Below are 125,199 nucleotides of genomic sequence, written 5' to 3' on the forward strand. Positions count from 1 at the left end.
GTCTTGATCTCATGGTTCCTGAGATGGAATCCCACGTCAGGTTCTGTGCTGACAGGGCAAAGCCTGCTTGAGATTCTCTCTCTCTCTCTCTCTCTCTCTCTCTCTCTCCCTGTCTGCCCCTCCCCCTCTTGCACTCACATGCTGTCTCTCACTCTCTCAAAATAAATAATAAATAAACATTGAAAAAAATAATAAAATAGAAATTTCATCAAAGAAAATACACAAATGGCTAACATGCATCTGAAATTATACCCAACATAGTAAGTTATCAATGAAAATGATATGAAAAACGCATATGAAAAAATGCAATCATAGCAAAATTTTATTTTATTTCTTTCTTTATTTTTAAGTAGGCTCCCTGCCCGGTGGGGAGCCCAACACAGGGCTTGAACTCACAACCCTGAGATCAAGACCTGAGCTGAGATCAAGAGTCAGATGCTTCACCGACTGAGCCACCCAGGTGCCCCTCATAGTGAAATTTTAAAAGGCTGATAATTACAACAGTTGGCAAGGATGTGAAACAAACAAAGGGTCATTCAAAGATGACAGGAGAGTAAAATGGAATAACCCCCTTTGAAAACCAGATTGTGACTTTCCTATAAAATTTATAATCGCATCTCTCCTAGGTCAGCCAATTCTATTTCTACGTAAAAGAAACATGTCCACAAAATGACTTTCGTATAAACGCCCATTGTAGCTTTATTCATATTAGGGCCGAACTGGAAGCGATCAAACGTCCATCACTGGGCGAACAGATAGATGAACACACTGAGGTGTACCTACACGAGGAGACACTGCTGCACAACAGAAAACAATGAACCGTGGATACAGTCACATGGATGAGCCTCACAAGTCCACGGGGTGAAAGAAGCCAGACAAGAGAACAAACATACTACGTATTCCTTTTGTACCAAGTTCTCAAGTAGGCCAAGCAGATAGTTGGTGACAGGAATCGGATTGTGGGTAGCTGGGGTGAGCAGTGACTGAAAAGGGGCTTCGGCTTCCACAGGGGATTCCCGACTCCAAATGGAAAGAGTCCTGAACAGAAGCCTTCAGGCCGAGTGACAGGCAAGCTATCTCCCTGAGAGGCAACGGGGAAAGCGAAATCTGGGTGGCACCCCCCCAGGGGGATTATTTCCATTTTTAAGAACGTTCCTTTCCTCTCCTCCCTCCCTCCCATCCTTTCTTCCTCCTCGATCTCTCCTTTTCCGTTCTTGTCCAATTGAAACCTGTGGGAAAGGCTGGTATCCTCCTGAGCCGAAACCTTTTAAAAATTTTTTTATCTGATTTCAGAGAGGCATCTGCTGATCCCTCCATTGTCTGTGATGGAGCAAAATCTCAGACCCGTAATTATCTCTTCTCCTGCCAGGCCTTAAGATGAAACAGACAGGAAGACCTGAACGGATTCTTCCCAGATGCCACCTCTTAGCACCGGGCTTTGTGAGCCTGTTATTTGGGGCACTGCAGAAGGCAAGGCCCGATCCCGCCAAGGATCAATGCGAAAATAAGCGGTTGCTCGTGCAGAGACTGCGGTCTCCTGCAGTTGTCAGGCCTCCTGGGTAATGGCTATTTATCCCCACTTAATTGCTACCTGGGCTCCCCGTCATTCTGTGCTGGCTGGCACTTCCCAACGCTGCCACCCCGGGCAAACTCGGGGCAGCCTGCAGAGGGGCGGCGTGCGAGCCGGGCACCCCCTTCGCGGAGGCCGGGCGCTGCCCACGGTGACCTTGGCTAAGGTGATGGCCGTACCACCTTCACGGACTCTCTCCCGGGGGGTGTCGCCTGATTTCCAGGGCCGGGAGACAGCTGCGCCAGCAGCACTGGCCATGCTAAGCGTCCAGGCGTTTCGTGGGGAGGCCAGACGAGTAGGGTGGGCCGTTCTCTTGGACGACGAACCAGCCGGAAAAGCAAGTCTGCATTCTCAGGGAGCGGAAGAGCCCGGAGGACCTCAGAGGCAGGGAACCCCAAGCCCTCCTGCATCTGGACTTCTTGCTGGGTGGGAGGAGAAACGGATGCCCTTCTGCCAAAAGGAGAAGAAACACGTTAGCACATACGCAAAAATCCCACCCCAAATATTATAATCCAAACCAGGTTATTATATCATAAGCACATTATATCAGGAACAAATTTGCCCAACGTAAACCAGTGTGAACTTGGAAAATCAAGTACTGTGATTCACAATTTAACCCCATTAAAATAAAAAGCTTAAGATTTAAAAAAAAAAAAAAAAAAAAAGCCTTTGTTCTCTTGCTGGGCTCTCTCAGAGAGTTACATAGTCATTTAACTCGCCTTACTAACTGTGGGGTTCACTTGGCCTCCACGGGGTTGGGCAAACAAGTTTCGGTTTTGTTCCCATCCAGACTGAGTGCCTGGTGGGCCTGGAGACCAGTGTTGGGGACGATTGTAAGATCCTCTGCGGGCTTGGCAGGAAAGAGGGCCCAGTCGAAGCAGCGAGCTCTGCTGGGGCGCCAGGGTGGCAGGTAAAGGGCCCAGACCCAGTGTCATGCTGGTCAGATCGCCTGCGTTAGAAAGTATACAACACTTGCCCAAAGTCTGCTTGGGAAAGAATCACCTTGTTAGCCCAATTCTGCACACCAGAAAGCGGAGACCAAAACAACAAACTGTAAACGCTCACTGGTTAAGCTGTTTTCTGCTATTTCTGCATTAATTTAGTCCCCTCCGGGAGTAAATGGAGAACTCTATTGCACAGCCATATACTCAAGCTTCTGAAAAAAGTTTTACCTCTTTGGGCAAGTCATCTGTAAAAGCTTTACCTCTTAGGTAAAAAAGAAAAAAAAAAAAGAGCTTCAATTACTCTGAATCCCACTTTTATAATTCAACAAACATTTTGCCTACTTACCAGGTAAAAGGAGAAACAATGCTAGGTACTATAAGGAATGAAAATTTTAAAGTCTAAGGCATTGTGCCAAGACATTTGATGGGAAAAGAATAGTTTTTTCGATTAATGATGCTGGAAAAACTGGTTATCCCCATGGAAATAAATGAATTTGGACCTCTGTCCACACCACATACAAAAATTTACTCGAAATAGATCAAAGACTGAAATTGAAGAGTTAATATCATAAAACTCTTAGGAGAAAGCACACCCATAAATGTTCCCGACCTGGAATTAGGCAAGGATTTCTTTGATATGACACCAAAAGCACAAGCCACAAAAGAAAAGAATAGATAAGTTGGACTTTATCAAATTAAAAATGTTTGTTCTTCAAAGGACACCGTTAAGACAACTCACAGAACAGGAGAAAATATTTGCACATTATATACTTGCTAATAGTCTAGTATCCAGAATATGTAAAGAGCAATTATAGCTCAACAATAAAAAGACAAATAATCTGATTTTTAAAAGTTTGAAGAAACATTTCTCCAAAGGAAATCTACAAATGGCCCATAAGCAGGTGATAGGGTGCTCAGTACTATTGGCCATTAGAGAAATGCAAGTGGAAAAGCCACGATGAGATACCACTGCACATCTACCAGAACGTCTGTAATCAAACAGATGGACAAAATTAGCAAGTATGGACAGGATGTGGAACACCTGGAACCCTCATACATTGCTGTCGACAACGTAAAATAGTGCAGTCATTTTGAAACTGCCTGGCAGTGTCTCAAAGAGTTAAAGATAGAATTACTATGTAACTCAAGACTTGAACTCCTTGACACATATGGGAGAGAATTGAAAATGCATGTGCACACACACCTGGGCATGAATATCCACAGCCGCATTACTGACAATCACCAAAAAGCAGAACCAACCCAGATGTCCGTTAACCAATGAATGGATAAAGAAGTCATAGGCAGACAGTGGAATAGTATGCGGCCATCAAAAAGAACTTGGTGCTGATACATGCTACAGCATGGATGGACTTTAAAAACATGGTAAGTGAAAGAAGCCGGACACAAAAGACCACATATCGTACGATGCCATTTACATGAAGTGCCCAGAAAAGGCAAATCCATACAAGCAGAAAGTAGGTCTGTGGGCTCTGGGACTGGAATGAGTGGACAATGGCGAGTGACTAACGATGGGCAAAGCCTTCTTTCTGGGGTGCTGAAGATGTTCTGGAACCAGAGAGTGGTGATAGTTGCACAACTTTGCGAATATACTAAAAGGCACTGAGTTGCACACCTTAAATTTTATCATCTGTGAATTATGTATCAATTTTCTCTATCACTCATTTTAAGTCTAAGGCCTAGTCCTCAGTCGCAGACAGCTGACAATCTCCAGTGCTCAAATATTCCTGTTCAGCACTACCTAATTATCAACACCGTATTCTTTTATTTTCTGGGGTGGTCGCAAATCACATTGTTCTTGGTGCATTAATCAACTCGTGACATAAAAATTAAAAATATAAGTCAGTCTACAAATACATTGCATCAGTTTTTCAAGTCTTAATTAGAAAGAATGGCACATTTTATAATAAACGTTTTCCTAACCCACAAGGAAAATACTAGTCGTATCAGTGGACCTGAAGACATCTTCATTTGACAGTGTTGGAAGTGATTCCGACTCAAGTGTAGCAGAAAAGGCTCTCATGTTTTTATTTGTTCACTCATTCCTCAAAACCTTATTAGGTATTATTATCTCCTGGGCCTCGGGGAGAGACTGTGAGTTCCTTCAAGGAGTTTCCCCAGGGAGCTCAGTGTCTAAGGTAAGAGGAAAGCTTGTGTACAAATCTCTGTAAGACTACACTAGGAGAGGGGCGCCTGGATGGCACAGTCAGGTGAGCGTCTGACTCTTGATCTTGGCTCGGGTCATGATCTCACGGTTCACAAGTTCGAACCCATCATGGGACTCTGCACTGACTGTGCAGAGCCTGCTTGGGATTCTCTCTCTCTCCTTCTCATTCTGCCCGAATCCTGCTGTCTCTCAAAATAAATAAACTTAAAAAAAAAGTTAGGAAAAAAGGCAACTGAAGTCTGCCTCGTCTTCCTCATCTGTACAAGGCCCCTGCTGGCGTTTTACTGTCTCTAAAAGAAGCCTTAAGCAAAGGGCACAGCCTGGTGGCCAATGGCCAGACTTGGCCCACAAATGTGTTTTCGTTTGGCCCGAAGAATGTTCCCCAATAAGAGTTCAACGTCATAGTTGGGAATCACCTGCCAATTCTCCCCAGTCCTCACCTCCCACCACGTTGTTATTATTATCTGGCCCAGTAAGGGTTTATGTTCCTTACTTTGTCCCTCTAAGTATCTGAATTTTAAAATCTAAGACAAGAGGGATGGTGGTTTTACTCAGTATTTATGCTGGCAGGTAGACTGGCATCACTGATCTTCAAGAGTCTTGAAATCCTGTCTGTCCATCGAGCCTTCCTGTTGGGAAAGATAGTCACACTTTCCATTTAGTGGCTTTTGTGAGCGCCTTCCTAGTTGGGGAGTTGAAAACAGCTCTTTATCTTTCCTAAATTTTTTATCAAACGATTTATTCTGTGTGATGTCCAGCATCATCATTAACACCATCGCCATCTCCGACGATGCCTGATTGTTATTAAATGTTCAATAGAAGCAGGTAACTCATGCTGCGACCAAATATAGTTGATACTCAAGGAAATGCAGGAAGTACAAGATTACTTTGAAAAATTCACAGCCTTTCTGGCAGAGGAAGAAATGCAACCCAAAAGAGGTTTAAGGCATTCTTATAGCTCTATTAAGTTGATTACAAAAATTTTTAAAGGTAACATTCTGTGATTACGGGGAGACAGATACACTTACGAATTGTTCAGTAGCCGCGAATTGGTTGGAAAAGTAACTTTCAAATGTTACAAGAGCTGCGGTCAGATCATTCCACTTGGAAAATAATCTCCCAAGGAAATAACCAAAAATGAAAGGCACAAAGATAGTCCCACTAGGTGCCATTTATAAGACAGAGGAAAAGGTGAGCAAACCCCATGACAAAAACAAATAATAAACTGAGAAGACTCTGGTTTATTAACAAGGTGGCAAACTATAAATTCTTCAAATGACGGTTATGTAGATTATGGGCAATATATAATGAGCCTGGGAGAAAGAAGGGTAAATGGCTAAAATAAAATGAAACCGAGAATAAGTACACACTGATTTCATATGAATAAAAAAGTAAGTGTGATCGTTGACAAAGGTCAGGAGACAGTATGCAGAGGCTCCAAGGGCTTTGCTTTGAAGTTCATATATGGCACAGACCACTATTTTATTTTATTTTATTTTATTTTATTTTTTATTTTATTTTTTTAAATATGAAATTTATTGTCAAATTGGTTTCCATACAACACCCAGTGCTCATCCCAACAGGTGCCCTCCTCAATGCCCCTCACCCACCCTCCCCACCCTCCCACCCCCCATCAACCCTCGGTTTGTTCTCGGTTTTCAAGAGGCTCTTAGGCTTTCACAGACCACTATTTTAAAGGGGAAGTTAGAATCGGGTTTGCTGGATGAAAAGGATGTAACGTGGTGACAGCATTTTCATCGTGTCGATGAGGGGACAGAAGCAGAATATGTGTGGGGAAAAGCAGCCCATGAACACAGAGGTGTGCGGAAGAATTTGCAGAAACACAGCTATTACCGAAACATCCAGAAGCTAACCGTCACTGTTATTTATACAAACTGGGCATGGGCTTCGCTTGTGGACTGAATTTCTTAAGGTGTGAGGTAGTGGTTAACCATTTCCCTCTCCTGTTTTTCATAAATGTGGTAGCAGGTCTCTATAACAGGTGCCGATGGTACAGGTGTGAGGCGACAGTGAATTCAGTCACCGGCAGGAGAATGCCAAAGAGGGGTCTCGGGAAACCGCAGAGAAGAGGTGACATTTGAAGTGGGTCCGGAAGGAAAAGCTGCAATGTGTCAGAAAGACCAGAGGAAAGGGTGATTTAAGGAGAGGGAGGAGCCTGGGCAAAGGCATGGGAATCTAGCGTTTGGGAAGTGGTAACAGGCAGAAACTGAGCAGGTTGGGAACAACAAGGTTTTGTCACAGAAAAACTTGCTGCACATCCACAATCTCTCCCTGTAGTCCACGACTACTTGTACCCCATAAAGCCATCCAAGGATAAAAATAATGTAAATAAATACACCAAAGCTTGAACCATAGCACCCCCTGGCACGTAAAACAGCTACAAACTCTCTCTCGTTGTTCTTTCATTGTTTCTATGAATATGTCTTGTCAGCCCAACCCAATTGTAAACACGTTTCTTGGAAAGAGTATATGGAGCCCAATAGTTTGTGCAGTCCGTAACCTATACAACTGTTCCTGCCCATCCTGATTATGGTTAGTATTAAATGTGGAGGTTAAAAAGTTCTCTGGCTCTGAGATGCTTTTGCTGGAGAGTCTGATTGACTTCTCTGATCCATCTGCTCCTAAGAGATACAAGGAAACATCTCACCTCTCAGGATTACCTGAAGCTATCCCACCACCTTTTAATTAGATTGCTTTTGATGATTTAATTTATTAAATAATTTATTTAATAAGCATTATCTGAGTAACAACTATGGGCCAGGCTCTGTGCCCAAGCAATGGAAAGAATCAAACTGATGACAATGAGAAAGTAAGACATGAACTTATCCTCATGGGACTTAGAAAATTAAAGTGAAAAGAGATCAAATATCTCTGTCCTTTATTTTCTGTTTGAAATAATACACAAACTTCCCATAGCCTTTTTAGACTTCTCGCTTCGATCAGTACCTATTCACTCTTCTTTCTTTATCTGCAAGATGAAGGTAGAGATGTGAATAATCTCTATTTCATCAGCAACAAGCCATTTAACCAAAAAACAACAAAGCAGAGGATAGGGGCAGTTCATGATCCAATAAACTTGGAAAACGAATCAAGTCATACTCTATCTTAGAGATTTACCTTCATGTTCACTAATTAAAGAATCTGTAAAAGAACTTTTCACCTTTGGCTAATCCGGGATTTCCAAAACTTATCTGACCCTAGAACTATTTTTTTTTTCATAGATTTTCTAACTCTAAACTTAGGGAATAGTTCTCAGAGTGTGAACAAGCCATAGACATTCTACATGGGAATCACCTGAGGGTGCATTATCAAAATCCTGCAGAGAGGCTTTCAAGGGTATAAGTTAACATTTTAAGATCATTACTGCTTTATAGGCAATAGCGAGTTCACGACTGGCAGGACTGATAACCAGTAACGGAAATGAGCAGGATTGAATGTGGGCAGTGTCCTTGGGAAACTCTGGGCTGGGAACAATAGGACAGAACTAGGAGTCAAACACCTAAGTTCTGATCCTGGTGTCCCTTTGAGTTGACTCAGTGTGATCTAGGGGAAAGTCACTTCCCTCCAACAACCATCTGTAAAGTTCCGGGTTCGAGATTACACTGGGTAGACTGCCCCATAGAGCATTGTGGAAATGTTTGACGACAGTATTTTTGTCACTGCCTGGGGCTCACCACTGACCCCTACACAGGGGCTATGAGTGCCAGAGGTCTGTGTGGTGCGGGATATTTCCTCACTTTGCATTACCTTGCCTGCTGCATGATTTTCTGATGTTCCTCTAGATAGTCACGTAAGAGATGAAAAACCTACTAGCAGTTATCTGAGCCCAGAAGTGCACATAAATGGTTTAACATGCACTGAAATTTCCAGAAGTGCAACGACAATGTGAATGAAGAGAAGATTACACCTTATACAGTCAGAACTTTACCACAATTTTGGATCATCACAGTACCGATGGTAAAATCACAGGTTTTAATTAAATTGCTAATGTTACGTGCCTTGCAGCTCTCACGTTTGTGTTGATTCTATGGTGCAAGCATCTGATGAGTTCTCTATGTCATCTAGAGCAGTGCTCCTTGACATGCCAGTGCACTACTTGATAAGGAACTTGCACCAGAATGTACATCAATATCTCGCTTCCTTCATTAAGAAAGTCTTGCTATGAAAAAAAAAAAAAAAAAGTCAAACTAAATAGTATGCTTAGTCATGCAGTCAATTTTCATTTCTGGTATAAGCTCTTTATGTCATGGAAGGTCAGTAACAGTTTATTTCATGTTTGTGGCACACGGATGTTTTTATAGCCATATATATAAATGAACCTTATTATCGATGTATTTTATTTCGGGAAAGGAAAGGGGACATAACAAATATTGGTTCTTAAAAAAAGAAAAGTGGGTCCAACATATCTGATGATCGGTGGGTCAAATGATTGCCAAGGGCAGCGTTCGGGGATGGGCTTCATCAGCTGCCTCCCTCAGTCGTCTGAGAAGACAATAGACGATTTCTCAATCTTGCATAAAGTGGGTGATGGCCAGCTGCCACTTTGGGACACCCCTTTCAACCAGAACATAAGTCCCACTTTCTGTAGAAAGCCTGGAGCACTTGCTAATGATGTCTACGGTCTTTTTCACACTTAAAAAAAAACAAACAACTTATTCTTGTATCTTTCAAATTTTGCAACTCTAACTTCACATCTGAACGGCTGCCCAAGTCACAGAAAGAACCCGTGCTACTGTATCCACAGAGCAATTCAATGCCTTCTCTTCTGCAGAACAAGGACAGTCACCTGCTCCGCGGCTCCATCCCCTAAACGTGTACTAGAGGGTTGATGAGAGTAAAATGTCTTTGCTCCACAGTCAACGCAGTTCAGCCCAGCAGGGGTTAAAGCTGGCTTCTGGTCTCTGCTGGGGAGCCAAGCGGGATGGGGCTCCTCCTGTAATGGGCGCAGATGCCGCCATGCTTTGTTGATTACAGTCTCCCACACCAAGGAAGCTTTGACTAGGTTTGACATAATCAGCTCACAGCCTCTGCCTGCACTCTTTCACAAACAGGCCATTTTCACATCTTTTTCATGGAATCCGACAAGCGGAAAAATAATTAATGTTACCTCAGCCCAACAATGACCCTGGCTCTGATTCAAAAAGAAGGCATGTTGCATAAACTGCCCTTTAATTGAGGGTTGGGGGCAGACCCCACATACTCCTGTATCGGTTCTGCCTCCCTGGCCAAGGCTGATTAAGGCTTTCCTAAGACTGAGGATCCATGGTCACTGAGTACTACTCAGTTTCAGGTTCAAAGAGTTTCTGTGAAAGAATTCTGTTCATGGTATTTAGCAAGCACAGACCTGTTGTGCCTGCCAGAGAATTCCAGATGGTACTGTGGGTTCTTCCCATTTTATTGATAAAGAGGAAGTGACTTGCTTTTTTGCAGAAGGTACGCAATTAGAACCCGCAACGATATTTCAATATGTTTCCTTTCCTTTCTTTTGGAAAAGAAAATACAAACTTATTTTATTATAGAAATCTACATGGTCAATTACACAGTTGTGAATGGTGTGGGTCCTTCAAATAGCAAAATGGTGCAGCCACTTTGGTAAATAATCCGGCAGATCCTCTAAGGTTGAACACAGGGTTACCTTTTGACTCAGCAACTCCACTGCTAGAATTCTTCCAAGAGAATTGAAAACATGTCCGCCCAAATTCTTGAACATGAACGTCCAAAGCGACAATGATTCTTAGTAGCCCCAAGGTGGAAACAACCCAAATGTCTCCCAACTGACGAAGGTGGTATATCCACACAATAGAATATTATTTGTTAATAAAAAGAAATGAAATATATGATAGAATATGAACAGACCTTGAAAACATTATGCTAAGAAATCAGTCACGCACAAACACCACTTATTCCATGACTCCATTTATGTGAAATGTCCAGAATGGGCAAACAGAGAGAGAGAGAAAGTAAGTTAGTGATTGGTTAGGGCAGGGGAGAATGGGGGACTGGGGAGTTAGATAGCTAAGGGGTGCTGAGTTTCTTTCTGAGGTGACGAAAATACATCCTAAAATGGGTTGTGACGTCAGTTGCACAACTCATAAATATACTAAAAATCACTGAATCGTACACTTTTTAAAAAAGTGTGGAATTTGCTAATTTTACTCCAGAAGAATGATTGTCAAATTGTGAGCCGAGGAACCTGCTGATTCTCAAGATCTTTTGGGGATGTCTGTGAATCCTTACCTTTCTAACTATATACCCACATGAGGCTGGATTTTTCTTTCCTCCTCCTCCTCCTCCTCCTCCTCCTCCTCCTCCTCCTCCTCTGTGTCTTGCACAGTTTTTTAAAGTTTATTTATTTATTCTGAGAGAGCAAGAGAAAGTATGTGCCAGCAGGGGAGGGGCAGAGACAGAGGGAGAGAGAGAATCCCAAACAGGCACAGGGCCCAATGTGGGGCTTGATCCCACAACCCTGGGATCATGACCTGAGCTGAAATCAAGAGTTGGACATTCAGTGTATCTGGGTGGCTCAGTCAGTTAAGTGGCCAACTCTTGATTTCTGCTCAGGTCATGATCTCACAGGTGGGTGAGTTCAAGCCCCACGTTGGGCTCTGTGCTGACCCTGCAGAGCCTGCCTGGGATAGGCTCGCTCGCTCTCTCCCTCTCTCTCTCTCTCTCTCTCTGCCCCTCCCTTGCTTGCACTCACTCTGTCTCTCTCAAAATAAATAAATAAACTTAAAAGAAGGATGGGGGTTGGCACTCAACTGACTGAGCCACCCAGGAACCCCTGGCTTGTATAATTTTAATAACATAAGGAAATGTCGTATAAATAGTAATGCACAATTGCACATTAGACATCAATGAAGTGTAGCAATCTTCAATTATGTGTAAATTATAAACAAACAAAAAAGCATATGAGCCAAAAGAAATATTTGTGGCCATTATTCGCAAACATTACATTTTAACATCTTAAGTAAGCTGAGTGTTTACAGAATGTTGTTTGCTTTTAGACCCCTTCTCAACTGTTGTACACAGATTTTCTTCCTGGCAATGTTAAACAGTCATCAAGTCCTAAAACAACCAATAATAATTTTTTTTTTTAATTTTAATGTTTATTTGTTTTTGAGAGGGAGAGAGAGACAGAGAGACAGAGAGTGAGCGGGGGAGGGGCAGAGAGCAAGGGAGACACAGAATCCCAAGCAGGCTCCAGGCTCTGAGCTGTCAGCACAGAGCCTAATGTGGGGCTCGAACTCATGAACCACAAGATCATGACCTGAGGCGAACTCTGACACTTAACTGACTGAGCCACCCAGGTGCCCCAACCAACAATAATTTTTCAGACAGTCTTATTTTCTCTCATATTCAAATGGCCAGTTTGTGAAAGGGTTTTTTTGGATGGATCTTGCATATAAATACCATATAGTTTCTCCCACTTTTATGAACATAGTTTCTTTTTCTATTGACATTGAAGTTATTCACTGTTCTTTTTTTTTTCCTTCCATCTTTTTCAGTCATATTCTTACTCCTTTTATTAAAGAACTTGAATCATATTCCCCTAGGACAGAGTCAAAGGCTATTTGAGGTATATCATATAGTGTTATTCTCTAAAGATCCTCCCTGCCAGCAATGAACATTTCCTCCAGGAAAATGCCCAGGGTGGATATTTCTTTATATATTCAGCAACACAATATATATAGTGCAACAAATTGAATGCAGAGACAGATGTGAGAATGTAGCTTTTTTTGATCAAACCATACAAAAGACTTTCAAATATGTGGGAAGAAAGAAAAACCTCTACACAGTCACTGTGGAAAATCTGGAAAAGAAAAGTAGAAGACAGTAAGTATCTTTCGTGATCTGACCAACCGCAGATGACCACTGCCAGCATTTTGACACATTTCCATTTGGTCTTTTTTTCTGACTCCTTGAGTTCTGAGTCTGGTAAAGTAGTGAAGCTCTGGAAAGAGACTCCCTCTGTTGAGCAAGCCCCTTCCCTCTGTTTGTTCTTGGTTCTCCTCAAAGTGAAGTATCTAATAACCTCCTTGCTGAGGGTTGGTTGGGGGTAGAGGAAATCCTGATTATACTACCTCAAGGCCATGTTTACTTCCTGATTACAAAAGTAACAGGTCGTGGGGCGCCTGGGTGGCTCAGTCAGTTGAGCATCTGACTTCAGCTCAGGTCATGATCTTGCAATCCGTGAGTTGGAGCCCCACATCGGGGTCTGTGCTGACAGCTCAGAACCTGGAGCCTGCTTGGGACTCTGTGTCTCCCTCTGTCTCTGCCCCTCCCCCGCTTACACTCTATTTCTCTCTCTCTCACACTCTCAACAATAAAATAAACATTAAAAAAAAATTTTTTAAGTAGCAGGTGGTTATTGTAAAAAAATATTGTGCGCATGTGCACATACCTGTGTATCGTGAATATATAAAGCAGAAAACAGAACACACATCTTAAACTCTCCAACCCCAAATCCCTTAAAATGACAGAAAAGTGACTTAGAGAATAAGCTTATTGTAGCAAATGAGAACGGATGTCATGAGCAGACCAGAAATCCTGAAGAATTCCCAGAAGACGGAATGAAGAAAGGGAACAGATGAATAAGAACAAATAAACGACAGGAGAAATTCCAAACACACTCAAACAAAGCTGCAAGTGAGGAAAAACAAATTCACAGACACACCAAGCTCCAAGTCAGATAATGAAGATTCATAATCCCATTTCTGCAATTCCTAAATCCAAAATCTCTCAAAACAAAGTGGTTTTTTTTTTTCTTCCTAAGTTTGGCACAAACTCATTTGCAGCAAAACCTGACTAGAAATGATATGAAGCTATTTCTAGACTTTATCTATCTCACTTCATGTGAATATTCATTTATTTCTTTGCAAGAAAAATTGTTGTATCCGATTTCAGGGTACTGCACCACATCCTGCTAGCAATGTTATGAAATATTCAGTAAGTACAATGAACTACCTTTTTAAAATCCAAACAATTCAGAGTTCGAAAACAGGACTGGCCCCAGGGATCTGGATAAAGAGTGTGAATTTGTCCCTGTATCAGGAGAGGTCCTTGGGAGAAAGTAAGAATTGCTTTCCTATCAACAAGAGAATAAATAAGTTGGAGTATAGTCTAGTGAAAGTAAAGACATACTGATTGGAAAGGAAGAAATAAACTGTTCCTATTTGCAGAGAACATGATTGTCTAGAAAACTCCAAGGACTCTACCAAAAAACAAAATAAAACAAAACAAAACACCACCACCAAAATTGCCTAGAACTAGTGAGTTTAGGGGCGCCTGGGTGACTTAGTTGGTTAGTATCCAACTCTTGATTTTGACTCATGTCACGATACCAAGGTTCGTGAGTTCGAGCCCCATATAAGGCTCTGCACTGACAGTGTGGAACCAGCTTGGGATACTCTCTCTGCCCCACCCCTGCTCGTGCTCACTCTCACTCTCTCAAAATAAATAAATAAAAACTTAAAAAAAAAAAAAAGGAACTAGCGAGCTTAGCAGATTTTCAGGATTCAAAGTCAACACACAAAAGCAATCATACTAACAATCAATGCTATCAATGAGTAATCGGAAACAGAAATTAAAGCACAATAATATACCTGATCTATATACTAAAAACTACAAAATGCTGATGGAAAAACTGAAAAAAAAAAACACCCCCTCAAAACAAACAAACAAACAAAAAAAACCCCTTGAATAAATGGAGAGACATACTACGTTCACTAGTTGAAAGACCCAACATAGTAAAAATGGCAGTTATCCCTAAATTAATCTATCAAAATCCCAGCAGGAGTCTTTGTAGATATAGACAAACTGATCCTGAAATTTGTATGGAAAGACAAAGAAACTAGAATAGCCAAAACAATTTTGAAAAAGAATAAAGTAGGGGCGCCTGGGTGGCTCAGTCGGTTGAGCGCCGACTTCGGCTCAGGTCACGATATCGCGGTCCGTGAGTTCGAGCTCCACATCGGGCCCCTGTGCTGACAGCTCAGAGCCCGGAGCCTGTTTCAGATTCTGTGTCTCCCTCTCTCTGACCCTCCCCCATTCATGCTCTGTCTCTCTCTGTCTCAAAAATAAAATAAATGTTAAAAAAAAAATTAAAAAAAAATAAATTAATTAATTAAAAAAAAAAAAGAAAAAGAATAAAGTAGGTGAATCACACTACCTGCTTTTTGAGACTTCTTTCTACAGCTAGGATGATTAAGACAGTGCAGTGTTAACAGAGGAATAGACACTCAGGTCATAGAACAGAAGGAAGTCCAGAAATAGATACGCACAAAGTTTTGCCAGCTGATTTTTGACCAAGGTGCAAAAGCAATTCAATGAAGCAAATATAATCTTTACAACAAATGGTGTTGAAAATATTGGAAATTCGTAGAACCTTGGCCTGAATCTCATAACTTCTACAAAAATTAGTTCCAAATAGATCATAGATCTAAATGCCAAACTTAAAACTTGACAACTTTTAGAAGGAAACAGGAGAACATCTTCCTTTCCTGGGGTCAGGGGAAGAGTTTTTAGACATGACAATACATGATATTCTTCAAGTGACAGAACGGCAGTGAAGGAAATCAGATCAAGAGTTGTAGTAATATCCTGGCTGTGTTGATGGTTACTGTAATCTACACAGAATAGAATTTCATATAACTGTTTACACACATACAGAAGAGTGCATGTAAAACTGGTGAGGTCCAAAAAAGGTCTGTACCTGAGTTTATTTGATTACACTAACCTTGGTTCTCTGGCTTTGATGATGTATACTGCTTATGTAAAATATTATCATTGGGGGAAGCCCAGTAAATAGTACACTGGGGCTCTCTCTATTTTTTTCACCCCTTCTTCAGAGGCTGAAGCTATTTTAAAATTTAATAAAATGTTATTAAAAGGAAAACAATGGAGAGGCGCCTGAGCGGCTCAGCCGGTTAAGTGTCTGACTTCAGCTCAGGTCATGATCTCACGGTTTGTGGGTTCGAGCCCCACGTCAGACTCTGTGCTGACAGCTCAGAGCCTGGGACCTGCTTCGGATTTTGTGTCTCCCTTTCTTTCTGCCCCTTTCTTACTCGCACTCTGTCTCTCTCTCTCAGAAATAAACATAAAAAAAAAAGAAAAACAATGGAATGATCATTGCAAAACTTCAGAAAGTGGTTACCCAAGGAGAGATGCAAGAGGAGAGAATAAATAAAAATCTACAATTAGATGGGTGGCAGGGGGGTGGTGGGGGTGGGTGCCTGGATGGTTCAGTCAGTTAGGCAACCGGCTCTTGATTTCAGCTCAGGTCATGACCTCACGGTTCTGTGGGATAGAGCCCCATGCCCAGCCCTGTGTCGACAGTGTGGAACCTGCCTGGGATTCTCTCTCCCTCTCATATGCACTCTCTCTCTCTCTCAAAATAAATAAATAAACCTTAAAAAAAATCGATGCAAGTTACTAGTTATGCTGTGGTTCTGGGTTCACTGGTGTATTTGTGGCAATTCATTGTCTTGCAATGCTTTCTATAGATATAGAGGTGGGTACAGATGTTGATAGAGATATAGATGGAGATGTGGAAATAGGGAGAGACAGAGATCTCATACCTAAACTTCCCTGCCCATCAAGACGATATTCTAAGAGTTAATGAAGAAAAAGAATGTAAATAGAGAGTTCTAAAAGTTTATGTAATAAACTTTTCATTCAGATTTAAAGAAGAAAAACCTCTGTTTCTATATTCACATATACGTGTTTAAATGCGCAGGAAAAAGCAGAGAATATAGATCCAAAGACTAACAGTCAAAGACTCTGGTGACAGAAACGGAGTGGTGCATAAACAGGGTAAGGGAAAAATAAGGAAGGAGAGTAAATTGAGATTTTTCCCCCTTTTATTCTCTATATTTTGTGTTTATAATTTTTTAAAAAATATTTTTTAATTTATTTACTTTGAGAGAGAGAGAGAGAGAGCATAAGTGGGGGAGGAACAGAGAGAGAGGCAGAAAATCCCAAGCAGGCTCTGCACTGTCAGCACAGAGCCCAGTTTGGGGCTTGAACCCTTGAGCCGTGAGATCGTGACCTGAGCTGAAATCAAGAGTTGGATGCTTAAGCACCCAGGCGCCCCTACAATGTTTTTTCCCAAGAGAATTAGGTTTCACGGCACCACTGCCGTCATGTTTTTTTCTGGAATAGACCCTTATTCTTCACATGGATGTGCCGTCCTGTCCACGTGCTTCTGCTAACACCCTCGCCTGTTGGGGCGCCTGGGTGGCTCAGGTCATGATCTTGCAGTCTGTGGGTTCGAGCCCTGCATCAGCCTCTGTGCTGACAGCTCGGAGCCTGGAGCCTGCTTCGGATTCTGCGTCTCCCTCTCTCTCTCTCTCTGCCCCTCCCCCATTTGTGCTGTCTGTCTCTGTCTCTCTTTCTCTCTCAAAGATAAACATTAAAAAAAAAAAATTAAAAAGAACAAAAGAAAACCATTGCCCGTGGAGTTACAGAGTGCTTGGTTCACCTGTATTCACACAGCACTGCTTCTGACCGAGGGATTCTTCGTCTTCTAGCAAATGAGGATAGCGATGGGCTTGTGAACACAGAATTCACTTGCCTTATCATGCTCCCTGTCATTCAAAAGCAGAGGCTTCACAGAACAATTGATGGCCTTTGAAGACCCAGTTGTGTCATCGACTGGGTGACATTCCTGGCGGAGTGAGGGCAATGTGTGCTCCAAGTCAGTGACCCCTGTGCTGCTGTTGCTTCCACGGTCAGGATCCACAAGCCCCGGGATCAAGGAGTGGAAATGGCAGTGGCTCCTCTCACTGTCATCCCTTGTGACCCACAGACAGCGTGCTGCTGCCCACTTTCACGACTCTGGGCCCTGCTGGTGGAGAGCGCTTAGTCCCCAAACAGGAGTTCCACAGGGGACACAGGAGGGGGTCCACAAAAGTGGAAGTTGGGACTGCCATCTGGCCATGATGGCTCCTCACTCCAGCGATCAACAAGCAAAGGGGTCGCTGTACTGTTTGGGGTGATTGATCCTGACTCTCAAGAGAAAATCGGGCTGCTTCGACACAATGGAGGTCAGGAGGAATATGTCTGGAATGCGGGGGCTTCCTTGGGGCTGTGATTCAATTCAATGGAAAACTTCAGCAGCCCGATTCAGACAGGACTGCTATTGGCCCAGACCCTTCAGGAAGAAAGGATTGGGTCACCCAGCCAGGCAAGGAAGCTGGGGCAGCCATGGACAGGCCAAGATGTTCTTCGAGGGCAGAAGGAATATGGAATGAGTGGTGGATAAACTGGCAAAGGATTAAGAAAAGCTGAACTAGCTGCTGGCTCCCATGTCGCCAAGTTTTTCTGCACAAACAAAACAATAAAATCCACTAGGATGGTGGTTCTCAAATTCTGGTGTGCGTCTGAATCACTGGGGGAAGCTTTTTAAAAATGTTGGGTCTAGGGGAACCTGGGTGGCTCAGTTGGTTAAGCGTCCGACTCGGTTTTGGCTCAGGTCATGCATGATCTCACAGTTCGTGAGTTCAAGCCCTGCATCAGGCTCTGTGCTGATATGCAGACCCTGCTTGGGATTCTCTCTCTCTCTCCCTCTGTCTCTCTCTCTCTCTCTCTCTGCCCCTCCCCTGCTTGTGCTCTTTCTTTCTTTCTCTCAAAATAAATAAACTTAAAAAAAATTTTTTTTTAAATGTTGAGTCTAGAAGCCTCTGCTAGGCTTCCTGCTCCGAACTTTCCAGGTGCGGTCAGGACAGCTCGTATTTAGTTTTCAAGATGATTCTAACATACAACTGTAGCCAAGACCATTGTACTGGGAGGTGGGTACTTGGGGAACATTCATGCCTGGCCGCTTTGTTCCCTGGCTGCCCAATATAATTGTTCATTTGATATTACAAATGAGTATAGCTAGAGCATAGCTCCATAACATGAGAAGATGTACAATGCTCCAAATTTTTGGAACTCAAAATCTCCCCAAGTCAGTCCTCATGTATATTGCTTCAATGAGTAAAATAAAAAATTAGAAAAGAAAAGAAAAGAAAAGAAAAGAAAAGAAAAGAAAACAGTATACACTAGTAAAGGTATTCTTTTATCTTGCTTATGATATTCAAACTAAAGCACCCATAGGATTGAAATTCCCTGGGGCCTGACTTCACCATCCAAGGTGACTGGCTGCTTGGCTGATAGTTCAACCCCATGTATGTGGTTGTAGGTGGTAAATCAATAGCAACAATAATAATGTACAAAGCACAATGCTTCCTACGACGTTAGCACTAATCCTCACGGCACCCCCATGACATGGGTTGAATAGTCTCAGTTTCATTTTATTTTTATTTTTTTATGTTTATTTTTTTGAGAGGGGGAGGGGCAAGAGAGAGAAAGAGAGAGAGAATCTCAAGTAGGCTCCACACTGTCAGCACAGAGCCCGATTCCGGGCTTGAACTCACAAACCGTGAGATCCAGACCTGGGCTGAAATCAAGAGTCAGCCGCTTAACCGACTGAACTACCCAGGCGCCCCCAAACTGTCTCCATTTTAAAGATGCGAAAAGTGAAACTGAGAGCCCACAACATTCAAAAGCCAAAAAGAGACAGTTAAAATCAAGGACTGCCTTCTCCCTAGTCTGAGTGTCCCTGGTAAGATGCTTATCTCTTGCTGCAAATTCCCCCCATCACCACCACCGCCATATGCTTTATATTAGGTATCTCTAGGAAATGCAATCTTTTCTGTTTTATTTTGTTCACTAAAGTCCCTACTTCATTCAGATTTTTGTTTTAGTTTTTACCTAATGTCGTTTTAAGGAAAATACAATCTTAAGTCGTTGTTTCCCAAATTCAGCTAATGATAAGAATTTATCTGTAGACCCTACTAAAAATATGGCCTCTGAAATCTAGCCCAGACCACTAAATTTGAATCTTTAGCACAGAGGCCAGGGAAGCTGCATTTTTAATGGGGCATCCCCATTTGTGAACGATCGTCATGATCAGAGGGATTTTTACAGCCTGAGAGCCGGATGAAGTAAATCACTGGTGGGGAGAAGGGTGCTTAAGGAGCTCGAAAACCCCACCAGATACAATCCTCCAGGGAACACTCTGGAAGTAAAGGTGGGGGAGGAGGAAACGAGAGCAAAGGTGCAGGTTCCCCACCCTGAAGCTTGATCTTGGCTAACGTCCCACAGATGACCAAATAATGATCTTTTTTTTTGACTAAGAATTGTAGGGTCATGCTCCTGGAGTTTACATCCTGGCTCCTCAACTTCTAAACTTTGTGACCTTGGATGGGTTACCTGACATCTCTGTGTCCCAGCTTTCTCATCTATAAAATGGCGGTAATATTCAGAACCAGCACCTAAAGATGTCAGAATGAAATAACACGATACTTAAAATAGTGTTCAGTACGTAGTAAGTATTCAACAAATATTGTTTGTTACTACGGTGTTAGATAATAATATCAAATGGTAAAAAATAATACTACTAAAGCTCAGGTTCATATAATGCTCATAGCACAAAAGAACTTTCACCTCTTCATTGTTTTTTTTAACCTCCCACATATAAACTTCTAAAGTATGTCTGGCATTGTGTCAAGTGCTTTACACATAATTTAAATTTTTTTATTTTGAAGTAATTTAGATTCACAAAAAGTTGCAAAAATAGTACAGACTGGCCTGCGTATGCTCTCTGCAGCTTCCCCCAGTAACATCTTATATATACAGACATAAATTTTTTAAAATGTCTATTTATATTTATTTTAAGAGACAGAGAGAGAGAGAGTGTATGGGCGAATGGGGGAGGGGCAGAGAGAGAGAGAGAGAGAGAGAGAGAGAGATTGGGAGAGCATCCCAAGCAGGCTCTGCACTGTCAGCAGAGAGCATGACCTGAGCAGAAATCAGGAGTCAGACGCTTAATCAACTGAGCCACCCAGGGGCCCACATACAATTTTTTTTTTTTTTAAGATGAAAGTTTCCAGATGAAGAAACTGAAGTGAGGTGAAGCAACTTGCCTAAGACCAGACAAATTCAAGGTCTCCAACTAAAGAAAAATACTGCCCTTAATTTGGGGGTGGGCATGAGGGGAGTAGGCAACAGAGAACAGATGATCAGAAAATAGGGAATTCTCCTTTGGAAGAGGCCTGAGCACTCTCACTGACAAAAGCTTTCACCTTTTTGGACATGGCCACATATCTTATCTCATTTAATTCCTGAAAACAGCCCTATGAGGTGGCAGGGCAGATAATGTACTATTCTAGCTTCACATATGAGGAAAGTGATGTTTAAGCAGTTTGTCCCGGGGCGCCTGGGTGGCTCAGTCGGTTGAGCATCCGACTTCAGCTCAGATCATGATCTCGAGGTTCGTGAGTTCGAGCAGTTGCCTTAAAAAACGTGCAGAAAAATAGTTACCTAAACAGGTACTGGGTCTGTGGTTTCATTCTTGTCGTCTATAAATGCTTGTGAGAAGAGCAGAAGCATCAGTGTGCTGAGTAAGTGGAGACCCTTCCCCATTTCCTCCTAAACTCCTCTCAAATGATGGCAAGCACACTTGTAATGAGACACAGACACGTGAGCTCATGCTTTCAGCCTGGAAGGCACAGCACAGGGACCACAGGAAAGAGAAACCACGCCGGCCTTTTAGCTGCCCAAAACACCTCCGAAGAAGCCTTTATGCTGGAAAGCATAAAAGTGAATTTGGCTCCCTCTTAAAAACCCACGGACCAAATTGGATTTACTCTTTGAGTGCAGGAAACTTTACCAAGATTATGGAAACAGAAAAGAATTCGAGATTAACACATACTGTACATTTCAGTACAGGTGGCAGGACAATTAGAAATCGAGTTAAGCTACGGAAAATCTCCATAAATCTGGGAAGGATTTAGGTCTGGGTGTGCCCTGGTGTAACCCATCATCAGATGCATGTTGTACTCGGTCTCCGTGCATCCAGACTCCCCAGGTGCGGGGAAGATGATGTAAAGGGGAAGAATAAAGAAGCGATTTTTCTCTGATCCACCTTTTGTGTGGGGCAAGCAATTAGGTGGCACTGGTGCCTACGAGGGGACCCGAGGGAGTCCCTGAACGCTGCCTTGTGTCTCTGTTTTACAAGTTTCACATTTTCCTTGTAGAAATAACTAAGAGGAGGGGCGCCTGAGTGGCTCAGTCGTCTGAGCGCCCGGTTTCAGCTCAGGTCGTGATCTCGCAGTTCGCGGGTTTGAGCCCTGTGTCAAGGCTCTGCACTGACAGTTCGGAGCCTGGAGCCTGCTCTGTGTCTTCCCTCTCTCTCTGCCCCTCCTCCGCACTCTCTCTCTCTCTTTCTCAAAAATAAATAAATGTTAAAAAATTAAAAAAAAAAAAAGAACTAAGAGTAGTCCCACAGAATTAAAAAACAGCTAAGAGGAAAGAAAAATGTTCAAAAGCAAGGACTACCCTGGATATAACTCCTCTGGCCACCTTATTGGCATATTCACCAAAATAAAATAATAATAACAACACATAATTTTGATTGACCAGGAATTGAACGAAGGTCTACTTACGTGTGAAAGCTATTTTGCTTCAACAATGCCAAATCAAGGGCTCTATTTTATCTATGATCTCAACCAATAGTCAGCACGCTTTTCCTGTAAAGTGCCAGAGAGTAAATATTTCAAGCTTGAAGGATCACATGGGCCACATGGTCTGTGTCCACTGCTCAGCCTTGCAGCGGGAGCCCCTCGGGGGTTTGGAATAATATGTGAATGCATGGGAGAAGCAGCATTCCAATAAAACTTTACTTATGCTGACATTTAGATTTCATGTAATTTTCATGTGTCACGAAAGCGTATTCTGATTTTTCCCCACATTTAAAAGTGTAAACCCGTTCTTAGTTCTCAGGCCGTACAAAAACAGGCCTCATGGGGAATTTGGTCGAAGGGCCATCGTTTGCTAACACTTTGTCTAGACCTGATCCACCTCTTAAATCTAATGAAGCGATCCATGTGGGGTTGAGGTAGATAGAGGCGACTCAGGTCTGTGTATGGGTCTGTTTCCCAGTTTGCTGGGGTCCAAATCGTTTCTTCCATATATTCTGACCTCCTGTGATGCCCATCAGACTTGACCTCTCTTGATAGGATTCCCCTTCCACTCAATGATTACTGTTCCCAAGCATGGGTAAAACATAACCATCGCACATTGATGGGTATCTTAGAAAGCAGCTTTAACCTCTGGATATTGAAATGTCTTCCCAACATTCTGGAGTCTCTCAAGAAGTTATAGTCACTCCACACTGGGCCCGTCCAACGGCGTTTCACACAGGGTGAGGATGTTTGTCCAGAAAGCAGGCTCAGAGAGGCTAGGTCAGGCTGAGAGAGGTGCTTTCTCTGACCAAGAGAACTGAGGACAGAAAGCCCCCTGCCCTTTTATCAAGGATTTCTGTTGGGTGGGATGAAAGACTGCCTTAGGGTACTTTGGGAATTAGATTTTTATCTGCTTGAGTCAGTTCCCAAATGAGAAGCCAGAAAACATACCTTGAATGTCAGAGAATGGAGTTTCCTGCAGGGAGAGTTTTGCAAGTCTTTCAAAATTCCAACCAAGCCCTGGAGGTTCAGCCCTGTGCCTTAGACGAGAAATAGTCCCAAACTTGGGGAGTCTGGGCTAGCAGCAGCCTTCCCTGTACCCCCAAGTTCAAACCTAGGAAAGGAAGAGAGAGTTTTGCCTTGTCTGGGAATGGGACCACCATTGAGAGGGAGACCCTGGATAAGGAGCCAAATGAAAAAAAATAAAAAACTTCCAAGAGACTGCCAGTCCAGAGAAGGGCAAATAACAAAGGCAGGACCCAGAAAGCACTGATGATAGGGCCTCCTGTGACCAGTGAAGCCACAAATGTACCAGGAGTTGCTTCCAGAGTAACAAGTCCAAATTCCTGTGTGTTAGGGTGGAGCTCAGGGCCACATTCCCTCTCCATCTGCTGGCTAGGACACTTGTGCCTCTGGTCTAGACAGAAAGAGGGTGGAGCAGGGAAAAAGGAAGGTCAAGGTAGGGTGAACAGAAGATAGGGGTTGGGGGGGGTGGGGAGGAGGGTGCGGGAGTAGAGGAGACTTCTAACAAAGCAGTTCTATCCAGGCTCTGGTATTGGCCTGACCAGCCCTGAGCCTTTCTCTGTAGGATTTTGCCAGAAGTTAGAGGATTTTGTTTAGTTGGTTGACTGGGCGCTGTCTAGTTTTCCCACTAGTAGAAAACATTTAAAGCCTCAAAAGCAAGCCAAACTGCACAGCCCTCTTTCCATGCAAAGCTCTGGCATGCAATCAGCAGTAGGAGTTCATTGTTCTGACAGGAACCAATTACCAACGGTTAGCAGAGGGCAGACAGAAGCCCAGAGGGAAAAGGGTCCCCTGTCCCTTGAAGACTGAAGAAATTGAACTCAGAAACTGAATTCGAGGAAGATTGTAGCCCAGTAAGGGTTTCTAAAGAATTGTCAGCAAAGATGAGGCCCCGGGAGACAGTAAGTAAATATTATGATTTTTGTTCTGTGGAAGATGAACCGGGGGACCCCGAATTGAAGCAGCAGGCTTGAAGTCGGATCAATAAACAGAGGAAGAGAAAGAAAAGAAGACATTACGGTCCTTGCGGTACGATGTAAAAATGAGACAGAACAAAACAGCAGAGCAGAAAAATAATTAAATAAGATGACAGAAGTTAGATCGAACCCTTGTGAAAACAAATGTGGGTGTGAAAAGCTCACCCATGAGAGAGCAAGGTTTTCAGAAGGCCCCGGATACGAAATTCCACAATATGCTGTGTGAAAGAATCATCACTTCAATAAAAACGGATGTCCAAAGGTTGTACTATGGAAGGCAGGTGAACTGACGCCATGAAATGCTGAGACAAGAGCAAGGTTATACATGGATAACAGATGATATTTGTGCGTATCTTTTTTTTTTTTTTTTTAATATTTATTTCTGAGAGACAGAGCAGGGCAGGGGCAGAGAGAGAGGGAGACACAGAATCTGAAGCAGGGTCCAGGCTCTGAGCTGTCAGCACCGAGCCCGACCCAAGGCTCAAACTCACAAACTGCGAGATCATGACCTGAGCCAAAGTCAGATGCTTAACTGACTGAGCCACCCAGGCACCCCAAATAAGTGTGCTTTAAATTTTGATATGGATACTGCCCTCGGAATTGCTAAGCAGTAGGACCAATTTATGTTGGCACCAATAAGATATCAGAATACACATCACCCATGTTGAAAATTATCCATCTTTTTCGATTTGTTCAGATGAGTAAAAAAACCCACTGTTATTTGTTTTCATTTGCATGTCCCTGACTGCTAATGAGTCTGAGTATCTTTATGTATATAGTGGCATCTTGTATTTCTTCTGTGAATTGCCTGCTCTATATTTGTTGTTTACGGGTCTGTTGCTGAAATATATGGAAAGTATTTACCTTTCATATGCAGATATTTCCAAGATTATAAAAATATCCCCTTATATCTTCTTGTGATAATTTTATACTTTTGTATTTGTTTTTATGATATTTCTCTTTAATTCATCTGGATGCTATTTTTGTGTATGGTACAAATTTATGTTTTCTTTATGGAATCCAATTGCTCTAACTCTCTGAGTGTTTTTCCTTTTCTCACTGGTTTGAAATGGCCCTCTGATAATATTTTAAATTCCAATGTGTACATGTGTCCCTTTGTGGAATCTCCAAACTGTTTCCTTGATCCATTTTTATTTTCCTACACCCATACATGTTATTTTGGAGTTTGTAAGTGTTATGTCTTAATAGCTGGTGAGGGGTCGAGGAAAATACATGTATCTTCTTTTTCCAAAATTGTCTCACATATTTCCTAGTCCAGATAAGCATTGGAATTCATTGCTTCCATTAAAAAATTCTTTTGGTACTTCCATTGCCATTACATTAAATCTATTAATTGTTTGGGGTGGGGGGGACAGTGACATCTTTACATAGTGAGTTTTCCTATTCAGGAATGTGGCATTTTTTTAAATGGCATTCAGTAATATTTTGTGGGTTTTACTAAAACTATTTACATATACTGTGGAGCCTGCCTTTTCCTTGTCAGATTATTCCCAGGAGTTTTATAGATTTTATTGGTATTGAGAATGGGACTCTTCATATCCATTTTCTAATTGATTATTGACTCTATTTAAAAGCCATGACTTTGTCATATATAAACTTTGTATCTGATCATGATCATATTACTTAACTATCCCATTAGTTTTAATAGTTTTTTAGGTGACTCTCTTGAATTGTTTACAGAGTAGTGTTGCCCGCCTACTAGTAAAATGGCAAATCTTTTTCTTCTTTTTCAACATTTATTCCTCTTGTTTATTATTCTTATTGGCTAGTTAACTCCAGTTCATTGTTGAATAGTATAGGTAACAGTGTAAAAATTTTCCGTGTTCCCGTCTTTAACAGGAATGCTGAACAGTACTGTTGTTAGTTCCTGGTAAAAACATTTTCTTAAACTAAGGAATGTTTCTTTTATTCTTAGCTCAGTAAGAAATAGTTTATTGGGGCACTTGGGTGGCTCAGTTGGTTAAGCATCCAACTTTGGCTCAGGTCGTGATCTCACAATTTGTGAGTTCAAGCCCCACATCAGGCTCTTTGCTAGCAACACAGCCTGCTTCACATCCTCTCTCTCTCTCTCTCTCTCTCTCTCTCTCTCTGCCCCTCCCGTACTCACGCTCTCTCTTTCTCTCTCAAAACTAAAAATTTTAAAAATACTTTTGTTGATGTTCACTGTTTTACTTAGCTTTAATAAGAGATAAGTGATAAACGTTAACACATGATTTTTTAGCACATGATTTATTTTATTGCTCTTTTTTAAAGATATTTTTTAATGTTCATTTTTGAAAGAGAGAGACAGAGTGCAAGTGGGGGAGGGGCAGAGAAAGAGCGAGACACAGAATCTGAAGCAGGCTCCAGGCTCTGAGTTGTTAGCACAGAGCTGGACACAGGGCTCGAACTCGTGAACTACAAGATCATGACCTGGGCCGATGTTGGATGCTTAACTGGCTGAGCCACCTAGGTGCCCCTGTTGTTCTTTTAATAGTCACTTATGTTAATAGATATTTCGGCGATGATTAGTTTGATTAACTAGAATAAATCCTATTGTGCCACGATACTTGATCTTTTAACACATTGCTGAATTCAGCCTGCTGATAGCTTACTTAAGACCTTATTGAGAATTGTAAAAGGTCTGAGATTTTTTTCCTTGCTTGCAAGCTAACAAGATAGCTTGCCATAGCATCATACAAGTTGACAGAATACTCGAGACTCCGGGACACAGACTGATGCCATACACACAGCCAGCCTGCTTCACAGGCAAGAAACTCTGGGCTTCAGGAACTGGAATCTTTTATAAAGGGAAGTAAGCAAAATTACTGGAGGGCGACATTGTTTTCATCATACTTACCAGTAAGCAAAACTGCTTTCTCTTCCAGATGGAGGTTCTATCACTATCTCCAAGGCTGTTCACCATACAAACATCTTTGAAAATATAGTTTGGAACAAAGCGTAGTTAGTACCTCTGTTTGCAAGCCATGTAGAAACACAACAGTCCCACAGAGTCTGTCTCTCAGCAGGCTTTTGTATTGGCATAGATTTGGAAGTGAAATTGGGCACAGTTTTCTTTTGAAGCTATCCAGTTTAGTAGGTATCAGGATTTTGCTGGCTTCCTAGAACAAATGAATAAGTTTTTGCATTTGTACATGTTTAAAAGTGACATGGGGATAATACGGTCTTTGAAACATTGGTAGAGCTTACTCATAAATCTGTCTTGGCCTAGTGCCTTTTATAGGTGCAGATTTTTGACTACTATTCACATTTCTCTAGATCTGGTTATTGATCTATTCAGGGCTTCTACCCCTTTTGTGTCAATTTTATTAATTGATCTATTCCTAGAAATTTTTCCATTTCGTCTAGATTTAAGTATTCGCTCTAATACAGCATTCAATATGCAGGAACTTACTTTTTTATGTTATTTTTTTAATGGAGAACATTGTAGAACTTCATTTTCTGGGCAGAACACGACTTTAAATCTGGCTTAATTTACTGATAGGGATATAGTTATCAGAGAATTTTCATTCAGCATGTTAGCTTGGGTAGCTGATGGAGGCTATAATAGTTTACTCGATACACTCACGTAAACCTGGATCAATTCTACCCCACACTAAATAATATTGAAATATCAGAAAACTTTGGCACAAGAAAGATGCAAGATTGATTATACTTTTCATATTCACATTTAGTTTTCCAGTTAGGCAAGTATAAAAAGTAAAGGGCTTAGCTTATAGCAATATATTATTATGCACTTAATGTGATAATAACTCTAATAACAGTTACCATTCAAGATATCTCTCTCCTAGAGAAAATCAATATAGCTTCGTTATCTGATATGGAAGTCTTTAGTGGACAATACTTTATTTTTCTTCATTCAATAAACAGAAAATGACAGGTGGTTTACTTTTAGCTGGCAGGAGTAACTCCAGACCTCAACAATTCTGCCTAGGGTATATGCTAATTCTCTAAGCGCACACTACAGGTTTTATGGGCTGGTAATTTACCATTTTATTGTCTCCCAGGACATCGTGCTAGTACTCCCCATTAGTGACATAACAATAATGAAAAGCAAGAAGTGACTAATCATACCTGTTTTTACAAGATACATATTTGGGAGGAAACAAACAAAAAAAATCTTTAAAAACATATAGGGCCACGACTAATGAAGTTTCTGTAGGACATAATCTGCAGCATGACAAATATCCACCCAAAGTGAAAAACAAATTTGAGCAATCTGTACCCTCTATAATAAAAAAAAAGAAGCCCTTACTTGATGGCTCAACATACCTGCTCCGAGGGTGAACCTACAATCTGACATCTTTGAGTGAAGCCCAGAGAAAGAGAAAGCTCTCTAGTTCCCTCCCAAGTGGAGTAGCTCCTTCCCTGTCTCGATATATACATGTTGCTTGATGTGTCCAACGCAGATTGGAACGGAGAATGGAGCCTATGGCAAGTTGTTACTGGAGGATGATTGAAGCTATTAAAAATTGTTTAAAGTTTCTTGATTTATTATGAGAGAGACAGAGGCAGTGTGAGTAGAGGAGCGGCAGAGAGAGAGAGGGAGACAGAAAATTCCAGGCAAGCTCTGTGCCACCAGCGCAGAGCCCAAAGTGGGGCTTGAACTCACAAAGCTATGAGATCATGACCTGAGCCGAAACTGAGTCTGACCCTTAACCCACTGAGTCACCCAGGTGCCCTGAATCTTTGTCCTTAAATAGCACTTTTATTATTTTATAAGGACCACATTTGTTTAGATTTTACCCAAATGTTCATCACTTTCTTTGCTCACCATCTTTTCTTACATTTCTTCACAGATGTTTTCTTTTATTTTTTTTTAATGTTTATTTATTTATTTTGGGAGAGAGAGAGAAAGAGAGCGAGCACACGTGCACACAAGCGGGGAAGGGGCACACAGAGAGGGAGGGAGAGAATCCCGAGCAGGCTCTAGGCTATCAGCAGAAAGCCCCACTTGGGGCCAGACGTCATGAACCGTGAGATCATGACCTGAGCTGAAATCAAGAATTGGATGCCACCCAGGTGTCCCAGGTGTTTTCTTTTTTGCTGAAGTAAATCATAGGGATGTTCTCTCAGTGAAGTTCTGGTCATACGCTTCCTCAGTCTTTATTTATACAGAAATGCTTCATTTTGCCCTTGTACTTGAAAGATAGTATGTTTTCAGGACACAGATACCGAGGTTGACATTTGTGTCTCTCAACTCTTTAAGGATGTTATTCCATATCATTTGGCCTGGGGAGGATCTCTGTTTAAATCATCTTCCCAGGGAGGCCTTCCCTGACCATCCTATACGAAGTGGAAATTTCTCCACACGCACTAGCCCCTTCTTCGGCTTTTCTTGTCTCCACAGCCGGCACCAAGAGTGCAGACAGGTCCAGGGCACCTATTCTCACAGAAACCAACCACTGCTCCTCCCGGAGCACAACTACAGGGCTCTAGGCTGTGCCCTATGGAGACCTATCCATGGTACCTACCATTCTCTATACCTACAGGGCACACTTACCCACAGATCTGCAACCCTTCTCAAAATTTTGGAGGCCAATTGTGTTTCATAATACTGAATTTTTCAAATTTTGGAAAGGAACAGGATACCTGTACCAGATTTTATAGACCACCGTGGTTCCAGGGACAGCATCTCCAATCACATCCGTTAACATTTCCACTCTCAGATAGGAGACTATTCTTGCCATTGTGTGTCCAGCCCAGGGCACGGGGCCTAACAAAAAGTAGCTGCTAAGAAATATTTACTAAGTGGCTAAATTAAATCTTTCACCCACATTCTGACACCTCCCAGATTTATGTGGCCAGCCTGGCCCCACCTCCTGATCTCAGCCTAAGAGCTTCAGCTCCTGCTGGAAAGGTCCTCCAGGGTGACCCACAGACAGTCGCTCCTCTTCTGAAATGTCCTGATCTGGTAAACACCTCACCCTATTGCTTCAGGCAGAACCCCAACAGTCATCTTGGAGTCTTCCTTCTCCCTCAACCACCACTCTCAGGAAATCACAAAGCCTCCCCTTCCTACTTTCTAAATGTGTCTGAGACCTCCCACTGTGTTCCTTCCCTGTAGTCCCTACCTTACTGCACACTCCCATCACCTCTTGCTTGTTTTTCTACAGTAGCATCCAGAGGGGTCTGTCTTAGGAGATCTTGCCCTTTCAGAGGATTCTCCACAAAGAACTCTATTTGAAGTACAAATTTCATTTTTTTTAAGTTTATATATTTTTGAGAGAGAGAGAGAGAGAGAGAGAGAGAGAAAGCAGGGGAGGGACAGAGAGAGAGGGAGAGAAAGAATCTCAAGCAGGCTCCACACTGTCAGCGCAGAGCCCAACTTGGGCCTCGAACTCACGAACGGTGAGATCACCACCTGAGCTGAAACCAAGAGTTGGATGCCTGACTGACTGAGCCACCCAGATGCCCCCAAATTTCGTACTTAAAGTGAAATTTGATCCATGCCTATCTGTTCTGTTCTGCCCAGTTCTATTCTCTGGACGGCTTATTAGACTAATAGATTCACCTCGCGTGTCCCCCACTGCCCTTCCTCACCTGAAACTGCAGAGTGCCACCTGCCTCCAAATACAGCTTCTCTCAGTTCCCCGTGGGAACCGTGGCCTCTCATTTCCAGCCCCCGACTCTGCTTCCGCCCCCACCCAACACCTGCTGCCTCCCTCTCTTCCCTGTTCACCTCAGCAACTCCTACTCCGGTCAGGGTTTTGACGTCTCCCATGAGATTCCCATGGCACCCCACACTTCTCTGATCAAGGCACTCGTCGCCCTGCTGTTCTCCCCTCTTTGCTTCTCCTCCGCTAGAATGTAAGCGCCATGCTTACAGGGACCTTGATTTTAGCCGTGCCTCCTAGGAGGTATAGGAAGTGGTCAGTAAAAATCGCTGAACGGAGGAAGGGACGCTAGATTTGGAAGCATCAGAATGAGCCGTGATGCCGCCCTTTCGAGGAACTGAGCACATAAGATGCTGGAAAGGAGGATTATTTACCACATGAGTGCCAGCAGTGCTATGACTTCGTCAATGCTAATAATCCTGTAAAGGTAAGACGTGTATGTTCTCAGTAGTTCCTGAGCTAGGAAACGTAGATGTAACAGGACGTCGGAACACATCCCGAGCAGGCGGTGGACGTTGCTAGGGTTCCGTGGCCGACATTGCTTTTGTAAGTGGCAGTCATTGTTGTTAATCCCATGGAAGGAAGGTTTTCTAAAGCCTTTGCTGAAGTAGCAATTCTTTGGCTTTTACCACCAGTAGGCAAGGAGGTGTGCAGGGTAACAGCGGCTATGGGTGTTTTTCCCTTCCCCGAACCTGCTGAAGGGGAGAACTTGAAAGTCTTCTGGATGAAATGAGAGCAGGGGGCAGCTGTTGCCTACTGATCAAAGACTGCAGGTGTTTGGCTGAGACTCGTTGCCAGGAGAATGCAGGGGAGGTAGGAACGCGGAAAGGGGGGAAGTGATGTGTGGGGGGACGGTTGGGCTCTAAATCCAGGCTGAACATAGCAAAAATTCTTGGGGTTTTGCCCATCTAAAACCAAAGGACAAAGACAACTTTTTCCATTTTATGTGCTGAGGGATGCCACAGTCAGCAAGTGAGGTACATCATAAATGAGTATTGGGAAAATGGATGCCCCATGCCTTGGTTTCCCCAAACAGGAAGGAGGAACAATGTGCTTTTTTTATAAGATCAATTAGACAATCATTTCTCTAGGACATAGGCTTTCTTCGTATTATTTATTTTTAGGGGCGGCTGGGTGGCTCGGTCGGTTAAGGAGCTGACTTCGGTTCAGGTCATGATCTTCCGGTTCACAAACTCGAGCCCCGTGTTGGGCTCCGTGCTGACAGTTCAGAGCCTGGAGCCTGCTTCAGATTCTGTCTCCCTCTCACTGCCCCTTACTTGCTCGCACTCTGTCTCTCTCTCCCCCAAAAAATAAACATTAAAAAAAATTAAAATTTATTTATTTTTAAAGATTTTTTAACTGTTTTTTTATTTATTTTGAGGGGGGCAGTGCAGAGAGAGGGAGAGAGAGAGAATCCCAAGCAGTTTCTGCACTGTCAGTGCAGAGCCTGATGCGGGGCTCAAACTCACAAACCATGAGATCGTGACCTGGGCCGAAATCAACAGCTGGACACTCGGTCGACTGAGCCACCCAGGTGCCCTTAGGCTTTCTTTTTAAATATGGAGGAGACAGACCTGAGGGTGCCCATGCTGGCTCCTGTTCCTCTGCTCACCTCTCACCCCCCAGAAATGATCTCATTGAAATAATGCTTTTGTTTTATTTTTAAGGCACAGATTTAGTTACAATGGGAAGAAAACTGTACAAAAGGCAGCTTGAAGGGAGTTGGTGGAAGAGGGGAGGGTTAGAAGCTCAGGGACAACTGCTCCAAAGGCCCGCCTTTGAGCAGAAGCTTGACAAGATCCGGGGCATTAAGCTTGTGCAGCAGAAGGCATAACTGCGAAGACCCTAAAACAGAAGAGTCTGGAATGTTTGAGGGGCTCCAAGCAGTGAATGGCTGGAGCCCAGTAGAAGGGGGATGTGGGAGAGGGGCAGGACCTAGTTCATGCAGGGCCACAGACGAGCTTTGGAGTTTGCTAGTAATAGAGGTTACAGAAAGGTTCTAGGCGGGAAAGCAATATAATCGTTATCTGTTGTTTGAAAGATTACTCTGGCTTCTGAGTAAAGGATGAGCTCAGAACAGCAGGGGTGAGGGCAACGTGAATAGCAGGGAACTAGGGGTTGAGGCCGGGAGCCAGGTAGGAGGCTGCTGCGACCTCTGGGCACAGACCTGGTGACACAGGTGAACAGGGCTGAAGTCATGGGCTGGAGACCAATTTTGAACATGAGAGCCAACAGTTCTTTTCCCGGGCTTGGATGTGGGGTTCGAGGCAAACAGAGGAAGCAACATAAGAGCTGGTCAGTGTTCGATACACTTAGGGACAGACCAGTGAGTGAGCTGGAGTCCACGAATATGTGACTGTCCCTTTCCTGTGAGATTTCCTCAGCTTCCGGCAGCCGGCTGTTTGCCAACCTTAGTCTGTTTTTGCCTTTCTGTAATATGAGGCTAATAATACTCACCCTTCAAGGCTACCGGGCAAAGGCTCCTCCTTTCTGAGGAGAGACAGGAGGAAGCTCTGGGAGTGGATGCTAAGGCCCTTCTCAAGGGTACTGTGGGGCAAGCACACAGATTCAATACAAAATAGATATGTTAACCCTCTCGACAGCGCTGTGAGGCGGAGATTGATTGCTTTTGTCCATTTTGCTGAGGGGAAGACTGAGGCCCTGAGAGTTTGCATGTCTGGCCTCAGTCGCGGTGCCTGTGGGCCGGCCCAGACATGGAGTTGGAAGTGGGCAGCTAAGGAACAGGGTCAGTTGGCATCGTCCTTGGAGAAGAGGAGGGAAAGAGATCCTCTTGCTTGTGAATGCCCCAACCCCCACCCCGTTCCGATCCCAGATCCCAGCGAGGAGCAGGAAGATCCTGGGGCTGTGCTTTGCTTAACGCACATCAGGAAGGTAAACTGGGAAGGAGAAAACCCCAACACGGCAGGTAACCTTCTGTGAAGTGCGGAGCAAAGAAGCCAGGCTCCGCTCCCACCTCAGGTTGGGGCTGAAAGCTGGCGACCAGGAGAGCTGATGCACAGACACCAGGACGGAGCTCACACAGGCCAGGCCCCAGGGCCTTGAAGACAGTCCACCTGACTACGGTTGCTTCTGTCGCTTCTGTCAGCCCAGAAGCATCCCTGCTTTGGGTAACCCCTGGTCCTGGTCTCCCGGCACAGGCTGCAGGTCGGGGAAGGAGTGTAGGCAGGACTCTGGGGAACCTCCTGCCGCTCTTCCAGAAGGTGAAACCGCTCATCTCCCTCACTGGACGCTGGCAGCCAGTCGGGAGAGCACAGGCCGACCCTGTGGATCCTCTGTACCCTGCACACATCTGCTCTGGCCCTCAGATGTGCTCGCTGAGTGTCCAGGTGGGTCTCAGTCATCTTACTGTCCCCAATGCCCAGCACCGGGACTCTTGCCCAAAGGGATTTGCTGAGTCAGTGCGTACATTTCCTGAGTCCAAGGTTCCAAACCAGCGTCTCCAATGTCTGGCTTCCCTTGGCAACTTCAGAGCCCAAGATGTGGGCCATTGACTTAGCTGCTGGCTGATCCTGCAAGGGAGGACATGTCAAGGAAAAACAACTTCCCTTCCCACTGCTTACCTTCCTGTAGCCACGAAAAGGGAGCCCCAGATGCAAAAACCAACCTCAAGGAAATGCCTGCAGGGAATGTCACTGAGTGGGTGGGGGTGGGTGGCAGGGCAGGAGCCTGGGTTCTGAGCCCCCAAACCTGCAACCAATAAGCTGTGTGGCCTTGGGCAAGTCATTTAACCTCCCTGTGCCTCTCCTTTCTCGTCTTCAAAAGGGAGAGACAGGGGCACCTGGATGGTTCAGTTGGTTAAGCATCCGACTTCGGCTCAGGTCAGGATCTCGCGCTCTGTGAGTTCGAGCCCCGCGCCGGGCTCTGTACTGACAGCTCAGAGCCTGGAGCCTGTTTCGGATTCTGTGTCTCCCTCTTTCTGACCCTCCCCCGTTCATGCTCTGTCTCTCTCTGTCTCAAAAATAAATAAACGTTAAAAAATAAAAATAAAAAGAGAGAGACAGAATAGTTTAAGGGCAGGTAAGTCCTGACATCACATAACCTGACTTTGAATCTCTGGCTTCACCACTTACCTGCAGCAGCTACTTAAAGAGTTTTGACCATGGCCCTGTTATTAAACAAACTCTGTGGTCCTCAGCATTCTCATTGGTCAAATGAATATTAACAGTGTTTCCTCGGGGTGCCTGGCTGGCTCAGTCGTAGAGCATGCGACTTTTGATCTCAGGGTTGTGAATTCAAGCTCCGTGTTGGGGGTAGCGTTTATTTAAAAATAAAACAAAACCCTATGTCTACTTGATAGAGTTGTTGCGAGTTTAAGATAGCTGTTGATTACATTCAATATATTTATCTTTCTATATTTTAGGACAATGCCCAGCACCTAGTAACTGAGTTATTATTATTGTAATTTTTGCCTTTTTTAAAATAATAAAGGACTGCTCTCCAGGCCTCCTGGGTTTTTGGTGAGGATCCCCAGACATCATGAATAAAAAAGCAGAGAGGAATTCAGTAGGTAGCTGGTCTTTTTGACCTTTTTTTTGTTTTCAAATCTGACAGGAAATTCCTTCCTTCTCCAGCCCTGCCCGCCACCCAGCCACGCACCCCAGCTGACCACTTTCCATGACAAAAGGCCAGGTCACGTGGGCAGCCGGTTCTCGGCCCCAGAACCCGCAAATCCCTGCCTCAGGTAAACCACTGGGAGTTTCTTCTTTAAAAGCCTCTAGGTTTTTAGCTACTAGAGCAGCTAAAGAAAACCAGTTAGACCCTGTGGACTTAGCCTCTTTCCAAATTCTGGGCAGTCACAGGGAGGAAGAGAACAGCTTTAGTGATGTTCCTCATGGCCAGAGCTTGGCCCACTTTGCTCTGGGAGGGGCTTGTCAGGGCCCTGGGGAGCTGGAGAAGTTGGGGTGCAGTTCCTGAAGCCTCTTGGCCCCCCTTTCCTAATAAGTTTGAGAACAAGATTAAGGTTCTCAAAGTGTCCAGAAGGAAATGTGAATCCGGTTTAGTAGTTTTTAAAATTCTCCTTTGGCCCTGTCTTATTCTGGAAGGTACACTACATCCCAAAAGGCTGGAAGGCGCTGCCTTCACTTACTTATACATGTGCCCAAATGGCCTCAACCTGGGCTGCAACTCGACGTCAGTCCCCTGGTCCCTGGCCACCCCCAGAGAACGAAGGTCACTCATCTATAGGCCAAGGGAGCACATCTTTCCCTCTGCACTGTCCCAAACAACAGAACGTGAAATCTAGCTCAGATCCAGAATGTCTGACCTGGTTCTCAGGCAGACAACGTCACAGATGCAGGAAACTGGTGCCAGCTGTAGGGCTGGTACAGACTTTGACCTGGAAATCTCACAGGCACGGGCAGCTTCGTCGGGTAGCCTTGGGTCCCATGCCCAGCAGGAGGCAGTTCCCTGATAGAGACTTGCCCACCTTACAGCTTCTTCAGTCCTGGGAGTGGAGACTGAGCGGCCCTGCCACCCTCCGCGGCTGTTCAGCAGGAGAATGACGCGGATTCTGCTCTTCGCCTTTGTCCTCATAAATGCCATCATCCTGGCATTTCATGCCAACCACTCAGATCTAGATACTTCCAAATGCGGGTTACTCATGTGCTTTTTGCATGCCTTTCTTTCCAAGAAATCCTTATGTCTCTCTCCATTACCACAGCCCCCCCAACCTCCGACCATGCCAAAAAACAAACAAAAACAAAAACCAAAACCCAAAACTCGGGTAGCTTATTGTTGGTCGAAATTATTCCGGCCTAGGTCTCTATTAATAGAAATAATTAGATGTCAAGAAGGAAGCTGCCATAAACAATCTATAGTCAGCAACTAAAATATTGAAGGAATCTACCTTCAATGTGACAGGGCAAACTAGTGGATCTCAGTTCTGAGAGCAGCTGATTTTCTTTAGAAGAAAAGGCATCTCACAGGACAGAAACCGTCCTACACCAAAAACCCAGTGGCCTCCTTCATCCAGGGCTCAACAACTAGCCCACAATTTTCCAATTCTGGGTGTTAGTCTAGATCAGTGGTTCTCAAGCAGGGTTAATTTTGTCTCCCCGCAACTGGCCAGGAACATTTGGCAATGTCTGGAGACAGGTCGTCACCATGTGGCCAGGGCCAGGTGGAAAGGAGGCACTTCTAGAGTCTAACGGGTAGAGACCAGGGAGGCTGCTAAATACCCTGTGATGCACAAGGCAACCTCTACAATGAATTACCCAACCTTAAATAGCGGTAGTGCTGAGGCCGAGAAACCCTAGTCTAGAAACCTCGTTTTCCTGGTTTCTTCTAGATGGGGGCCCAGTCTCAATAGTTTCCTATTTCCTTGGCAGTGTGCAGTGATGGGCTGCCTGTGGCCCCATTGAGGGCCACCACACCCAGGGCTGCGGAGGCCACCTGAGGACTACTGCCAGCTGGTGAGACCTCACAGCACCATTTCATTCTGGAACAGAAGTTGTCTGGTACACTTAGGTTGGTTGATCTAAGACAGAACTGTTACTCTGTTAAAATCAATAAAATGCTCACATGCCTATAGACCATCCCCAAGAGTAACTGTTTTGTTCCAGCCTTTCAGACGTGGGCAGGTGGGACCAATCCAACGGGAACATCATTTGCTTTTGCTCTCAATAAAGTCCCTGTAGTGGCTTCAGTGTCATGCCCCTTACATCTCTATTCCTTTAGGACAAAGACGCTGAAGACAGAAAAACAGGAATGCGTAAAGGTGGCCAGAAATCATCCCACTTAAGAGTTTATTTCATGTGATTCTCAGCATGCAGTGTACTTTCTTGGGAAAAAAAAATTTTTTTTTGTCCCAGTTCACATTATAAATTAATTTACAAATATAGAACTGTGTTAGAAATAATATTTATAAAAGTCCCTACGATTTTTCACATAGAAAAATATCCACAGAAACGTTTTTTTTGTACACACAATCTGGGGGGTAGGTAGTCTCTTTGGTTGTCTTCGTCCATAATATTTAAAAAGTAACGGTGATGTTATTTATACCTCGATAAAACTTTAAAAAATAGTTTTCTGTATTGTGTATTTCAAAATAAAAATTTAAAAGTAACGCTGTGAGTCTTAAAAAAGAATACACAGGGAAAAGTTAAAAATTTTTTACAATGTACTTACTTGCGTCCCGTTTTCTAAAAAAAAGTAAATCCCCAAACCAGCAACTCTCCTATCAAAGATCCAACAACAGGGAACAAAGGCAACTCAGGACATTATCAGCTGTTCCAATGAAATCAACAATTATCTACATTTTAATTAGCACTTTTTGGGTGAGTTCAAAAGGTGGCCAAGGATCTGCCAAGGACCAGACACTCAGCTGGGCACTGGGAGGGTGACCATAAAAACTATTCGAATGCAGGTACCTCTTGAGAAAAGGGAGTGCTAAAAAATAAATTATATTAAAAAATTTTAACAGACGGTTTATTAAGAAACTATAAAAAAATTCCATTTCAAAACTATTTTTTAATAACACTCTAATATTGTCTTAAAAAAATGAAAGATCTAGGACACACGCTAAAAGGGACAGGACACCAAGTTAACTAGGACAATGGTCACCCTGGGCATATGGCAGCAGAAGGCAGAGGGAGGTGTCTGTCCTTGTTGCTCAGGAGAACATCTGAAATGGTCACTTATTTCAATCTTTGGTCAAATGAGATGTAGCTCATTCCCACCCCCTGCACACTGTGTCTGCCTACGGATAACGGCACCTTTTGTTTCTCAGGACCAGAACAAATCTAGCAGCACCAGCTCTGGAGCCAGACTGCCCGGACCTGATCCTGGCTCCTCGACTTCTGTGTGACCTCTTGGGAGATGCACCGGCCTCATATAGAGAGCACAGGGACAGTAATAATACTGATCTCCCAAGGCTGCTGTGGGATCACACGTCGAGTGTGTCTGAAACGGCACTCCGCACAGAGCTTGCCTGGGCAGTTCTACTGCTGTTAGTATCCACCGGGTCCCAGAAGCGGAGCCTCAGCAGAGGTGATTTGTGAGCTGGATGTAGCTCAGAGGATTTGTGGTGTTTCCTGGTACAGTATTTTAAGAACTTTAACTGGTGGCAAAGAAGGCAAATGGAGGTTTTCTAAAAAAAAAAAAATCCAGACACCTGACTTTTCCAGAAAAATCAAGATGCTGCCAGGCAGGAAAGAACTAGCTGCCCACAGCGGCCTTCAGCTGGTCAGTCGCGACCGCTCCCCACTGCTGCAGTTACCAACTGCGACCTTTTTTCCTACCCAAGACACTTCATTCTTTTGTTTCTTAGCTGCCCCGTGGGCACATCTGAGCTTGTAACCCTGATATACAGCGATGAGCAAAACAGACGCGGTCCAGGCCCTCGCAGGGCTCGCAGGTACTGGCCCAGAACAGAGGTGGCTTTCTCTCCAGGGAGGCCCTTCTCCAGAAGAAACCTGTGAAAGCTTGCTGGGCTGTAGAAAGAGTCATCTACGACTCCCGTGCGCCTCCAGATGTGGCCAGTGGGCCCACGGGATCACCGGGGCTCCAGGGAGATGCAGAGCCTCCCTTCCTGCCCCAAGACCTACTGCCTGGGAAATCTGCATTTCACAAGATCTCAGGTGCGCATATTCAAGTCTGAGAAGCTGAGGCTGGCGAGTCCTATACCTCGGAGCCCTCGCGGGGGTAGATGAGGCTGTTGACCATGCTGAAGTTGTAGAAAGGGCTGCTGAAGGGGCTGCTTTGCCCCCCGCTGGAGCCGGCAGGGAAAGGGCTGCAGTAGGAAGGCCTCTGGCCGCTGCTGCTGGCGCCGGAGCTCAGCGGCAAGGTGTCCGGCGCGGCTTCCGAGACGGAGCTGGGGGGGAAGGCGCTGCTGGAGGGCAGCTGGGCCCCCTGGATCCCCAGGTGGCGGCCGCCAGGGAGCGCCCGCTGGGTGCCCCCACCGCCGCTGACACTCAAGGTGCTGAGGCTGCTGAAGAAGGTGTTGAGGCAGGGGGTGGAGGTGAGCAGGGAGCCTCCCGGGGACGAGGCGGTACTCTTGGTGCCCTCGGGAGGCTCTGGGGACTGGGACGGCCTTAGCAAAGCCGTCGGGCTGTCTCCTTCCGGCTTCGCGGCCACTCCCGACCCCAATCCTGAGGAGAGCCCGTCTTCCGATTTTGTGGTCCCTGGGGCCGCCGCGGAGGAGCTGCTGGCTTCGGAGCGGCGCTTCCGCTTCCGACGGAAGTTCCCGTTGTCAAACATTTTCTCACAGTTTGGATCGAGGGTCCAGTAATTCCCCTTCCCTACGGGGTGGAGAAAGAAACCCAGGTCAGAGAAGGACCCAGTCCGTGCCCTCGAATTATTCAGCCTCAGTCCCGGAGGGAGGACGGGCTCTCATGAAACCCTGACAAACATGCTCAGTCCCCTCTACTGGTTACATTTATCCTTCCGGGGGAGGTTTTATTCTTCACCTCCAAGGAGAAATCTTGAACCCAGGTGTTCTGGCCACTTCCACTCTCTCCTGGCAGTACCTGCTACTTAAAATCGCGAGACCTAATTCTAGGCCCAAGACATTTTTAATGCCCCAACACCTTCCCCTCCAGACTCATGGCGTGCGCCCTTGCAAAATCCTGGTGCTACTTAAACGTGAGCCTACATTTCTAGATTTATAAAAGCAGGCATGAGATTAATACCCATTTTACAGATTGGCCGTGAGGGTTCTGGTACCCGTTATTATTATTTGCTCAAAGGGTACAATATTTGTCCCTTAAAACAAAATCACTCCACCGGAAAAAGGCAACCTCAAATACCACAGTCATTTGTCTTGCCAAACAAAAATCACAAAAGTTATTACTGGGTAGTCAGTTGTTTTCACACCACCTTGCACAACGTGTGTTCAGGGGACAAGGGAGCTCCTGGAATCTACATCCCTCCCTCCCTCCCCTTCAACAGGAGGTGCCCCAGGTCTCTTCCCAGCTTTTCCTCCACCGGCAAATCTCAGACCAGAGCCCCATTTAGTGCATGTGGTGCTAGCCTTCTGCTTAGAAAATCCCCCTCACTATCTAGCATAATTGAGGGAAAAAAGATCCACCCTCTTGGAGGATTTTCTCTCTCAACAGCTTTTATCACTTCTGGTAAACAGAATCTTTGGCATTTGAAAAGTACTGGTAAGCACTTGTCTTGTAGAGTGCTTTACACGGGCAACTTCAGTTGCTCCTCTCAGCTCTGTGGAAACAGGCCACGTTGGTTAGTAACCTGCTGTGTTCCCAGTTAGCAATGGTAGAGCTGGGCTTTAAGCAGGCTGCTTCTAGACTCCACATTCTTACCTAAACACTGTGTTAGGTTGCCTGCGTGAACTAGCACTTATTCCTCCAAACCCAGGATCTTCAGTAACACATTTTTTGCAAATAGGTGCAAAAAAATTTTTCTTTATTCATACAACTGCCATCTGAATACCAGCACCTGTACCTATCAGGATATTTATATTGTGTCCCTTAGTACCAAGGGCTTTGACAAGATACTAGCTAAAGACGCTAACTTTTTAGACAGTCCAGAAGAATATACATGACCATTAACATGATAATCTCAGGTGCTTTAGGGGCCAAATGGGGAAGGTATCTAGAAGATACCTTCTAGAACTGTATGCCCTGTCCAATACAGTAACCACTTGCCACACATGGCTGTCGGGCACCTGAAAAGTGGCTCGCTAGGCCAAAGTGCCCTGCAGAATCAAGCACACACAGGATTCTGAAGACTTAATATCAAACAAAAAGCATAAAGTATCTCACTAATAGCTTTTATATTCGCTGTTGAAACAATATTTTGGGTTACTTAAAAATAATTCCACCGGCTTCTTTTTACCTTTTTAACGTGGCTGCTAGAAAATTTGCGATCACCCATGGTTTGTACCGTATTCCTCTTGGAAAGCACCGCTCTCGAGTGCTTTCAAGGTGCGAACGCTCCAGAGCATTTACACAAAATCCTGCATCTCTTTTTCCTATCACGCTTCTGTCCCCACCTCCTCTGTCCCCAGCTCCTTCTGAAAACCTCAAGTAGAATCCTGTTTTCTCGTTTTTTTTTGAGCTTTTCTTCGGCCTCCACCTCTCCGGTAGAGGAAAACCACTCACAGCGCTCCACTGTAACCCAGCCCTCCTCACCCGGGGAGCGGGGGGCTCGGATCAGAAATGCAGCACTCTTTGGGTTTTCATTTTTACATTTCTAAATAGTGAAGGCACCAAACCACACTCTGTAGGACCCAGCTTTAGTTCTCGGATTCCTCTATTCCCTGTCCCCTGATGCCTGTGCCACGACTTCAGTCGTCTCTCTCAAGGCGGGCGCCTACTTCACGAAGGACACAGAGAGGACCCCGGTGCAGAAGGACGTGTCTCCAGGGGCAGCTGGGACGGCCGGCTGTTGGTCGGTCTCTCACTACCTATTCCGTGAAATGTGCCGGGGCTCTCAGCTCTCCTGAATCCCTTTATAGTCGTCCCTTATCCGAGAGCCCACGCGTGTTCCTATTCCTAATCTACCTGTACCTCGGTCCCTTCCTTCCACTGGCACCCAGGGGTGGCTTCCCGTTTGAGGATACTGGCTTTTTTTCGTTTTTCTCTAACCGGCCAGCCTCTGCGCGTGTGTGTGGTGGGTGTGAGTGGGTGCAAGGGGCGAGCCCCCCACCACCGGGCCCCCGCGCTCGTGGGTCCTCTGATAGTTCTCTTTGTCCTCCGGTTTACCCCCACCCCAGCCAGACGAGGTTCGAGGTTCGGGCGGTTGTTCCGTCCGCTCTGGCTCCCAGTCCCAGTTAGGAAGAGAAGACTCCGCATGGAGCTCCATCCAAGTCGGCCCCTGCCCGGGCGCCGCCTCCCCGCCCTCCCGGCCGGGGAAGCACCTGTCCGGCGCCCTCACCTGGGTCGTCCTCGTCGCGGGGCACCTTCTTGAAGCAGTCGTTGAGCGACAGGTTGTGGCGGATGGAGTTCTGCCAGCCGGCCTTGCTGCGCTGGTAGAAGGGGAAGCTGTCGGCCACGAACTGGTAGATGTGGCTGAGCGTGAGCTTGCGCTCGGGCGCGCTCTGGATGGCCATGGCGATGAGCGCCGAGTACGAGTAGGGCGGCCGCACCATCTTCATCAGGTCCTCGCGGCTGGCCATGGACAGCCAGCCCAGCTCGCCGGGCGCGGGGGGCCCCGCGGGCGAGGCGGGCGCGGCGGGCGCGGGCTGCGCGAAGGCCCGCTGCGCGCAGCCGAAGGTGCCGGCGGCGGGGGGCGGCTGCAGGAAGGGCCCGGCCGCGCCCCCGGGGGGCGGCGGCGGCGGCGGCGGCGGGGCGCCCAGGTACGCGGCGGCGGCGGCGGCGGCTGCGGGCGGGCCGCCCACGCCCGGCCCGTTGAGCCACAGGTAGGGGTTGGCGGCGGCGGCGGGCGGCGCGGCGTAGTCGGCCAGCCCGTAGGGCGCCCTGGAGGCCGGCGGGGCGCCCGGGGCGGCGGCGGCGGCGGGCGGGGGCAGGCCGGGCTGCGAGTACACGCCGAAGTTGTCGCCGCAGTAGAGGGCCATGTCGGCGGCCGTCGGCGGGTGCGGCGCGGCGGCGGCGGCGAGGGGCGAGCGGGGCTGGTGTCGCCGCTCGGGCGAGAGCATCCCTTTGCGGGAACCTCCCTGCGGCCCCGCCTCGGCCCTCGCTGGGCGACCGGTGCCGGGGCGGGGGTCGGCGGAGGCGCGCGGAGCGCCCGCGAGCCGGCTTCTTATAACCGTCTGCGGCGCGGCTCCTCCCGGGCCGGCCCGGGGCTGGGCGGCGGCCCGCGGGCCCGGGCTCTCCACGCCCCCGCCACGCCCCACCTGCCCGCGCATCCCGGCGGAGCGCGCCCGAGCCCTCGCGCCGCGCGCCCCGCCCACCCCGCCCCTGGAGCCCCTCCTCGGCGGGCCCGCGAGCCCGGGAGCCCGGGGGAGGCTGGCGCAGGCCCGCGCCTCCAGGTTGAGGGCGAAAAGCACCCCACTGCCAGCCGACGTGTTCTGAGCACAGGGGTGGAATAAAAAGACGAAGTGGAAACCAGGAGAAGGTAACCCAAACAGTACAGCAGTTTTCTAAAAAGTGCCCAAGATGAGTTTGGGTGGCCACTCAGACCACCTGCTTAGCCCCCTTTGGTTTTCTACCTCGAGCTTCTGCACCCTTTGTGATTGAGTTACAGGATTCACGGCCGGTCTCAACCGATCGGCTTCCAGTCGAAAAGAATAGACGCGATTTACAACTCTTTGGGGGCTTACGGTAGATTTTAGTAACGGGCATCCTTGGAGTGTCCCCATCTCCTAGGGGATTCTGTGATGGGAGGGACTGAAATTGGTTTTTAATTCTTCTAACCATGTCTCTAAACACATAACTATATGTCGTTCACATTCGGGAAGTATTTGTTCATTTTAAGTCCGGTTTGTGCAGTCCTTTGGTGCGATTTGTTTTCTTCAAAAACAGAAGGGTGTATGTTTTCAGAGACATTTAAATAAGTGGGTTCGGAATTAGCATTTTAAAGCCAACTGTAATTTAAACTGTGCAAGAAGCGCTCATTTACAAAAACGGTCTTAACGAATTATGGTATAGGACTTGCTTTCTACTTCTGTAAGTTTTGAAATGTGGTTCCTGCCCGGGAAAAAAAAACAAAAACAAAAAACAAACAAACAAGCAAAACAAGTAAGATACTGTGGCAACCCCACATGTCACACAATCATTAGTTATTGGCTCCGAACAACAATAAGAAAACTGTTTCTTTTACAATTAAAATCATTCCTAAATATGTTCTTACTAGGCAGTGACAAGTCTGAGATTCGCATTTAAGGGAGAGGGGTGGGGGGAAGTTTTTTGTTTGCCAATTGCAGACTGACAGTTCAGAATATTTAATAGTTTGGAAATCCACCCCCCTCTACTCACTCCACTCTTACTCTCATGATATAAAGTTAGTTATGTACTTTACAGAACGTTATCATCATCTGTTATCTCATTTCTTAAAAACTGATATCCAGAGATACTTAACTAGTAAATTTAATACCTAAAATGCAAACCACAGTTCCAAGTAACTATTTTCTTCATCTTTTCTGGACTCAGAAAAGAATTATTCTGACCTCTAAATTCAGCACACTGTTTCTTTTACTCTCTTGGCAAATGCTATAGAATGGAATAGTGTTTGTTTAATTGTATTTTGATTTAAGGATCTAAATTTGATCTAAAATTTTCTTAGAGAAGAACAACGTGTGTGTGTTTTCTCCTTTCCCAATAGTACAAAACAAAGTTGTTTTATTTCTTTTGGGATGTTAATAAAGATGACAACTATAACCCAGGAAATTTTAAGGCAATTTTTAATAAGTTATAATGCCCCCATTTAATATTTGTTCTTAAGTTTAAAGATCTAAAAAAAGGGAGAGAGAGAGAGAGAGACAGGAAGTCCAAAAGAAAATCTAGAAACTGAGATGACAGTAAATTAGAAAACATTTGTAACCATCTCCCCTTTAGTAATTGATGTCCTTAAGGCTATCATACCCTCCCTTATTTTTTAACAAATTGCTTATGTGTACAGACTTTGCAGTTTTGCAGAGCTGTTGTTGTTGTTGTTGTTCTTGTTGTTGTTTTAGTCTAATTCTTAACCCAATAGCTCCAAATTATTTCTGAGTAAGAGGCCATGATTGCAAATTATCATCTCTTGCTTTGATGAAAGGTTCTGCCTACCAGAGATTTTGTTCCTTAATTATGCATTATCTTTTGCGGACTTTAGTTTTACCTAAAAATGACAGAGCCACCTAGTGGTTCTTTGCCTGTGTTACAGCATACATCTAGGCAGGGATCTGTAAGGTGTATACCCCCTCTAGGGATTTGGAAGTTTTACTTTTCTATCCGTTTTCAATCACATCTTAGTTAGATAAGGTTAAAACTATTATTGGTCATGGCCTGGGATTTTTTAATGTCAAAGTTAAAATAATTTTTAATTCCTATTTTTTAAAATTAAAATGTAAAAGCATGTGGGTGCACTCAAAAACAGGATAAAAAATGTACTTAAAATGCAAGCACCCAATAATAACATTTTGTCAGATCGCTTTTTCACAAAAAAGATGTCATCAAGGCAATTGATTAATGCTTCCATGCCAATGTAAAACGGTGAGGCTGTTACATGTTTTCATCACTGGAAAATAAAACATTTGGGGAAAATACGATAAAAAGTAAATAAACTCTGGTGCCAGTGGAGATGAAAAATGAACCAGAGGAGGTGAGAAGAGAACTCCAGAAAACTTAGATTGTAATTGGAGAGTACAGTTTGGGGAATCATGGAGGGAAGATAACCACCAAAATATAGAAGGCTAATTAGTGCATTTGTTGTTTCCATGAGGAGAGGATAGATTAAGATGTTGCACCAACTAGAGCTGGACCCGCCGCCTCATTTTTTATTTACTGTCATGTTTTTCCAACTTTGACCCCTTAATCGGTTCCAGTTTTAGAGCTGGTAGTATCGTTAGTTGGGGGGCACACCAAGGAGCCTGTCCTGTCCTCTCCAGTCCATACCTCAAAGGCTGGGACCGACAGATGGAAACAGAACTCAGAGGGACCACGCATTTGCTCCTTTAGCGAATATTTAGGGCTCTACTTACTGACTGTAAGCATTAGTGGAAAACTGAGGCAGCTCTTTCCCCTCAAGGAGGACAAGCCTTCCACCAACTTGAGATATGTCTTCTGTTCCAAGAATATTTTTCTCTTATAAGCCCTTTAAGTTGACCTTGGCCAGATTGCCCCTGCCAGTCACCCTGCTCAGCCACCTGGGAGTCACGGAAGACTGGAGTGAGCTGCAAATATGGAGTGGGGCAAAAATCCAACCCGGGGAGGTTCAGAAGCAAGGGCGTGACCCAGGGACCACCCAGCCACCTGCCGGCTGACCCCCAAAGTTCGAGCCCCTCTTCCTCAAACATTAGGCATGACGAGTGTAACAAAAAGGATGAATCCTAAGGACTCTAGAAACCTGAAACATCTGAAGATACCACAGAAGTTCCGTGTACTTAATGCAGAAAAAGAAGAGAAAAACTACGGGCCGAAACAGTGGTGCTCCCACAATTCCTTTGAACAAAGTTGTTCATAATTGGCTCCTCTGCTTGAGCCCTACACCTCTTCCCCACCGCCTCACTCTCCCCTCCGCAGTTCTCTGGAATGCTTCCTGGCCTCTGGCTCTCCCTGATTAGCCCCGTTCTTGGGCTTCCTCGGCTCACTTCTCAGACTCCTGCTTCTGCTCCAGACCAGGCGCCCAGGGTGCCTCCAGCGGTCCTAGGACAGCTTGCCTGGCAGAGCCTGCCTGCACTGAATGCATCTCCCAGGATCCTCCCAAAGTGTCCTGAGGCCATCTCAGCTGAAGGCTGCACTTCCCTCCACTCTTCCGTCCTCGGGGCAAGAAGACCCTCAAGCCCTGCCCTCCCACTGGGTGGTGCCAGCATCTGCCTGGGTGGCTCATCCAGCCCCCTGGCCCCTCATTCCCAGTAACCAACTCCTCCTCTCCATTTCAGTCACCCACTATACTAGGTGTTCTGGATGGAGGATGGGGACTGGGTCTCTTCTCGCTCCCTTTTTTTTTAGCACTAACAATTAAGGAATGTGTGCCAAATACCTAACGCATTTAATTCTTCCAGCAGTCCTGTGAGATAAGAACTGTTAGTCCATACTTCATGAATGAAGCAACGGAGAGAAAGGTTAAGTGATTTAACTGTGGTGTCCCAACTTCTAAGCAGGGAGCCAGGATTCAAACAGTGCGGCTGAGGAGCCCGTGCTAATAGCACTCAGCTTTAAATGCCTCCTGCATTATTTCCTTAGCGCCTAGGCCAGTGCCTGACATTAGTAGGTGCTCAAATATTGTTTGTCGCTTGAATAAATTAAAAACTTAAAAAGAGGGGAGCCCTGGTGGCTCAGTCAGTTAAGCATCCGGCTCTTGATTTCGGCTCAGGTCATGATCTCACAGTTCTTCAGATGGGGCCCTGAGTCGGGCTTTGTGCCGACAACGCTGAGCCTGCTTGGGATCCTCTCTCTCCACCCCTTCCCTGGGTGCTCTCTCTCTCTCTCTCTCAAAGTAAATAAATAAACTTAAAAAAAAAGTTAAGAAGCATTAAATGGTATAGCCTCTATGACATTAAACGGTGCGACCTCTTTCCCTCTCTTTACGTAGTCTCTCTCACCAAAGGCAACCACTTGCCCTCAGTTTCTTATGCTCTCCTCCAGAAAATGTTTTGAAATACTTACCAGCACAGCTCTATATGTATTTAAGTATGTACAAAAATGGAATCCGTGTTGTTCACATGGCTCTGCACCTTATACTTGCATTAACACGTTCTGGAGAACTTTCGAAAACAGCCCGTATGTCCAAAAATCTACCTCATTTTGTTCACCTGGTGTTCCCTTTTTCATAGGATATTCAGTGGGGACCCACCAGTATGGCTGTATGGGTGGTTTCTAGCCAGTGTCTGTTCTGATTCGTTGGTGCCCCTCCATACCTGGTGGGCAATATTTTGAGTTTAACTTTTTTTTTTTTTTTGATGAATCTCTGGATTATTTCCTTTTTAATTTTTTTTTTTTTTTTTTTTTACGATTTTCATTTTATTTTTTTTAAGGAAGCTCTACACCAATGTGGGGCTTGAACTCAACCCCGAGAGCAAGAGTTATATGCTGTACTGACTGAGCCAGCCAGGCATCCCAGAATTATTTCCTTTTTATTTATTTTTACTTTTTTTAAATGTTTATTTATCTTGAGAGAGAGAAAGCATGAGTGGGGGAGGGGCAGAGAGAGGGAAAGAGAAAGAATCCCAAGCAGGTTCCATGCCCAGCTCGGAGCCCAACTCGGGGCTTGATCCCGTGAACTTTGAAATCATGACCTGAGCCAAGATTAAGAGTCAGACACTTAATGACTGAGCCACCCAGGCGCCCCAGGATTATTTCCTTTTTTAAAAAAAATATGGCTGAATTTATTTGTGATAGTAAATTCCTAGCTGGGATTCGGTAGGTCAAAGAACCTGTACCTTTATAATTATTTATTTATTTATTTATTTTTTTAGAACACGTACCTTTAAATGTTTGATTCCAACAGATTGCTCTGCCAGAAGGTCCTACAGTTCATATCACCGGCAGGTTCCCCATGGATGCCTATTTCCTTTCACCTTTACTGACCCTGGATTTGTTCAGGTCTTTTTATTTTTGCCGATCTTAAAAGCACAGAGAGGCATATCTTGAAAATGTTTTGGTCGGGGCGCCTGGGTGGCGCAGTCGGTTAAGCGTCCGACTTCAGCCAGGTCACGATCTCGCGGTCTGTGAGTTCGAGCCCCGCGTCAGGCTCTGGGCTGATGGCTCGGAGCCTGGAGCCTGTTTCCGATTCTGTGTCTCCCTCTCTCTCTGCCCCTCCCCCGTTCGTGCTCTGTCTCTCTCTGTCCCAAAAATAAATAAAAAACGTTGAAAAAAAAAAAAAAAAGAAAATGTTTTGGTCTGTTTTTCCTTATGAATGAATTTACCTGGTCATAGGTCATTTTAATTTCTTTTTTTATGAACTGCCTGTTCTGATTTTTTGCCCATGTTTCTATTTGTGTGTCTCTAACAACAACAACAACAACAACAACAACAACAAAAGGTGTGTCTGAGCTTCTTGCAATTAAAAAACATTAACTTTTTTACTCCTGGGTGTTGCAAATCTTGGTTTCTCTGTTAAAACTGTCTCTTCTCTTGGAATCTGTGATAACACACTGTCCTGGTTTTCTTTCTTTCTCTCCTGCATCAACCGAAAGGATGTCTGTTTCTCATCTTTCATTCTTTGCATATTGTTTTTTGTTCCCTCAGGTTCCTAACCTTGGTCTTCTTCTTTTCCTCTACATATTCTTCATGGGTTGCCACATCTACTCCCGTGGCTTTAATCATTGGAGTGGGCCTGGTTTGTTGTAGTTATTATTGCCTGTTTAGCAACGCTATAAAGAAACACTCTCTCATTACTCCCAGTTTTTGAGGTTTGCATGGGATGGGCTGGGGACTCAAACTTGGTCCTTGCCCATGTTACTTGTCCCTACACAAGTGATTTGTTTCAGGTGAGTGAGTGATTTGAGGTAGGTCATTTAAGATCTTTCTCAGGACTGGGGCGCCTGGGTGGCTCAGTCAGTTAGGTGTCCGACTTCAGCTCGGGTCATGATCTCGCGGTCTGAGTTCGAGCCCCGCATCAGGCTCTGTGCTGACAACTCAGAGCCTGGAGCCTGTTTCAGATTCTGTGTCTCCCTCTCTCTCTGACCCTCCCCCGTTCATGCTCTGTCTCTCTCTGTCTCAAAAATAAATAAACGTTAAAAAAAAAAAAAAATCTTTCTCAGGACTTCTGCTGGGATTGTCAGGAAGAAGTTCCTTTCTTCACACGGATTGGTTCCTGTACAGAGGTTGTAATGCTAAAATGGCCATCTTTGGTACCATAAGGGAGAAAGCCTGCCTGAGAATGCAGGTGACACCAAGTAAAACTGAGTGACAGAAATGAAGACACATTCCGGATGCAAGATTTGAATCCCTTGATCCAACATCCTTCTTCGTCCCCTTGGTTTCATTAGCCAACAAATTTCCTTTTTGATTCAATAAGTTAGGATGCTGTTATAGGCTGAATTGTGTTCCCCCAACATTAACATGTCAATGTTCTAACCCCTGGTACCTCAAAATGTGACTATTTTTTAATGTTGATTTATTTGTTAAGTTTATTTATTTATTTTGAGGGAGAGGGGTGGGGAGGAGAAGCAGAGACAGAGAGAAAGAGAGAGAATCCCAAGCAGGCTCTGCATTGTCAGTGTGGAACCTGACATGGGGCTTGAACTCACAAACTGTGAGATGGTGACTTGGGCTGAAATCAAGAGTCGGATGCTTAATTGCCTGAGTCACCCAGGCACCCCATACTTACTTATTTTTGAGAGAGAGGGAGACAGAGAATCCCAAGGAGACTCAGCACTGTCAGCGTGGAGTCTGACATGGGGCTGAAACTCATGAACCGTGTGAGACCATGACCTGAGCTGAAATCAAGAGTTGGACATTTAACCGACTAAGTTACCCAGGTGCCCCAGAATGTGACTATTTGGAGACAGGGTCTTTAAAGAGGTAATTATGGTAAAAATAGGTAATTAAGGCAGGCCTTAATTTGATATGATTGGTGTCTGTATAGAAGAGGGGAATTTAGGGCACAGACATGTACACATAGAGGGAAGACCATGTGAAGACACCAGAAGAAAACGGCCATCTGCAAGCCATGAGGAGGGGCCCTCAGAGGAAACCAACCCTGCCAATACCTTCATTTTAGACTTCTAACCTCCAGAACTACGAGGAAATAAGTTTCTGGAATTTAAGCCGCTCAGTCTGTAATACTTTGTTTTGGCGGCCCTAGCAAACTAATACAGGTGAGTGTTTATCCCTTTGAAATGTAAGCGCTGGGGCGCCTGGGTGGTTCAGTCGGTCGAGCATCTGACTCTTGATTTCAGCTCAGGTCATGAGCTCACAGTTCGTGAGTTCGAGCCCCGCATCGGGCTCCACACTGGCAGCGCAGAACCTGCTTGGGATTCTCTGTCTCCCTCTCTCTCTGCCCCTCCCACATGTGCTCTCTCTCTCAAAATAAGTAAACAAGAAAGAAAGAAAGAAAGAAAGAAAGAAAGAAAGAAAGAAAGAAAGAAAGAAAGAAAAGAAAGAAAAAAAAAAGAAAAAGAAAAAAAAGGAAAGAAGAGCGAGCGAAGGAGAGAAGGAAAGAAAGGAAGAAAAGTGCTGGTGACTTCCAGTCCTAATTTCTCACGCGAGCTCCTGGCCCAGTGATCAACTCCTACTGGACCTTCCTCTTCATTGTTTTGTAAGTTGCCTCAAATCCAGCGAGTCTAAGCAAGTAATCTTGACCCTCGTAAAACCTACATCTCCTTCTGTATTCCACACCCCTGTGAAACCCTCTCCCCAACTGAGCCAGTTATCTAAGCCAGAAACCAGAATCTCTTCTATTTCATTGACCAAGTCATGCCATGGTCACTCTTCACTCTCTCTGTCCTACTGGCAACACCGAGCATTAAACCACCATTACCCCCTCCCCTGGATTATTGCCATCGGCCCCTCTTGTCACCTCCCAATCCTCCCTCCACACCACCTTCTTAATGATTTTTTTTAAATGGTAAATCCGATCCCGACACTCCCCTGCTCTCAAGTCTTCAGTGGCTCCTGCTGCTCTTAGGATAAAGTCCAAACTCCATAGCGTGGCATACGTGATCCCAGGAGAAGGAGCTCATGTCGTTAGCCAGTCTGTCTCCCTTGTCTCCCCTCCATGCTTGCTCTGATGTCTCTTCTGAAGCTCAGTGTTTCCCCAAATCCAGTCATTCTGGTATCCTCTTCGTGATTCTCTGTATCATATATGCTTTCTTCCTTAACATTTTTCTCTTAAATTGATGCAGTTTTTAAAATTAAATTCCATTAGGGGAGGTAGGTGGGGAGATGGGTAAAATAGGCAATGGGGACTAAGGAGTGCACTTGTCGTGAAGAGCACTGGGTCATGTATGGAAGTGTGGAATCACTATATTGCCCACCTGAAACTAACAACACTGGATGTTAACTGTGCTGGAGTTAAAATAAAAATAAATAAGTAAATAAATAAAGTAATTAAATTCCATTATTTGGAAAGACAACCATATGGCACTACTGTAAATATTATACTGTAAATTTAATATTATACACACACACGGATAGAATCTCTGCCATATGTAGAAGGTAAATGGTTTAAATGGATCATTGATATTGCTGATAAAACTGGTTCCTTAAAAAATGTTGATAAATTTCAAGAAAGTTTTAAAATAAAAACGTAAATAATGTAGGGGCACCTGGCTGCCTCAGTAGGAAGAATACGCAACTCGATCTTGAGGTTGTGAGTTTGAGCCTCATGTTTGGTGTAAAGATTACTAAAAAGCAAATTAAAAAAAATATATATATATATATATACACATACATATATATATATATAAAATATATATACATATATATACATAATATATATACATACATATATATATATACATATGAAAATAAATTCCTCAATAAGAACAGCACTGCTTATAATGTTTAGTAACAAAGGGATGTTCAGTTTAATAATGCTTATTTTATTTTTAAATGTTTATTTAATTTAGAGAGAGAGAACATGTAAGTGGGTGAGGGGCAGAGAGAGAGAGGGAGGCAGAGAATCCCAAGCAGGCTCCAGCCTCTGAGTTGTCAGTGCAGAACATGATGTGGGGCTCAGACCAACGATCCGTGAGATCATGACCTGAGCTAAAGTCAGAATCTTAACCTATTAAGCCACCAGGTGCCCCAATGGTACTTATTTTAAAATTAAGGTTAAGACAAACTTCCACATTAGTAGTAAAAAAAAATTTTTGTTTTTTGAACCTTTTTTAACCAACATAAAGACTTGCAGTTTACAGGGGCACCTGGGTGGCTCAGTCGGTTAAGTGTCCGACTTCAGCTCAGGTCGTGATCTCGTGGTTTGTGATTCGAGCCCCACATCGGGCTCCATACTGACAGCTTGGAGCCTGGAGCCTGCTTTGGATTCTGTGTCTCCTTCTCTCTGCCCCTCCCCTGCTTGCACTCTGTCTCTCAAAAATAAATAAACATTTTTTAAAAATTAAAAAAAAAAATTAAAGAATTGCAGCTTACATGTGTTTACATGGGAATGGAAAAGGATATTAATTTGCCCCATTTGATAGGTTTGGCTAACTTTTATTTTAAAATGTTGGATTCATGGGGCGCCTGGGTGGCTTGGTCGGTTAAGCGTCCGACTTCGGCTCAGGTCATGATCTCATGGTCCGTGAGTTTGAGCCCCGCATCAGGCTCTGTGCTGACAGCTCAGAGCCTGGAGCCTGTTTCAGATTCTGTGTCTCCCTCTCTCTCTGCCCCTCCCCTGTTCATGCTCTGTCTCTCTCTGTCTCAAAAATAAATAAACGTTAAAAAAAATTTTTTTTTAAATGTTTGATTCAGGAAACCATCTGAGGTACTCCTTGGGATCTATTGTAAATTTGTGAAGACATAATCCATGATGATATCCAAAAAGGAACAGAGAGAGGATTTCTTGTGCCCTGACAGCTGCCACTGGACAATGTTTATGAAATATTTTTATCAACCTTGTCCAAGTGTTTTCCATCCCCTGCAGAACATTTTCAGCAAGTATTTCAGGTTGAGTTTAAAATTAGGTTCATTTATAAATTCAAGAAGGATCATTTATGAACTCCAGAAATATATATTGAGCATGACAGATCCTGGCCCTGGCTCCAGGCAGACATGATAAGCCATGAATCTCTGCATTCACATAGCTTTCAGACAGGAGAAAGTTCTGACTCTCTATGACCCAGAGGACCAAGGGACCCAGGAGACTCAGGCTACAGGTTTACAATCCCCAAGGTCACTTTATCTTGCCTGGGAATACTGAAATAAGCATGTCTTTTAAGGATAAATTAGGCTTTCAGATGAGCAAAACTTATCTATAAGATATGCTAATTTATAAACCCTCACCCAACCGTGCATATGATGTCTATGAAGATAGAAGTTTCCTCCTAGGAGAACTCAATTCTTCTGCTATCTTGAAAAGACAGGTGTGGAGCTTCAGTATGAAGCAGTGGTCATTACCCAACACTTTCCAAAGTTAAAATGGTTAAGAATTCTGTGACCTATGTTTAATGTAATTAATAAATTTAACTGCTATCTTCTTATCTTCTGTCTATGTTCCTGTCTTCCTGTCTATCTTCTGTGACCTAGACTTCTCCACTGACAGAACAATGGATAGTCTTGGCCATCCAGCCTGAATGAAAGGAGTCCATTCTCCTACTGAAACAGCATGGCCCTAGCACCCTCCATGGTTTGCCCAATGCATTGGTCCTAAACCTGTCATGGTTTGCCATGAATGAATCAAGAAGTTTAAAAACCAGTTCTCTTCTTTAGTTGTATGAATTGACAGGTCAAGATGTAACCAGGATCTTAAGTCAACCTGTGTCTGGTAAACAGAGAAAGATTAGTGGATTTTATAGTATTAGTGGCTTTATCATTTTGCTAGACTCCATTTTACATAAAATTTTTGTATAAGCATCATATATTTTACTACCTCACTGTACCTCTTCTTACCAACCTCCAATTGAACTAAGATTCATTCCTCTAAAATCCCAGTTCCCAGGGGCACCTGGGTGACTCAGTTAAGAATCCGAATTTTGATTTTGGCTCAGGTCATGACCTCATGGTTTGTGAGTTCAAGCCCCACATCGGGCTCTGTGCTTACAGTGCAGAATCTGCTTGGGATTCTGCATCTCCCTCTCTCTCTGCCCCTGCCCCGCTTGTGCTCTCTCTCTCAAAAACAAATAAACAGTTCCCAGATTTTCTATCCTAGGACCTTTGCTTTGTCTCTACCTTTTGAGAATAGCAGTTACTTTCAAATAATAGGCACTCTATAGATGGTTTTTTGATGGCGATGATGATGAAGAAGGAGAAGGAGAAGAACCACCTATGGCTTGAACCTTGAACCTATGGCTGCTCCCTTAGTCTAGATCTTCTTGAGTTGACCCCACCCAGTCAAGGCTGAGATTGGAGAAGCTGGACTGACCTAATTTTCCAACCAGTGCTTCTGAGTCCTGTGTCAGAGTCACCCAGAGAGCTTGTTAAAATGCACATGCCTTGACTCTGCCCACATGGAGTCTGAACCCTTAGAGTGGGATGCCTGCAGGCTGTATACTTTTTAATCTCCCCCTCACCCCCACAATGATCCTGACATTTGAGTTTGGGAGCATAATTACCTATTCCAAACTTTAAAAATGAGGAAAAGTGCTGCTTTGTAGATACACATAAGTGATAAAGAAGTGATTCCCAAGTTGGAGAGATCAGTGAGCGGTATCCGAATCAATCAAAGTCTTCCTCAAATAGTAGGACTCCTGCTCTTGTCTCATTTGGAGGTGACATGGAGAAGCCATGGCTACCATGGATGTGCCTGTAGCGTCCGTCAGAAGCAGAGAGGCAGTGGGAGACGGTTGAGAGCCATGCTAAGGAGCAAAGAGTATACAAGTGGTGGGAAAGTCAAGAAGCGCTTCATATGAATGTATTAATATGTATTTGGGGGGGAAGATGGTTTGGGGGGAAAGGAAATCTTAGATGGAGATTTGGGAGGTGAAAATGGAGTGAACTTGAATTGAGGGAGCGCATGTCATTGTGGGGCACTAGTTAGATTGGTCCTTCTAAAGCAGAGCCTCCTAGGAACCTGTGATGGAAGGTCTCAGAAGTATTTCTGGCAATCAAGCAGAATGTTCCAGTTCTCTGGTTTCTGAAGACAGAGAGACCTGGGCTCCGGACTCAGCTTTGGTGCATATTTAACTCAGGGAATAGTACCACCAGCTAAAAGCCACTTGAATCTACTTGATTTTCTCATGTGTGAGGTCTAGATGGCTATAACCTAAATTGTTTGAAGGGTTACATGTGATAACATGTGTAAAGCACTAAGCATTCAGTAAATAATAGTGTTTATTTTCTGAATGCCTATTTTTTATTTTCTGAACAGATAAACCTGGGAATGGAGTAGACTGCCTTTGATCATGGATGAGTCAAGTGTCAAGATGAGAACACAAGGTAAAGATTAATGGACACTTTCCTGCTTAGAAAAAATAAAATAAAATACATGATTTGCCTGAGAGCATTGTTTGGACCGATCTTCTTAGGTGAGAAAGCATTTGGCAAATGAAACACTAGACATTTCAATATATAACATATGAAGCTTCTTAATTTGGTGAAAAATTCATGAAATGCCAATGACATGCCAGGCGCTGGACCAGGCACAAGAGAAAAGGAGAAAAGAGAGAGTTTCTGCCCTCAAGATACCCCAGCTAAGGAAAAACCAAAAAGGGAAGTAACTAGGCTGCAAGTAGCTTCTGTGGGATTTGTGATAATAGTGTCCTTTAAGATATTAGTAATTTTCTTATCCATTGCTAAGAGCTGCATCTATTTTGGGGAGATTGAGCCCTTTGTCTCTAATAGGAGTTACAGTATTTTATCCTGATATGCCCTTTTGTCTTTGTTTCAGTGTTTTGTTTTTTATCTCATGGGTATCGTTTTTATATCATCAAATGTTAGTATCTTCCTTAAGAGCTTCTAGATTTTTGTGTCAAAGCTGCCAGGCCTTCCTCATTCTGAGGTTATAAAATAATTCTCGCATGTTTTCTTCATTTACAATTCTGTTTTTTTATATTCAAAACTTCTTTTAACTTTTTAAAAAATGTTATTTATTTTTGAGGGAGAGAGAGAGAGTGGGAGAGGCAGAGAGAAAGGGAGGCAGAGGATCTGAAGCAGGCTGCCAGCGCAGAGCCCAATGCGGGTCTCGAACTCATGAACGGTTAGATCATGACCTGAGCCAAAGTCAGGCTCTTAACCGACAGAGCCACCCAGGCACCCCACTCAAAGCTTTTTATATTCAAAAATCCGCTGTAATTTATTTGGATGAGAGATGAGGATTCAACTTTCTTTTTTCTAGAAGGCCACCTGGGGTCCCAACATCATTTATTGAATAGTCCCCTTAATGTATTGGTTTTGTAGATAATATAAACCAATTTGATGTTGAGTTCTGAGATGAAAGGGTCCTTGGTATTCATTAATATTGACCCTGAGTCATCAACAAAAGATTAAATCATGTTGTATAGTCTCTAAGAGGCAAGGGGAGTGAATGATTCATATGGAATAATTTTAAGCACTCGTGTTAACACTTTTTGTTTTGTTGCTTAAAGGCCATAATTTCAAAAGTTTGCATCTTATCTCCCCCTAGCCAAGATAGATTTCTTGGTAACTAAAACTAAAATAAATATGAAAATGTCAGAGAAAGCCTGTTTGTAGTGACAGGTCAGTGGCTGGTCAAATCTTGAGCACGTCCAGGATCAGCTGGCTAGTTATTCGCACCCCTGCATTTATCCTAGATCAGAAACCCTGAGAATGTAAAGCATTGTTTTATTTGGAATTCAATGATTAGGTCTAAAACTCGGTCAGAAGAAGCCTCATGCTAATTAACAAGCCCATCAGCAGCATGAGAGACTATTTCCTCACATCCTTATTCAAGATTCAGTATAACCAAAGTTTACTAATCTCATAGACAAAAAGTATCTCCTTTCTCGTTTCCACATTCACTTCTTTAATTATGAGTGATTTTGGCCATCTTTTCGTATGTGCATTCTTCTGTGAACAATGTTCTTGGCAAATTTTGTTGGATTGTTTGACTTTTTGTTATCCATCTAATAGAATCTTTGCATTAACCCTGTCAGGGAGAAATCACAGCCTCTCCAAGCCTGTTTTCTGGCCAGGAGATTGAAAGCAGTAATGTTAATGTTAAGGATAACCGTCGGGACGCCTGAGTGGCCCAGTCGGTTGAGTGTCCAACTTTGGCTCAGGTCATGATATCGCGGTCTGTGAGTTCAAGCCCATGTCGGGCTCTGTGCTGACAGCTCAGAGCCCGGAGCCTGCTTTGGATTCTGTGTCTCCCTCTCTCTCTGCCCCTACCCCGTTCGTGCTCTGTCTCTCTCTGTCAAAAATAAATAAACATTAAAAAAAATAATAAAAAAAATTTTAAAAAAGGATAACTGTCAACTTCTACTGAGGACCTGCTTCGGGTACTTCGCTCAGCATTAACTCATTTGAGAGCCCCTCGTCCATAAGTCACCTTTGCACCAATTAGACAAAGGCATCCCTACCTTTGTGCGGGCATAGCCTGCCCGACTGTTCAGAGCAATGCTGTCTCATCTAATTTTCATAAATAATCCTACGAAGAAGGTATTATTATCCTTATTTTAGGTCATTTCCCCCAAGCCGCTCGGCGAATCAGCGGTGAATTTGGAGCGCATGATTGGTCATTGTGCTGTATAGTGCCTGCTTCACATGGTTACAGTCAGTATTACTCAAGACAGTCTCATAAAGTACTCAACACAAGTGGTAAATAGTTACTAAAATATATGTAGTATTAGCCTCTGGTCTGTCATGTGTTGCAAATATTGCTTTCCAATTTTGTCATTTGGCGTTTAGTTTGGCTTGTGTTTGCTACCCAACAAAATTTTTCTATAATCAGATTTATCTTTTCGATTGTGACTGTGGTCATGACTTCTGTTTTGGTTGGCATTATAAAGACAAAATAATTGCATAAGATAACCACTCCCGTGTTCATGAGGGAATGGGCTAACTTAAAGAGAGCCCTAAATTGAAGACCACATTTGCCTGCTCGGCCACGGAACAGCCTTGATGTGGGATGTGCCCTTTGCAGCACAGGCCTCCCGGGGACCCGGCTGCTTTTTCTCTGTTGGAACAGAACATGGGAGGAGAGGGGGAGAGGAACTGGAAAACAAGCAATTTCCCTTAAAGGAAGGGACATTCATTTCCATGTGAATCCCATTGGAACTTAATCAGGTGGACGCACTTGACTTCAAAAAAAGCTGGAAAATGTAGTCTCGAGCTGGGGGTGCTGTGCCCTGCGGAAACAAGGGGTATGGTGGGCAGGGGCAGAGCTTGTGTACTAAAAGAGAGGAGAGCGTACCAGGGTACGAGGAGCACCCCTCCCCAAACCCTGCGGCCTCATATGTGAAAGTCCTCCCTTCCTGAACTGACTTCTGTGTAACTTTTGCTCAGCAAAGAACTTCAGGTCTTGTAGATGCAGTTCTTTTCTTTTCTCCCCTCCACCCCCCCCCCCCCACCTCCAAGCTCTTTTTGTTGGGGATAATTACAAGAAGTAACTCAGAGTTAAGAGAAGAAATAATACTCCTTGCCTCCTGAGGGTCTTGGCAGATTCTCCTTCCTGGGTCTGGACCACTTTCCAGTCTTTCAGCCAGTTAATTGCTACCTGTTCTTCAGATGCCAGCTTCATCCTCACAGAAAGGGCCCTAGCTCCTTCCCTCACCAAACAGACAAGGGCTTCTTCATAATCATCTCCTAGTATTTTTCGTTCATAGCGCTTTTGCAGCTGGTAACTGGGGTGTGTTAGCGTGACTGTTTGCCTGACATCACGCTGGTGGCACTGGACTGTGGATTTCCAGGGGGCGGGGGCTCACCTCCAGGGACAGAGCCTAGCACTGGGCACAGAGTAGGTGTTCAATAAATGTTTGCCGGACGAATGAATGGGTGTTGAGAGTCAGGCAGCTGAGCTCTGAAAGAAAGGAAGGAGGCTGAGACAATAGCAGCTGATACCTTAGCACCTCCTGGGTGGCCGGTCAGAGGGTAGGGGCTGAACCCGGGGAAGGGGTGGGCAGCACCTGACAGGCCTGATGGACCCAGGTCCAGAAGCTGTCTATCGGCAGGGCTGACAAGGGGAAAGCCCTTGCAGGGCAGAGGGGTACGGGTGGGAAATGCCTGCTCAACTCTGGTGCCACCATTGAGGCCTCTGGTCCTTTAGAAGAGGCACCCACACCTACTAACTGGTGAATTGATGAAATGTTATGTGTTGGGATTTTCCTGCCTCTTCTGAGAAATAAAATTACTCGCTCCAGAACTTCATTCATTTTTCTAGAACGAAGCTAAATCCTCTGCCAGACACTTATTTGGACAACTTGCGTTTCAGTCTACAAGTGACATTGACATTTAAGGCAAATCTGTGTCAGGAGTGGTGGTGAAACCAAAGTAATTAGGATTTCATCCTCTCCTATCGTTGGTGCACTTTGGGACGTTACTATTGACGTTTGACCGTGTCCTAATCAATCAGGTAGATAGCGTATTGACCATCAAATTAAACCGCAGAGATACTGTTTCCTTTTGGGCAGGCGTGGGCTACATCATCTATATTGCATTCATCTACCTATCTCTCTTTTTTTGTAACCTCGGTTCCTCAAAGTTTCTGCCTCTTTTGTGGGAATGGTAAGTCAACTAGAAGCAAAGATAAGAGAAACAAAACACTTTGGAAAGCATACAGAAAAGGCAGTTGACATGAAGTCACTTACAGGATGGAACCTCAGGGCGGTTGCAGAAATGCACCTTGGGTCAACTTTTCTTTCTTTTCTTTAAATTTTTAATGTTTATTTTTGAAAGAGAGAGAGCATGCGAGTAGAGGAAGGGAGGAGAGAGAGGGAGACACAGAATCCAAAGCAGGCTCCAGGCTCTGAGTTGTCAGCCCAGAGCTGGATGCGGGGCTTGAACTCATGAACTGTGAGTTCATGACCTGAGCTGAAGTCAGATGCTTAGCTGACTGAGCCACCCAGCTGCCCCATCAACTTTTCTTTTTTAAATTCCTCATTTGATTTCATGTCCCAGTGCACATGGAAATGACAGCTGCCAAGAAAGATACAATGTTGGAAAAGATTCGGGGAGAATCAAAGGGCCTGGGGTTGTACTCTGGGAGTCTCTTGGGCTTCTCTTTCGTGGTCTTACTGTCATCTGTCATTATCACCCAGGAGGGTGAGTAGCCATAGTAACCGCTGGTGAAAATGCCACCCAGCGTCTTCACCTCTGGGACTGTATGTACCTATTGTTTTTTTTTTTTCTTTTTTAATTTTTTTTAATGTTTATTTATTTTTGAGAGAGACAGAGACAGAATGCGAGTGGGTTAGGTGCAGAGAGAGAGGGAGACACAGAATCTGAAGCAGGCTCCAGGCTCCGAGCTGTCAGCACAGAGCCCGACGCGGGGCTCGAACTCACGAGCTGTGAGATCATGACCTGAGCCGAAGTCGGTCGCTCAACCGACTGAGCCACCCAGGATCCCCTGTATCTACCTATTCTTGACCAGTGAAGAATCTTTGCATTTGTTCCATTCGGAATAGGAAAGCACTCCACAATAGACCGTCTTCCTTCTTGCTGCTTAGGTTTTCTCCCGTCCGATGATTTCAGCTTCAGGGAGGTGAAAGAACAGAAGAGCCAGAGCGGGTGGGTCAGGAGCTCCTCCAACCCTCAGTCCGTTCCATCGCGTAATCCAGGCACCGTTGGCTCTTGCAAAAATTATTACAAGAGTAAAATGTGATTCTAACTTTCCCTCATGAACACCTGTGCTAGATTTTACTGCCTGGATAATCAGTCCATTTTTACTGTTGACATTATTTCCGGAGAGTCCTTGGAGGAACACCATTTGAAAATAAGGCTGGTAACCTCAGCCTGATGCATCTGATGACGCTTTTGTTCTCTCCGTTGAGTCGCGTCTGACAGAGCATTCGAATTGCAGCTGCTTGAAAATAGGCAGTGTGCCCGCTTCCGAGCCTGTGAAAACGCGTCTCAGTGTCACTGTGTTTTCTAGTCTTGTGTGGCAAGAGAGGTAGATCTGAAAAAGAGAAGTAATTCCAAGTTTAGAGAAAGTGGTGGGGCAAAGCAGAAGGACGACGGCTAGAAGCACCGGCCTCAGATGGTTTATTTACACACCAAAGCCGTCTTTCCAGTGGCAGCGTTCCGCATTTCCAGAAGAAACTCAGATCAGAGGCTTGGCTGTATCGCGCCTCCAGACTTGAAGGAACAGGAGCTGACGCTATGCTCTTCACACTGCGCAGAGGAACCTGGCCTGAGCCCAAGGCCTTTGTCAGGTGCGCTTTCTCTATTGTTCCTCAAATGGCGAGGGATTAAGATGAGGGGGTTGGAGTGGCAATTTTTTTCTGACTCTTCCTAAGCCAGAAGAGACGCTTTTCTTAGAGAGCTGTGGGAAGGAATGCAGACTGCTGAGTGCTTTGGGGAGCTTGTTTCCAAACACCTGGGGTGTGTGTGTAATCCGCACTTGAAAACAGCTGACTTCTGCTTCCTCCAAGCCACCTCCCGCCCCTCCCTTCCCTTCACCACTGCTCTTCCTCCAGCCTCCAAAGCCCCGCTCTTTGAATCTTAGGACTAGAAGGAGCCCCACCGCTCACAGCTTCAAGTGGGGTGCGACCTCCTTTATTTAGGCGAACCGGCTAACTTTGCCGCCCTCCATCCCAACCACTGAGGTTGCAAGTAAGGGAGAGAGTTGGATTTTCAAAATGATCTGTGCCTGGCTCTTAGCCTCTCATGCAAATGTGCGCCGCCGCAGGCTTCTGGGAGGTTAGGACACCTCTGGTGTTGGTATGGTTGATTATTCATCAGCACCTTTGAGCCCTCAGAGAAAGGCCCGATAGAAATACAGAGAACAGAAGGTGGCTCCTCGAACTGCACCTGGCCCCACTTTATTGGTCAACTTACTCCCTCAGAAGTCCTGAGAGCCAGAATAGAAATTACCACATTGCACAAGATTCTTTTTTTTTTTTTTAAGATTTTAATTTTAAGTAATCTCTACACCCACTGTGGGGCTCGAACCCACGACCCCCAGACCAAGAGTTGCATGTCCCACTGACTGAGCCGGCTGGGTGCTCCTACACAAGCATCATTTTAAATGTATTATTTTCTTTTATTTTTAATATATACTTTTAAAGTTTATATGTTTATCCTGAGAGAGAGAGGGAGAGGGAGAACAAGTGGGGGAGGGGCAGAGAGTGGGGGACAGAGGAACCAAAGTGGGCTCTGTGCTGACAGCAGACAGCCTGATGCAGGGCTTGAACTCACGAACCATGCATGAGATCGTGACCTGAGCCGAAGTCGGATGCTTAACCGACTGAGCCACCCAGGCGCCCCTAAATTTTTAAATTTAGGGAATTTTCCCCTCTCAATTTGGGTTTGGTGGGCTAGGTACTCAAATAAATCTCCTGTACAGCTGACTTGTCTGTAAGCCCTAAGAAATAATAGCTGCCAACATCGCTGCTCAGAGATTTAAAGCTGCCCGAAAAGGTTTTTTTAAACTTCTCAGAAACAAAACTGGTTCTGTGAGTAGCGTGTAAAGGATTAGAATCAGTCCCGCTTCCGAGAGAAGTAAATCAAGCAGGACACCGGACTGGTCAGCTGCACTCTGTCCACAGTGTGCAAAAAAACAATTAAAAATTGTTTAATGCTCCTCGTCCAGCTCTGGAGTCCCAGCCGGTGTGGCACCGGTGATCACCTGCGGGGACTCCTTGTCTCCGTGATCAGCATGTTCACGGAGGGCAAGGGCTGTGGCTGCTGTGTCCCCTGCTCCAACGTGGAGTCTAACACACTGACCGCTTGCTGACTAAATGCTTGCTGGTGCGTCTTGTTATTAATCGGTGAGAGGGTCTGACAACGCCGTACCTCCGCAAGTGTGTTCATTTAGCTTCTTAAAAATCTGCTGCTGTGAAAGGTAAGCTGTGTTTATTTCGAATCTCAAGCTTACCCCTGAAGGAGTCTGTAACTGATGACGGCACTGAAGGCTGTAACTTGCTTTTGTTCTGCTGTTTCCACCTACGAAATACGCAGGATGGCTGATCTGATGATGGCCTCTTCTGTGGCGGGTTGTGGGCTTTCTGTAGGAAATGGGCGTGTTCAGATGGTGCGGGAAAATTGCATATTCTCGACCATTCCTACACTCTTGCATCTATAAATCCAGCGTCTCTTTGCCATAAAGATTTTATATAAAATGGGGAGTATCGAAACTATTTTTCTGTTCATATCAGTCCAGGTTTGCATTTTATTTATCTGTTTATTTTTTTATTATTATCTTTTAGTAATCTTTACACCCAACGTGGGGCTTGAACTTATGACACCAAAATCAAGAGTCACATGCTCTTCTGACTGAGCCAGCCAGACGCCCCTCTCGGTTGGCATTTTAAAACAGATTTCTAAATACATACTTTCAATAAATATAAAAGCTCTACTCAGTTAAGTCACTACTTTGTATTATATTCCAGTGCATAAATAAGATTAATCCTAGACAGTAAGTCCTAAAATGCTTAGGAAGAAACAACTGAAGTGTTAATAATGCAGGACTTTGCCACGGTTTGTGTTTCGAGCCCCAAGATTCTAGCAACGGGTTGCAGTAGGGTTACAGGATTCAAATCTAATTATTAATTGAGTTGGAAAAATAACTACTTGGAAAGAGAAAATGTCATTGCTGGAAAAAAAAAATAACATTCTATCCAGCCGTTCTCTCTTACCGAAAACAGATATATTAAGAGTACAGCTACCCCTTGAACCACATGGGTTTGAACTACACACATCCACTTATATGCGGATTTTTCCCAGTAAATACAGTACAGTGCTGTAAAATGTATTTTCTCTTTCTTATGATTTCCTTAATAACATTTTCTTCTCTGTAGCTTACTTTATTATAAGAATAGAGCATATAATACAGATAGCATACAAAATATGTGTTAATTGACTGTTCGTGTTATTGGTAATGGTTAACAGTAGGCTATTAGTACTTCACAATAGGCTATTAGTTATTAAGCTTTGGGGGAGTCCAAAGTTACTCATGGATGGGAATGCAAACTGGTACAGCCACTCTGGAGAACAGTATGGAGGTTCCTCAAAAAGTTAAAAGTAGAACTACCCTATGACCCAGCAATTGCACTACTAGGTATTTATCCAAGGGATACAGGAGTGCTGATTCGAAGGGGCACATGCACCCTGATGTTCATAGCAGCACTATCGACAATAGCTGAAGTATGGAAAGAGCCCAAATGTCCATCAACAGATGAATGACTAAAGAAGATGTGCCATATATATATATATATATATATATATAACATATAATAATATATGTTATTATATATATATAAAATAATAAAAAATATATATATAACAATAAATGACCCGCCAGGGCACACTATCACAGAATTTTAGCGTTAGGAATGGAGAGAATATTCTGAAAGATGATAGAGTAAAAGTTAGAAGTCACACACACAGGATTCCATAAGACTGCAGTAATAACTGGTCAATAGGGGAAGATACACGGAAGTGTCTTCAAAATTCAGAGGGATATGATGTGGATGGAGCGAGAATGTATTATGCTGAGAGAAATAAGTCAATTAGAGAGAGACAAATACCATATGATTTCACTCATATGCACAATTGAAGAAACAAAACAGATGAACATATGGGCAGTTGGGGGGACGGGGGAGAGAAGAGAGGGAAGCAAGCCACAAGAGACTCTTAACCATAGAGAACAAACTGAGGGTTGACGGAGGGAGGTGGGTGGGAGATGGGCTAGATGGGTGATGGATACTGAGGAGGGCACTTGTGATGAGCACTGGGGGTTGTATGTAAGTGATGAATCACTGAATCCTGCTCCCGAAACCAATATTGCACTGTGTGTGAACCAAAATTTAAACTAAAAAAGGAAAAAAATAAATTGGCACATTTCTACTGGAAAATGTTATGACTATACCTAGCAATATCTTCATAGCTCTCGTCCTGGAATCCCACTTATGTTCCTAGAGAATAATTTAGCAGAAGCAAAAATAAATGAGTAAGTAAACACATAAAAGAGCCATGTTTTTGAAAAAAAAATTCAAAGGGGTAACAAAAAAAGGAGAAACAACACAAGAACCCATTAGCTGATGAATGGATAAATAGAAGTGGTATAGCAATGCAAGGGACCTTGTCTGCCAGTAAAAAGGAATGAAATACTGTTACTTGCTACAACATGGATGACGTTGCAGGCATGATGCTCAGAGACTACATGTTGTAGGACTCCATTTATACGGGGGGACTGGGGAGTGACTGCTAATGGATATAGAATTTCTTTGGGGGCAACGAAAATGCTTTCCACTGGATTCTCAGGGCTAATCACTGTTCCAATTTGATGGTTTTATCATCATACTCATTTGATATACTCATTTGACCATTATAACTTGGTGGCTTTGCATGCTAACGTCTCTTCAAGAACCATCAGACTAAAAGGAAATGTCCTTTAGAATGGGTACGCTTTATTATTAACTAACACATCGGTTAGTTAATCCTTTGCTAGAGTTTAGCTGCCTGGGGGCATGTGAGACTCTCAGACCCAAGCTTGCCAGTCAGGGATGCTTGTACCTACCCACCTGTCCTTCAAAGACCAATGATGAGTGGTGGGAACGAGTCTTCTCAGGTGGCTGAGACATGAGGTGATGGGGAAAGCACTCAGCTCTCCCTGCAGTGGAGACAACAAAGAGGAGAATATTTCTTTTATTTATCTGCACCTGCAAAGACATTTAAAGGATCATTTGATTCATATATCTACCCATCATTCTGCTTGCCACCTCCTGGATGCAGGTACTGTGCCAGATGCAGGAATAGAGAGACTAGAATAAGCTATCGCCTGCTCCCGGGAGCTCTTGATCTCTTGAGCAAAGTATGGGGATGCTTGAGACATAGTTCCTGGTATTTTTGTTCCTCATATTTTTGCCAAACTTGGCCTATTCCTGTAAGAATAGATCGCCCTTCCTCACCTCTACCCCTTTGGTGTCATTATTTGAAAATTAAGTCAGCTTCTTGTTTCATAGTAAAATATGTGGCATGGAAGGATTACCTGGCTGTGACGCTGTGCCCCTCCGACTGTCTGGGGTGACCCATCCCTGTAGGCTGGCTAAGTCTGCATCAGTCAAAAAATATCCATCAAGCTGCTTCTATGGAATAAGACTGACGAGGTCCCTTCACTCTGGCTGGGGGAGGAGGGAGGTGAAGTGAGGGCTACTTTGGATAGAACGAGCAAGGGCAGACCTTTCTCAAGGATGAGCACGAGACAGCCAGGCTATGAGCTGGAGAACAAGTATTTTCCACCACGCCGCACTGGAGGCAGGCATTATCAGTCCAGCCTCACAAGGGAGGAGTCCCGCCCCTAGAAGATGAGGAGCTCATCTCGGGTCCTGCAGCCTTCAGCTGGCAAAATAGACATTCACCTTCTCTTTCTCCCCCTCCACGCTAACCATTCTCTCTCCACCACCCCCGTGTCAGCTGGAAGTGAAACAGCAGAGGACCATGAAGTCAGATTGGGGAGGGAGAGAGAGCCAAGTTGAATGTTAAAGAACAAGAGGGAAGTAGGCGTGGCCCAGTGGAACAGGATGGGGTCATAAGCGGGGTTCCTCTTGCTTCTCTGCTGTTCTCTGGTCATTTTCCTTAAACACTGCACGTCTCCAAAGAATGGAGTCTTATTCTTGCCCCAAAAGAAAGCTTGAGCAAAACACTGGACTGAGTTTTGAGCATCAGAGAAGTGTGTGGGAATCTCCCCTGCCCAAGCTTGCCGGCCAAGAATGCTTGTATCTCCTTACCCGTCCTTCAAAGGCCAACGACAGGTGGTGGAAACTGGTCTGTTCAGGTGGCCGAGGAGAGGGCAGGGGGGCGGGGGGACACCCACCTCTCTCTGCACAGGAGGTAACAGATAGGATGGGTTCCCATGTCGTGCCTGCAAACATTAACGCACATTCATAAAAAACTGGGCTTTCACAAAGCATGAGGCCCTCAGTCTGTCATCAGCCAGGCTGGGAAACTGGGGTCCCACCTGAGCCATCCTTCTTCTTCAGGACACTTCACCAACCAGGCCTCTGAGAACCATAAATAAAGATCACTGCGAATGGCTTTTCTGTCTGACCCTTTAACCTGAAATAAAAATAAAGCTTGGAGAATGTAATCCTGACTCAAGTCTCCTTCGTGGGCTCCTCCTTCCCTTACCTGTTGACAGGTGCCTGCCAGACCTCACAGTTACCTTTGATTTAGCCGTAATGGCATCTCCACACTTAGCTGAGGTCTGCCCTGTAATCCTTCCCAAAGCTTAAGTCAATTTATATGGTAACCTGAGAGCCATTTCTTGCTTCCAGATGATGTCACCGTCTGTTAACACCTACTGGAATGATCACCATACTCATGCTCAGGGCAACGGGACAGATTACTCTCGAAGCCAGAGCTGGGCTAAAACAAATGTTCAACAAGTTTTCAAAATAGAAAAAGAAGCTTTATTCCCATAGGCCTTTTTGTAAACTCCTCTGATATCACAGTCCTTATTTTCAGAGAGCCAAGAATGGTTTTTCTGAATCAAAAATCTGCACCTGAGAAGTTGACGTGTGTTTACGGGGAAAAAGGTGGCAAATCTGAGACTGGAGCAGAAGAGCATAGACGTAAAGATCAAAACCTCCAGATGAATTTTAAACCATGTATTTTGCTCCGTTTGAACCCTGAAATGAGTTTGCATCAATAAAAGTTAGCCCCAGCATTTGTTTGCTTGAGCACAGTTCTGGGTACAAAGGGGTCTTAAGTTTCTTTGTTCCCGACTCCCTTGGGGTCACGGAGTGAACAAGGTAACAGTGTCTTTGCGTTAAGCAGCATCTGCTAACCGCAGCAAAATTAGGACCGTTTTGTTACGGGACAGATGGACTATGTGGATTAAGCGGTGGACAGAGAGCTGTGTTTGTGTGTCTTCACATTGCGCTTTGTTTTAAATGTATGCAAACGATTAAAATAAAGCGTCTTTGGCTTTAAATTTTATGAATAGGGGTGCCTGGGTGACTCAGTTGGTTAAGTATCCAACTCCCTTGGCTCAGGCGATGACCTCCTCGTTTGTGAGTTCAAGCCCTGAGTTGGGCTCCACGTGACCGTTTACTAGACTCCATTTTACACAAAATTTTTGTGTAAGCATCAGATGTATTTTACTACCTCACTGTACCTCTTCTTACCAACCTCCAATTGAACTCAGATCCATTCTTCTAAAATCCCAGTTCCCGGGGGTGCTCGGGTGGCTCAATCGGCTAAGCATCTGACTCGATTTTGGCTCCGGTCACGATCTCACGGTTTGTGAGTTCGAACACCACATCGGGCTCTGTGCTGACAGTGCAGAGTCTGCTTGGGATCCTCTCTCTCTCTTCCTCCCTCTCTGCCCCTTCCCCGCTTGTTCCGCCTCAAATAAATAAACTTAAAAAAAAAAAAAGTAAATTTTATGAATACGTCGGATGCCTGGGTGGCTCACTGGTTCAGCGTCTCACTCAGTTTTGGCTCAGGTCATGATCCCAGGGATGTAGGATCAAGCCCTGCATTGGGTTCCACACCGAGCTTGGAGACTGCTGGAGATTCTCTCTCCCCCTCCCCTTCTGCCCCTCTCCCGTGCTTGCATGCTCTCTCTCTAAAACAAATAAAAGTTAAAAACCTTAAATGTTGTGAATATATCAATGTTCTCTTTCCCTACTGTATGATTTTCCTATTGCTGCTGTAGTAAGTTACTACAAACCTAGTGACTTAAAGTAATATAAATGTATAGTGGCAGGGATCAGAAATCTGAAGTTTTCAGAGGAGGATCTGTTTCCTTGCCTTCCCCAGCTTCTAGCGGTCACCTGCTTTCCTAGGCTCGTAGTCCCTTCCCTCTGTGTTCAAACCACGTCACTCCGACCTCTGCTTCTGTCCTCGCTGCTTTTTCTGACTCTGACCCTCCAGCCTCCCTCTTAAAAGCACCTTTGTGATTCCATTGCACCCGCCCCGATAATCCAGGATAATCTCCCATCACGAGATCCTTAATTTAATCACACTCGCAAAGCCCCTTTTGCCATATAAAGTAGCATAGTCCCAAATCCCAGGGATTAGAACACCAGGCATCTTGAAAAGGCATTCTCCAGCCTACCATACCCACTTTCACAAGTGTTTCCAAACGTGGGAGCTGGAAGTCCTTGCTGAGATGCAGATGAAGAGCCATTCGCACACCCAGAGTGTGCCCCTCACCGCAGCTCACTCCTCGAGAGAGCTTTTGTGTCTATCCCTGGGCCCAAAGCCTTCTCCGCAAGGGGTCATGGCTTCTCTGCCTCTTGCTGCGAGGTGGCTGAAATGGCATTGAACTTGGTGAGACTTTAAACAAGAACAAGACTGTTTAACATCTCTGAGGGCAGTTTCATTGGGTGTAAAAGGGAAAAGGGAAATAACACACACTTCTCATGGCCCTCGAGGGGTGAATGAGGTCAGTGCTGGAAGCACTTCATAAACTGTAAAGACTTTGTAGGCATATCCTCCAGCAGGACTCATTTTAAGGTATAAATTATGTAGCCAAGAGATCGTTAGAGGAAGAAGAGACTTGAGATCCAGTGTCCCAAACCCTTGTGACAGATGTGACATCTGGGGCTCGTATGGCTTCACATGCCTGTCACGAAGCTCGTTACTGGGTAGGCCACGATTGGTTCCATGTTCTTTCCATTGTCAGCCCAATGGAACGGCAACGTGTTCCACTCAGTACACGGTGGGCCATTCACTGGGCTTTTCTACTCAGGTTTGTCCAGAGTCTCCCATCCACTGTCACCACTAATTCTCGAGTCTATACCTCTCTTCTCTATGTCTCACACCTGATGTTTGTTCAGTCCTCTCTTTTCCAGCATCTACTTCGACTGTTGCTGTTTTTTTTTTGTTTGTTTGTTTGTTTATTTACTTACATTTGAAAGAGGCAGAGAGACCAGGAGCAGGGGAGGGAGGGAGGGAGACAGAAAGAGAGAGAGAGTCCCAAACAGGCTCTGTACTCAACACAGAGCCCAATGTGGGGCTCCATCCCATGAACCGTGGGATCATGACCTGAACAGAAATCAAGAGTCAAATCCTCAACTGACTGAGCCACCCAGGTGCCCTTTACTGTTTTAAACACTTACTGATTTCTTGTTTTTCACCATCTTCTAGTTTCTTCAATATAAGCTGAGATAATTGACTCAGACAGGTTATTTGATGGAATACGGGATGCTCAATTAAATTTTAATGTCAAATAAATTTTTAGTGTAAGCATATCTCAAATATTTCGTGGGACATGTCTATAGTAAATAACATTTCATTCTTTATCTGAAATTCAAATTCAGCTGGGTATCCTCTTTTTTAGTAACAAACTATAGACATGATCCCTGAAAGTATAGTCTTTATTCTGTTATATTTTTTTTGAGACCTGTCTCCATTTCTAATAGAATTATTTTTAAAAAAATTTTAAATGCTTATTTTTGAGAGAGAGACAGAGCTTGAGCAGGGGAGGGGCAGAGAGAGAGGGAGACACGGAATCTGAAGACACAGAATCTCCCAAGCTCTGAGCTTAGGGTACAGAGCCTGATGCAGGACTCGAGCCCACAAACCATGATATTATAGCCTGAGCTGACGTCAGATGCTTAACCAACTGAGCCACCCATGCGCCCCTCTACTAGAATTATTTAATGTTATAAATTTCTCTCTAAACTTTATCTGCATTACACACATTTTGATGTTACCTTTCCATTTTCGTTCAGTTATAAGATCCTTTTTAATTTCCCTTTTTATTTCTTTTTGGGTTATTTAAAAGTATGTTACTTAGTTTTCAAATACTTGGAGACTTTCCAGAGATACTTGATTTTATTTCCAATTTAATTCTATTGTGGTCAGAGAACGTGTTTTTTATGATTTTAATCCTTTTAAATTTATTGAAACTTGTTTATGGCCCAGAACGTAGTCCACCATGGTAAATGTTCCACGAACACTTGAATTTGAAAAGAATGTATATTTTGCCATTGATGGATAGAGAGTTCTAAAATGCCAATTCAGTCAAGCGATGGATCATTGACCAAGTCTTCTTACTGATTTTTCACTCTACTTGTTCTAAAATATTGATAGAGGCACATTGAAATCTCCAACTTCAGCTGTGGATTCATCTATTTCTCCTTATAGTTCTCTTGGTTTTTGTTTTTGTTTTGAAGCTCTGATATTTGATGCGTAAACATTTAGGATTGTCCTGCCTTCTTGATGAATTGACCATTTCATCCTTATAAAATGAGTCTCTTCCCTGGATTCTGAAATCTTCATTGTCTGATGCTAATACAACCATACCAACTTTTTCTTTTTTAGTGTTAGCATGGTATATGTTTTTCCATACTTTTATTTTATTGTATATTTATATTTAAAATGCGTTTCTTATAGGCAACATCTAGTCGCTTTTTATTCAGTCTGATAGTTTCTGGCTTTTAATTGTGATGTTCAGGGGGTTTTCTTGTATTTACATGTCAGACATTTAAAGTAGCTCTTTTGCAGGGCGCCTGGGTGGCTCAGTCACCTAAGCATCGGACTTCAGCTCAGGTCATGATCTCATGGTTCTTGAGTCCGAGCCTCGCATCGGGCTCTGTGCTGACAGCTTAGAGCCTGGAGCCTGCTTACGATTGATTCTGTGTCTCCCTCTCACTCTGCTCCTCCCCCACTTGCACTCTGTGTGTCTCTGTCTCTCTCAAAAATAAATAAACATTAATAAATAAATAAATAAAGTAGCTCTTTTGCGTGAAAGAAGGAATACCAGTATACACAGATTGAGCAGAAGCACTGACCTTATGTGCTATAAAAAAATAAAATGTTTTCAAGAGCTACATTTCATTCTTGATGGATTTATTCACTTGCATTTGTGTTTAAATGTAAACCAATACAAAAATCATCAGGTTTTTAAATTTAGGTTCCTGGGTCCCACTCCCAAAGAGTATGATCTGGGTCTGGGTCTGGGTCTGGTCCTGGAGCTTGTACCATAGGACACAAACCGCGCCGCTCTGCCATCACCATGGTAACACCGCCAGCGCAGGAAGTTCTCAGATCACAGCTGGAGGAACACTGTGTACAAAGCAGCCAGGTCCACTGGATGTACCATCATCTGTTTTTCTTTTTCTTTTCTTTTCTTTTCTTTTCTTTTTTTTTTTTTTAGGTTATCAAAAGTAGTAGACAAATATTTTGGGGTTTGCCTTCCCATTCCCAGCTGTGAGACAGCATGAGCCGATTACCATTTAAGTCAAGCCAATTTCCAGTGACATAAGTTGAGTCCTTTAGGGAGGCAAATTTCTTCTTCAGGGCTAGATCTCCATCCTTTAGTAGAATCTGTGTTACCAAGAAATGAAAGAGAAGAAAGCAGCTACTCAAATGAAATCTGAGTTTAATGAAGACGAAAGGTTTTGGTGACTTATTTAATTGCAACAATAAGAGCATATATATCGTGGAAAAGTGTCCTGCATTTGCCAGTCATCTATTTTGAAACTTTCTGTTGTTGTTGTCGTCGTCGTGATTGTTGTTGTTGTTGGTGGTGGTGGTGGTGTTAGAGAAAAACCACACTCTGGAGTGTTCCTTCTCACCTCTCCCCTATCATGGCTCTTGCCCATTTTTCGGGACCAGCCCAAGCAAGTCCTTTTCTACAATTCTGCCTCTCAGATTCACTATAAAGCTAGAGTTGATTATGCAGATTTGTCACTTGGTCAATTGATTTGCAGCCGCCTTCTGGGCCCATGACATCACAACAAACCAACTTTGGAAGCCAGATGTCAAATGAGGAGAAGAAATTATAACCTGGGCCCATAAAGGAAAAAAAAGTATTGGTTCCCTGGGTGCTGGGATGGGTGGGAAATCCCACCTGCCAGATCAGTTGCTGAGAAGGAGTAACAGGTATGAGGAGAGAGTACCACCGAATGCAGAGCACTAAAGATTAAAAGAAATGTTTTTCCTTGTGCTAGTACACATGTATGTAAATAAATTCAGTAAGTGTTTATTTAATATTCTAGCAGCAAAAAAAAAAAATCATTTGGCATCTCCCATACCAGGAAATCTCTACTATAGTCTCAGACTCTTCAGCACAGGAGTCAGGCACATGAGCAGACCATGCAGCAAAAATCTGGGGAAACCAGAAGAGGCTTCTGAGGAAGGTGGCATAGGAGCTGGGCGGCCACCAAAGGAAGAAAGGGCATTTCTGACGGGGATTTTTGTGGGGGCGATTGGAAGTGGCAGATGAGGTTGCAAAGGTTGGATTGGGGCTCAACCAAGAAGGGCCTTAGATGTCAGAAGTTTAAAATTCATAAGCCAGGATCTTTCAGGTTGACCTCAGCTCATGCAGGGCCCACAGGGAACCATGCAGAGACACAGACACAATATCTTGCATCGTGTAGCAATTAGATTTGCATCTGATTTTTGTTGTCATTGTTTTAATACGTGTTGAGGTTTCTAGACCGTTTGACCAACGATGGGCAGTGATCCGTGCACAAACTGAGTGGTGCAAGAAGACAGATCACTGAGAGAGGGGCTCTGTTTATCCACAAATACCTTGACAACTTGCAGTGATGGAAAAGGAGACACAGACAAAATGTCATGTGGAATAGGGCAACAGTCAGATTGGCAATGCTTCCCTTACCTGTCTCAACTTTGTTCTTTCCCTGGCGTTATTCCTGCAGCCTGGGATCGCTCGTATTTCATGCGAATGACACCAATGCAGAGATCTTCTCAAAGTATTACTTTCAGCACGTGTTTATGTGCCATCAAATATAATCTAGGCAGTTTCAACTCTATGCAGGAACGAACACAGGAAGAGAAGTAGGGATATTGGAATTTCCAAACTGGATCCCTAAAATATGTGCCTCTCTGTGGCATCTCCCCAGCTGCCATCTAAAACCATGCCCAGCCCCTTTTTCATCCTCCTATAACTTCTTATGTCTCACAAATAATATAGCTGCTCAATAATCAATAGTAAAGGACTTCTTGTGGTGGTTTGGATGTATACCTGATATTAAGATACTTCTCATAAAAATATAAAATAACAAAGACTATGGAAGAGAATATAGGCAGAATGGAGGCTTGCCTGTTTTAAATATTGGTTCAGATGATCAGTGAATTGTTTCTTCCATTATTATTGTTTTCTTTTTTCTTAAGTAAGCTCTACACCCAATGTGAGGTTTGAATTCACGACCCCAAGATCAAGAGTCATGCATTCTACTAACTCAGTCAGCCGGGTGCCCCTGAACTGTTTCTTTTAAGATAAAGTTTATAGGGGTGCCTGGGTGACTCAGTCGGTTGAGCGTCCAACTCTTGATTTCAGCTCAGGTCATGATCATGGTGTTGTGGGAGCAAGCCCTGCGTTGGACTCCATGCTGAGTGTGGAGCCTGCTTGAGATTCTCCCTCCCCCTCTCCCCCTCTCCCCCTCTTGTGCTCTCTCGCGCGCTCTAAAATATAAATAAATAAATAAATAAATAAATAAATAAATAAATAAAGTTTATAAAATGAGATATTACAGGGGCACCTGGGTGGTTCAGTTGGTTAAGTGTCCAACTTCAGCTCAGGTCATGATCTTGCGGTTCGTGACTTCCAGCCCTTTGTCAGGCTCTGTGCTGACAGCTCGGAGCCTGGAGCCTGCTTCGGATTCTATGTCTCCCTCCCTCTCTGTCCCTCCCCCGATCTTGCTCTGTCTCTTTCTCTCAAAAATAAGTAAACATTAAAAAAAGAAAATTTTAAATGAAATGTTATAAACTAACACATACACAGTATAGAAAACTTAGGAAATACTCAAATGTTGAAAGAAAAGAAATAATACATAGTTCCACCAATCTAATACATCTGTCGTTCACATTTTGCTGATTTCCTTTCGGGCTTTTTCTTTACGCACAGTTCTGATCTATTTCTTAAATAAGAAAATAAGCTTCTGTCAAAGTGTCAGGGGAGCACATGGAATCTCTGAGAATTACTTTTTAAGTGGGAGAAAGTTTGAAACACTCTTAAGCCTGATGTCACCCAACTTCTGGATCTGTCAATAGAAACCCTTTGCTATCCGGAAGCTTTAAGGTGAAAATGAATTTGGTCCTGCATTTCCTTAGCCAGCACTGAGCCCCTCTTCTGTGGTCTGCACGGTGCTAGGCACAAGGTCACTTAAAAACCACCGAGTTCTCCAGGTGGCTGGGTGAGCAAAACAGGACGATGCGCTGAGTCAGAACTTGTAAAAGCCCTGAAATTCCGAAGTGTCCATTAGTGACAGACGCTAGCTGACAGAGGATTTGCGTGAGGACAAGGACAGTGACCAAGTCTGGAAGATAAATGGAAGCCATGGGAGAAAATGACTTTTTTTTAATGTTTATTTATTTTTTTTTAATTTTTTTTTTAACGTTTATTTATTTTTGAGACAGAGAGAGACAGAGCATGAACGGGGGAGGGTCAGAGAGAGGGAGACACAGAATCTGAAACAGGCTCCAGGGGCGCCTGGGTGGCTCAGTCGGTTAAGCGGCCGACTTCGGCTCAGGTCATGATCTCGCGGTCCGTGAGTTCGAGCCCCGCGTCGGGCTCTGTGCTGACAGCTCAGAGCCTGGAGCCTGTTTCAGATTCTGTGTCTCCCTCTCTCTCGGACCCTCCCCCGTTCATGCTCTGTCTCTCTCTGTCTCAAAAATAAATAAACGTTAAAAAAATAAAAAAAATAAAAAAAAAATGAAACAGGCTCCAGGCTCCCAGCTGTCAGCACAGAGCCCGACGCGGGGCTTGAACTCACGGACCGTGAGATCATGACCCGAGCCGAAGTCGGCCGCTTAACCGACTGAGCCACCCAGGCGCCCCAATGTTTATTTATTTTTGAGAGAGCATGAGCGAGGGAGGGGCAGAGAGAGGGAGACACAAGAGCCAAAGTGGGCTCTGTACTGACACCACAGAGCCTGATGTGGGGCTGGAACTCACAAACTGCAAGATCACAATCTGAGCCGAAGTCAGATGCTCGACTGACTGAGCCACCCAGGTGCCCCGAATTTCTTTCTAATTAAAAAACAAAAAAACAAAAAACCAGTATGTGGTTAATGTGCAAAGACGTAACAGGATTACATGCTGTAAGGACATGATCAAATTGCCCCTTCAGGTAAACTTCCTTTAGCTTCTGGATAAAGTAAGTGGCAGAAGGATGCCTTGGGAGAGCAAATTGCCTTCAGAGAGGAACCCTGCTGTTCTCCTGAAGAGGGAACAGTGTGGAGACAGCCCTATGATAAGTCATCAATTGTACTTCTCCCTACAGCCAACCTGGACACGAGTAGTACCTCTGGCATCTAGTAATAGCCGCTGAATTTCCAGAGAAGTCTGGGAACCCTTACGAGCCCACAGCCCAGAAAAGGTTGAAACCAGGATTCAAGCAGTCCTTTCTATTCTTGGAGAAAAAAAAAGAAGAAGAAAGAAATGCCTCCCCTCTTTGAGCAGCGGACTTGCACTGTTGGCAGGGCAGGAGAACGTATCAATCACACTATCAGGTTCCCAAAAAACTCACATCTACAAATCAAAGAGCAGTATCTCCATGTCTTAGCTTCATCTACAGTGAGTAGCTAATCAGTGTCACCTTCAAATCACAATGGCAAATATTCGAGTTCTAGAAAGCCCGTGACTCTGAAGGATACTGGCGATACCTCTGCTCATTTCCAGGATGTCTGATTTATAAAAACCTTGGGTTTAGCCAAATTAAGAAAGGTAGGGAAAAGATTCCTGGAATAGTGGCTCTGGTTTCACAGTGGCTTATCTCTGCTCTGGCTAATCACTTTGAAATTAACGGGCCTCAGGGCCTTGCATTTAGGGGCTAGCACAAAGATGCACGAAGAGAATTCCAAATTTTACTGCATTGCTAATGAATGGTATGAAGCCATAAGAGGGAAACAAAAGAAAAGATAAGAAGAGAGATTTAAGAGGAGAAAAATCACTGGAGATCTTCGTCATTACCCTTTCCACTCAGCCTCCCAAATCAGATAAAAGCCCTCTTTTGCATAACTGTTCTTATCTGTAGGATCTTCAATTTGTGATAATATTCAAGGAGTAAGGGACAAAGGAGTGGGCTGTAATTGAAGGGTTAAGATGCCATGACTTTCAATTAAAATTATTATGATGATTCTTTTCAATAGTACAGAGACCTAGCGTTTAGTTTCTGGTGACAAAACTGAAACTCACATTTCAAAAAAATCAGAGAAGCCTCCCAAAAAAACCCAGAGCATGCCCCAGAGCACACAGATTTCACATTTCAGAAAGCATGGACTTCATTTTGAGCTTCTAAAAGTTTTTGGGGAAGAGCAGCTGACAATACCGGGGCAGGTTCATTCAGGAACACAGAGGGTAGATTTTCAGGAGAGAGGAAGTGAGACGGGATGTCTGGGGAAAAGCAAACACTTCACACTTCAAGGTGGACTGAAATTTCTCCCTCGCCCTGCCCCTCTTCTCCCATGACCCTTAAGATCCTTGATGCACCTTAGCTGAAGTACAGATCAAAGGGAGAGGGGTGACTCTTGACACAAACTGAAACCACCCAGTTGTTTAATTATCTCTTGATGCAAAACGCCAGGCCTTGCTTTGCTTCTCCATCAGTGGAGGCAGGTGGTTTAGTACCGCGGCATTTCTTTTCCGGGAGAGGTTTATATTACCTAACAGAGCAAGAGTGGGCCGATAATAGAAAATCTTGGACTCAGTTTTACGTTTTGGAATGATTGAATTCATGACTCACTTTGGAGCCCACAAAATACTTCTTAAGCATATGAAATGTAGGCATTACATTTTCAATTTGGAATCTGATGCTGGAGGACGTGGTAGACATTTTTCCAAAGAAGACATGTAGATGGCCAACAGACATATGAAAAAAATGCTCAACGCCACTCATCGTCAGGGAAACGCAGATTAAAACCACACTGAGATACCACCTCACACCTGTTAAAGTGGCTAAAATCAAAAACACGATAAGATAAGTAACAAGTGTTGGCGAGGATGTGGAGAAAAAGGAACCCTTGTGCACTGTTGGTGGAAATGCGAACGGGTGCAGCCAGTGTGGAAAACGGTATGGAGGTCCCTCCAAAAATTAAAAAAGAGAACTGCCATGTGACCCAGTCATTCCACTACTGAGTATTTACCCAAAGAAAATGAGAACACTACTTCTGAAAGCTGTACGCACCCCTATGTTTATTGGAGCGTTATTTAGATAACCAAGTAAGACCAAGTGTCCATCCACAGGTGAATGGATAAAAAAGACGTGGTACATATGTACGATGGACTAGTATGCGGTCATAAAAAGAATGACCTGTTGCCATTTGCCACAACATGGATGAATCTAAAGGGTATAATGCTAAGTGAAATACATCGGGCAGAGAAAGACAAGTACCATGATTTCACTCATATGTCGAATTTAAGAAACAAAACAAATGAACAAGCAAAGAAAAAAGAGAAGCAAAAAACCCGACTCTTAAATACAGAGAACAAACTAAGGGTTTCCAGAGGGGAGGTGGGTGGGGAATGGGTGAAATAAAGTGGTTGGAGAATACACTTAACCTTGGTGAGCACTGAGAAATGCATAGAATTGTTGAATCGTATTGTACATCTGAAACTAACATAATACTGTATGTTAATGATACTGGAATAAAAAATATTTACTGAGGCAAAAAAAAAAAAAAAAAGTAGAATCTGATGCTAACTGCATGTTTAGGCTTAAAAAAAAAAAGGCCTACAATTAAATCGTCAAATTCCTGGGGCACCTGAGTGGCTCAGTTGGCTAAGCATCTGACACTTGGTTTCAGCTCAGGTCATGGTCTTGCTGTTTCATGAGTTTGAGCCTCGAGTTGGGTGCAAAGCCTCCCTGGGATTCTCCCTCCCTCTCTTGCTGCCTCTCCCCTACTCGCTCTCTTTCTTTCTCTCTCTCTCTAAATAAATAAATAAACTTAAAAATTTTTCTTTAAATAAATAGTCAAATTCCTTACTTACTCTAACATCAAACTAAAATATTCTCTGCTAAGTTCTGCTTGAGTATCCCCTTCCCTTTGTCAGCTTCAAGTTTTAGGAGCATGAAGAGTTTCAGTGAAGGCATTTCTGCTCAAGGATACAGTGAACATTTCTTATTGCAAGAGGGGGGGATACTTTATAAGCATGAGTCCAAGTCCAAATGGAGGCCATAGCCAGGGAGGCAAAGAAAGAGCAGACTTTTAAGCCAAACCATCATGGACTACTTTCTGGCTCTGTGATGTTGGGCTTCGGTGTCCTCCTCTGTAAAATTGACGTTCTGATATATTACGGGATCGTTGTGAGGATTAGTGATGATGTACATGGAGGAGGAAGCACACGGTCACTCTCTAAGTGATCCTGGGTAAAGATTATAATAACATCCTATTCTTAGAGCTGTATCATAACATACCGTATTATGGCTCACCGATTAGCTCATTGTACTTTTTCAAAACATTTTTTAAGTTTATTTATTTATTTTGAAAGAGTGAGCAGGGGAGAGGCAGAGAGAGGGAGAGAGAGAATCCTAAGCAGGCTCTGCGCTATCAGCACAGAGCCTGATGTGGGGCTGGAACTCATGAACCATGGAGATCATGACCTGAGCTGAAGTTGGAGACTTAACAGACTGAGCCACCCAAGTGCCTCATTACTTTTTTTTTTTTTTAATGTGTTTATATTTTTGAGAGAGAGAGAGGGAGGGAAGGGCAGGGGATCCAAAGTGGGGCTCAAACTCACGAGCCATGAGATCATGGCCTGAGCTGAAGTTGGACCCTTAATCTACTGAGCCACTCAGGTGTCTCTATGGCTCCCCAGTTAGTACCCTAATTTTAAAATGCAGTCCGGTAAATTTGTGGATCATAAGAGTTGTGCTTTCACAACGCAGAGTACTAACCACTACACGATCACGGCTAGAGTTGTGCTTTCACATCCAATGTTGACCCATCAATTAGATATTATGCTGGAAGTGAAGTATGCATGAAGTACTTTTAAATCCAGAGTCCCCTGCAAATAGTAACCAGAAGAAATGACTGTGTTGTCAACTATTTGTATTTCTCTTAGAAGAACAAGTGAACTACTTTTGTAGCAAGGGTGTAACCTATCCCAACAGCCCCCTCCAATGGATCTGGTTTTTACGGGGAAACCATAGCAATATTGAACATATACTTCAGGAAATCTACAAATCAGTTCAAAGGCAAGTCCAGATTGAAAATTAAAGGCCCACACACTAGCCGCAGCATCATTTTAGCCAAATGAGATAGCTAAAACTTAGTTTAGTTTATGTTTTGTGAGATTGAAGGGTTTGTTACAGTAACTTTTGTTTGAAATGTAGAATATTAGAAAGGGAAAACTACTCTGATGGTAAAAAATGGTGATGGTAAAAAAAAAAAATGGCGATGGTGCCAGTTCATGAAATAATATACTACGTTATGTGTGTGTATAGAGGGGGGAACGGAGAGAGTTATAAAATGCAAATCGGAGGAAAAACATTTGCTTCACAAAGGATTCTCCATTTGTAAATTCAAAAAACAACAACTTCTCACTAGAGCCAATGGATGGGCCTCTGGGCTCTGGGAATTCCTTACAGGTGAATGTATGATTTTTTTTACATGTAAATATCCATGTTTCTGGAGAAAGTGTCCACAGCTTTCATCTGATTTAAAATAATAATAATAATAATAATAATAATAATAATAAAGAAATGTGGAGGGTAGGCAGTAACAGTTGCTTTAAATATTGAAAATTTTATTTATTTAAAAAATTTTTTAAGTAATCTCTATACCCAACACGGGGCTCAAACTCACAACCCCGAGCTGGCTTTGGTGGCATAGCCGTGAGCATAGCTGCCTTCCAAACTCACAACCCCGAGGTCAAGGGTCACACGCTCCACCAACTGAAGCAGTCAGGTGCCTCTAAATATTAAAATTTTAAAAACATTTCAAGTGAGTTTTGTTACCTGTTTATGGGAAGTGTTAAAACTGACTATAAACAGCCCTTGTATTGTGGTTCATCAATGAACACCTTAATTTTAAATGCAAGTCAAGGGAATTTGGGGACCATAAGAGTTGTGATTTCATATCAAATCTGACTCACCCACTGGACATAATGCTGTCAGTAAAAATGAGAAAAATAAGAAAAATAAGGTAATAATGGTTTCTATTGCAGCTGATGATCTGTAAGATGGCACATGTAGAACAAAGACACTTTTCTTGTGGGGCGCTCGGGTGGCTCAGTCAGTTGGGCGTCCAACTTTGGCTCAGGTCATGATCTCGCGGTTTGTGAGTTCGAGCCCCGCATCAGGGCCCCGTGCAGACAGCTCAGAACGTGGAGCCTGCTTCGGATTCTGTGTCTCCCTCTCTCTCTGCCCCTTCCCCGCGTGTGCTCTGTCTCTCTGTCTCTCAAAAATGAATAAATGTAAAAAAATTTAAAAAAAAGACACTTTTCTCAGGCAGTAAGTAGTACAGCACAGTGGTCGAGACCTAACTGGCTGAGGTTACATCCTGCCTCTGTTACCGTTGTGTGATCTTGGACAGTGACTTGACCTTGCGAGGATAATGGTTGCTGGTTGTCCTGTGAGAGTACCGTGAGGATTAAATGGACAAGCAGGCGGATTCTTAGAACAGTTTCTGGCTCGGAATAAATGCTCACAGGTGTCTGCTGTGATCCTGTAAAGCATCAGACAGGAAAAATGTCGCGCAGGCTATTTCCCAGAGAAGCAACAGGGCATTTTCCTATTGATATCTCCTGTGAGGATCAGCGTCCACTGGGCATTACCCATTGTTTTCGACTGGACACATAAAATTCACTAAGTGGTATGTCCCTACTGGAATGGGTACCACCATCGGCGGTGTTGCTGATGTGCCTCACCGCTGGGCTACGCTGGCTTCTGACCAACCAGCGGGGAGTGTTGCCCTGAACCAGCACAGAGCTGGTCATTGACACGGGCTAGCAGAACCCCCGTAACTGCATTCAATTCAATACTGGTGTTGGAGGACACAAAACGGAGTGAGGTCAACTGCGTTTGACACTGAGTGTGGCACTTCATTACCTTTGTGATTTAGGGCAAGTTCCTTAACTCTCTGAGCCTCAGTGTCTTCATCTGTAGGATGGGCTTGCTAACGGGAGCTCCCCCTTTAGTACTGTCATCAGTACCCACTGCACTCTCAGCCAGTTCTTTGAACATCGTTTTAAAAATGTTTATTTATTTTTTAGAGAGAGATCGAGCACAAGCGGAGGAAGGGCAGAGAGACAGGGAGACAGAGGATCTGAAGCCCAGAGCCCAATGTGGGGCTCGATGAACCGGAGATCATGAGCCCTGAGATCAACCCTGAGCCAAAGTCAGAGGCTAAACTAACTGAGCCACCCAGGCGCCCCTTATCCACGTCTTTGTTAGATCAAGAGGCCTATGTGCCTGCCACTGGCCATGAGCCTCCAAGTTCCTGCACACTCAAGGTGACGGGAAAGGAGGATGAGGAGCAAATCCCTTAGTCCAGAAAACTGTCCCTAAATCGCTCAGATCCCACAAAATGTACCAAACGGACATCAAACAGTGATGTCTTAGGTCCGCCTGGCATCTTCGATACGCGGGCACGTAGAAATCTGTGCATGAGGTCTTTGTGTGTTAGAGGAACCTGCAGGAAAGTAAACAGCAGTGGTGGTGAGTGGGTCAGAGCACTGTGAGAAAAAGGATCACCAGCAGCATTTAGGGGAGGGCCTCACTTCGAGGTCGGGTTTGCCTAAGGCAGGGTTTGAAGGAAGTTTTAAAGGAGTTGCCTCCTAATTGCAAGATGACTCCCCACCCTGTTCTGCAGCCAGACAGGCTCTGCTCTGCCTTTTTGGCCAATCAGTGTCCTCTGAGTTAACAGTAGGGGGCCTGGCCTTTGTGACTCTTCCCAGCCCAACAATCCTATCTCTAAGGCTGTTAGTGGCAGTATCTGTGTAAATGCCCTCCCTAGATGGAGACCTTCATTTGGCCACAGGGGTGGGCCTTGTCATTTTAATAAGATCATGGCCTTCCGAACTGGAGGTGGCTGTCCCAGGGCAGTCAGCATAGAAACAGCATTCCATTTTAGCTGTTCACATCTCCTGGTCCTAAGAACTAGAAGGACATACACTTCTGCAGAAATAGATGTTCTGGGCACCCGCTGATGGATTGACTTATGTTCAAGTTACTTTTCCAGAAATAGGTAGGGAAATAAACTTGATATTTCAGACTTCACAAGTGGTCAGATGAAGCCAAGGACATCTTTGCAACAAGAAGACGGCTAAAATATTTTTCAAATATTTATAATATTTGCACATAAGTGTACATAATGGTGTTACAGCTGTCTCTCCTTCCGGCCTCAAGGAGGGATTGGCTTTAAAGAATGTGAAGAACTGACTATATTCAAAAGCTGCGGAAGGTGTCAGAGGGAACTTAAGAAGTCTGAATTCGGACGTTCACTTGGATGTCTCACGCCATGTCAAACTGACCATGGCCGATGCGTACTTGGGGGATAAACTAGAAAGAAAGTCAGGGAGGCAGTATGCTAAATCAGGTTATCAGTTACCTCTGTGGGGAGGGATATTTGTGATCAGGAAGAGCCTTGGAGGACTGGCTGATTCACCCGGTTCTATTTCTTGATCTGAGTAGATGTTCACATGCATCCAATATGTTGGAATAATTCATTAAACTGTGTATGTATATCTTAAGCATTTTTCTTTAAATGACCTTTTATAATGGCCAAAAAAGAAAGATTTCACCCACACAAACCTTGGCCTCCTCCATTCTCTACCATTTTAGTAATTGGTCGCACCACCATTGAGGTTCCAAGACCTGAGCATCATTCTTGACTCTCTTTGCTTGCTTTCGCCTCCGTCCATCCCATTAGCAGCCCGGAAAGTTCTCTCCTCGCTCCAGGCCTCAGCACCTCCACTGCTCCCACACTGTCCAACCTCCGTCACATGGGTGGCGAATGTCTCCGCCATGGATAGCTGGGATCTTCTCGTCCACACGTCCTCCCCATACAAAGACAGTGAACCTATAAAAGAACCTTCCATTTGAAGTGATTATAGATTCATAGAAAGTTGTAAAAATAGTAGAGAGAGGTCTCATGTGCCTCTGTTTGTCCCCAGTGTTAACATCTTCTGTGACTCCATTGTATAATCAATACCAGGAAGTTGATATGGATATAATCCACAGAGCTTATTTGGATTTCACTGGTTTTATTTGCACTTATCTGTGTGTGGAGTATGCACGTGTGGGTGGGTGGGTGTCAGTCTATGTAACTTTCTCACGAGTTTAGACTCATGTAACCACACCACAATCAAGATACAGAACCGACCCGTCACCAAGGACATCTTCCCCATGATACCCCCTTCAGTCCCGCCCAGGCTTCTCCCCTTCACCTTGTCCCTAAGCTGTGGCAACCACTAATCTCTTCTCCATCTCTAGAATTTTGTCATTTTGAGAATGTCATATAAATAGAACCATGCGGTATGTCACCTTTGAGATTGGCTTTTGTCACTCGGCATAATGCCCTTGAGATGCATTCATGTTGCTCTGTGTATCAGTAGTTTGTTCCTTTTCACTGCTGAGTAGTATTCTATGGCACAGGTGTAGAGTGTTTTTGTTTTGAGAGAGTGAGAGCGAGAGAGAGAATCCCAAGCGGGCTTCATGCTCAGGGCAGAGCCCAACACGGGCCTTGACGCCACTACCCTGGGAGCACAACCTGAGCCAAACTCTGGAGTCAGAGGCTCAACTGACTGAGCCACCCAGGAGCCCCTAAGGTAGAGTAATTTTCAAAAACAAAGTCTTCACTTCCTTGTTCATATGGGGCTTTCCCATTGTACTGAGGCCCAACTATGCTCCCTGCCTGGCCTGCCTGCTGCCTTGTCTCTTGCTACCCTGCCCCTCCCCCTCACACACGCTGGCCTTCTGTCCCTCCTAAAACCCATCCAGCCTGTTTCTTTGTGCTCTTTCCCCGGGGTGACCTCCCCAACCTCCCTTGTCCTCCTGGTCCCTGCTAAGTGTCATCTTCTCACAGAGGCCATCCTGGCACTTATCCTATGTAAATGCTGCCACCCACCCATTTTCTTGCTTATTTCTCTTCCTCGGCACTAATTACAGCTGGTGACATTTTGTTTGTTTGTTTACTTGTTTAATATTTGTCACCCTCCCCCTACCAGAATGGCCAGCGTGTAATAAATACCAGGGAATGGATTGAATAAAGGAGGTAATTGGTCTCTGAAAAAGAATGCTGATGATTAGTAATACACTTGGCCTGAACCCAATGAGAGTCCTCACAGAAGATACAACAAGGCACGCAGAGAAGACGGCCACGTGGACACTAGGTAGGCAGAGATGACAGTTATGCTCCCACCGGACGAGGAACACCAGGGAACACGAGAAGGTGGAGAGGAAAGGAAGGATTCTCCCCCAGCGCCCTCCAGACCACACTCCCTTTGGACTTCTGGCCTCTAGAACTGTGAGTGGACATGTTGGTTGTTTTAAGCCAACAAGTTCATGGCATTTGTTCTGACGGCCTTAGGAAACTAATACAAGGGACCCACTGAAGGGAGTTTTAACCGCTCAGGCAACCACCACTATACACAGAAAGCCAGTTATGGCTGAAGAAATATACATTTGACAGAGAGCTCTGAGAGAGTGAGTGCCCAGCTTAGGGGAGGGACAGAGTGTGACAGTACACGTCATGCATTCACCCTGTTAACCAGCGAAGCAGGCAGCCTCATTCTACAAAGCTCATTGGAGGAAAGTAAAATTTGCTATGGAAATCAGGTGACTCATTACTGATAATGGACTCTGTGTTTGCAAGGCAGTAGCCTAAGGTGGTGGTGATCAGGGCTTGAAAGAAGCCAGGCACGGCTCAGCCCAAGGGAGGTGGAATGGGACACTCAGAAGAGGTCTAGCAGGACAGAGACCAGGCAGAGGCGGACCCAGACCAGCTCCCGGACTGCTCCCTGGCTGCCTGGTTAAGGTTATCGCTGGGTCTGTTGTGAGAAGAGAATGGATGTCTTTGCGTGGATCGACACATTATTTACTGAGCACCTACTTAGTGCCAGGCTCAGGCCCAGCATGGAATACTGGGGAGACCAATGCAGTTCTCACCAGCACAGGGCTGAAGGTTTCGGCTGCAAATAACAGAAAACTCAACATACGTTGACTTGAGCAACGAAAGAAACTTACGCATTCCAGGAACTAAAAAGTCCAGGGATCTGAGGCGTCCAGCCACCCCTCAGCCAGGACTCTATTTCTCCATGATTCTCCTGGGTCTTCTCTCTTCTGTGTATCACTTCCAGCCTCAGGTTGATTTCTCTTTCGTTCAGAAGAGCACAGTCTTGCACGATTGCAAGATGGCTACCAGCACTATTCTGCAGCCACCTGCTTTACATTCCGGGAGGGAGAGTGCGGCTGTCCTGTGGACAACTGGACCATCTTAAACCCGAGTGCCCATCCCTGACTCAGTTGTAAGGCAAAGGAAATAAGATACCCTAATTGGCTTGGACCAGTGCTTCTCAAAGTGTGGTCTTTGGGCCAACAGCATGAGAATCTGCCAAAAATGCAAATTCTTGGGATCAGAACCTGAATTAAGAATGGTGGGGGTGTGGTCCGGCAGTGTGCACTCAACAAGCCCTCTAAGTTTTCTTGATGCGTGCTGAAGTTCAAGAACTATGCTTGGGAGTATCAGATCCCACCAGTGGAGCTGGTGCGGGGTGGGGGGGGGTTATTCTACCCAAACTGCATAACTGTTATGCAATGCCAGAAGGATGGGATGGGTACTGGGGAGGCAACCATCGTGGCCACTATCTTTAGTGGTTATGACGACTGTCATGGTAGCCAGCTTTTACTGAATTTTTATTATATACCAGGCCACTGTGCTGAACACGTGTGCACAATCTCATCGAACCTTCACCACACCCTGTGAGGTAGGTACAGTTATTGCCCGTGATAGTTGAGGAAACTGAGACCCAGTGTAGCTGACTAAAGTTATTTAGGGCTTCATAGCTAAGTATCAGGCTGGAGTTCGAAGCTCTGTGCTAATAAATAGCCAGCTGCCACGACGTGTGATAAACATCATGACAGAGGAAGTTCAGGTGTGTTAGGAGCACTGTGGAGGCACCTAACGTGCTCTAGTGGGAATCATGGAGGGCTTCCTGAAGGAAGTGACAAGCTGGGGAGGAGTTTGCTAGCTGGGTAAAGAGGAGGAGGAAGAGTGTGTGAAGCCTGGAACCCAGAGATGGCTTGTCCTGCCTGAGGGACTGGCTTCACAGTATGATGTTGGAGGTAGGAGGCAGGGAGGGGTGACAGAAAGTAGGGAAGAGGCTATACCCAGAAGGGCCTTGTGGACCAAGTTGAAGAGGTTCGGCCTTATCCTACAGGCAGTCCGGAACACAGGGAGTTCTAACCCTAGGGGATGAACGCTTCGGACTTGGCCTTTATAAAGATGCTCCTGTTTGCAGGGTAGAGAATTGAGTGAAGGCAGAAAAGCTCATTAGAAACCCGTTGCAGGCAGGGGTCCATCTCAATAAAAATGATGGTGGCTGGAAGAAGGGTACGGAGAAAAAACAGATGCGTTTGAGGACTTGTGGCTGTTGATTTTCTGGCTTGGGCTGATGTGTGTCCTTCTTCACAAAGATGAGAGAGAAAGTTTTGGGGGAGTGAAGCTCAGTTTTTGATCTGATATATTTAACAAGAATTGCAATTATTGTATATGTAGTTTTACTATTATTATTATTATTACTATTCAGTATAATTAACATGCTTTGCTATATTAGTTTCAGGTGCACAATAATAATTCAACAATTTTATACATTTCTCAGTGCTCATCAAAGTAGGTATACACTTCATCCCCTTTATCTATTTCACCCATCTCCCCACCCACCTCCCCTCTGTTCTCTGTATTTAAGAGTCTGATTTTTTGTGTGTCTTTTTCCTTTCTTCATCTGTTTTGTTTCTTAAATTCCACATATGAGTGAAATCATGTGGTATTTGTCTTTCTCTGACTGACTTACTTCCCTTCGCGTTATACCCTCTAGATCCATCCATGATGGCAAGATTTCCTTCTTTTTATGACTGCATACTATTCCATTGTACATATGTACCACGTCTTCTTTATCCATTCATCTATGGAAGGACACTTGGTCTTACCCTGGCTGTCCCTGCTATCGTACATCATGCTGCAGTAAACATAGGGGTGCATATAGCTTTTAGAATTAGTGTTTTCATTTCCTTTGGGTTAATACCCGGTAGTGGAATTACATGGCAGTTGTCTTTTTAATTTTTGGAGGGACCTCCACACTCTTTTCCACACTGGCTGCACCAGTTTGCATTTCCACCAACAGAGCACGAGGGTTCCTTTTTCTCCACATCCTCACCAGCATTTGTTTTTCACTGTGTTTTTGATTTTAGCCATTCTGACAGGTGCAAAGTAGTATCTCATTGTGGTTTTAATCTGCAGTCCCCTGATGGTTAGTGATGGGGAGCCTTTTTTCATGTGTCTGCTGGCCATCTGCATGTCTTCTTTGGAAAAATGTCTCTTCAGGTCCTTGCCCATTTTTAATCAGATTATTTATCTTTATACATTTGGATATTCATCCTTTATCGTATATACCATATCATCCTTGTTGAAAGAAATTGGAAATGACACAAATGGAAAGACGTTCTATGCTATGGAGTGGAAAAACCAATATTGTTAAAATGTAACAAAGTAAGCTACAGATTTACTGAAATCTCTACCAAAATATCAAGGGCATTTTTCACAGAACTAGAGGAAATAATCTTAACATTTGTATGGAACCATGGAAGGCCCTGAATAGCCAAAGCAATCTGGAAAAAGAACAAAGCTGGAAGTATCACAATCCCAGATTTCAAGATAAACTGCAAAGCTGTAGGGATCAAAACGGAATGGTACAGGCACAAAAATAAACACATAGATCGATGGAATAGAATGAATAACCCAGAAATAAACACAGCTCCTATGGTCCATTAATCCATGACAAAGGAGGCAAGAATATACAGTGGGGAAAAAGCCTCTTCAACAAATGATGTTGGGAAAAGTGGGCAGCTACATGCAAAAGAATGAAAACGGGCCACTTTCTTACACCACACACGAAAATAAACTCAAAATGGATTAAAGACCTAGATGTGAGGCATGAAAGTATAAAATTCCTAGAAGAAAACAGGCAGGAATTTCTTTGACACCGGCCATAGAAACATTTTTCTAGATATGTCTCTTCTGGTAAGGGAAATGGGAGCAAAATATATAGTTCTTTAAAAAATGTAGAGCTGGGAGTTTTGGGGTCGGGGAGGGTGGCTATCGTTTGTTGAGCTTTTACTGGGCGCCAGGTACTTTATATACTTATTATTTCTAACCCAGTCAACTAATCCACTAGACAGGCATTCTTCTCTGCATTTTCTGTAAGAGGATGCAGAACTAAATAGCCTTCCCCAGGAATCACACTCACAAATAGTAGGGCAGCTGGGTTGAACCTAAATGTGTGTTCCCTGTAGGGAGTCCTGCTGCTTCCCCAACCGCAACCATCACGAGGGCCTGCTATGGATCAAGTGTGTCCGTGAATTACTTCTAATCATTTCTATGGTTATGCTTCTGTGATTAGTTATGACTACAAAACCCATCCCAGCAAGTGGAAAAGGTAGGGCGTGCCATTCCCAAATGCCAGGCATATATCAGGTGCCCAACAAATATTTGTAGAAAGGAAAGAATGAAGGCAGGGAGGGAGAGAGGAAGGGAGGCCATGGGGGAGGCTCCAGGCATTGTTACACTTAGGTGGTTAATTGCTTTTGACCAATGAAACAGTTACGTTCAAGGTTTTGGTAGAAAGAGCAGGGAAAAACAAAATTCTGTGTATACCACATGTTACAAATGAATACGAATAGAACATCTCTGAGAATTGAAGACAGGTTCTTTTTTTTCACCAAATTTTAACACTTTTTTTTTTTTTTGACAAATTCTCGTATATGGCTGTGAGCTGTTTAATGTTTGCTGATTAAGTGAATCAGTAAATGGCATGTGTCTACACGATCTTCCTTGAAGTCTTATTTCATGTCCTAATGTTGTTATTCTTGGTGTTATGTCCGGTATTGCTGGAATATAACAGAGGAGCCACTTAAATCAGGTTTCATTTATTTGTCATTATTTGCTACACCAGGTAATGGGGTCGTGGTCACTTGATTGCTTGCAAAAATTCTTCACGTAAAGATATAATCAGTCATAATGGGATTCCCAAAATACTTGCTTATGGGCAAAATATTGCCAAGGGGTCCCTAAACTTCAGGGCACAAAAGAATTCCCTGACAACAAGTTTACCAGGCTGATCCCCCGGCCTGACCCCAGGCCCCCATCAAATTCTGATCTGGGAGGGATGTAGTGAGGTCTTAAGACCGTGTTCTCAGCAATCACTTCGGGAGGTCCAAGGACCACACTTTAAGATCCACCAACTTATCTAGAAAGTGTTTGTGACCAAAAAAGTCTTTCCCAACCTCCCACTGCCAGATTGCGTTATATGAGGTGTGAAGGGGCTGACCTCAAACTGACTGACCAATCTGTCAGCGCGACTCCTAGGAGAGATGCTCCTCTCCGCACTTCATTCCAATGTGATGGCATGAAGGGAGATCCCCTCACAGATTACGCTGCCAGTGCCAGGTCAGGCCGGGAGGGACAGGGGTGTGACTTACTGGTCACCTTGCCCTTTCAACATCTAAATGGCCCGACCCACCACTGACCCCAGACTCGAGGCCCAAAAGGCATGTGAAAGAACTTAGCAAAGTTGACAAAGGTCCACGGAGAAAAAATAAGCACTTCTAATATGTTGCTGTCACTTCTAGGCAGAGCAAGATCTATAAGGGACAGTATTCTTCTTCTAACTCTTTTGGGTGTAGAATCTTCACCATTACCATCTTCATTTTCATGATCATCGTCATCGACAATCACAATAGTCAATAGTTACTGAGCCCCCATAGAACGCGTCTTAGATTTATTATGGGCCAGAGACCCTGGAGGTTATAAATGTCCATTCCATTCCCAGGCCCCTGGGCAAAAGAATTTTATTCAGCCATCTCTGAGGGTCACAAATCATTCTTCACGGAAATGGTTTCTCCTTCTCATGAACATGGACATCCTTCCATATCAGTTCATCTGAAGATCTATCTTATTTTCTTTAAAGGCATACTAGCATAGGGGGTGCCTGGGTGGCTCAGTCGGTTGAGCGGCCGACTTCGGCTCAGGTCATGATCTCGCGGTCCGTGAGTTTGAGCCCCGCGTCGGGCTCTGTGCTGACAGCTCAGAGCCTGGAGCCTGTTTCGGATTCTGTGTCTCCCTCTCTCTGATCCTCCCCCGTTCATGCTCTGTCTCTCTCTGTCTCAAAAATAAATAAACGTTAAAAAAAAAAAAAATAAATAAATAAAGGCATACTAGCATCTCATAGTGCGGATGGACCCATGTTTCTTTAATCACCTCCTGCTGATACAGATTTAGCTTGTTACAGGTATTTGTTATTTCAGGCAATGCCATAATGAACGTGTCCTGCCTATCTCTGCACACGTGAGTGATCACTGATGTAAGAGGCAACATCTAGAAGTGTAGTTGCCAAAGGTCAGAAGGTACAGCCATTTACATTTTTGGTAGGCACCTCCAATTGCCTTCAAAAAAATTATGGCAGCTTATACTCCTAACAATAGTGTATGAGGAAGTACCTGTTTTCCTCACACCAGGACTGGGAATTATATTTAAGACTTTTTTTGATGTTCTGATAAACGGAAAATTGCATATGTTTGTTTGCATTCCTTTTAATTTGTAATGATGTGTTTATTGGTCATTTGTGGGTTTTTAAAATGTCTATTTTGAGAGAGAGAGAGAGAGAGAGAGAGCAAGCAGAGGAGAGGCAGAGAGAGAGGGAGAGAGACAATTCCAAGTAGGCTCAGAGCCCGACATGGGGTTCGATCCCATAAACCGTGAGATCATGACCTGAGTCAAAATCAAGAGTCAAATGCTCAACCGACTGAACACCCAGATGCCCCAGTCATTTGTGTATTTTAATTCTGAGACATGCCTAATCTTTTACTAAACATGTGAAAATTTTAAAAATTATTAAACAGGTTACTTTTTTGATATGTCATTTTAAAAATAGTAAGCTTCATTTATTGAGAAAATTTATGCTATGAGGACACTGAGCATCTCATTCCTCACCTATATCACATATTTTGAGATTTATTGTAATAGAATAGAGAGAGAAGCTAATAATATGAATTTCTTAAAAATGTTTTTAAGCATTACTAAAATAACAATAAAATAAAACAAATTAAGAATTGTAGTTTGAGATCTCTCTGCCAGTCACCATACTAGAAGTGGCCTCACGTTCAATCTTCTTAGCAGTTCTTTGGCATCGATAAGATCCTCCTCCTCACTTCAATAGAGAACTCTTCCCCTTTCTATGGGAGAGATGAGAGAAACACAAAAATAGCCAAAGCATAACACAAAATAACACAAAAGCAGCCAAAGATAAGGGCAGTGGCCCTTTCCAAGGCCCCAGCCGTGGCGTGGCCTGACAAAGGTTCGGCTTCTGATTGGAAGAGGCAGTCTGGGAAACGGCTTTGATGCCGAAACGTTGGGATTTCCAGAGAGATGTCAATGACTTCCATCCAAAGACCATCAGGAATCTGCCCGGACTTGAACAAGTTGGGTTTACGTCCAGTTGGAAGAGGGAGAAGACATGTGATGAGAAGCGTTTAGAAGAATGGGGAATCAAAAAGTATTTATTTCTGAAGTATTTAGAATGATTTGATCGTTATATAGTTGTGTCTGAGGGATGGGACGAGCCTAGGGTCCTCCTCCTATAGTGCCATCTTTCCCATATGCTTTCAAAAATTATTTATTCTAGGTTTTGGGTTTGTATTAGGTGATTTGAGGGTGGGTTCAAGGAAGCGAGGCTTTGCTCTGGATTGGACACTTTCAGGAAACAGAGGACTCGGTAAAGGGCCTCGAGAATTCTTGTCAATCAGGCAGGAGGAATAATACGTTTAGGGCCGTGTTTGGTCATTCCTGTGTTTTGGACGATGTTCGTGGTTTGTGTGTCTTCAAACATAAATAGCTGCTTGCCTTACTTTTGTCGCGATCCATCGTGATCACAGCAGTCTTGTCCGACGTGAGTATTCTCTGAAATCGTTGATGTTCAACTGGAGAACGCCACGTCCTCAGGGCGGGTACCAGCCTCCAGATCAGGGGCCCCGTTTCACGTTCTTCAAGGAATTCAAGACATTGTTTGAAATAGAGACTACCCCCCAAATTCCGGTATATAACTTGCCTCTTTAGAACCCCATCCCATTTCTCTCCAGCTGTGCAGAGGCCATAGGGCTCAGGGATTGAAAACATGAGCTCTGGCCACAGGAAGCTGGGGCCGCAATCCTGTCTCTGTCACTTAATAGCTGTGTGAGACCCTAAGCAAGTCACTTATCCCTTCTGTGCCTCATTTTCCTCATTTACAAAATGGGGAGAGTAAGGGTTCGTACTGAAGGATTGGGGTGAAGCAGTCGGGACATAACCCAGCAGTTGTGCTCTGTTGTTACCATTGTCACCAAATGTCCAGTCAATTCTCAAGTGCCTGGCTGCTTGTAGGTGCCTCCAGCTGCTGTCATTTCTCTTGTGCCCTCCTCTTCCCTGTCTGTGCTGCACACTTCTCCCACACTGGTCTTCTTTAAAAAAAAAAAAAATTTTTTTTAATATTTATTTATTTTTGAGAGAGAGAGAGAGAGACAGAGCATGAGTGGGGGAGGGGCAGAGGGAGAGGGAGACACAGAATCGGAAGCAGGCTCCAGGCTCTGAGCTGTCAGCACAGAGCCCAGTGTGGGGCTTGAACTCACTAACTGTGAGATCGTGACCTGAGCCAAAGCTGGACACTTAACTGACGGAGCCACCCAGACGCCCCACACGATGGTCTTCTTTAAGAAGTCCCTTTCATCATGTTCTGTTGAGGGACATGCTCCGCACTCATTCTTGTTTAGTGAGCACATGCGACGGGCCAGGCATTGGGCTGAGCTGGGAATTTACAGCATTTTAGTCCATTCTCCTGCAGGGTAAGTATTTTGAATCCCCATTTTACCACTTGAGAAGGATACCGAGAAGATAGTATAAGGAACTTCTCCGAGGGCACGTGGTTTTTAAGTGGCAGAGCTGGGTTCAAATGCAAAATCTTCTGACTCTCAAAAAGAACACTATTGCAGGGTCTAGCACTTGTAAGTCTAGTCCGGCAGGCTCGGGAGAGGCAAAGGGCAGTTCCAGTCTTTTGGGGAAGCAAAAAAAAGGGTGCACCTAAATAAAGACATGGAAATAGCATCAGTTATGTGACAAATACCTGCTGGAGTGTTATAAATGCTCAGAGAGAGGGGTGTGGGTGAGCGTGAGCGGGCAGGAAGTGGTTGCCACCAGAGGTCAAAGGTTACCTGAACCTTCAGAGATGGGCCAGATTTGGACAAAACGAGGCTCTTCATTTAAGACTTGATTTCACCACGTCTCTTCTGCCATTTGTGTAGTCCCCTGTCAATACCAGATGGCCCTCCCTTCTGCACCCCTTGCCTGTGCTTACTCACCCTCCCTTTGGGCCCTTCCCCCTCCTCCCTCTCACCAGTTTGTAAAATTCAGATGGCAGAAACCTTGTGCTTTCTATCTCCTATTATCACCAATGACAATGCCCCTTCCTCCTTCTCCCCCCGCCCCCCCGCCCCCGGGGACTGGACACGTACAGCATCTGACCCGGTGTCTTGCTCACCCAAGGCAGCCGGCAGTTGCTGTTGAACAAATGAAGCAGCAGACTCCAAGTTCTTATACCAGTTTAACAATTTCACTGGCATTTTTGGTATCGATTCACATGAACTGTGAATCACATCTGCACCCCAGGCTGGGCCCTGACTGGCTCTCTGCACTTGTACAAGTCTCTGAAAGACCCTGGTCCTGGCCTCCCACCTCTAGAAAAAGCTAAGGGTGGGGCGCCTGGCTGACTCAATCAGTTAATCTCACAGTTCGTGGGTTCGAGCCCCGCCTCGGGCTCTGTGCTGATAGCCCAGAGCCTGGAGCCTGCTTCAGATTCTGTGTCTCCCTCTCTCTCTGCCCCTCCCTGACTTGTTCTCTCTCTCTCTCTCTCTCAAAAATAAATAAAACCTCAAAATAAATAAATAAATAAATAAATAAATAAATAAATAAAGCTAGGAGTGGCCTGGCCATAGTCTCCTTGTAGTTGAGTATAAGAACCATAAGAATCTCTGGGGCGCCTGGGTGGCTCAGTCAGCTGGGCGTCCTACTCTTGGTTTTGGCTCAGGTCATGATCTCACGTTTTGTGAGCTCAGACCCCACATCGTGCAGTGTGGAAACTGCCCGGGATTCTCTCTCTCTTCCTCTCTCTGTCTCTCTGTCCTTCTCATGCATGCTATCTCTCTCTCAAAATGAATAAATAAACTTAGAAAATATTAAAAAGAATCATAAGACTCTCGTGAGGCTTGTGAAAAGGTAGATTCTGGGCTTGGCTCCTACTCCCAAAGATTCCGACACGGAAGGTGGCAGCAAAAATCTAGGTGTTAACATATATCCAGGACTCTGAAGCAGCCGGTCACTGGGCTGCCCTTGGAGAAAGCCTGCTCTAGGTGACCCGGCTAGTTGCTATGAATCTAGAATGGAAAAGGTTGACAAACCCTGTGTTGGGGGCCGGCGAAGGCATCTGTGCGGGGACAGACCTCTCTGAAGCACTAACCCGTCTTAATTTTCAGAGTTGTCCACTTGAAAGCTAATGACCCAGTTGTGTGCGTCCCCAGGGGAAATCTAGAAGAGGGAAACTGACGCGCTCTAGTGTCCGGCCCCCTCCAGCCCCCTCCCGAAAATGTGGGGCCTCTTGCCCCCTGAGCTGTGCGGCAGGGGCTGATTCTGATTAACTCCACAGGATCTGTTTTTGTTTGTTTGTTTGTTCTTCACCTGAAGGGGTGTCCGTTTCTGCTGAGGGCCCTCCCAGCTGAGGCACCCTGTTTGGGAAAGGCGGGAGTTTGCTAAGCCCTTTGGAGGCTCCTGGCTCCTGGAGAGGGATCGGTATCCCCATTGCTCTGGGAGGAGGCCTTTGTAGTGTCGACTTGCTGTTTGTGTTTCAGGCTCTAAGGGAAGGTTTGCTCCTAATTAAAGGCATAAATGCTTTAATCCCTGGCCTGAGGGCTTCCCATAGCGCATTAGCCGTATTAGGAAGGAAATGGATTGTAATCCCTTTAATATAAGCCTGGAGGAACTCGAAGGCTTCTGGTTTGGGAAAAGAATTTCCTCCTGTGATTTAACAATATTAACATGCTGAATTTGCATAGACAGAAACTTGGGGCCCAGCTTTCCCTCCAGAAGGAGCCAAACTGATTCTCTCTCAAATGAATGACTGCTACGATAATTAGGCTCCTACAGCATACCAGCTCAGATGCCAAGGCATTGTACCGATTTTTCTCTTTTAGTTTTGTCATCCAACCGTGTCCATATGTATTTTCTCAAAAAGGAAATGAAGATAGAGAGGTGAATGTTCTCACCGAAGGAAGGAGGGGAGGATCTCGTTGAGAGCCGTCTGTGTGCCCTGTGCTTTGTGGATTCTGCTTATTGATTGCTGTCCACACAATATATTTGTGTGTGCTTTTAAACGTTTACTTCACCCTAACCACGTTTTTGGAAACACACTCATGTTGGTTTCTAGCGTGCCGCGTAGTTTGTCTTACTCTATACAATTTGAACCCAACGCCCGTATGTAGGCTTTAAAAAAACAAACAGGATTTGTTTTCTGGTTTATTTTTCATCCCTTACCAATGTTGAAAAGATCCCCCTTCATGCTGCTGGAGGAGACAGCAAGAACCATGAGAAACTTACCTGTGCTGCTTCAGAAAAACAACAGGGATTGCGCCGTGGTAACTTGAACATCGGTACATGGCGATCCAGCAGTGCCTCCTTGTGAGCTTATGACACGTCGTAGCTATGTTGTAGCCTAGATGGAGGAAGAAATGGGGGCACTGAGGCTCTCAGCGTGAAGCTGCCCATGGTGGCTAGCCATGGGGTGGCCCATCTGAGGCCTCGGCCCTGCTCCTGTAGGTTAATGCATTGACGTTGCTGCATGAACTCTGAAGCCCAGAGATTCTGCAGAAACCTGACCGCAGTGGAAGTGGCAAATGCCAGAAACTAAAAAAAAAAAAAAAAGACTGAGTACATGGACCCCTTCACCTTTTCACTCCCGTGGCCTTATTTCCCTTCCTGCTGCCCTTTTAGAGAGGCAGAAGAAAGCTCTTTAGGGCAGGCTCGCACCGCAGGGCTGTGTGGGAGGGAGCTCTGCTCCCCAAACGTGGCAAATCCTCTCTGTTAGCTTCAAATACCGCCTGTGTCACCAGCAGTTCCAGAGTGTGTATCACAGGTCCAGAGCTTTCTTCTGGGGGCTGTAGATTCTCTTACCCACTTGGAAGCCACACAGGCCGCACCAATGCAATATTTGTCTTACTCCCCAAGCTGGCTCCTCTGCTGGAATTTCCTACCTTACCAAAGGGGGACCAACCCCCAGCGGCTCATCCCCAAACTCTGAGAACCATCTTTGATACTTCTGTCTTGCTCCTGCTGATTCCGGATAATGAATTCTATAGAGTGTGGGGTGACTGGGCGATTCAGTTGGTTACGTGTCCAACTCTTAAAATCAGATCGTGATCTCAAGGTTATGAGATCGAGCCCCACACTGGGCTCTGCACTGAGTTTGAAGCCTGCTTGGGATTCTCCCTCTCCCTCTCTCCCTGCCCCTTCCCCGCTTGCGTTCTCTCTCTCAAAGTAAATAAATAAACATTGAAAAAATTCTATAGAGTTTACTTCTAAAATGCCTCTTGAATCTGCCCATTCTTCTCCCTATCACTGTCATCTCCTCTGACCTGTCCCAGCCGCCACCATCAGCTAGTGGCCTGCAAACTCCTTGCCTGGATCCTATCTCACCCTCACCCCCCACCCCCACCCCACCCCAGGCCATTTTCCATCAGTGATCTTTTTGATATGTTGTTTCATCCTTCTGCTTTAATTCCCCAGTACTTCCCATTATTTTCAGGATAAAACCCACCAATCCCCGTGTACCCCACTGGACAAACTACCCCCACCCCAGCCTCATCTGGAGTCAGTCGCACCTGTCTCTCCTCACTCTGCCCTAGTAGAGCAGCCTCTGTCTTCCACACAAGACAGGGCTCCCTCGAGTCCTACAGCAGTCACACAGGCCAGAGCATTCGCCTTCCTCCCTAGGACTGAGTTATAATGTCACTACTTGGCACAGGTCTCCCCTCTAAGACTGGATCAGGTCCCCGCACCCAACTTCTCTTCGATGGCATCGTCACCGTTGTATTTAAAGACTCACTTATATAATATATTTCTCTATCGCTAAGCTGTAACTTCATGAGGGCAGAGACCACTTCTGTTTTACATCACCACTCTGATCACAGGCCCTGTACAACGTCGGGTACAGAGCAGAGACTCAGAAAACATGGGTAAACACTGGCATGAAGAGCCACCAAGTACCGTCACAGACTCACTATCCATTTGGCTTTCTACATTCATTTCAGGTGGAAATCACATACCCGTCTTACAGATGAGCAAACTGGTTTCTGCTGGACTTACCTGGTTTACCCAAAGGCGTGAAGATACCAAGTATCAGGATTTGAAGTCAGGACTCCACTTGGTTTTATTTTCCTGGAAATATATCCTTGCGGCACAAAAGCCTCTTGTGGTGGCCCGGCTGTCCCTTCCGCTTGTATCTCTGCCGCGATTGCATTCTTTACCGAGTTCTTTACCATTTCCTTCAGTGTTATTACATTCACAAGCACTTCTTAAATTCTTACATCTAAGTCAAAGTGCACTGAGGGATAAGAAGGTGACTAACACCAAGTTCTTTACCTGAAGGACACCACAGTTTGCTAGGAGAAATAACTACTTTCTCTCTCCAACCTTGGATTTGTTGGAACTGTTTTAGCTGTAAGTTGTGCAAACTCCACTAAAACTGGCTTCAGCAGGAAAAGGAATATATCGGCTCATACAAACCGCAAAGTCTGAATGTAGTTTAAGCTTCAGGCATGGTTGTATCCAGGGGCTTGGTGTCCTCATGATACAGTCACTTTCTGTCTCCATCTCTTGGGTCTTCTTTTCCCTGCTCATTTTATTCTTTGGCCAGGCTCCCTTCGACTGGTGGCAAAGATGCCCTTGGACAGCTCCAGGCTCCAACAGTTCTTAGTGCCTGCTATCCCGGAAAGAGAGAGATGCTTTGCCAGGAGCTGGCATGATGCTCATCAGCCCACCTTGGGTCACGAGCCTCTCCTTGAATCAATCATGGTGGCCTAAGGGACGGAATATTGCTTACTGTTGAATCTGCACAGTTCAGAACAGTGCCCAACACAAAATAGTGCTCAATACATATTGGTTGGATAAATGAAAAGCGTCTAGTAAAGAGAACAAGGAGAGCTTCATGGGAGAGGTGGCCCTTAAAAAGAGTGACTAATTTTTATTGTGGTAAATATATATAACCTAAAATTTACCATTTTAAATGTACAATTTGGTGGTTTAAGTATGTTTGCAATACTATGCCATCATTGCCACTAGCCATTTCCAGAAAGTTTTTATCTTCTTAAAACTCTGTACTCGTTCCTCTCAACCCCTGACAACCACCACTCTACTGCCTGTCTCTCTGATTTTTAAAAATCTTTTTTTAACATTCACTTATTTTCGAGACAGAGAGAGACAGAGCACGAGTGGGGGAGGAACAGAGAGAGAGGAAGACACAGAATCGGAAGCAGGCTCCAGGCTCTGAGCCATCCGCACAGAGCCTGACTTGGGCCTCAAATTCATAGACTGCGAGATAATGACCTGAGCTGAAGTCGGACGCTCAACTGACTGAGCCACCCAGGTGCCCCTCTGTCTGATTTTGACATCTCTAGGCACCTCTTGTAAGTGGAATCCTATGATATTTGTCCTTTGTGGTCTCGCTTATTTCACTTAGCGTAATGTTCTCAAGGTTCATCCATGTTGCAGCACGTGCCCCGATCTTCTTTTTAAAACTGAATAATAGGGGCACCTGGGTGGCTCAGTCGGTTAAGTGTCTGACTTGGGCTCAGGTCATGATCTCGTGGTTCACGAGTTCGAGCCCCGTGTCGGGTTCTGTGCTGACAGCTCGGAGCCTGGAGCCTGCTTCCGATTCTGTGTCTCCCTCTCTCTCCGACCCTCCCCCATTCATGCTCTGTCTCTCTCTGTCTCAAAAATAAATAAACGTTAAAAAAAAAAAAAACCCTGAATAATATTTGAACAAAGGGAAAAAGAGACAAACCAAAAAAACCAGACTCCTAACTATAGAGAACAAACTGGTGGTTACCAGAGGGGAGGTGGACGGGAGATGTGTGAAACAGCTGATGGGGTTTAAGGAGGGCACTTGTGAGGAGCACTGAGTGATGTATACAACTGTTGACTCACTGTGTTGTACATCTGCAACAAGTATAACACTGCATGTTAACTACACTGGAATTAACAATTTTTAACTTTTTACAAAACAGAATAGTATTCCATTATGTGTATATATCACGTTTCGTTTATTTATTCACCTGTTGATGGATATTGGGGTTGTTTGCATCTTTTGGCTATTGTGAATACTGCTGCCATGAACATGGTCGGGCAAGTATGTGTTCGAGCTCCTGCTTTCAATTCTTTGGGGCACACACTCAAAGGAAGAATTGCAGGGTCATATGGTAATTCTGTTTAGGTGTGATTTTTGGAGGAACCGCCATCTTGTCTTCTACAGTGGCTGTGCCACCTTCTGATTCCCACCAGGGGCACACAAGGGCTCCAGTTTCTCCGTATCTTTGTCGACATTTATTACGTTTCATTTTTGGATTATAGCCATCCTAAAGGGCGTGAAAGAGGGTGAGATTTTGACAGAGGATGGACAAGCCAGCCTTTCAGCCAACAGAGGCCTGCCTGGAGGGGCTATGGTATGCAGTGGATTGAGTCACGCAATGTCTGATGTCAAAAGCCATGTGGGGTTCTGTTTACCTTCCTTTCCTGGAAACGACCGACTGTAGAGTACCGTAAAGGCCCTGCCTCCCATGTACCTTCCAATGCGGCTGCTAGAGCTCATGCTGGCTCAGGTGTGCTGGAACATCAGTGACTTGCTCTGAGAGGCTGAGTCAGGGGCAGACACCCGGGAGGTTAGCTGGTCACCCATCACAATGACCAGGGGCTGTGATCAAAGCAGCCTGCATCACACAGGTCAGGGTTCATCTCAAAGACAGGTGTGGTGGTGGGGCACAGAGACAGGACTCTTCACGAGGCAGGGGCACCTGGAGTTGGAAGGACAGGAACATCGTCATCTGCTTGGTAGAAGGAGGGGTAGGTGCTGTTTGCACTGACGCTGGCCCCCAGCCCCAGGAGGGGAGCTCTTTATGCACAAAAAGGAGGGGGCGTATGGACTTTTTGAGGTCTGGCAACCACCCCACTGGGTCACAGCCCACTGAATGGAATAGGCTCGGGGCAGTGTTCCATGGGAATGAAATGGAGTACCAGTCAAGAGCCTAAGGGTCCATGCACACAATACAGGGTGAGCTCAGATTGCTCCCAGCTGTGAGGCTCCCTGCTAAAACTTCAGGGCTGGGGGGGCGAGGGGCAGGATTGGACCTTCCTGCGGCTATCATTCAACTGGGAATGCAGAACCTTGCTTCTTCACCCTGGATGCTCCCGATCCCTGCTGGAAAACATGATTTGTGCTTCTGAATCAGGGCACCTGTAAGTCCTAGGCCCGTGGCTTGCTTCCTCAGTGCAGCGTTATGTGGGTAGCTTGAAATGGGCCATGGTGGGAGCATTTGCACGACAGAAATGCAGAAATCGGTAAACACTTATTTATTTGCCTCCAAAGGTGGTTGTTAAATATTTACCAGCACACGACTTGCCCTGCTTGAGAGGTGAATCCGATGTTCTCATCGGCTCAGGTTCGGTCTGGGGCCTGCTCATGCCCCTTTGTCCCAGGACCCCTGTCCACCTGCCCATCGATCCCTGCTGCCATCAACCCCTGGGTGACTGAGTCATGTGCAGGGTGGGGCTGAGAGGATTGGGGCAGTTGTGCTCGGTTGGCACAGCTTTGGGGACAATGGCTGTTTCCCCGGCATGTGACAGAAGCAGGGCTAACCAACTTGTCTGTGTCTAGGTCATCTGCCATGGCAGGTGTGGTGTACTCCAGACAGGTGAGTGTTGTGGCTTTCTGTCTGTCCCTCGTGGCCACTTCGAGGTTGGGCAGCTTTAACAAACAGGCCCAGACGCTTTGGGGATCCCTATGATGATCATTCTGAAATGGTGGGGTTTTTTTTTTTCTTGTTTTTTAACCAGTAGGGGAAAGCTAAGGATTTGCAATGTTCTGAGGGTTCATTTACGTATTCAGCATGCATGTATTAGGTATCATGGGTGTGTCGGTCCCTGTGCTGGGTTTTGAGGCTGCAGAGATGTCCAAGATTAGGTCCTAACCTTGTGTGCTTCATTAAATCCATTACAATTCGCCACGATAAGTGCTGCAACGAGGGACGTAAAATGTTGTATGAAAGCGGAGGAGAAAAAGTTTAATTTGGGGGAGGTGAGGAATGAAGGGGTGGGATAGATGTCTTGGGGCGAAATTTAATCTGGGTTTTGGAGAATGTGTAGGAGTTTGCCAGTCCGTGAGGAGTACCACTGGTGTTTCCGGCGGGAGATAAGAGCATGGGCACCTGTGAAGAGTAGACTGTAGCGAGGCTGGTGTACAGAGGGCATGGGGGGGAGCCAAGTGGGATGAGATGGTAGAGGTCAGTGGAAGCCAGATCGTGAAGGGCTCTGAATGCCAAGCCCAAAAGTTGGTCTTGGTCCTGTAGACCATGAGAAGCCACGGCTGCCTTTAGGTGGAAGAATGGCAAGACGGGATCTCTTGTTTTGTAATCTCCCTTGCCCTGTAGGCCCCTGCGGACTTAGATATATACCAGAGCTCTTACATGATTGACTATCAACCCTACGGGAAGCACAAATACTCCAGGGTCACACTACAAGAGGTAAGAAGTCGCTCGGTCTTGTCTTTTCTTCAACGGCCGACTGAAATCATCTTTCCTGCATTTGTATTATGAGCGTGGATATTGGGGGCACTTACTTTGAACAATAGCTGATGCCAGGAGATCTAAAGAAGTCTTTTATGTGTATGTTTTGTGAGTATGTATGCTTTAAAATGTACATCAACTCCAGGCGCGCCTTGGTGGCTCAGTCGGTTAAGCAGGCCGACTTCAGCTCAGGTCGTGATCTCACGGTCCGTGAGTTCGAGCCCCGCGTCGGGCTCTGTGCTGACAGCTCAGAGCCTGGAGCCTGTTTCAGATTCTGTGTCTCCCTCTCTCTCTGACCCTCCCCTGCTCATGCTCTGTCTCTCTCTGTCTCAAAAATAAATAAACAAAAAAAAAAATTAAAAAAAATAAAATGTACATCAACTCTAAGTCATGCATACCAAAGAGTGTAAATAATATACATTTACAGTTTAAATAACATTGACAAAACAAACACCAATGTACCCATTATCAGCCAGCTTAAAACATAGCACGTTAGAAGTACCAGAGAGCCCTGGTGGGCCCCTCCCTGCTCCCACCTCCTCCCACCTCCAGACGTAGCCACTATTCTGAATTTTGGGTTAATCATTCCCGTGTGTGTGTGTGTGTGTGTGTGTTTATTTTAAGTTTATTTATTTCTGAAAGAGAGGCAGAGGCAGAAAGGGAATCCCAAGCAGGCTCCTCACTGTCAGTGCAGAACCTGACGTGGGGCTCGAACTCACGAACCGTGAGATCATGACCTGAGCCAAATCAAGAGTCGGATGCTCCACCAACTGAGCCACCCAGGCTCCCCTCCCTTGTGTCTTTCTTTAAAAAATAGCTTTACTCTATATGTATGTGTCCCTTCAAACAAATTGTTTAGGTTTGCCTTTTGAGCTTTATTATATATTGGATCATACTATTCATCCTCTTCTGTGACTTTTATTTTTTGCTGAACATTGTATTTTATATAATATATTATTCATTTCTGCTGTGTGGTACTACACTGCTTGAATGTGCCACCATGCCTGTCCCGTTGGCCATCTGGGTTTTTACTTTTTTGTTACCCTCCCCACTGCCCAGTGCTGCAATGCGGATTGCACAGCCTAATGTATCCACCGCCCCGGGAGTGGAATTGCTGGTCGCAGGTAACATCGCTATTTGCCAAAGTTGTTACATCGATGCAGCAGAGACAGTCAGTTCTGTAACTCTCCAACCTTGCCATAAACTTGGTATTGATAGACTTTCAGACTTTTGCTGATTTGGTTGGTTTGAAATAATATTTTCTTGTGATCCCATGTTTCCGGATATTTATTATTCTGTGAGATGTCTGTCCTGCCTTTTGCCCATTTTGTTTTTTTGAGTGGGATGTTTGTCTTTTTCTTATTAATTTGTAGGAGTTCTTTACATATTGTAGACATGTTTCATTTGTTAGTTATATAAAGTGGCAAAAGTTCACAGGCTGTGGTTCATCTTTTCACTTCCTCTCAGTGAATCGCAATTCTTACCCAATTCTTACTGGCAAAATATAGCCAGATGTAGGTATCTTTCCCTGTATCATCTGCTCTTTTGAAGTCTTAAGAAATCCTTTCCTATTTCGAGGTTTCGCCCCTAAAAATAAGAAGATCTAGACAAACAAAGATGGGACAATTTCTGGGATATAGTATTTGGTGGAAGCAAAGTGCAGAGTGGGATTATAATGTGCATTTGTGTACAAACCAAGGGTGTGTGGAACTTCATTATATGTTTATATGTATCATTATATGTACATAAACTATATCTAAAAAGATACATGGGGCACCTGAGTGGCTCAGTCGGTTAGGCGTCTGACTCTTGATTTCGGCTCAAGTCATGATCTCTCAGTTTGTGAGTTCAAGCCCTGAGTTAGTCTCTGTGCTGACAGAGGGGAGCCTGCCTGGGATTCTGTCTCCCTCTCTCTCTGCTCCTCCCCTGTTCACTCTCTCTCTCAAAAATAAATAAAATAAACATTAAAAAAAAAGAAGAAGAAGAAGAAGAAGGGCACCTGAGTGACTCAGTCGGTTGAGCATCTGACTTCTGCTCAGGTTCTGATCTGGAGGTTCATGAGTTCAAGCCCCACATCGGGCTTGCCGTTGTCAGCACAGAGCCTGCTTTGGATCTTCTGTCCCCTTCTCTCTCCCTCTGCCCCTCCCCTGCTTGCACTCTCTCTCAAAAATAAATAAAACATTACAAAAAAAATTTTAATAAAAAAATTTTAAAAACCCTTTGTATTATTTCAGTATTGCCCTCAGTCATATACATTACCATTCAAAAACTAATTTTTTTTTAAGAGAGAGAGAGCATGAGTGGGGGAGAGGGGCAGAGGGAAAGAGAGAGAATCCTAAGCGGGCGTCACACTGAGCATGGGGCTGGATCCCACCACCCTGGGATCACAACCCAAGCTCAAATCAAGAGTAGGACACTCAAAGGACTGAACCGCCCAGGCGCCCCCAATGTTTTTTAAATAAAGAGAAGTGTGCTCCCTGGAGGATGAGGCCAAGGAAGCTTCGCCTCTCACCGAGCTCAGCTCTCGGTTCATGTGTGATTTATTTCCACAGCAAATGAAGCTGGATGCCCAGCTCCGGGACAAAGAGTTGTACAGGCCGATCCCCAGCTCCAGGCCCAAGCTAGAGGATGGGTACCCCGCCTTCAAAACTCCTCCCATGACCGCCAGAGACCTGGGGCTCCCAGGCTTCTTCCCACCACAAGACCAAGACCGGGCGACCACGGCAGAGGGCGAAGGCAGGTTCACCGGTCTCTGCCATTCCGTGTACCCGGTTTCCCACGCTCTGTACCTGGCCCAGGGCGATCCCAACCGCGTCCACCAGAGCGCCCACTTTCCGTGCCTCCTGGAGCCCGAGCGCCAGCCTGCCGCCAAGGAGGGCAAAGGCTACTTCCTGCTGCCTGGCTGCCTCTGTCCTCATCACCACAAAGTCAAGTTCCCCGTCTTGAACCGATGGGGGCCCTTGATGCCATTTTACCAGTAGGAAGTGTGGGGCACCCGCAGGGGCACTGTGGAAACCCTCCCTCTCACCAGGCAATCCCCCACTGCCCTTGGAGAATGGACAGGAGAAGTGAAAATAAAGCCATGGAAGATGATCCAGGAGCCCCGCCTGTTCTGCTTTGCGCCCTGCCTGCCCTGGCACCACATCTCTGCCCACCTGTAGGAGGAGGAGGGGATGAGGGAAGGAGGGCAGGACGGAGGGAGAGAAGGAAAACTGGCGTCTTTGGAGGCTGGAATCCGTGTCAGTTGAGCGTCCCGCTGTAAAGATTCTTGCTGCTGCAGGCATTTACTTACGAAATGGGAAAAATCACGTTCCCCAGAGTTGTCTGGATGTTGAGTGCGATTGCAAACTGGTCCCACGCTGGAGCCACCCACAGTGACCACTTCAAGGGCGTCATTTTACACGTTCCTTCTTGCTCAGCGGTGCTTTTGTAAACATACATATGCCCTCTTAGGGGCACAGTGCAGAAATGACATTCTTCCCTTCCAGTTCTGTCCTCTTGGCCACAGCCTAGCCACATGGTCCCACCAAACTGCAAGGAAGGCTGGGAAATACACCTTCATCCTGGGTGGCCATGTGCCGGTGAAAAACAGGAAGCCAGCAGAATAGAAGGAGAGGGTGTATTGGGGTGGACGACTGTCCATTTTTGCCACAAAACCTGAGGAGGCGTTCCCATTGGAATCACACCAGACACCTAGTGCTTCCCCAGGGAATCTCGTTAAAATGCAGATTCTGAGCCAGTCAGTCTAGGACAGGGGCAAGATTCTGCGTTTCCAGCAAGTTCCCAGGTGAGGCCAGCACTTCCGGACAGGGGACCATGCTTGAGTAATGAGGTCATACACAATACTCTGCACCTTCCGTTTCTCTTCACAAGCCATCACTTACAGATCTATTTTTTCTTTCTTTGTTTTTGTTTGATTTTAATAGCCTCCATGCCCAGTGTAGGGCTTGAACTCACGACCCTGAGACCAAGAGTTGCATGCTCTACCTAGTGAGCCCGTCAGCCACCCCAGATGCAATTATTGTTATTATTTTAAAGTTTATTTATTTATTTTGAGAGAGAGGGGGGGAGTAGGAATGAGGGAAGGACAGAGAGGAAGAAAGAGAGATTCCCAAGTAGGAGCCGAGCTGTCAGCACAGAGCCTGATGTGGGGCTCGATCTCACAAACCATGACAGATCTAATTATATATTTTTTTAACAGCTGCCTGATATTCCATTGAATTGATGGATTGTGACGTATTGTATGATTCTCTTATTTGTGGGCAGTGAGGCTTTTCCAGTTTCCTTCCTACAAATAATACAGCAGTAACAATTCGTGAACATATACCCTTGCTGCTTTTATTTCTGTAAGAGTCTTACAAGGGCTGGGTTTGTGCTGGGTCTGATGGGGCGGGTGTTTGCTGTTAATAGATACCATTAGAAGTGCACCCATCCTCCCAGCAGTGGCTACTAGTGCCTCTTATCCCCATCTCCTTATGATGGACATTATCAATCCTTCTGATTTTTGCTAATTTGATAAATAGAAAATGGTATTTCATTGTGGTTTTAATTTGTCATTACTTGGGTACTGGTGAGATACAGGATCTCTTCTTTTTTTAAGCTTATTTATTTTGAGAGAGAGAGAGAGAGGAAGAAAGAGAGAGAAAGAGAGAGGGAGACAGAACACAAGTGGGGGAGGGGCAGAGAGAGTGTGAGACAGAGAATCCCAAGCAGGCTGCACTCTGTCAGCAAGGAGCCTGACTTGGGGCTTGATCCCCAGAACCATGAGATGATGACCTAAGCTGGAAACAAATTGGTTACACTGCCAGCTGAGCCTCCCAGGCACTCCCATGGTCTTTATTATATCATTTGCCATTGGGTTTGTGAGTCACATCTTTTACCCTGAATTATCTTTTTTTTTTTTTTTTTTTTAACGTTCATTTATTTTTGAGACAGAGAGAGACAGAGCATAAACGGGGGAGGGTCAGAGAGAGGGAGACACAGAATCTGAAACAGGCTCCAGGCTCAGCACAGAGCCCGACGCGGGGCTTGAACTCACGGACCACGAGATCATGACCTGAGCTGAAGTCAGCCACTCAACCGCCTGAGCCACCCAGGTGCCCCGAATTATGTTTTTTCTTATCAGTTTATAGGATTTTTTTTTTTTTTTTTTGCACATTGGCCATGTTAGTTCTTTGTATAGCACATGTTCCTAATATGTTCTCCCTGAACTTTTAAATACACAATTTAAAATATGTAATCAGAACATATTTTTTTCTAACATAAAATTAATACCTTCAGTGGAAAATGCTGCAAAGTGAAGAAAAGCATGAAGAAGAAAAAGAAATCACCTCTAATCCCACTGCTCAGCCAGTAACAACTGGTAACATTTTGATTCCCAGCGTAGCAGATGCTCGGTCAGATCCTTGGGCTGTAGAGCCAGACAAATCTAGGGCTCCACCCAGGCCTGAGTTTACTACCTAGCACCTGAGGGGTATTCTAGAAAGTTATTTCATGTCTCTGAACAGCAGTTTCCTCATCTGTAAGAGGCATTAATAATGCTCCCACCTTTTGAGGAAACACTGTTTGCACAGCATCTGAGATATAGTCAGTGCCCGGGGAGACCTTTTATAGGTATTTTTACAAATCTCATACTGGATATACATTTTATTTTATTTTATTTTATTTTATTTTATTTTATTTTATTTTATTTATTTATTTTATTTTTTTAAGTTTATTGTTGAGAGAGAGAAGAGAGAGGGAGAGACTATGCAACAGGTGGAGGGGGGCAGGCAGAGATAGAGGGAGAGAGAGAGAATCCCAAGCAGGCTCTGTGCTGTCAGCGGGGAGCCCTAACTCGGGGCTCAATTTCATGACTATGAGATCATGACCTGAGTCCAGATCAAGAGTCGGATGCTTAACCAACGGAGCCATCCGGGTGCCCCTGAATATGTAATTTTAAACGCTGCTTGGTCTTCATTGCATTAGCAATAAGCATCGCCATTCAGCCTTAAAACTTTGTAAATATCCTTCATGAGTTCAAGCCCCATGTTGGATGTAGAGATTACTTAAAAACACAATCTTAAAAAAAAAAACTTTACAAATACGCTTGCATGTTCATACCGTAATTACCAGTTAGAGGTTCAAGTTGTTTCCAATTATGTCTTTTTCTCTTGCAAATTAGGCTACAGAATAAACTTTTTTCCGTAATTAGATAAAGAAGCAAAGTTACTGTGTCAAAGTGTATGTAGGTATTCTCAATGAGTAATACCAAACCACGTTCTAAACAGGCATATCTTTAATATCAAGGAATCTTTTTTAGGTGTGATGATTGCCTTTTGGTTATGTTAGACTTCTTTTTTTTTTTTTTTTTTACATTTATTTATTTTTGAGAGACAGAGTGAGAACAGAGTGCAAGCAGGGGAGGGGCAGAGAGAGAGGGAGACACAGAATCCGAAGCATGCTCCAGGCTCCGAGCTGTCAGCGCAGAGCCTGACGCGGGGCTCAAACCCACGAACCATGAGATCATGACCTGAGCCGAAGTCGGTCACTTAACCGACTGAGCCACCCAGGTGCCCCAGTGAGATTTAATTTTGAAATACAGGAGAGATGATGTCTGAAATTTACTTTATTGATTTTTTTTTTCGATGCTTATTTATTTTTGAGAGACAGAGAGACAGAGGCAGAGACACAGAGCTTGAGTGGGGAAGGGGCAGAAAAAGAGGAAGTCACAAAATGCAAAGCAGGCTCTAGGCTCTAAGCTGTCAGCACAGAGCCTGATGTGGGGCTCGAACTCACAGATGTGGGGCTCAAACTCATGAACCAGGGGGATCATGACCTGAGCTGAAGTCGGATACTTAACTGACTGAGCCACCCAGGTGCCTCTGAAATTTACTTTAAAATGCTGTAGCAAAGCAGTGTTACTGGAACAAGGGAATAAATAAAACAAGATCAGTGACAAAATAACTGTAGCTGGCGATGGGGGCATGGAAGTCCATCATCCTGCCTTCTTTTCCACTTTAGTGCATGTTTAAATTTTCTGTCATAAACAGTAAAACAGGATGAGGCACCTGGATGGCTCAGTTGGTTGAGCACCCCGCTTCAGCTCAGGTCATGAGCTCACGTTGTGGGTTTTAGCCCCATGTCAGGTTTTACATTGACAGCATGGAGCCTGCTTCAGATTCTCTCCTTCTGTCCCTCCCCACACTCTCTCCCTTTCTCTCTCTCAAAAATAAATAACAAAATTAAACAGGAAGGAAAGGAGGAAGGGAGGGAGGAAAAGGAAGAAAGGAAAGGAGGAAAAAAGGAAGACAGACGTACCTTTAGGCTATGGCTAGCCATCTTTAAGTGTATTAGTTCATAATATCCTTGTCATCCTTGCTATTCTGAGTAAAAAAAAAAGAGAGGAAGGAAGGCTGGAAGGAAAGGGGGATGGAAGGGGGAAGGGAGGGAGGGAAAGGAGGGGGAGGGAGGAAGGAAGAAAGGAAGGGAGGGAAGGAGGAGAGCGTGAAAGAGAAAGTCTGTTAGTTGGATAGTATAATCTGATCCCCGGTGAGGTTGAATAATTTCACAAATGACCCTTATCTCTTCATGGGTTGCAAAATGCTTTCTTACTAGCGTGTCCCTTCTCCTTGACCTATTACACTCTTTCGTGAATCTGTTTTATCCAAAATGGCTTCTAGGATGTCTGTAAAAGAAGGTTTATGAGTGAAATCTCACCACTTTTCAATGCTTGTGAACGTTTTTTCCAGTGTTGGGCCATACGGATCCGCTGACAGTTTTAACACATAGTTACTTCCACAAAGTGATTTGGTTGTAAAAATGTAACAATAGCCACCCTTTACCCATCACCTGTTGTAAGCCAGGCTCTGTGCATACATCACAAACGTTCTTCTGTCCTCACATACGGATGAAGAGACAGAGGTTCAGGGAAGTTAAGTATCGGCCCAAAGCCACTCATGGCAAAGCTAGAATCTGAATCCCAGAAGCATCTGATTCTAACCCCAGTGGTTCAGTCAGTTTTAGAATGTTGCATGCCATTTTGTTCTAAATAAATGATAGAAAGCCCTTTAATATGATAGCTGTCTTGCTCCCTAATGTCCAAGTTTCCAAACCTGCCATTTGGTGTGAACAATTGCCCCACCAAGAAGATGGGCAGATGCAGGGCTCCCTCTGGATTCTGAATCCGAGGTGTTCAAGAGGTCACAGCCCTCGTCATGGACTTCCAAGGGCTGGGACTGGCCACGCTGAAGATCTGAAATGGATCACAGAGTCATGCCCGGACAGGTCCACGGGAGCCAGAGCAGGAAGGCTGGCTGGGACCTGGGCCCCCCGGAGCAGGACAGCACAGGGAGTCGCTGGCTCCAGCGACGATGATGAATAGAGACCCCAACACACGGCGCCTGAGGCACTGGCCACACAGTCCCACACGCAGGCCCCAAGGTGACCTTGAGCTGTGTCTGGGCAAGAGCCACTGCAGGCACGACAGCCCCACCCTGGAAATCTCTCTGACTTGGTCTTGCCTCAGACCCCACCGCAGCCGGAGCGCCCCCTGCAGGCCCTCCCCATATCATGCTTCCCCATTCTTTCTCATGGGCAGGACCTGGCCTCTGGGGCCCCTCACCTGCGCCACCCTTCCTACCAGGCTCCCTGCCTTCCCCAAGTTCACACGCAACAGGCCGACGTCGGCGCCTGCGCACTTGCTGTTTCTTTGTGTCTTCCCCTCTTCCCCCACCCCCACCCCCCGAATTATTGCCTCCTCTGAAAAGCCTGTCTGGTCAATCCCCCGCCCGTAACACTGCAATTCCTGAGTGTTCCCAAGGCCTGCCATCCCTGCATCTCTCCGAGGGGTGCTGTGCGGATTACCTGACTGAACCCCTAGGGCCTGGCCGAGACCGCTCAGTAACTGTTAGATCTTTTTAATTTTCGTTTTTATTGTCTTTAGAATTAGGACGGTTTTATTTATCTTTGTTGTTCCCGGAAGCCGGCCTATAGCAAGTGCTCAGTAAATAGTGAAGGAATGAAGGGGGCGAGAGGGAGGAAGAGCTTTCTGAGGGGAAGCACAGCAACGACGAGGTGGCCCCGGGCCTGACCTCCAGGCATTTTCTGTAGCAGCTCTCTTGGCTCTGGCCTCTGGCAGTTTCAGGCTCCAGGCGGGGTTGTGTGTCCACCTTCAACCAGGGAAGCTCTCGGTACCTGGTGATGTCAGGTGAAGTTACCTGAGTGACATTCCTGAGGACGGCCCACGGCTTTGCCCAGTGAACTCTGCTCTTTACCAAGTGGAGTCTTCTTTGGGGAGACAGCAGGACGGTGGGAACTCCAAACTGGGTTTGGGCCACCCCCTTGCATGTTCCTAGTCCCAATTCTGGCCTAGTGCAATAACTGTGTTTAATCAATAGATTCAGGAGAAGCCTGCTTTGGTCAATAGACATTTTAATATTCTCAGAAGAAGATTCTTAGCTCCTCGTCCAGTTTATTATGGGGCAGAACATGGCTCCCTGCCAGCAGCCACCCCAAATGTCTTCATCCGTTTTGCATTTTTAGAGCCCCCCAGAGTACCTGAACATAAGGGAGAAAGCAGGGAATCCGGAGCAGGTGCTGTGGGTGGACCCATAGTGCCACCGGGTGGGCCAGCCCATGTCAGGCACAGCGCAGACCTTCTCTAAAATCCCACCAACAGCTGTCAACCGCATTTTACAGCGGAGGAAACCGGGGGCTCAGGTGATCTGGCCAAATGTCACAGGATAGGAATATCTTCCTTCCATGAAATCTGACTCCCATGAAAACCTTCAGTTTTAGCATCTGTAAAAAGAGGGTAATTATGTTCGTTTCGCGAGATGCAGATAAGAATGTGCAGGAGAGGGCCTTAAAAAGTTTTTTAAATTTAACAAAGGGCTCCTTTCCAATTATTGACCTAAAAGACGACAAGCTGACACCTGTTTTGCTGCACTTCCTGGTAGATTCGCCCCTGCCCTGCACTGCGCCCCACCCCCCAGCTGGAAGTCAACTTGAAGGGATGTTTTTGTCATTCCTGGGCCTGGGGAGGGGCCCTGATTATGACGCTGCAGGAACAGGATTGGGAGGCTCCAAGATAATGCGAAGGGCCCTTACATGTGTATATTCTTCAGAGTTTACAAAACACAGCCGCAGGTGGTATCTCCCTTCAATCTCATTTCATCTCTGTGACACAGGAGCTCTTGCTCCCATTTCACAGAGGGGACAAGTAGCTAAGGCTGAGTGGGGATGCACACCCCGGGCTTGTACGGCAGTGTGCCTTTTCTGGATCAAGCAGCCATTCACTGTGGAGCAGTAGCTCTGAAAGAGCGCCTCGCATCGGAGCACCTTGGTGAAATGCTGATTCCTCAGCTCACCGGGTCTGGATGGTCAGTAGGTCTGGAGCAAACTCCAGAAATCAGTATTTGTATCCAGTTCGCCTGGAAGCTGGGTCGCTGGTACTCTGTAGATCACAGTTTGAGCTGTAGCAAAGGATGCAGAGTTCTGGAAATCTCGGGGCAGACACCAGTAAATCCCTGCTGGAGATAAACACCACTGGGAGTGGGTGTGGGAGGGGTTGGGGGAGCAGGAGGTAGATCAGAGGAGGCACGTACTGAAACATTTCAAGAATGTTTGGGCCATGGGTGCCTGGGCCGCTCAGCCGGTTAAGCATCCGACTTCGGCTCGGGTCATGATCTCATGTTTCGTGAGTTTAAGCCCCGCATCGGGATCTGTGATGACAGTGCGGAGCCTGCTTGGGATTCTCTCTCTCCCATCTCTCTCTCTCTCTGCCCCTCCCCCACTAGCTCACACACTCACTCTCTCTAAATAACTAAATCAACTTAAAAAACAAAAACAAGAGTGTTTGGGCCAAGCACTATGCCAGAATGTGTTCATTAATTTCCAAACATTAAAATACATATAGGTATGTCCTCCACTTACGTGAAGTGCCTAAAGTAGTCAAACCTAGAGAGATGGAGAGTAGAGTGGTGGTTGCCCACGGCGGGGAGAAGAGGGGATGGGGAGCCACAGCAATGTGAATGTACTTCACGCTAGTGAACTGCACACTTCAAAATGGGCGAGTCAATTTTATGTTATGTGTATATTTTATCACAATAGATGTATACACACACATATGAAAGGGAGCTTCTCTGAGTATGACATAAAGCCTGGAAACCATAAATTAAAAAAATCTGGGGCGCCTGGGTGGCTCCGTCAGTTAAGCAACTGACTTCGGCTCAGGTCATGATCTCACAGTTCCTGGGTTCAAGCCCCGCATCGGGCTCTGTGCTGACAGCACGGAGCCTGGAGCCTGTTCCGGATTCTGTGTCTCGCTCTCTCTCTGCCCCTCCCCTGCTTGCACTCTCTCTCTCTCTCAGAAATAGTAAACATTAAAAAAAATTTTTTTTAATAATAAAAATTTAAAAATCAACACATTGCCTACACGATAATCAAAATTTCTGTGTGCAAAAATTACCATAAACAAAATCAAAAGGCAAAGAACAAACTGGGACAACATGGACAATACAAAGGATGAAAGCATCTGAGTCCCTTATACGCCAAGAAGAAAAAGACCAACAATGCAGGAGAAAAACTACTTTTTAATTCCATCATTTGCTCTGTTAGCAAATATCTGTTTAACACGTAAGGACCTGACACAATTCTAAGTGCTGGGAATATCACACACACACAAAAACAAACAAACAAATAAATATATAAAAACAACAGTAAGACAAGGAGATTCAATACCCGTTGGGGAAAATGACAAAGTAAATGGGGAAAGTATATAATACGTTGGAAAGCAATGAGTGATAGGGAGAAGAGTGCAGCAGGTGTGAAGGAGGAGACAGTTGTGCCGAGGGGCGTAGGTTAAGTGATTCATCAGAGCAGGTCTCGCTGTGAAGGTGATATTTGAGCAAAGCCCCGAAGGGAAGAGAGATCTTCTCACGGTGACGGTGACGAGTGGGGCCAAGTGACCAGGAAAGACCCTGAAGGGTCAGGCCTGGGAGGCCAGAGGGCAGCAGAATGAGGTCAGGGAAGTCACAGGGTCCCACATTATTGTCTACACATGGGTGAGTGGTTGCAAAGATTCCTGGTCTTCTTTCACACAACGTGGGAGCCCCCTGGCAAGTAATGAGCAAAGAGATGACATAAGCCGATTTCTAGCTTTAAAGAGAGACTTTGGCCACTGGGTTACCAAAAGACTGAGAGGGACAAAAGCAGAGGCAGAGAAGTGGATTAGGATAATCCAGGCAGGCGGCGCTGGCCAATGGGGCCAGAGCTTCAGCTGTGGAGATGGTAACTGGTCGGCTTTGGGATGTATTTGAAGGGGCAGCCAATGGAATTTCTTAACAGATCGGCTGGGGAGGCACGTGAGAGAAAGAGCCGCCTCAAGATGACGCCATGTTTTGGGCTTGTGCAAACTGGAAAGGTGAGCTGCTTTTTTTTTGAACTGGGAGAGGATGACATCTGAAGTGGGTCTGGGGGAAGATCGGTTTGGAACTGGCGACATTAAATTAGAAATGCCTCTAGGACATCCAAGTGCAGATTTCGGTTGGCCACACAGGGGAGAGGTCAGGGCCAGCTGGGGATAGAAACTTGGCAGTTAACAGCCTGTGGAGGGTACTGAAAACCGGGACACCCGATGCCATTGGCACAGTGTGGAAGTGGTCCAAGGACTGAGGTCTGGGGCAGGTCAGGGTTGAGAAGTCAGGGAGATGAGGCGGAGCCGTGAGGTGGGAGAAAAACCAGGGGCGTGTGGTGTTCTGGAAACCAGGAGAAGAGAGGTGTCAGGGAGGAGGGAGCCCTCATGGGATCAGTGGGGTCAGAGGCTGCTTCTGGGCCAGGAAGCAAGAGCTCTGAGAATTACCGCTGGATGCAGCAAGGCTGTTGATGACCTGGCAAGGAGCCCAGGTTGGAGTGAGGGTGGAGGAAGAGGGTAGGCAAGAGAGAATGAGACAGAAGAAAGGGAAGCACTGAGTATAGAGAACTGTTGAGAAGCTTCGCAGGAAAAGGCGGTGGGGGGAGGGGAGCCGAACAATGGGCAAGGATGCGGAAAGTTCACAGAAACAGAAATACGTGTGGCTTTTAAACATATGGAGAGACGCGGAACTTCATAATCAAATATACAACAGAGATGTCATTTTATACCTCTTAGACTAGGAGAAATTAACAAGTCAATACTGTGTTATTGGAAGAGCAGAGAAGCCAACTGTCATCCCTTGTTTTAGGACTTTAAATTAGTACAGCCTTTCTGGTTGGTAAAAATGCACTTACAGGGGCGCCTGGGTGGATTTCGGCTCCGGTCATGATCTTGTAGTTGTGACAGGGAGCCCTGCATTGGGCCGCGAGCCAGGCATGGAGCCTGCTTAAGATTCTCTCTCTCCCCTCCCCAGCTCGTGAGCACGAACTCTTTATTTCTCTCTCTCTCAAAAAAAAAAAAAAAAAAAAAAAGTACTTACACTTCAGCTCAGTAATTCTTCTCGTAGGAATGTCCCAATGCATAAAGTCACACAGATATTCAATGACCATGTACAGGTATACACACAGCATTATTATGTATGATATTTATAATAAAACCCTGGAAGAAATCTAGATGTCTCTGAACTGGCCTCATGGTATAGCCATAAAGGGAACACAAGCAGCTGTGTGTAGCAGATGGACTAGGAAACATTCTGGATGATCATTCTGGACTAGGAAACAAAGAAAGCAAATGTGTATTGTCTCTCATTTGTGATGAAAAGAGGATACCTACATTCATGCCTGTGCAGGTCTCAGAGATTTCCGGGAGCACACACAAGACACTGAAATCAAGGGTGACCCTGGAAGGGTGGTCTAGGGTTCAAGGTAGAGACGTATTTTACTCCAGATCCTTTTTCACTGTTTGAAGTTTTACCCATGAACATGTACTGTGTTAAGAATTCACTTTATTATTATTATTATTATATTTGAGAGAGAGAGAGAGAGCAGGGGAGAGGTGCAGACAGAAGAGAGAGAGAGAAAAGAATCTTAAGCAGCCTTCATACTCAGTTGCAGAGGCCCATGTGGGGCTCGATCCCATGACCCTGGGATCATGACCTGAGCTGAAACCAAGAGTCGGACACCCAACCGATGAAGCCACTCAGGCACCCCAATAATTCACTTTAAAATAAAACTTCTGGGGTGCCTGGGGGCCTAGTCAGTTGAGCATCAGACGTGAGCAACTGGTGATCTAGCAGTTTGTGGATTTGAGTCCCACATCGGGCTTTGCACTGACAGTGCAGAGCCTGCTTTGGATTCTGTGTCTCCCCCTCTCTCTCTCTTACATAAATCAACATTAAAAAAAATTTTTTTAGGGGTGCCTGGGTGGCTCAGTCGGTTAAGCATTCAACTTCGGCTCAGGTCATGATCTCACAGTTCGTGGGTTCAAGCCCCGGGTCAGGCTTTGTACTGACAGCTCACAGCCTGGAGCCTGCTTCGGATTCTGTGTCTCCCTCTCTCTCCTCCCCCACTCGTGCTCTGTCTCTCTGTCTCTCAAAAAATAAATAAATGTTAAAAGAAGTTTTTTTTTTAAATAAAAAAAACCCTTTTTAAATAAAACTTCTGCCGTGGAGTCATATCATGCGGAGTTGGGAGGACTTTCAGGTGATGTAACCCAGAGGTTCTCACACCCCGTCCATGGTCGGGCTGCATCAGAATCACGTGGGGGCTGCAACGACACAGAGCTGATGGGCAGATCACATCTCGTGGGGATATGTGGGGATAACAGCTCCTCAGGCCATTCCGAAACACGGGCAGAAGAGTGCAGTGGGCACCGTGCTCACCGCAGTGTACAATTCTCTGGAAAAACTGATGGCCTTACAAGCGTCAAACATCATTCTGGCGGCTGTTTTCCCCACAGTGAAGAGTCAGGCAAGAAGATCCCAGCGAGCTTCCCTGTCAGTAAGAAGAGACCGGTGATAAAGCAATATAATAACTTGCACTAACTAATGCCCTTAATAGCCCTATGAGGACAGGCCCTATTACTATCCCCATTTTATAGATGAGGAAACAGAGGCACAGTAAAGTCACAAGCGAGAGTGAGTGGTTGAGCTATGATGTGAACCCCGACAGTCTAGCTCTTAAGATTAGAAACAGGAGAAAAAGAAAAAACACAAGGATTCGGACCGACAGCGCAGAAGCGCACCTCTGGTCGGGTCAGAGCAGCACTCCCTGCAACCTGAAAGTCTGGAGAAACCCTGGGAGTGAGAGACTCGAGGCAACTGCAAGGCCATTTGATGGAGAAGACAGCTGGGGGCACTCATGGGACAGGAAGAAGGTCGATGAGACTGGCTGTGCCGATTGAGAAGGACAGACCGACTGAATATCTGACCACCTTAAAGCCGTACTTCTTTCCTGGTGTGATGACTTTTTTTTTCTTTTTAGTGTTTGTTTATTTTTGAGAGAGAGAGAGAGTGCGCGCAAGTGGGGGAGAGGCAGAGAGAGAGAAGGGACAGAGTATCAGAAGCAGGCTCTGTGCTGACAGCAAAGAGCCCGATGTGGGGCTAGAACTCGAGAACTGTGAGATCATGACCTGAGCTGAAGTCGGTTGCCCAACCAACGGAGCCACCCGGGGGGCCCTGGCCCGACTGCTTTTTTATCTTGTTGGTGCAGCCTGGAGCTCCAGCCTGCTCTCTCCGCAGTCCGGCTTGGCTAGGCTACAGGAGGAAGGTTGAAATATATCTGAAACCTCACACATGCTCTATTGCAAATATTAATGTGCGTGTGGATCACTTGGGGCTCCTGTTGAGATGTGGATTCTGACCCGGCAGGTCTGGGGGAGAACCTGACACTCTGCATGTCTGCCCATGTTCCCAGTCCAGCAGCCACACTATGAGTGGCAAGGCCTGTGCTTCTCTGCCTTGACTGCCCCTGGAAAACATCCGGGAGCTTTAAAAACTTCGGCGCCTGGGTGGCTCAGTCGGTTAAGCGGCCGCCTTCGGCTCAGGTCACGATCTCGCGGTCCGTGAGTTCGAGCCCCGCGTCGGGCTCTGTGCTGACAGCTCAGAGCCTGGAGCCTGCTTCCGATTCTGTGTCTCCCTCTCTCCCTCTGCCCCTCCCCCGTTCATGTTCTGTCTCTCTCTGTCTCAAAAATAAATAAACGTTAAAAAAAAAAAATTAAAAACTCCCAGTACCTGGGCCCCACACCCAGAGGTTATGAGTTATAGGGCTGGAATGTAGCCTGGCTATTGGCATTTTCTTTCTTTCTTTTTAAACTTTTAAGCTTTATTTATTTATTTTGAAAAAGAGAAAGCATGGGCAGGGGAGGGGCAGAGAGAGGGGAGAGAGAGAGAATCCCAAGCAGGCTCCACACTGCCAGCACAGAGCCCAACTCGGGGCTCAAACCCACGAACTGAGATCATGACCTGAGCGGAAATCAAGAGTCAGAACTTAACCTACTGAGCCACCCCGGCACCCTTTGGCATTTTCTAAAGGGCCCAGAATTAAAAAAAATATATATTTATGCTTTATGTTTATTTATTGTTGACAGAGAGAGACAGAGCACAGCGGGGGAGGGGCAGAGAAAGGCTCCAGGCTCTGAGCTGTCAGCACAGAGCCCGACCTGCAGCTCAAACTCTCGAGCTGTGAGAGCATGACCTGAGTGAAGTCGGATGTTTAACTGACTGAGCCACCCAGGTGCCCCTAAAAGAAAAAATTTTTTAAGTTTATTTATTTAGGAGCAGAGAGAGAGAAAAAGCATGAGTAGGAGAGGGGCAGAGAGAGAGAGGAGAGAGAGAATGCCAAGCAGGCTCCAGAGCCCAATGCAGGGCTCAAACTCATGAACAGTGAGATCATGACCTGAGCCAAAGTCGGATGCTTAGCTGACTGAGCCACCCAGGTGCCAGTATTTTAAAATGCTCTCAATATAGATAAGAGGTGCTTTAGAATCACCTGGGGAGCTTTTAAATATGTAGGTTTGGGATGCCTGGGTGGCTCAGTCAGTTAAGCCACTCTCGATTTCAGCTCTGGTCATTATCTCACAGTTGGTGGGATAAAGCCCCAACATCTATGCTGACAGCCCACAGTCCGCTTGGGATTCTCTCCTTCTCTCTGCCTGTCAGGGCCTGCGTGCTCTCTCTCTCAAAATAAATAAATAAATGTAGGGGGAAAAAATGTAGGTTCTAGGGCAACCATCCCTAAAGAAAGTGTATTTTAGTAAGCACCCCTGGAGATTCTGCTGCAGGTAAATGGTACTTACACTTGGAAGCTTCCCCCAATGCCGATGTCTGAGGGCTGTGATTACAGAGAAAAGGTTGGAGGGCCCCATTATCAGAATTGGCAAGTGCCCCATTGAACCCCAGGCTCCTACAGCAGTAGGGCAACAGGGAGTAAATCACATTTAAAGAAATAATCTCTTTACCTGCTTTTCCCACTAAGGTTAATATACCTGTGTGATTATTTCTGTAGAACAGATCCAGAAATAGACCCGCTGCGGGAAGAGGAATTAGCTTTCCAATACAGACAGATACTGACTAGAGAATTCATTGAAATGCATCCCAGGTAAATCTTTTTGCCATCGAATGCAGGAAAAACGAGATTCCCGTTGTGGCTTTCATTTGTATTTCCCTGATGAGTAGCGACGTTGAGTTCTTTGCGTTCATTCATTCATTTTAAAATACTTACAACTCACTTGTGATTTGCTTGATTACACCCACGGATGGGGTAAATCCTTAGACTTAGTAACCCTCACTTTCCTCCTCCATAAGACGTGGGCGATAACGTCTCCCAAGGTGGTTGTGAGGCTTAGGGTGCGATTTCATGAAGGTGCAGGACCGGGTGCGCAGCAGGTGGCCCCGAACCGTGTGCCACGGAAAGCCACCAGGGGCCCGTCCTCCCGCCGCGCAGCGCGCCGGGGTCCCGGGCGGAGCCGCACAGCTGGAGGGCGGCGGCGGACAGCAATTACCGACCTGCGAGGACCCGCGGCTCCTGCCACCTCCTCCGGCTCCCGCGCAGCCTCTCCCCCGCCGCACGCCCCCTTCCCCAACGAGCACCGCCGGCCGCGGCCCCTCCCCCCACCCCACGAAGGGACCGCAAACCCCGGGCCTTCGCGCGGGAACGCGGAGCCCCAGGCTTCCCCCGGTGTCTTGTCGCCCCCACGTGGCCAGTGTGAGCTCCTCTGCCTCCCGGGGCCGGGTTCTTCCCCGACCTTTCCTGGCGCCGCTCCCGGCTGCGAGCGAGCCAGACGTCCGGCCCCGGCCCGGGGAGTCCGGGGCGCATCCTCACGGCTTTGATCTCCAAACCCTCTGGCCACACCGCGCCCCGGCTCCCCGCGGAGGCAATCGAGGGAAGACTCGCCGGCTGCCCCGTTGACCGGCAGCTTGGGGTCAAAGTCCGGGAAGAAAGAAGGAATTAGCAAACGCGAGCCCCTCGCCCTTGCCCTACAGGCAGCGTCAAACCGCCTAGGATCACAACAAAGGGCGCTCCTTGGTTGCTTTAATAATAAGCATACTTTCACATCAGCATAACACGTTATCCTCACGTGATCAAAAGCCAGCCTCTAGTCCTCGTCACACGCATATTCAGTATCTACACTTTTGCAGACTCGTTTTAGTGCTACATATCTTACTGTGCGGTGGTTTTTCTTTCCTTCTTCACCTCCTGTTTCCTTCCTTTCTGCTCTTTGGGTACCCAACAGGAGTAGCCAGCGGTTCTTTTTCTTTCCCTCTGGTCTTACAATTTTAGAGTTGCATATATGCACATATTTGTATGGCTCTAACCCACACTTCGGTCATTTTGTCCTTGCAATAAGTCTTGCCCAGTTATGCCCATTTTGGAGTTCAGGAAACTGAGGTGATGATTACACTTACCCATTTACATACTGTTTACTACTTACCAGTTTCTATGCTAACCATTGTATCTCTTCCTGCTGAATGTTCATAATGCTTTGCACTTGAGGAAACAGCACAAGGAAAATCAAAAACAAGTAAATAGTAATGTGGCCCAAGGTGATGCCAGAGCCCGCTGAGGTCTTGTCACCTGTCACTCCCCTAAATGCCCTCTGGATTGAAGCGAATTCAGCCAAGTAGAATTGTTATGCTAAGGGGGCGGTGGTCTGGTGAGGGCATTATTACAAGCTTCCTGCTGTGTTCCTGTAGTTATCTGAATCTTTGTGTTCCTTCCTCACGTGCAGAACAGCAGTGAAAATATCTGAGTTGCAGAGGCCTTAGTAGAATTAAATGTGACCACGTTAAATCTTTCTAAACGATAGAGCAGGGTACAAAATGAGATCAATGAACATACGGTAAATGCTATTTATTGGTTTCCTTTCTCTAGTTAATTTAATAGTATTAATTCCGAAAGCAGTGTATCCTGTTGGAAGAAGTCAAACAATACAATGGGGACTGAAGTTAATAATCTTCCCCTTGCTCCCCCTCCCCCAACTTCACTCTCCTGAGGTAGCCAGTGTGGCCTTGGGTAGGGTGTGGATACTCCTCTTTTTTAAGTTTATTTTTAAAGATTTAAAAAAAGTTTTTTTTAACGTTTATTGATTTTTCAGACAGAGACAGAGCATGAACGGGGGAGGGTCAGAGAGAGAGGGAGACACAGAATCCAAAACAGGCTCCAGGCTCTGAGCTGTCAGCACAGAGCCCGATGCGGGGCTCGAGCTCACGGACCGCGAGATCATGACCTGAGCCGAAGTCGGACGCCCAACCGACTGAGCCACCCAGGCGCCCCAAGTTTATTTATTTTGAGAGAGAGAGAAAACGTGAGCAGGGGGCGGACAGAGAGAAGGCGAGAGAGAGGATCCCAAGCTGACAGTGCAGAACCCAACTCGGGGCTCCAACTCACGAACTCATGACCAGAGCTGAAAACAAGTCAGAGGCTTAACCAGCTGCGCTCCCCAGGCGCCCCTGGGTGTGGATACTTCTAAACTTTCTTTATGCCTACGGAAATATTTCATTTAAACAGATATAGAGGCTGCTGCTTTTGGTTGCAGTTGTCCCGGTCACACTCCTCTGCGACTTGCAGGTTTGTCGTTTATTTGCTGAATAGACATTTTATAACTCCACTTAGGCTGCCGACTCATTTGTATAATGTCCACAGGCTGAATGTATTCTCACTCAGCTGCCCCCCCTGAGGATTTCTTCAACTGGAGAGAGAACATCCTTTAACCTTCATTACTTCTCAGTATCAAAGCCCCCTCCCTGCCTCTAGGCAGGTTTGTGACCTTTCAGGATAGTGAGAATTTTCCCAGGATCCCCCCGGAGGCACCTGAGCTCTGAGCCTGCAAACTCTCCGTTGTTCTTTAACCTTTTCCTACCCACATTCTTCCTGCCAGCAAGACAGGAGTCGAGCCTGAAGTCGCTGTCATCCTGACGATGTTCTCTGGGTGCTCTCTAAAAGCTCATGGCATTTCAGATGAAGGCAGATAGGAAGCCAGGCACTGAAGCACCCCCTTTGGAGAAATCCTTCAGAAGGCAACAGCACAGAGCAGTGGCAGAGGTCCTCCCCTGGGCTATTGGGGGCCAGCACCGCTGTAATGGCCGGACAAGGGATGTCTTTCAGCTCCCACTGACCTGGCTCAGGGCCTCTGACTCTTGCTGGATGAAGGCATCCTGCCTGGTTCTGTCTCCAGCCCCTTCTCCCTCCAGTCAACCCTCTTCCTCACTTGCCACGAAGATCTTAAAATTTCAGCAGCTTCTTTTTCAGCCCAGCAACTTTCAACGGTTTCACATTTTCTCCGGAATAAGCCCCAAATTTTTAGCATTGACTCCTGGGAAACTCATCATTTTTCAAAGAGCACATCTGTCCCCAAACCACGCCCTTGTTCTTCTGGATTCTATCCAAGTTCCTGCACCTGAAATCTGGGAGCCATCTACTCCTTCATCTGTATTCATTTAAATTCCAGTGTCCTGGCCTTCCTGCCTCAAAAACAGTCCTCAAATTCATCTATTTTCTCCACTACCATGATTGAGAGCTCTCTTATTCCTCCCCTTCCCCACAAGTCTTCCCCTGGGCTGTTTCTGCTGCCTTCTCCAGTCTTTTCTTAGTGCAATCCCGGGGCGCAGAGCAACCAGAGGAAGCCACTCTGCTGCTCCAAAGAGGGGGTGCTCATGGAGGGATT

General features: G+C 45.2%; 2 protein-coding genes and 2 long non-coding RNA genes across 8 annotated transcripts; 2 read left to right on the top strand and 2 right to left on the bottom strand.

Annotated features, from left to right (window-relative positions):
* Positions 1-37,964: 37,964 nt before the first annotated feature.
* Positions 37,965-43,569, bottom strand: FOXI3 (forkhead box I3). Its single transcript, XM_042981947.1, has 2 exons — positions 42,719-43,569; positions 37,965-40,119 (listed from the first exon to the last, which is right to left on the bottom strand). The coding sequence occupies exons 1-2, from the start codon at positions 43,437-43,439 to the stop codon at positions 39,500-39,502; spliced, it is 1,341 nt and encodes a 446-aa protein (XP_042837881.1). The 5' UTR covers positions 43,440-43,569; the 3' UTR covers positions 37,965-39,499.
* Positions 43,125-99,700, top strand: LOC122237375. Of its 2 annotated transcripts, XR_006215872.1 has the most exons (5): positions 43,125-43,202; positions 56,357-56,424; positions 62,175-62,315; positions 63,695-63,946; positions 68,379-69,202. It is a non-coding gene; the product is annotated as an uncharacterized LOC122237375 (long non-coding RNA). The 2 variants fall into 2 exon arrangements; XR_006215873.1 differs by lacking the exons at positions 63,695-63,946; positions 68,379-69,202 and adding an exon at positions 99,621-99,700.
* LOC122237376 lies at positions 94,918-102,245 on the bottom strand. Its single transcript, XR_006215874.1, has 4 exons — positions 102,091-102,245; positions 99,676-100,388; positions 97,912-98,026; positions 94,918-95,346 (listed from the first exon to the last, which is right to left on the bottom strand). It is a non-coding gene; the product is annotated as an uncharacterized LOC122237376 (long non-coding RNA).
* Positions 102,246-102,339: 94 nt separating this feature from the next.
* Positions 102,340-107,237, top strand: TEX37 (testis expressed 37). Of its 4 annotated transcripts, XM_042981948.1 has the most exons (5): positions 102,347-102,426; positions 102,950-103,022; positions 103,238-103,274; positions 104,010-104,102; positions 106,697-107,237. In XM_042981948.1, exons 3-5 carry the CDS (start codon positions 103,248-103,250, stop codon positions 107,123-107,125), a joined length of 549 nt encoding a protein of 182 aa, XP_042837882.1. In that variant the 5' UTR covers positions 102,347-102,426; positions 102,950-103,022; positions 103,238-103,247; the 3' UTR covers positions 107,126-107,237. The 4 variants fall into 4 exon arrangements, with proteins under 4 accessions (XP_007082391.1, XP_042837882.1, XP_042837883.1 ...); XM_007082329.2 differs by lacking the exon at positions 102,950-103,022 and having other exon boundaries at positions 102,340-102,426; XM_042981949.1 differs by lacking the exons at positions 102,347-102,426; positions 102,950-103,022 and adding an exon at positions 102,433-102,634.
* Positions 107,238-125,199: the final 17,962 nt, after the last annotated feature.

The sequence above is a fragment of the Panthera tigris genome, chromosome A3, assembly GCF_018350195.1.
Source record: "Panthera tigris isolate Pti1 chromosome A3, P.tigris_Pti1_mat1.1, whole genome shotgun sequence".
Lineage (NCBI taxonomy): Eukaryota > Metazoa > Chordata > Mammalia > Carnivora > Felidae > Panthera > Panthera tigris.

Excerpts from the sequence above, each read along its gene's own strand:
- FOXI3 (XM_042981947.1), bottom strand. The coding sequence starts at position 43,439 with ATGCTCTCGCCCGAGCGGCGACACCAGCCCCGCTCGCCCCTCGCCGCC. Across the intron at positions 40,120-42,718 it reads CCGCGACGAGGACGACCCAG|GGAAGGGGAATTACTGGACC; the intron begins GTGAGGGCGCCG and ends TCCACCCCGTAG.
- TEX37 (XM_007082328.3), top strand. The coding sequence starts at position 102,791 with ATGATTTGTGCTTCTGAATCAGGGCACCT. Across the intron at positions 102,820-103,237 it reads GCTTCTGAATCAGGGCACCT|GTCATCTGCCATGGCAGGTG; the intron begins GTAAGTCCTAGG and ends GTCTGTGTCTAG. Across the intron at positions 103,275-104,009 it reads GTGTGGTGTACTCCAGACAG|GCCCCTGCGGACTTAGATAT; the intron begins GTGAGTGTTGTG and ends CTTGCCCTGTAG.